The sequence below is a fragment of the Nyctibius grandis genome, chromosome 3 (assembly GCF_013368605.1).
Source record: "Nyctibius grandis isolate bNycGra1 chromosome 3, bNycGra1.pri, whole genome shotgun sequence".
In the NCBI taxonomy this organism is placed as follows: domain Eukaryota; kingdom Metazoa; phylum Chordata; class Aves; order Nyctibiiformes; family Nyctibiidae; genus Nyctibius; species Nyctibius grandis.
In genome coordinates, this window is record NC_090660.1 from 111,215,804 (window position 1) to 111,358,734 (window position 142,931).

General features: G+C 50.1%; 1 protein-coding gene and 1 long non-coding RNA gene across 2 annotated transcripts; one reads left to right on the forward strand and one right to left on the reverse strand.

The window, feature by feature from the left end:
* Window positions 1-50,872: 50,872 nt before the first annotated feature.
* Window positions 50,873-106,976, reverse strand: PTP4A3 (protein tyrosine phosphatase 4A3). The gene is made up of 6 exons (XM_068396940.1): window positions 106,871-106,976; window positions 64,926-65,730; window positions 62,728-62,820; window positions 58,341-58,471; window positions 57,299-57,373; window positions 50,873-55,719 (listed from the first exon to the last, which is right to left on the reverse strand). The coding sequence occupies exons 2-6, from the start codon at window positions 65,028-65,030 to the stop codon at window positions 55,602-55,604; spliced, it is 522 nt and encodes a 173-aa protein (XP_068253041.1). The 5' UTR covers window positions 65,031-65,730; window positions 106,871-106,976; the 3' UTR covers window positions 50,873-55,601.
* Window positions 106,977-115,020: 8,044 nt separating this feature from the next.
* Window positions 115,021-119,959, forward strand: LOC137661259 (uncharacterized). Its single transcript, XR_011047843.1, has 2 exons — window positions 115,021-115,297; window positions 116,617-119,959. It is a non-coding gene; the product is annotated as an uncharacterized lncRNA (long non-coding RNA).
* Window positions 119,960-142,931: the final 22,972 nt, after the last annotated feature.

Genomic DNA, 142,931 nt, shown 5'->3' on the forward strand with positions numbered 1-142,931 from the left:
CACCTGAAGTATTGTGTTCAGTTCTGGGCTCCCCAGTTCAAGAGGGACTGAGATCTACTGGAGAGAGTCCAACAGAGGGCTACAAGGATGATTAAGGGACTGGGACACCTGCCTTAGGAGGAAAGGCTGAGAGACCTGGGGCTTTTTAGTGTGGAGAAGACCGAGAGGGGATCTGATTAATGTGTATAAATGTATGAGGGCTGGGTGTCAAGAGGAAAGGGGCAACCTCTTTTCTCTTGTGCCCTGCGATAGGACAAGGGGCAATGGATGCAAGCTAGAGCACAGGAAGTTCAACCTCAACATGAGGAAGAACTTCTTTACTGTAAGGGTTACAGAGCACTGGAACAGGCTCCCCAGAGAGGTTGTGGAGTTTCCTTCTCTGGAGACTTTCAAGACCCACCTGGATGCGTTCCTGTGTAATCTGCCCTAGATTGGTCCTGCTCTGGCAGGGGGGTTGGACTCGATGATCTCCAGAGGTCCCTTCCAACCCCTAACATTCTATGATTCTATGATTCTATGATTCTATGATTCTATGATTCTATGATTCTATGAAGATGGGGAAAAGCAAACTTTCTGACTCAAAACAGGGGGCTGAGCTGAGAGGCAGGTCTCTCTGGACACCACTTCCAAGGGCAGGGGCTGTTTGGAAGAAGGATTTTGAAATGAGAAGGGATGGCATTTCTGAGGATGTGGCCCCCTTTGAGGACGTGGGTTTGAGATGGTTGGAGAATCATCAGGTTTAGTCCATCTTACCCTGTGTATGAGTGCTGGATCCATTTCATATTTAGCAGAACAAGGAGACTGGGGAGATCTGGGTGTACATGGTGCTGAGGAAGGACAGGAGAATTGGAGCAGATGGTATTCACTGTAGGAAAGCATCTCCCAGGGAAACAGATGGAAATGAAAAAATCAGCCATGAAGTCTAGAAGCATAAATTAACCACAAATAAATAGGTGAAAAGATACAAGTTTTATTCCATTTTATTTTGTAAAAATTAAGAAGGAACTCATTGCTTCTGTGCCTTATGTTGTCTGTGTACAAGAGCTTGAACCCCTGGGGGTTAGTGCCTGTGTGTCTGGCACGCTTTTGGAAATGGGATCAGAAAGAGGAGGGTGAGGACACACCAGCTCCATGGGCCTTGTGGATGCAAGTGCACAGTGACAGCCTCTGCATCCGTAAATGGATGCTGCGAAGGGAAGGATCGCTGGTGGGAAGAGATGGGCAACCCTGTGGCACGCCCCTGACATGAGGGAGCAGGGTGGTGGGCATGAACACGAAAAACTTGCTCAGGGATGAGCTGGAGTCAGCTAAAAATAGTTTCTGTCGCAAATGCTTTCGTAGACGTGGTCCCACCTCGGCACAAAGGGATGGACTGGGTGCCTTCTCAAGGGCTGATCTCGCTCTATTTTTAGCCTGGTTTTGCAAGGAAATGGGCATCTGTCCATCTTTCCCTATGATCCTCCCTGCTCTAGCTTTTCATTCTTTCAGCCACCTGGAACTAAAGATGACAACGGGTTGGGGACCTCAGTGAGAAAATGTTCTGGCAAGTTTCTCAGCACTCAAGAGTGAATGCCCATGTTGAGAGAGGCTGCTGTACCATAGCCCCTTGCTCATGCTGAGGTCAGCAGGGATGCATTGCCTGGCTGATCTGATCTGCTGCACGTGCGCTGTCATTTGGGGACGTGGGAATGACCAGGGGTTGCTACATGGGGAAGGACACATGTTTGTGGATGTGGATGTCATCTGTGATGACTCAGGTGGTAGAAGATGGAGTGGGACAAGGGCACCCAAAGGAACTGTTGTCGCATGTGGAGCACTATGGGGCATGTTGGGTCTGTGACCTGCCCCTGGGGAGGGGACCGGGGGAACAACCAGGGCTGGTGGCAGGGCATATAAAAAGGCACTCTTCGATGTTGGCTTTCCTAGTGCAGGAAATGTGAGGAAATGCAAAGTTCCCATATAAGGAAGGGCAGGAGAGGAGCCATGAATCATGGCAGGGCAGCGAGCTGGAGGACTGCAGGGCATACTTGCCAGAGAGGTTCAGCTGGGAGGAGCCGTGGCCATCCTGGAGCAGTGCGAGGTGCCTTTGGCCTCCTGAAGCCTGTGAGGGGCCACGAGGAGATGGGGACTGAGGGTGTGGGTAGGGCAAAGCCCCTTGCACCCCCTTGGATAGGATCATAGCCCCACCTGCTCCTGGGGAGAGCTGAAGGAAGGCTGCCAGGCTGTGTAGGGCTTCCATGAGCATGCCCCTGCTCCTTTGTGCATCCTCCCCGTCTGCCTCCTCTGTTGTTGCTTTGAATGTGGTGACTCTGACATGTCTGAGCTTCTGTGTCAGACCTCACTCCAACTTGGCTGACGTGAGTGATGAACAGGTTGCAATGCCAAGGAGAAGGGTTGTCCAGTCTCCGTCCTGGAAGATGAGACTGGATTAATAACCTGGGGGTTATGGGTCAGGACTGTCCCAGGCAGCAGGTCGTGGTATGTCCATCACCACAGGGAGGACATTTCCCAGGTCACTGCTGGGCCAGGAGGAAGCTGCCATGTGAGACAGCATTAGCGATGGACACAGCCTGTCTCCATGCTTTTTATTTCCATCCTGTCCTTTACACATGTATTGTCTTTGAAATCCCAGCTTGACCAGCCCTGACCTCACAGCACTGAATCCTTCGGTGGCCCATGTTTACTGTAGGGTCCCCACAACCACCACTGTAACAAACGACTGGTTTTTCTTCTGTGCTGGCCAGAGATTGACTCTCTTCCCAAACCCTCTTTCCTGTTTGTTCCCTCTCATCCCATCAAGGCTAAAACCAGACTGCAAACCTTCAGAGTCATTGGCCAACCTTCTGACTTCAGTGACCTCAGGCTTTTGCATAATTGCTCAGTAAATTGCCCCAAAAAAATTTGGGGAGGAACTATTAAGAAAAAGGATCCCGTAGATGACCGGTGGTCAGCCATCACGTGTAACTCTCCGGATGCTCTTATTCACCATCTGTGTTAGCTCCAGATGTGCACAGATTGAAAAACATGTTTGAGAAGCACCTACTGGCCTGGCAAAGTGAAGTCATTTCCCCCAAATTTAGCTTTTTGGATTACTTGTTCCTGTCTTTCTGGACACAGCTCTTCTTTCACAGAAGCTCTGGGATTGCAGTTGGAGGCGAGGGGATGTGGAACAGCTCGACAGAATATTATATATTAGCATTTTTTTTCTGTTCCTGGGTGCAGTTGACTGGAAAAACCACTCTCACCACTTGGAAGGGAAGAGCTCATGAGAGAGCAGTGACTCTTGGCAGTCCCCATCGAGTGCAATAGAAGGTGTGCCAGGACTATGCAGTGTGGAAATGACATGGCAGGGTGGACCATGCCATACACAGTGCCTAAACCCAGCTCTGGGTCCAGCTCTGAGTGTAAGGCTCTCCCACCAGACCCAGCCCTGGGATCACACAAGGTGTGTGTCACTATCAGGTCTGTGCAGAGCAAGTTTTGAGCCCAACAGTTTGCACTTGGGAGCACTGTGGATCCTCTGGGCGGGGGTACTGCATGACCAAAGAGTCACATCCAGAGGGAAGGGAGTTGCTGGGTCATGTTGGGACACAGTCTGAGGGACATGGGGACACGGTTTTGGGAGCGTGGACTGTGTTAGGGCTTTGGGTCTTCTCTGGTCATGGCTGGGTTTTCTCTTAGCTGACATCAGGATCAGTGTGAGGATGGCTGCACACTGGCTGGAAACATGTATTTCTTCCTTGGTAAGAAACCCAGATCTTCCAGTACGTTCTTGCTTTGTAGTGGAGGGCAGTTCAGAGGCTGCATCTCACTCACCGTAAGTTGTGTTTGACTAGAAAAGCCTTTGGTTTTGATTTGAAGGCATCAAGAACTGACGAATCCACCCCTTCCTGTACTAGCTTGTTTTAGTGGTTTATCATCTGCATTGTTAAAGCATGAACTTAGTCTTTCTTTTGAATTTGTTTAGTTTCCTAAATACGAGTTTGAGCCATGCTGTCACACATTAAATCTCTCCTGCAGACACTCCAAAGGTCCGTGCTGACCTTGTCTCACTTTTCCTTTACTGGTAGACAGCCGACCACTGGGGCAGAACAGCTGATTTATCCTGATGTAAATCAAAGCACAAACATATCCCAAACCTATTTTTATTTGGCCAAGAGAGATTATTAAGTACAGCTGCGATTACGTGAATGCAGTGGGTGACCCTTGTGAAATCTGGGCTGCTGAGAGGCACAGATAATCCTGCGTGATGCTGTTATGACTATCACAATCACTGCATGACCTGCATGGCAGGCACAAAGCCCATGCAGGCACTGGGGAGGGGTAGGTGTGCAAATACACATGAGCATGGAGAACTCGTATTCCCTGATAGCTTTCTGTGCTGAATCCAGAAAAGGTCTGAATGTGGAGATGTGGTCACTGCCCACGTTGCCATGTTTCTACCTCTGCCTTTGGGACTTGCATCCCTGTGGCTTGCACTCTCCCCAGGTTCTTCCTGCCATCCAGCAGCCTCATTGCATTTCTCAACCTCCTCCTTACCAGCTGAGGAGCCAGGGAGCATCTTGACTGAAAGCTCAGAGCATGACCCCGTGCCAGACGACTGCAATTTTTGCCTCAAGTAGGCGAGCGTGAGCCAGATTTGGCCCACATTAAGGCTTGACCTTTTGTCGTACTTTCATCACCCTCAGCTCAGCCCTTGATTTTATTTTTTTTAAACTTTATTTATTGCTGTTTTGAATACCTGAGAATACCCATGGATCTGCTGTTGTTTTATCCGACAGCACCTGCCACAGAGGGAGCCAGCTGCCAAGAAAAATAAAAATAATAATCCCCCAAAGCCTCTGGCTCTGCTGGCTTTCAACCCTTGCCTGGCTGTAGATGCCTTGCATCTACTCTATCGCGGTCAGGAGGTGTAGGTAAGAAGCAGAAGTCCCCAGTTCCCAGCTTTTGAGTAGTTCGTGTGGAGCACTCTGAAAGCTTACTCTGCACCCACTCTTATCTAAACACGCCTAAGCCCCAGCATGCTGCTTCAGCTCCGCTGGCTTTACACTTCGGGCTGTTTTGAAAGTGAACTTGTAAAGCCATTAACGTTATTTAAACAGTTTAGCCACAGAATTACCCGGTGGTGTGATCCAGCTGCCAGAAATGAGACGTGAGTCTCCTTTGCGCTGCGGATCAAACAAAACTCGGCCAAACCACGTGGGCTCTGGAGGATGCCAAACCCAGGGGTGATGGGGGGAGCGAGAGCTTGCTGGCTTTCCGCTTAGTGGGAAATGTCATCAAGTGTGGATTGTAATTTTTTTTTTTTATGAGATGGTTTGGGTCCAAATCAGACCAAAACCAGACTATTTTCCCCTGAAGTTTCTGGGGGCATCAGGCCCCCTTGACTGCCCAGAGAACCTGTTTCAGTTGGTGGCTCCAGTGCCCAGGTTAGGAACACATGAGGATCTCAGGACTTGCAGACAGAGCTTTCCATTCCCTGGATCTCATGGCAGACCTCACCAACATCACCTCTTCTGGGGTAACATCCCCCCAGCTCCTGGTTTACTTCATGCTGAGGCAAAGTCCTTTTACAGTGCAGAAAAGGTACAGGGGAAACATGCCCAAGAATCTGGGGATCAACAACTCAATGTCCAAGTGGAGATCAGTGATGAGTGGCGTTCCTCAGGGGCTGGTATTGGGACCAGTCCTGTTTAATGTCTTTGTTGGCGACACGGACAGTGGGATTGAGTGCGCCCTCAGCAAGTTTGCCGACGACACCAAGCTGTGCAGTGTGGTCGACATGCTGGAGGGAAGGGATGCCATCCTGAGGGACCTTGACAGGCTTGAGAGCTGGGCCCGTGTGAACTGCATGAAGTTCAACAAGGCCAAGTGCAAGGTCCTGCATGTGGGTCGGGGCAATCCCAAGCACAAATACAGGCTGGGCAGAGAATGGATTGAGAGCAGCCCTGAGGAGAAGGACTTGGGGGTGATGGTTGATGAGAAGCTCAACATGAGCCGGCAATGTGCGCTTGCAGCCCAGAAGGCCAACCGTATCCTGGGCTGCATCAAAAGCAGCGTGGCCAGCAGGTCGAGGGAGGGGATTCTGCCCCTCTGCTCCACTCTCTTAAGACCCACCTGCAGTGCTGTGTCCAGCTCTGGGGCCCCCAACAGAAGAAGGACATGGAGCTGTTGGAGCGAATCCAGAGGAGGGCCACGGAGATGCTCAGAGGGCTGGAGCACCTCTGCTGTGAAGAGAGGCTGAGAGAGTTGGTGCTGTTCAGCCTGGAGAAGAGAAGGCTCCGGGGAGACCTTCTAGCAGCCTTCCAGTAGCCGAAGGGGCTACAGGAAAGCTGGAGAGGGGCTTTTTACAAGGGCAAGTAGTGACAGGATGAGGGGGAACAGCTTTAAACTGAAAGAGGGGAGATTTAGATTAGATATTAGGAAGAAATTCTTTCCTGTGAGGGTAAGAAATTCTTTCCTGTGAGACACTGGCCCAGGTTGCCCAGAGAAGCTGTGGCTGTTCCCTCCCTGGCAGTGTTCGAGGCCAAGTTGGATGGGGCTTTGAGCAACCTGGTCTAGTGGAAGGTGTCCCTGCCCATCTCAGGAGGTTGGAACTAGATGATCTTTAAGGTCCCTTCCAACTGAAATCATTCTATGATTCTATGAACTCTGGAAACTGAGCTTTTTCAGGCAGTTGCAGATGATTAATTCCTCCAAGCTGAACCCGTGACAAGGTTCATGTATAGTAGTATAGTCTGGGCCAGTCTGGGTCACATTAGCTGGGGCTTTCTCTAACCACCGCAGCAAGACATGCTCCCTGTCCTGAGGTAACTACCATAAAGATGGACAAAGGATAGAGGAGTGGAGAAACTGAGGCACAGGCAGCACAGATGACGTCTCCAAGGCTTAAAGGGGGTTTCTAGCAAAAGGCAAGCTATGCTCCTGCAGATGATGATGGTACACGGTATTCAAGGCAGGATCTTTCATGCTCTGATAACACAGGTGACGGCAACATGACAAGGTCAAGGCATCATTCTGAGTCAGGATTTTTTGTTTCGCTTGTCTTGTTCTCTTGGCTGATGTCTTACAACAAGCCCTGAAATCTGCCTTTGTTCAGAATAAAACATTATCTTACGTACCAGTATTCTTCCTTTTGAGTGCATTGCCTTAATTGGCTATTTGATTGTATTCCCCTGAAGCTTTCAGACATGCAGCTTGGAGAAACAATGGGTATTGTTTTATATTTAGACTGAGCATTAAAAGCTGAAACACGCAGAGACATAAGCTGGTGGAAGGGCTCAGACCATCAGCTCCCTCTGCTGACCTGCTCTGGAGAGAAACAGTGCTGCTAAATTTTAGGACTCCTCAGGCTGGAAAAGTGAGGACTGAAGGGGCATATGACAATATTACTCCAGCAGCACAGAGGTGGAGAGGAGGGTATGACTCTTCACAACCACCGCCAATGCAAGAACTAGAGGACACCAAAAGAAGCTACTGAGGGACAAGTTCAAGAAAAATAGGTGGTTGTTCACACAGTGTGTCATAAAACTGTGGAGCACCTTGCTGCAGGAGGTTGTGGATCTGGAAGATTTGTGTATGCCCAGAAAGTGACTGGAAAAGTCTGGGAGAGAAGTTCACTGATGACTACTAAATGCAGAGATCCCTTTTCTTACCTGGGAAATTCCCAACCCACAGCCTGCTGAATGCTGGGAAATGTTTTAAGGAAATATTGTTATATATTTGTCCTAAGCCTATATTCTTTCTTGGGCGTCCACTGTTGGAGGCAGGATGCTGACTCACCCAGCTTGTTCTCCTGTTAGTCCCAGGGGATGGCTGAAGTGTCCAGAAGAGGTGGTGTGCACATAGCTTGGTCCACTGGAGCTGGGGAACGAAAGCATTTTGGATGGAGTCAGAGAAATCCTTATTTTAGTGGGAAAACGGATGTGGCTAGATTTTGTTATTGTCTCAGCCTCCATGCTGAAGGAACTGACCATGTGGAGACATCTACACCAGACAGAAATGTTGCAATAGCATTTGAGGATATACTGAGGATATACTGAGGATATACTGACCTTGGGTTCAGACATCGCTAGGCAGCCTGACGACTCACTTTTTTTTCTTGAATCCTTCTTTTTGAGCTAGCATGGACATAGGCTGACATGGCTGACATTCAAATGTAGCCTTCTACAACCAAGAAACCCATACCAAACATGATGATCATGATTTGAATGGAGGTTCCACCAACATGAGTGAAGCCACTGGAAATGGCTCCTAAATACCAGGAAAAACATTATACAATGAACATTTCTGAACTTTGGAAATGAAGGGGCTGTATTTACATAGCATGGCCCTGAGCTGGAGGACGGTGATTCTTTTGAGCTGTCAACAGAGTATCCGGGCAGCTTCAAACAGAAAACCATAGGAACAGAAGACTATACAGGGACCCTTTTCTGGTTAAATGATGAATATTTTCTAATCTCCAATGTTAAATGAGCTTTGTGGAGGTCTTCCCACTGTGGTTTAATGATGTCTCTGGATTATTGCCTTTCTGCTGGACAGGTGGCTCGCAGGCTGACAAGCACAGAGATCAGAGCAGAAGGCATTATTAGGGGAAGGGGTATCCAGAGTCTGAACAGACAGTGGCGCTCAATTTGCACAGACCAAGTGACATTTTCATTGTCAACACTTTTCTTTATCATTAACAAGAAATTTACATCATTCCTGAAGACCAGACACTGAGGAGGGCATTCAGGAGAAATGCTGGTCTGGCACCCTTGTGAGCCAAAGGCATGGGTTTCTGTTGGACACCACAGGAAAGACTTCACAGTTGCCCAACACCATTTCTGAAGTTTGTTGAATGATTTAAGTAAACACAGCATTCAGGTCTCCTGAGAGCATATCCGGGAACCTGATTTTCAATGTCATTGACCTCCATGGGGTAGCTGTGGATGGCATTCAATTGTCAAAACACTCTTCATTTGAAATGGATCCTGTGTCTTATCTACCAGCTTTATGTGGATGTCTTAGATACCCTTGGGCATCTGAGATGTTTTTAGGTGTCTCCTTTGAGGCAAATGAATCCACCTCAAGCTGGGTATCTTGTGTAGGGTGGGCTGGGTCAAGCTCTAAGCTCTATTGACTTGATCTTCAGTGACTGTAGTGGAAACTCAGACACGAAATTTACATGGGAGCACCTAAACTTGCGTGTCCTAATCTGGAGGGACTCTCAATCTGCACTGCCTCCTAGGCAGGTGAATCAGGAGGATGGCCATGAGAATATGACATGAATGCAAAATATTTCAATGTATTTTCATTCCTCTCAGATAAATTCAGGAGGAAAGAACACATTTGGTTGTTATTCAGAATAATACTCCTATCCTCCACCTGTGACCCCAGAGCCACACCATAAAGATTTCTTTTGTACCCTGTACTTTGCAAAGCGAGGGATGATAAGAGAGAGCTGGCCTCAAGTACAATTGTCTTGGGACTTTTCTGTCCCAATAAGGAAAATGGTGGTGCTCTTGTGACAATGTGGGTCAGCAATTAGGTCTCTGTGGCCTTTTCAGGGTCTATTCCACTTTCCAACAAGCCCTCTGGCCAGCTGGGCAGGAGCTTGCTTTGCCCTCAGAGCAGTCAAAGTAGCTCTCAGTGTAACTGCTCAAGGAAGAATTTGCTGGTTTTGTCATGGCTGGCCCCAGAATTGCTTTGTTTATCTGTGGTGACATCAACCATGAGGATGGCTTAAAGCAAGTTGTCCAGATCTGGAGCTACATTCTTTTCCTTTGAAGAGCACTCAAGGAAAATGTTAAATTCCCTGAGAGATAAAGCCTTTGCTTGATGGTTTAGACTTCTGTTTATACAAGAGCTGGAGACAAATGCCTGAGAATCCAATGCCCTAATACTTCTCCTGACGGCCACAGCTCAGTAAGATGAGAGCTCATGTGGCACCTGCCTCCCTCTTTCATCTTAACAAATATTTCTTCCTCTTTCCCCAAAAAGGTTGTCAACTCTTCTCCCCTTGAAAACAAAATGACATATCTCCAAGAAAACAGTTATGTCTCCAAGTCTATCGTGTGCTAATTTACTCTGGGATTTTCAGGAGCAAGGTTTTGTGAATAGACAAAGTGAGAAGCTATTTCTGCCCCACCAGACTAACTATCTATGTGATGAGCCAGGCAAATGAATAATTACCCTTATGGTGGGAGTATAGCCCAGACTCTCCCATACCTTAGATTACACGGCGCTGACATGACAGCAGGCTCAGCTGGGTTGATAAAGCTCCTAGCAAAATAGACTGTAGTGCATGTCTGTCTGGTTTCTCTGCCGGTTAGGGTGGAGGCTGCTGAGCAGACTGGGCTTTTTGTGGACCTTCAGGATGCTTCATCAGGTGAACTGCCTAGAACTGGTGACTCCAAGATCCTTGCCTGGTGAGATGCCTTGGAGCCTGGGCTCTGTTTCTTTTCCTGGGCAATAAGGAATCCAGAGCAAAGCTGTATTTTGAAGCAATACCCAGATTGTACCCTCCTAGTACTATCACTTTCCTCTGCACAGTGTCAGCAGCATGGTGTGATGATAACACACACGGGCTCTGAAATCAATAGAGAATGAGCAACCATTGAAAGATGATGCTGTGTGGCAGCACTGGGTAGCTCCCAGCCCCACGCCTGACTTCCCTCATCTCTCTCCTTGGTCTGGCGTGATGGATTGGCACAATCCGTGTGTCTCCTGAGCACTACCTAACATGGGCGATCTCAGCACGTGGGACCTCCCCTCTGAGCTGAGCAGAGTTCTGGTGCTCAGCAGTTGGTTGATATACGTCTGCCCTGCTGTGAACGCTGCCCTCACCACCCACATGCAGTTTGATGGCTTGTGGTGATTGGGGTGAGGTTAGCTCACACAAAACCTTTGCAAATAGAAAGCTGACATACAACCATGTTTATAGCAACCGTGAATTTGCTGCCCTTCTTCTTTGCCCTTTTTTTTGCAAGGCTTTTTTTCTGCTGCCACTGAAATTGCTTGCATGTTTTGCCGTTGACTGAGGTAGGAGAATGATCTTTTGAAGTGGACTAGTCTCCATTCATGGCTAGAAGATCAGGTGCAGAAGCATGAACCTACCAGGCACAGAGTAGCCCTAATTCCTTCTACTCTTGCTGCCTTTTCATTGCCCTCTGCTCTTCTCAGGTCTCAGATAAATGGATATCAGTTGCTCCCCCTTGGAACCAGTCACTCTGGGAAGGGCGAGGTACTGCATGGACTGGACTGAAGACATGGCTCACATCATTGCTGCTGTGGATAGCAGGTGTATGTTTTGGCTTGGGAGGGCTGGGTAGATCTGTATGTTCCCTGTGATAACTTTCCAAGAACTGTGTTGAGAAGTCTGTGCTGGTAGGAGCTTTCTACATCCAGTTCCTTCAGAGAGGTGCAGAGACAACAGCACTATCATCTCCATCACTGGCAATAGGTCCAGTCATCCCTGAGCTCAGTGCCTGCCTGATGACCTGCTGCTCTGCCTCCCCTCCAGCTCAGTGGGGGAAAATCCCATGAGAAGGACCATGCACTTGTCTCTTCCTTACCCGGAGTCATTCCTCAGTGTGGCCTCAGCCTTTCCCACAGATTCATTTCTCATTATCACTGATAATTTATCTGATTATTACAGATTATCTCTGTAACAGAAGGGATGCCAGCTCCCAAAGCCCACTCAGGCTGGGTGGAAGCCCAGGACATGCTCCAGCTGTGAAGTGCTGAGACCATGTGGATGTGAGAAGAAAATGCCTTGCTTTTCCACCAGGAAGAACTCAGCATCTTCCAGACACAGGCCTTGGGTGGAGAGGTAGGGATGATGAATACAACCACACCAGGGCATGGAGGACATTCTCTTTGTTGCCTTGTCTTCAGATGCATGATATAGTTCTGTCCAAGATGGACACAAATCAATCCATATCTAGAATGGTAGAGAGCGCCAGGAATGTCCCCAGGTCTTTACCATCTGTCAGGGCACCAGTTCTATATTTTCTTCATTCAGCTTGGACATCTTCATCTCTGATCATCTTGTTGCTCAGTGGCCTTTCAAGGCAGCCACACCCTGGGTCCGTCCATCACCATTGCCATTGACAGTGGCCCTGTGGAAAGTGGACAGGTCTTGGCAAATGGAAACCAATGAATGGATCAGAAGGAGAAAAATCACCCATCCTTACACCAAAAGTCTCCTTTATATCTCATGCTGAGGTGACAAGGAGCAGTTTTCTGGCCTGAATTTGGGCTGGATTGAGGTGTTCGTTATTGTCTCATGGAGTACTGTAAATAGTGACATGAGGCAACACTCCTCTACTAGAACCCATTCATACGGAAGAGATGTAGGGAGTCCTGACCAGGAACTATGACCTATGTGTGGGTGGGAAAAAGCCTGGAAAAAATCCTCTAGCCACTTTTGCTGCAGAAATTATAATATGCGTGTGTGTTAGTGAACACAACTTGGAAGCTCTTGTCTTAGATGCCATCTTTTTTGTTCAGCATGATTTTTTCCACAGTTGATACCTTGATCGCATCTGACCCAGTGGGGCATGAAGGAGAGGGAATCCAGGGCATTGAGGTGTAACCCTAGTGATGGCGTATTCTTGTAGCTGCTAGTCACAGGACACGGCAGGTTGGCATCAACACTGCTGCTGATCTTGCTCACAGTGCAAGCATGTAGGGAAGATATTTTGTGTAAACATAATGCAATTTTTAACGTATTTAAAGTTCCAGTTTTTCCTTGTTTGAAAGCTGAGTGCAAATAATTTTCAAATTCTCAGCAACTCACTCTGGACTTAATTGATAATTTCCATTAGATTGACTGAAATGTCTGTCCCAGGGCATTTTAGCTGGCTAAAATTATTACATGAAAAAAGGAAACTTCTTATGTAAACTCCCAGTTTGACAGAAAATGGTGGATTTCATACAAATAAGTAGTTTCCCACCAAAAATTTTGAACAACTCTAAAATGTTGTCAAATGCTTTCCTCGGATTGGAAGGCACATATGAAAAAACTGAAATGAAGGCTGAGAACGTAATTCAGTTAAATAACACATGCCAGGAATTTAGCTTCCTTTTCTGTTTTTAATTTGTCCCCTAGGGAATGAAGTTTTTCTTGATTGTACACATTATTGGATATTATTTTTCATCTACTTGTAGTAAATATTTCTCAGTTAGTGACATTTTCATGTCTGGTTAACTTTTTGTAGGGTACACAGATTACACAGTAATGTTTTTGATCTTTGGTGAGATTAATGGCATTTAGGATGAGGGCTGTGCAATGAAAATTAACCCTCCTGAAATATTTTTGAGTGTTCACTTAATATGTGCTCTTTATACCAATTTTCCTGCCAGAAAGCTCATCCATTGGCATGCTTGCTATAAACTCAGCAAGAGGGTAGACACATGAGAGACAGATTCATTTTTTCCTTTGCACAAATATTTGCAAAATTAGGGTGTGGGATTTTTTTTTTTGACATCTTTGCCCATGTCTCTAGCAGTGGCACCCCAGATTTAACCAAGTCAGCCCACATTTCTGAGTCAGACAGCTGGGAAAAACATGGAAGTGAAAGCAATCCACATATTGCTGGAAAAATCACATCGTTAAATGCCAAGAGGCTCTGACTTAAAGGACTGAGAAAGAGGCAAATGCCAGTAATTGGCCCTGACACAAACTTATTTATAGTAAGCCTAAGTAGGGTGAAGTCTAGTCCACTGGGTTCACCTCTCAGGATCAGGCCCTGCATCTCCTGGGATTTAATTTCTCAGAGAACCACAGGGATGGCAGATGGGAAAGACTTGTTAGGTCATCCTGTCCACATGCCCCAGCAGGAGCAGAATGGGATTGTCTCGTTGCTTCGTTCTCAAGTGCCTCGTCTAGATTTAAACAACCCCAGAAAGAAGACTGTTATTGCAAGAAAATTCCACTGCCTACATGTACTTTTTCAAAACCACTATTGCAAAGCTCTTGATGTCTGTTTGTTAATTTTGCCTGAACTGTATCACAAAAGAGAAAAGTGAAAGTATCAAATGTGACCTTAGGCAGCTTAATCTATCTGATGATAACTTAAAAAAAGAATTACAGAATCACAGAATCAACTAGGTTGGAAGAGACCTCTGGGATCACCGAGTCCAACCTTGGACCTAACACCACTGTGTCAACTAGACCATGGCACTAAGTGCCATGTCCAGTCTTCTCTTAAATACCTCCAGGAATGGTGACTCCACTCCCATTCCAATGCCTAATAACCCTTTCTGTGAAGAAATTTTTCCTAATGTCTAACCTGAACCTCCCCTGGCACAGCTTGAGGCTATGCCCTCTAGTCCTGTTATTAGTTGCCTAGGAGAAGAGGCCATCCCCCACCTCACTACAACCTCCTTTCAGGTAGTTGTAGACAGTGATAAGGTCTCCCCTCAGCCTCCTTTTCTCCAGACTAAACAATCCCAGTTCCCCCAGCTTCTCCTCATAAGACATACCCTCCAGACCCTTCACCAGCTTCGTTGCCCTCCTCTGGACTTGCTCCAGCACCTCAATGTCTTTCTTGAAGTGAGGGGCCCAGAACTGGACACAGTACTTGAGGTGCGGCCTCACCAGTGCTGAGTACAGGGGAACAATTACTTCCCTAGTCCTGCTGGACACACTGTTCCTGATACATGCCAGGATGCTGCTGGCCTTCTTGGCCACCTGGACACACTGCTGGCTCCTGTTCAGCCGGCTGTCCACCAATACCCCCAGGTCCTTTTCCACCGGGCCGCTTTCCAACTGCTCTTCCCCCAGCCTGTAGCACTGTATGGGGTTGTTGTGGCCAAAGTGTAGGACCCGGCACTTGGCCTTGTTGAACTTCATGCCATTGGTCTTGGCCCATCTATCTAACCTGTCCAGATCCCTCTGCAGAGGCTTCCTACCCTCAGGCAGACCAACACTCTCACCCAACTTAGTGTCATCCGTGAATTTACTGAGGGTGCACTCGATACCCTCATCCAGATCATCAATAAAGATATTAAACAGGACTGGGCCCAGTACCGAGCCCTGGGGGACACCACTAGTGACTGGATGCCAACTGGATGCAGTACCATTCACCACCACTCTCTGGGCCCAGCCATTCAGCCAGTTCTTAACCCAGTGAAGTGTGCACCTGTCCAAGCCGTGGGCTGCCAGCTTATCCAGGAGAATGCCGTGGGAGACATCCTGCTCCCCGTCCCTGTCTACTGGCTCAGGGGGGCACTTGTCCTGAGGATAACTGGTCTTACTGTGAAAGACTGAGGCAAAAAAGGCAAAAAAGCACCTCAGCCTTTTACTCATGCCTGTTCACAATGTCCCCCCCCCTCCATCCAATAAGGAATGGAGATATTCCCTTGATCTCCTTTTGTTGTTTATGTATTTATAAAAACACTTCTTATTATCTTTTACTGCAGTGACTAGATTGAGTTCTAGGTGAGCTTTCGCCTTTCTAATTTTCCTTTTACATGACCTAACAACATCCTTGTACTCTTCCTGAGTTGCCTGCCCCTTTTTCCAAAGACCATAAACCTTCTTTTTTTCCCTAAGTTCCTGCAAAAGCTCCCTGTTCAACCAAGACATATTTCTTCCCCCACGGCTTGTCTTTTGGCTCATTGGGATGGCCTGCTCCTGTGCCTTTAAGATTTCTTTCTTAAAGTATGTCCAGCTTTCCTGGACCCCTTTGTTATCAAGAACTATTTCCCATGGGACCCTATGAACCATTGTCCTAAATAGGCCAAAGTCCGCCTTCTGGAAGTCCAAGTAGAGGTTTTTGTTGACCTCCTTCATTCTTTCCCCAAGAATCGAAAACTCATTTCATGGTCACTGTGCCCAAGATGGCCTCCAACCACCACATCTCCCACCAGACCTTCTCTGTTTGTTAACAGCATATCTAGCGGGGCACCTCCCCTGGTGGGCTCACTAACCAGTTGTGTTAGGAAGCTATCTTCCACACACTTCAAGAACCTCCTAGACTGCCTCCTTTCTGCTGCGTTGAGTTTCCAGCAGACATCCGGCAAATTAAAGTCTCCTACTAGAACAAGGGCTAGTGATCTTGAAACATCAGACAGCTGCTTGTAGAATAGCTCATCTGCCTCTTCATCCTGGTTGGGTGGTCTATAATAGACTTCCACCAGGATGTCTGCCTTGCTGGCCTTCCTCCTGATTCTTACCCATAGGCACTCAACCTTATCATCACTATCCTTAAGCTCTACACAATCAAAACACTCCCTAATGTAAAGAGCCACCCCACCACCTCTCTTTCCTGTCCTGTCTCTTCTGAAAAGCTTGTAGCCATCCATTACAGCACTCCAGTCATGCGAGTCATCCCACCACGCTTCCGTGATGGCGACTATGTTATATCTTTCCTGCTTATCAGAACACTTATCATAATGAAATGGGTTTTGTGTGGACTCGCTACATGGCAGAGTTAATATTTTTCACTGTCCTAACTGCATTTATTTACATTAACATGCTTGGACTTCTTTAATTTTAAACATACAGTGAATTCCCAGTGTTTGTAACGCTTTATTGTGGCACCTATACCCTGTAACTTGCTTACCTGAAAACTGCTGATATGCTTTCAACCTTGACTTCGTTTGGGTTTAAGTTATTTTTAATCTGCGGTTTTATCTCCTGTTTCCAGGCTATCTCTGACATGAACTACTTTTATTAACCATGTCATTATATTACACATGCTTCGCCCTTGCTTGGATAGGAGAAGTTGCACAGATGTCCGTGTAAAATCAAGGACAGGCCTATGAAAGATCTACTGTAGCAACTGGAATTATTCATTTTCATTTTCTTTTTGCTAAAGTATAAGGGTCATGGGAAAATACTAACTGAACAAACACGAAATTCTTCATTTGAAAAAACTTGGGTTTAAAGTGATTTTAGTTAGTCCAAGACTTCAGTGGAACCTGGCCAGGATTATGGGCCAGGAACTCTTGAACCTGCTGGTTTTGAAGCCCTAGGTGAGTTTACACAGTGATTAACCCCAGGAGCGAGGGAATGTAGGTGGTGCCTGTGGCAATGCTGTGCAATTTGTGTCATTTTCTATTTTGCTGCTCTGGAACTGATAAAATGCCAATTTTGTTGGGTGTGCACCATGTTTGGAAAGTTTCCAGTTTCTAGGAAACTAAAAATTATACATATACAGATTTGAATCCAATTTGGACAGGAAATCTTTTTTTCCTGTCAACTTAGAAACTCCGCTTTCCTGCCAATTACAGTCACAATTGTGTCAGTTTGTCTGTGATACTCTCAGTCTAATTAATGTAAATGAAAAAACCTGCACAACTTTAGTAACTTTTAGCTTGTAATATAAATGAAGGTCATATCCCTTGATGAGCTGCTGTGTTATCCAGGTGTTTATGAGCTGCTGTCCCACATTCCCTTCCATGCTTGTGAAAAAGCACCAAGAAATTATTTTTCAGTGTCATTTTCAAAAGAAAATTTTTAGCCTCTAATTCAGGTCTTTCTTTCCCTGCAAGGAACTGAATTCTATGACAAATTCAGCCCTCATTTACTGTAGCACATATTATCTGGCAGATATTCACAGATTTAAAGGAGAATCTTCCATCTTCATTAGAAGGTATTTTTATCAGGAATAGTTAACATCTGAGAAGACTCAGCTACCATACGCATGGGATGGTCCATTCAGATACTAACCAGAGAAAGAGCTTAAACGACAGACTCAGATTTAATGCCTAACTGTTGGGTGCCTGAAGTAAAGTGAAATGAATTTTTCTCTCTCTTCTTGGAGCAGCGGTGTCTGGGTTGTTTTCTAGAGGTGGCATGTGTTCTATCAGAAAATGGCAGTCTACTGAATGTGAACCCTTTGGTAGAAATCTACACCTCCATGACCAGGGCGGGCACAGAGATCTCAGCATGGCTAATGGGACACTGCTCTCCCCTTTGCCACTCTGGGGAGGCCAGGCTGGTTTGGGACTGCTGCCCCGTGCTGGTGGTGGTATGGTGGATATTGCCTCCTGAGCTGCTCTCCTCCAGAGCAGTGTGCTGGGCATAGAACTATAGAATCGTTTTGGTTGGAAAGGACCTCTAAGGTCATCAAGTCCAACTGTTAACCCAGCACTGCCAAGTCCACCACTAAACCATGTCTCTAAGCACCACATCTACACGGCTTTTAAATCCCTTCAGGGATGGTGACTCCACCACTTCCCTGGGCAGCCTGTTCCAATGCTTGATAACCCTTTCAGTGAAGAAATTTTTCCTGGTATCCAATCTAAACCTCCACTGGCACAACTTGAGGCTGTTTCCTCTTGTCCTATCATTTGTTACTTGGCAGAAGAGACCAACACCCTCCCTGCTCCAATCTCCTTTCAGGTAGTTGTAGAGAGCAAGAAGGTCTCCCCTGAGCGTCCCTTTCTCCAGACTAAACAACTCCAGCTCCCTCAGCCGCTCCTCATCAGACTCGTGCTCCAGAGCCTTCACCAGATTCGTTGCCCTTCTTTGGACTCTCTCCAGCAAGTCAATGTCTCTCTTGTAGTGAGGGGCCCAAAACTGAACACAGTATTCAAGGTGCATGCATGCATGGTGCGACATGACTTAAACCTTCGGAAGTGTTGCTTAGGTGGATCCCCACTAACACTTGTGAGCTGCCATATGAAGGGTAGTCAATTCTGCCTTGGAAAGGAAGGAAAGGAAAGAGCTAAAACAGCAGCCGACATCTGTGGTTTGTGGAGAAGAAAAGTGCCTGGTTGTGCCGGCTCTTTGCTGGCTGAAAACAAATCAAAGAAGGTCTGTTGTGAAAAGGTTAAAAGAAAGATCTTTTGGGGAGTATGAACAGCGGGAGGAGCAGAAGGTGGAAGCACAGAAAAGCACAGGCTGGGAGGTGGTTTCTTGGAGCTGCTAACACTGGGGCCAGGGTGTTGGCCAGAACAGCTTTGAGCAAGGAGGACAAGCAGGGAGACAGAAATTTCTTGGAGACAGAATTCGGCAGAGAGCAGATCCGCTGGTTCATAGCAGGTGGGAACTGCTGTGAAGGATGAGTTATGGTAGATTTTTTTGTAAGTAAACATGAACACTAGCAAAGTTCCTGGCTGTAACACTGACTTCTGGTCCCATAAGGAATAGTCCTACAAAGCTCTACAGTCTGTGTCAGAATGGCAGCAGCTGCAACGCCAGCTCATCTGCACTTGCCACCTATGTCTACATCAGTAAATTTGCCAGTGTCAGGGAATTTTCTACTACCTTGAGCTCAATGGGAATGACCTAGGCACTTCCGTACTGCTAAACACTCCTTACATCCAAAGCGAGGTGGCTGTATGCAAGTTGCCTGGTGGGAAAAGCCCAGCGCTAACTCCTGATTTTTGTGCTGGTGAATAATTTAGGAGAGTGCTAGCTGTCCCCAGACAAAGTAATGCCAAGTGCTGTGCCAACAGAAGCAGGATCAACTCTATTTGGCTGAGTTCTTGTGGGTTTTATGAATATCTGCAAAAGGGAGTCATAGAATAGAATCATAGAATCATAGAATGGTTTAGGTTGGAAGGGACCTTGAAGATCATCTAGTTCCAACCCCCCTGCCACGGGCAGGGACACCTTCCACTAGACCAGGTTGCTCAAAGCCCCATCCAACCTGGCCTTGAACACTGCCAGGGAGGGGGCAGCCACAGCTTCTCTGGGCAACCTGGGCCAGTGTCTCACCACCCTCACAGCAAAGAATTTCTTCCTAATATCTAATCTAAATCTACCCTCTCTCAGTTTAAAACCATTCCCCCTCGTCCTATCACTCCATGCTCTTGTAAAAAGTCCCTCTCCTGCTTTCCTGTAGCCCCTTCAAGTACTGTAAGGCTGCTAGAAGGTCTCCCCAGAGCCTTCTCTTCTCCAGGCTGAACAGTCCCAACTCTCTCAGCCTGTCTTCAGAGGAGAGGTGCTCCAGCCCTCTGATCATCTTCGTGGCCTCCTCTGGACTCGTTCCAACAGCTCCATGTCCTTCTTACATTGGGGCCCCCAGAGTCCCTTTCTAGTTATTCTGTGGTGGTAGAAAACCAGCATTAGTTGCTCTGAGTGTGTAATTAGAGTTTATTCTGATTTCTTTGCTGCAAATCTCACAAGGTGCAGCAAGGACTGACTGAGCCAAGAAGAACCAGCTGCCTTTCCTGGCTCTGGAGGTTTTCCCATTCCTAATGAAACCCTGCTGGCACGGGGCTGTGAGGGAAGACCCTCCTGAACTGTCTGTGAACTTCTCCAGGGAATGGATGAGTTTTCATCTGGATTTAACTTCATGGTATGATGCCTTTTACATCAGTCACTAGGGAATGACTAGGAGAGAGGTTGGGTGGGAGCAGGACAGAGCACAGCTCTGATGAGAACAGAGTCTCACTGGGGAATAACAGCAGTATCTGTTTGCTCCCAGTTCAGGCTGGGGTGGACTATGAGAGGCTCTCTAATGAACACCCAGTCACAGTCACCAGAAGAAGAGGACCTCAAAGAAGAACAGAACAACATTTCAATTAAATAGTAAGTTACAACGCACTGTGCTCTTCACCCAGCATATTATTATTAGCAACTCCTTCTCCTGACAGGTAGCCTCGTTATTCGATGTAACTTTCCCCTTGTTCTCTGCAGATTCCCCTAAGCACAAAGACCAGTTCACGAAACCTGGCTCTTCTTGTTATTTTTATCCAGGAGCAGCTGACAGTAAAAGTGACAAAAGAATTGATGGGGGAAGTGGGCCAGAGCGTGAAAAATCCGGTCGTAAAAGCCAGAGTGTTTGCAATAAAATATCTATACGTAAAGGGAGAGGAAGGAGGGAGAAGCAGGGCTGGACACAAAGCAGAGCAATGAGCTGTGAAAAGTGTCATCTGGACCAGGGGAAGAAAGTGTAAATCCAGCTGTCAGTGCAATAATAACCCTCGGCACCTCGGTCTTGTTACCCTCAGGGGAGCTCAAGCCCATGCCAGTGGCTAACATGGGACCGTGGCTGGACCCAGAGGATAAGGTGCCGTAGGGTGAAGAGATGTGCTTGGAGCCTCCCAGGGTCATGGCAGAGCTGGCAAAACCCTCTGCTGCTGGCTGTGACTTCTAGGAATGGCCTTTCCTCTCTGATGATGAAGAACAGGAGTTGCTGCAGGGATTTGGGTTTGGGAAGATGGTCTGGGCTGCAGCACAACCCACAGGCTAGCAGGGCAGGGTAGCAAACTGCATTGCAGAGTTGGTGAAAGCAGGTTGGGAAGGAAAGGCTGAGTTAGTTAAATGCACAAAACAAGTGTATTGTTAAACTGCCCCCAGCTTTCTTGGGGCTACTCTGAGCCCTTTGCTGGGCACAAGGCTCAGGAGAAGCGAGGTGTTTCTCCAGTTCTGTTCAGGGACAGGGAAGGGATCAAGAGCTGGGAGCAGACATAGATGAAGGAGATACCAGTCCAGAGAGTGGTGAAGCACTTTTTTATATACATCCAAGAACAAACCACATGGCATTAAGAGAGCAGTGGGCAACCTCCTGGTGAGGTTTCTTTTGGTGCAAAGAAGGAAATTGATGCTGAAAACAAAACTGAGTGCTAGGACATCTGAGATCTCTCCCTAGGCTTGACCCAGTGCCCTCCTCTTCTGTCTCAGAGATGGATGAGAGCTCCAAAGCATGCCTAGGAAAGAAGGTGCTGTCACAGGGCATAGTGATGCTGCCTTGAGGTATCAAAATGGGAGCAAATGCTTCCATAATCACACAGCAATGGACACCAGAGCTGGCACTGGGGACAAAGCATGGAGATTCCTGGTATCAGAGACTGGGTTTTCAGGGGTACAAGTATTTGGACCTGTGCTTCATCAGAGATGCATCCATCTACTGGGGACAAGGCAGAGAATGGTAATGAACAACAGCAAGACCCTGTGATGTCTCCAGCTGCAAAAAGCCTGAAGAATTTAAAGCAAAGAAGGAAACTATTTTTTTTCCTTTGGCAGCTTCTTCTGAACTGCAGGATGTTTAACTCCAAAACATGTCTCTGCTACTCTTGAGCTCATGGAGTAGCCTTGGCCAGCTTCTGGGTGATGAGAGCGTGTGGGGGACAGGAGGAGTGTTTAAAGTGTCCGTGGCATTGCTGTCTGCATTTGGGCTCTGCAGGCTGGTGCATGTGGCCAGGTGGGGCCACATTCACTAGTCTGGAGGCAGAAGGAAAGTTGACACGTAGGACAGCATGGACCATGTTCTTGAGGTTGATGTTTGCTACTATGCCTCATGTAGTTGTGGTGCTTTATGGCATCATCTACTCTCCTGGCCACAGTGTCTTGTAAATGCAGAAAAGGATTCCTATGCCTGGACAAATTCATGGAAGAAAAATACAGTGAGGTTTACTAGGGAGAAATACAACTCTTCTGACTGAAGTGGGGATATTTTGGGGAAGTTTTACTGCGGTCCAGCCTTGTTTGCATGCTCTTTCCTAGGCAGGTGCTTGCTCTGCTGTGAGACAGAAGACTGATGGAGCCAGACCTTTGGCTGTTCTCGGTAGGACAGACCCCTGAGAAGACCCCTATGAGACTAACTGATAGGCTGCAGGTAATAAACTGAAGGAGTAACTCTCACATGAAGATTTCTGGGAAGTAACGCTTCCAGCTAAGGCCCATTGACTGTCTCTGCTTTTAGCACGTGACAAGGACCAGGTGATCAGTTTTACCTTCGCACACAGGTAAATTTTATTATCACAGGCAAAAATACAGCCCTGACAGCTACAGCTGCAAGTAACATCTTCTTCGTAGCATCTTCTTCATACTGCCCTGCCAATGCTTGGTGGAAGGCACAGCCTTCAGCAGCAATATGGTAATTTGTTCTCAGAGGACAATAAATCCCAAGCCTCTCATCCCAAATAGCTTGGTAGCTGATGTCAGTTCTGCAGGGGGGTCTGTGGTAATCAACCCAGCAGAGAAAGGGCTGAAGTCACCTGTTCTCCATGGGCTGCCACCATCCCAGGCTGAGTGTGTGTCAACCAGCAGGAACCCCAAAACTTGCCAACCACATTATTACCATTTGGAGGTAACATTTCTCCCCAGTTGCCCACAGAAAATCAGTCAGCTGGCATAAATCCTTCAGAGCAGGAGCAGAGCTCCTCTCTACTTATCATTTCCAGCCTCTGAGCTGCTGGCTGAGGATTGCTAATGATTACCCTTGTGAAATACGGTATCATAAGGGGTGGGAAGCGGGGAAGGCAAAGCTCTTGACTGTTATGTCAGTATCTGATACTGATCTGCGATAAAGCCATCTGTCTTTGGAGCAGCTGGGATCAGTTCACATTGCGGGTATTAGAAAAGTTTGTTTAGGGACTTACACAGAAGGAAACCTTACAATGTTATGAGATGGTGGCAAATCTTGTAGGACCAGATAGAGTGGTCCCATGGGAATGAGTGGGGGCTGCCAAGCAGCTGTCCGCTCTGTGCTTAGTATGCATATTTTTCTGCTGGACTGGCTTGCCTTATCATGGTTAGTTTAGCAGACATCATGTATACCTTTCCCCAGCCACTCAGTCCAAGGGGCTGGTAGATCCCAAGAGGTGTGCATTGCTCATTGCTAAGAAGTAAAGTCCATGCTACACTGAAAACCTCCTAAACTAGCTGGTCTTGGGGCACTTCTAAGAAATCCCTTCCCTGCTGAAGGCAGTTCTGAAGGGAGAGAAAAAGGCTCAAAAACAGGGAAGAAGAGAGGAAGAAGCATGGCTTGGCACTGGAGAAAGGCCTCTTGGCTTGATTGACCCCTGCATTTGGATGGTGCTGAGGTGTCTGAACATCTCCATCATGACATCTGCATGGCCTGTGTGGGCACAGTACTGCAGTGAGGGTCTTGTGAAGGTCCAAATGGCGAAGGGACATGAGGAAACTGTGCAGCTCCAGCGAGTCTCGAGGGCTTTGCTGGGACCCTTTGCAATGCAAGGAGAGCTCCTAGGGCATGCTGGAAACTGATGTCCTGTTCGTCTGGAAAAGACAAAGCCTCTTTGAGAGGTGCAAATCTCCAGAGTCTCATGGAAAACTAGGAACCTAAACTGATTTACAGCAGCTGAAAATCTGCCCTCCACATCCTATTAAATAAAGAATGATGTCCTTAATCCCCAGTCTTTCCTTGCCATCCTGATCAATAAATAACTGCTAAACTCTGTCAGTGCATCTCAGTATGCTCCTTCTGACAGCGGAGCAGAAGTTTGATGAATGACTGCAAGAAACACAGATGCCTCGAGCAACATGCTTGGCAGACTCTCTGCCTTTGTTACTCAGAATTTTAGGGACTTCCTGCAGCAGAAGTTGCAGTTGGGTCACTGTGCTATGTTGTCCCAGTGAAATTCTCCACGATTTTGAAGAAAACCTTTGTGGATCCCTGAAAACCCAGTGCCTGATACCAGGAATCGACTTCCTTTGCCCCAGTACCACCTTTGTGATTCCATGCATAATGTTGGCCTCCACGACCTCCTGTGGCAACAAGTTCCATGAGTTCATTACATGCATCAAGTAGAAGAAAAGCCCTTTCCTTCTGTTGGTATCAAACCCTTTGCCTGACTATCTCTTTGGATACTGACTGGGTTCTAGTGTGATCAGCAGTCAGAAATCATTCCTTTTTTGCTATGTATGACATGCTTTCCCCTAGCTGGTCTTTAATTTAAGGAGCTCCACCTCAGAAAGCACAAAGCACACAGAGCCTTGGGATCTGAATATGGAGATGTGCCAAGGGAAATGCATCATCTTTTCTCATTTATTCTCTTTCAAAAGCCAAATGATGGTCACATGCTTTTTGTGTTTTTCTCAGGTGATCTGTTTTTCCAAGGACTAAACACATAAGCAGCTTCAACAAGAAAAGAGGTGTTTTTGCCAGTATCTGCTCAAGTGGCCTCAAGTTGAACTCATCCCTTTTAGCTTTCCTACCATTTTGAACTGAACAGCAGATGCCTCTGCCATATAACAAACTAATCAAAGCTTTGCCATAAACCCACATCCAGAAGTACTTCATGTCTGTTTAAAGAATGAGCTCCATGCTGTGTCCTCCTCAGGAAAGGACTAGGACAACCCTGAAGGCAACATGGGCTGTCAGCTTTGCTCAACTCCTAATCATCAAGCCTTTTCTAAAGAGAGATGCTTCTTCTGCATGAGAGCTGTCGGGGAAAGCAACAAGAGACATCCTTTCAAGGGAGCACAGAGATGAGACAAATGTTTGACATAGGAACAGGGCTGGACAACGTATGCAACTATTGCAATATGACAGGAGGTCAGGCAGAAGAAACCTTATCTGAGCAAGATGCTGATGAACTGCAGATCTACAAGTTGGGGAGATCAGAGGAACTGTCCATGCATTTCAGAATATTTTATTTCCAAAAATCCGCAACCTTCATTCATGATAAAGACTGGCTTTGTCTGCCATTGGAGGTCATTTAGGCTGAACTGGAGGAATTGAGAAATAGCATCCTAAGAATCAAGGAATTTATGTGGAGCATTGACAGAAGAATGATGTTTTAATCACTGAAATTTTTAAGTCTTTACCAGTAATTTATGTTTATTTTAGCCTATCTTTATCCAATGAATAAATAACACTGGGAAGAAGGAAATCTTTAGTAAGGATTCAACCTCCTTTCCCCATTCAGCTGAAGAATTTAGAGATTGCAATAGAGATGCTTTGAATCCAGAGAAGGTTTTTCAACAGCACTAAGGCGGGCCAACACTAACACTCCTAATCAAGTAAAGACAGACATATTAATATCACCAAGCCAAAACCTTTCATGCCATGTTTCTACATCAGAAAGATTGCTGGGTATAACCTGAAAGCCCAGAGCCTTACCCAAACATCTTGGTAGTGAAACAAAAGTCTGTTAGGAGGGTCTCTTTTGGGGTAGATATTAGTAAATTTGTCTAGTACTCACCAGAATGCTTTCTGATTCTTTTTTTCCATCAAAAAGTGCTGATTTAATTGAAACTGAAGCTTTCCATGGGAACATACCAATTTCAATGAAAACTTGGTTGAGAAAGGTTTCTCGGGTCCCAGATTGAATTTGTGGTCAAAACCAGAGAGGAAGGGAGTTTGTGTGCAGTTTTCTCTGAGCCTGGTGGATACGGAAATCCCATAGCACAGGGATGGCAGAGGTTCAAAACCCTGTTGCAGTGAATACTGGCTTCTACAAAGTGGAGCAACTCTACACAGATGTGACAGCAATGTGTCCTTGCAGTGATGAAGACTAACCATGTACTGGGCTGCATTAGTTTGACTGGGCAAGGCTCTGAGCAACCTTGTGTGGCTCAGCTCAACTTTGGGCAGGGTTGGTAGCCTTCCAGCCCACATGATTCTGCAATAACAGGGGTAAATATGGGCTCGCTTGTGGTAGTGGTTGGAAGTTGGGTAGTTGAGTTGGATGAGGGTGAAACAGAGATGTGAACTATGGCAGGCCATTTAAGCGACATGTCTACAGACTGGCCAAGCAAAAGAACTGCATCTCCCCCATTCTCTCTGATTTTCTGTGAAAAACTTGATGACTTCATTTTTTTTTTTCTCAGTCAGAAGCTCTTCAGAAGAAGGAAACCATTTTTTTACCCACCTCATTGAATAGAGGGGGAGAGACGACCCTGGGCAGGTACCTACCTCCAAGCTGCCTGCAACTTGCCCTCCGTGGCCCTTCCCTGAACTCTTCCCCTGGTCAGACAGTGCTTGTTCTGTCATGCAGGGGATTGGCACCACCTGCAAACACATCTGCCTGGCTGGCTGGAGAGATCAGCACGTCATGCCTAAATTCCTTGAGAATTTCCAGAAGAGAAAGGTGGACGAATTCCCAGCGTCCTCTGTCACCGATTTATGTAGCTTGGATCCACAACTGCTAAACAATGAGTGATCAGGGTTTGTTTGACGTCCTGGTCTAAACCTTTGCATGTGTTAATATTACGACATATTTTCGTTCTGATGCAGAATTCCCCTGGGATCAGGCTGTGCTTGCGAGGGGCAAATGGGGGATGGAAATTTCTGCTGGCTGCCCTTGTGGGCTTTCAAACCACCACGGTTTAGAGTAGTCGCTTATTATGGCAGCAGGCAATGGTAAATGCCATGTCCCAGTGAGGCCAGACTGGTTTCCTCAACCTGCCTCCTCCCAGGGCCATCCTTCACCTCTGGGTAGGAAGGAGGCCAGGCTCCTATCCGACCAGATAAATCACTTCCTCAGTCTTGTTCAGGTGGAAATAATAACCCTAAAATGCTGGACAGAGAAAGATCAGGCTGGGAAGTTGGGTATTTTCAACGAACACCGTTCAATCTCTGTGTCTCCAGAGTGATAATGGGGCCAGCCCCAGCTCGCTGGCTGCTGCTTTTCAGGTCAGCATGTCAGAGGCTTGTACAGAGAAAGTTTAGTTTTCTCAGCTAACGTTTTGACAGGCCTGTTTTGTGTCCAGCTCCGCTCATCACACTGCCTGTGTCCACGCAGGAGGTGTTTCTGTACACAGCCCACAGCCCTGCTCGTGCTGCATCACAACCCAAGCCAAGGCACAGGCAGGATGTGAGTCAGGGCTCGTGGCATGGGCTCTACCTCCCACCCACCACAACAGGACAAGCCCTTTGGGTTGCATGTCTGTGATTCCAGGTGGCCAGAGGTAACGTGGTACGTGCAGGATCTGGCTTGTTAACCTGCCAGTACTTCCCGTCCAGGAACGAGCTCTGTAAATCTAATTGCTGTTTCCTGAGCAGCTCCCTGACAGGTTCTGGGAGCATTGGGAACATACATCAGGGTGATGAAAATGCTCATGGCCAGGCTGACTGTGGTGGCTGCAGCCTGTCTCCCAGAGCCAGGCCCCTGGGAGCTGCTGGAGGGGAGCACCAAAAGACTCAAAGACAACAAAACGTGTTTATCATCACTGCAAGGTTGGTACCACAGCATGTGGGGGCAGAGATCAGTGACCAGGGACACATGCGTTTATCAGGGCTCTGTACATTGAATCATAGAATGTTAGGGGTTGGAAGGGACCTCTGGAGATCATCTACCAGAGCAGGATGAATCTAGGGCAGGTTACACAGGAACGCATCCAGATGGGTCTTGAAAGTCTCCGGAGAAGGAGACTCCACAACCTCTCTGGGGAGCTTGTTCAAGCTGCTTTTAACCCACTGAGGCGGGGAATATCTACTAGGCCAATGGACAAGACAGTTTCTTGATGGCTTGTGCTGCTCAACCCTGATCTTGCTCTTGGCACCTTCCATCTCCACTCTGTTCTTATATCCAGCCATGCTTTCACCTCTGTAAACGCTTCCTTGTCCTGAACATAGTGATGGCTATTTTCTCTCCTATCTGTCGATTCCTCCCAGGATATTGGCAAGAGAGAGCAGAGGGTGCTTAAGGAGGCACACCTTAGCGTGGACCATTGAACTGGGACACCTGCATGGCTCAGGCTCTCCAGCAGCCATCAGCTACTCACACACACAAAAAAAAAAAAAAATCCCAATTCAGAAATGCTTCAGAGCTTGCCGTTGTAGTTATTTAAGAGATGAAGCTGGAGATGGGCTGGCATCGCCATCTGGTGCAAGTTTCCAGGAATTACCTGGCTGTGAACAGCTCCAGCATGAAAATTCTTGCCTGGGATTTTATAGCTGGTCAGAGCAATGCTTTTATTGCTGGTCCCACCCCAGCACCGCCGGACTGAATGGCTCAAAGAGAGATCAGTTAGTGCCTCGGCATTTTCCAGCCTGATTCTCCCCTCAGAAATATTTGAGGCATCAAACAGCAAGTTGCTGAACGCAGGGATGGAGGAAAGAAAGAAAAGTGATGGGCAGTGGAGACCTGACCCCTGTTTTTCAAGGGAGCGTCTGAGTATGTGGAGTTGCTAAAATTTGGCTAACTCTTGTCTTTGAGACAGATGGTCTTTTAACTTTTAACAGTTTTGCTTCCTATTTATGGGGGCAAAAGACTACAGAAGTCCCTATATAAGACCCAGTGGCCGAATTTTAATTTTCCTCAGTCTCAGTGCTTTCATCTGCTTCTTGTCTGGCTGAGGGGAAGGGGGAGCCGTGTTCACAGGCTCAGCTGAAGCAAGGAGTTTGCTGGGGCTCTGTGTGCCATGGCACAAAGTTAAAAGCAAATGTCTGGCACTAAACTAATCCAAATGAAGTTATTTGATTTGAGTTTTCCGGGAAGAAAAACAAACGAAAAAAAATGGAATTACTTGAGCACAACCACAGTTTTTTCTCACAGTGAAGCTTGATTTTGCGAAACTTGACTTTCCTGCTGAGCAATTGTTCCTGCAGACAATTCCCACAGACTTTTCAGAAAGGCAGGGGGTCACCAGCTGGCATCTTCTGGGATGTATGTAGTCAATTAGTTCAAACCAATTAGGCAATTATTGGATGTTACTAAACTGGAGTTAATTTCAATAAATTGAAAACAGCTGAGGCATGTGGCATCAAAACGCAAAACCAAAGGATTCCCCAAATCAGGTACTTCCCTCTCCACACTCCTTTTCACAGAATCACAGAATCAACCAGGTTGGAAGAGACCTCTGGGATCATCGAGTCCAACCATTCCCCTGACGCCACCATGTCAACTAGACCAAGGCACTAAGTGCCATGTCCAGTCTTTTCTTAAACACCTCCAGAGATGGTGACTCCACCACCTCCCTGGGCAGCCCGTTCCAATGTCTAATAACCCTTTCTGAGAAGAAATGCTTCCTAATGTCCAACCTGAACCTCCCCGGCGAAGCTTGATGCTATGTCAGAAACCTTACCTATGGTGTTGGCCTTGGCCTTGTGGTGATGAAAGAACGTCATCGCCTTCCCAGGCAGTGGCACACAGAGGCATCTGACCTCACCATAGAAATGAAGAAGAAAAGCCTGTCCTGAATCCTCTCTGGAACAGTGAATCCAGCTGTCCAGATCGCTCCAACAGGGGTGCACAAACAGCCCAGTTATTTGATGGATAAACTGGGATTCCAAGGATGGGCACCCATCTGAACATTGCTCTGAGAACATTTTTCCTCCAACCAAAAGTTCTCTCCACTGATGTAGCATCCTTTCCAAACAAGAGGTGGAGCAATTAAAGCCAGAAATGAGACTTAGAAATGGGACTATCTCTAGCTTTACAGTGCGAGGCACTATGTGGGACAAATTTCCCCCAAGCTGACCCCAAGTTTCTGGGAAGCATAGAATAATGCAGCGGCCTAAACATCTCGTACGGTTTGAGATTCATCAGGATACCTGAGAGATATATAGGGAAGGCCAGATAGACGCCCCAGGACATCCATATCCTGCTGTTGTGGCATTTGGAGGTCAGTGGAAATACCACATACAGTGTGAAACACCTGTGTTAGGGCACTAGATTGCATCCTTAGCATCCATAAACACCGACACGCAGACACCTCTACAGCCAATCTCCAACTGAAATCCTCTTCTGCTCTGTGCAGTCCTGGACATGTCATGTCATACTGGACTTGGGCTGGACCCTGGCTCTGGGAAGGTACAGAGTTGTGCTGGTGGGACTGGAGAAGAAAGCACTCAAGAAGTTCTCCTGTGCCCATGCCACTGTAAGCAGTGATCTGAAATGCAGAGAGGCTGAGCTGGCAGCAGCAGACCAACATGTGGCTATTTCCCAGAACTGGCTTTGCCCGGGGTCTGAATGTGAAGAACTGGTTTCCAGCAAATTAGGTATTTCTGTGTCTTAGGTGGACCAGACACTTAATTTTCTTCTAGCAGCTCTATGAGCTCTGGGCCCAGCTCTCAAAGTGAAAGAGGCAGCTGAGCCTTCCTTTCACCTCCATAGCTCCTGTGGCTTGCCTTGGCTCCCATAGTCCTACATCCCAGAGACTAGAGGCAGCAGAGCCAACTCCTACTATCTTTTTCACAAATCACTCACATTTTATTTAGTTGGATGGCAGGGTCTTCAACCGGTCGTGTGAACAAGCCCCAGGAGATCCCAAACATCCTCATCTTCCTTCTGACCAGCTGAGAAGTAATCCCTCAGATTTATTTGAACTGAAGTTCACAGTGGTAGAAGTTGGCAACTCTCTGCACTGAGTAGCCTGTCTTGGAAAAAACCTGTTGGTTCCAGCAAACCTGGTCTTGAACAGGGTCTTTTGCCATTCTGCAACATGCTGGGCAGCAAAATATCTGTTGAATGCAATGGCAAGGATTTGAATGCTTCTGAAGGGTTTGAGCTGGTCAATATGTGACTGAAGAGAGGAACTTGTGTCTGGTCTCAATGTATTAATTTTCAAAGGGGAGTCCCTAGGGAAAAAAGCAGGGAGGGCTTGGAAGATAATAGGCCGCTAAATATATTCCAGCACAAAGCTGATAACAGCTAGAGCCACATGTGATATGGCTCTGGAATCCTAGCAGGGTTGATTTATCTTGGTGTTAGGCCTACTATACTTAAAAGCCCTTTATAAATAACCCAGGACCTTTTGCACTTGCTGTTCTACAGACTTGCTTTGTTTATTTGACTGGTTGAGCTGGGCCTGTCAATTTTAATGAAAATAAGTCCTTGCGAGAGACCTTTTCCTTTTGGGACCTTCTAAAGGACACACAGAGCCATTCTCTGCCTCTCCTCTGCTTCCCAGCAGCCCCATTAGTTTTCATCTTTTTGGCTTATGAAAAACAAAGTGGTTTGGGGAAAGGTTAACTGGGCCCCTGTGGATTATGTTTCTTCTGGCCTACAGAGCTTCCCTCCAAAGTTGAGCAACAACACTTCTTATTTTGGGTTTGTTTTTTGAGGGGTAGGCACCCAATGTGCTAGTAGTGTTCAAGTTCACCCCAAAGGACCAAGAGGCATTCACAGAGGAGGGTGGGTGACAGACAGACACATGGCCTTGGCCATGGTTTGGAGAGAATGTAGGAAGGTGAATCCCACCTGCTTCCTTGCTACTTCATCTCCTCCTGGTTATTTTGGGCTGCAAAGCCACTGTGACCTGAGCTTTCACCACAAGACTGGGGAAGGAAAAGGGAGCAGGGGACAGCATCTTTGATCTGTGAAGAGAGAGATGGAGGAGTGGAGAACTGCCTTCTGCCCTTCCAACCCTGGTCATCACGTCTCACCCTATCTGGCCACTGGGAGCAACCCCACCTCTATCTGGGATTGCTGCAGCAAGAGAGTCTGGGGGATGGTGCCATGTAAAGAAAAGGTCCCCAAATGCTAAAACCACTCAAGGTGCAAGCTGAATGGGAAAGCTGCTGGCACTGGTATAAGCCCTTGCCTCCTTTCTCCACTTATGGTGCATCTATCAGCAGTAGGAAATGGGACCTATGGACCTGACCTGCTAAGGTGAGACTGTACCAGCCATGGGCAAAGGGTCTCCTGTCTTTAACTGCTGAAGGTCTGGTTTTCCAGCTCTGGAGACTACTAGTTTGGTGTGTGAGTGCACCAAGGAAAGGAGGTTGGCAGCTTTACTTTCTAAACCCAGGCACTTGTTTGTTTCCAAAGCTTCACTGAGATTCTCTTCTGTACCCAGGACTTAGTTTTAGTGATGACAAAGGCAGATGTGCATGAGTGTCCTCAGCCTGATACAGCTTTGGCTGTGCCAGCTCAAGAGCTTGGTGCTGTCTTAGACAGGGGCTGAAGTAGATCTAGCTGGATTGTGAAGATGTCAAACACTGGGATGGGTTTTGTGGTTTGTATTCTTGGAGGTTTTCAGGACCAAACTTAAGAAAGCTCTGAGCAACCTGGTCTAATTGCTGAAGCTGACTCTGCTTTGAGCAGGAGGTTGGACTAGAAACCTTCTGAGGTCCCTCCCAGTGTGAATTATCCCATGAATTCCATGACCTGTGCTATGGCCACTGCTGGAGAGAAGAGGGAACTCAGCTCTACCTCAGACAACACTGTAGATGGGCTCTTGGACCGCTGAAGAAGCTGCCACTGCTTTTGAGCTCATCCAGAGACGGGGGTTTCAATGGGGACAAATTTGGGGTTTTGAAGAAGTTCATGCTCAAGCTGGAACTGCTGGGAGCCCCCTGCTTTGGGACTGTCTTTGCCACACCTCCATTTCTCACTATGGTTTTTTTTCCCTTCTGCCCCTGAACTTCAGGTAATCTCCGTCTGGGATGAGCTGGTTTATTTTTTGCTGTACAGCTGTTTTCATCCTGCACTTTGCTTAGCTCTGGCACCAGCATTTCTCTACTCTAACAGATCATTTGGATCAGCAGAGGGAGTGCAAGAGCAAGGAAAAAAGATGCACACACTGAATGTAAGTGAGGTTTGATCTCCTGAAGTGCTCTATGGGCCTCACTCAGAGATGAACGAGCCCTGCGGAGAAGTGACCCTCCCGGCCACTGGCTGAGTGATTCCTTCTGCATTTTCACTCACAAAAGGGACATCAGACTTTCCCAGCAATCTTTCTTCACCTGCTGTATGTGAGAAAATCTCCTGCAGCAGTACCAGCACCACAAAAAAAGGCAAATGAAAAAAGTGTGAACCCTCCAAACTCAGAATCCAGGTTAAAAGGTTTTCATACAGGTCATTTAGAAATCAACAACATTATCACAAAAAAAAAAGTAAAAACATGTGAAATCACCTAGTCAGCTACTATTTCATCATTTAAAAGAGAACAAAGGGGATGAAGAGCTTTGTGCTAGCCAGCAATGTGACTCGGTGACCCCTAGTTTAGCAATGACACGTTGTCTTTGTTATCCAAAAAATCCAAGGTCCTCAAATTTCGCAAGTTACACAAGGTTGCATTTAAGTGCCACTGAGGCCAAGGAGATTTAAGCACACAGCTGAGCGCTTTGCTGAATCAGAGCGTCAGCCTGTAAATATTTGTTAACTTAGCCAAAGAACACAGGGAACACAAATCTTGTGGATCCAATGGGTGGCTGGTGCACCAGTCAAGGCACTCAGCCTTCTCTGTTGTTTAGCTAAAACAAATGGACTTCAAACAACTATTTAAATATCTGCCCTTTGTTAATCTTTTGCCCACTAATTATTAGCCCAATAAGCAAGCACATCATAATGGCTACTATAAACACAAAGCATTATTACCCATTCCATTTGCAATGGAAAAAAGCAAAGAAAAACCCCCAAGAGCATTCAAATTGTGTAATTAAGATAAAGGCCAAAAAAATAAAAGGTCTTTACTTAGATCTATCTGCCTCACCACATGATGGGACCACTTTTTCAATGTCACTCCCCAAATAATGACACCATAGTAATGAGACCAAATGACTTACAGGAGAAAAAGACCTGAGTCAAAACTTGCGAGATAGCTCATGGGTTTCAGCTCGCATTACCCAGTTTGATCTAGGCACCCATGAACATCCAGCTCCACCTTCAAGCTGAAATGGTAGTTAGCCATTTTGCTCAACTGCTGTTCATTTGGGGTGCACCCTGCCTATGCTGTGTCTGATTGAAGGCTGGGAAAGCCACCTTCTGTATCACAGAATCATAGAATGGTTTGGGTTGGAAGGGACCTTAAAGATCATCTAGTTCCAACCCCCCTGCCACAAGCAGGGACACCTTCCACTAGACCAGGTTGCTCAAAGCCTCATCCAATCTGGCCTTAAACACTGCCAGGGAGGGGGCAGCCACAACTTCTCTGGGCAACCTGTTCCAGTGTTGCACTACCCTCACAGTAAGGAATCTTCTTAATATCTAATCTAAATCTACCTACAGAATCATAGAATTATAGAACCATAGAATCATTTTGGTTGGAAAGGACCTTTAAGATCATCAAGCCCAATGTTAACCCAGCACTGCCAAGTCTACCACTAAACCATATCCCCAAGCACCACATCTACTTGTCTTTTAAATCCATCCAGGGATGGTGACTCCATCACTTCCCTGGGCAGCCTGTTCCACTTCTTGATAACCCTTTCAGTGAAGAAATTTTTCCTGGTATCCAATCTAAACCTCCCTTGGCACAACTTGAGGCTGTTTCCTCTTCTCCTATCACTTATTACCTGGGAGAAGAGACTAACACCCATCTCGCTACAACCTCTTTTCAGGTAGTTGTAGGGAGTGAGAGTTGTACATTATGTCTTTACATTAATACTAATAAAGGCCCATCAGGAGACAGCTCCTAACTCCCCAGCCTTTGCACTACCCGAGGACTAGTTTATCTGAGAGGTACTTAAGGTCCAAGGTGAGATGTATAGCTTCAGGAACAGTAACATATTCCCAAGGCAATATGGGGCTCCTCTTGGAAAATCTTCTCTGGAAGAGCAGTCTCTCTTGTGCATCCTCCTAGGAGCACTGATCTGGAGATCACTATACTTCTTATAAACCAGCACCCAAGCATGATTGCTTGGGCTGGTCCTGGCAGTCTTCATTCAATGAGAGTTTGGTCCAGCTGCTCCAAAGGCAGCAGCAGTGAAGTTATTTCAAGAACAAGCTCCTATAACTACTTGCTCCTGGCACTCAGCACAGGGCTGAGGGACAGAGATGTAACGAGTCTTTGTCAACCCTGGGCAACATTTCCTCTGGTCCTGGGCCACTCTCAGATGAGATGGGAGGTCTCCCAACTTGCTGCGCATATTGCTTTGTCTTCTTTGCCACCAAGGTGGCAGAGTGATGCCTCCAATTCCACATGGTGAGACCTTATGGAGATCTGTCATGTGCAGCCTTGGTTCCCTCATAGCTGATACCTGGTGACATCACCTGGCCACACACAGGGTGCTTCCACCATCCCTAGTGAATCTTCTCTCCTTTAGGTTGCCAGAGACCCTTCTGCAGACCAGAGCACAGACATGAGGGAGCAGTAGCTCAATGCCTGCAGCAGCTTCCTCTCCTCATGCATGGCACCATCTGGGAAGATGACACTGTGGGGCTGGTTTTCTTACACCAGTCAGTTTACCAGCACCTGTTTGATACAAGTTCTGCAATTCTCCCAGAGCCTGGAGTAGCAGGCAAGACACACTGTGAAAAATATTCATTACAAACCCCCTGTGGGTGCTGGACTTCCTGTGAGTCTACAGCAGAAAGCTGAGAGTCCTGGGGTGTCAGGGGCCAGGAAAGACCTTGGCCATCTGGATGGGAGCATGTGGAAGGCTCTTAGCTTCACGCTAATGTGGGTCTTCCAGCCCATGTGTCCCAAAGCCACAGTGCTGGAAGATTTGGTTAACCACGTTGGTGGCATCCACCCGAGCCAGGAAGGCAGAAGATGTGGAGACAGCCTCATGCCATTCCAGTGTCCATGGCTCTGAGATCACAGAATCACAGAATCACAGAATCAACCAGGTTGGAAGAGACCTCATGGATCATCGAGTCCAACCATTGCCCTGACACCACCATGTCAACTAGACCATGGCGCTAAGTGCCATGTCCAGGCTTTTCTTAAACACATCCAGAGATGGTGACTCCACCACCTCCCTGGGCAGCCCATTCCAATGTCTAATAACCCTTTCTGTAAAGAAATTCTTCCTGATGTCCAACCTGAACCTCCCCTGGTGAAGCTTGAGGCTGTGCCCTCTTGTCCTATCGCTAGTTGCCCGGGAGAAGAGGCCAACTCCCACTTCACTACAACCTCCCTTCAGGTAGTTGTAGACTGCAATAAGGTCACCTCTGAGCCTCCTCTTCTCCAGGCTAAACAACCCCAGCTCCCTCAGCCATTCCTCGTAGGTCAGACCCTCCAGACCCTTCACCAGCTTGGTCGCCCTCCTCTGGACTCGCTCCAACACCTCAACATCTTTCTTGAAGTGCGGGGCCCAGAACTGGACACAGTACTCAAGATGCGGCCTCACCAGTGCCGAGTACAGAGGGACGATCACTTCCCTAGACCGGCTGGCTACACTATTCCTAATAGAGGCCAGGATGCCATTGTCCTTCTTGGCCACCAGGGCACACTGCTGGCTCATGATGACCAGCCACAGCCCATCCCTGGCATCTTCAACCCATGAGAGTCTTGGATCTACCTTGGACTCAGCAACCAAAAGCCAGGGAATTTGGGATCCTATGGGAACGAGGCCCTGGTGTCTGGAAAGCCTGGGGTGAGCTTCTCAGCTATACCACCGGGTGAGCTGCCCTAGGCAGCCATCCCCAGACTGCCTGAGCCTGAAGCTCAGTGCTGCAGGCTCTGCATAACTGCATGCCAGAGCAGACACCACTTGCCTATCCCCAGGAGGTGACACTCTAGCTCTTGACCAAGGAAACAGACTCCACACTAGCCCTCCAGGCTCCAGCTTCTGCCTAAAGCCACCAGAGGCTTGTTTCTGCTAATGGCGTGCAGCAAGGGGTCCACAGCCAACAGGACATTACTGATCCCAGAAGACACTATACCAGCAGCAGTTGGCATGAGACGCACCTGCAGAAGAGTAGACTGCACAAATGCTTCTTACATCCCTAGATCTTTCTCATATCAACAGAAAAAACTTTTGCACGTTGTATTTTGTTCTTGCAGAAGGTCTGGGCTGGGTCTGTGGTGCTGGAGCAGGGCAAACCGCACTTTGTTGTTACTCCTACTCTGAAGGGTGGACCTGTTTTACTGCTCTCACATTTCATGACAGCACAGGACGATGGAGGTTCTCCTCAATGATTGTTTGGTGTGTTTAATTGGCCTGCAATTAATTCTATCATTTTTCTTTTTAAAGAAACTCATGAAAGAGAGCTGTCAACTTTGCTGATATTCTTGCCATTCCCTTGGCCCGCCTGGGGGATGGTCAGGTTGGCCTTGTCCAAGTGTTGTAGGGTCTGCTCAGGGACAGTCCACTCCAACTGGAGCAAAGACCTGCTCCCAGGTACTCTCAGTCCTTTTTTCTATTTATCCTTTTATTTTCCCCACCATTTTCTGGTGGGGAGGTCGGTGGGAAGGAAAGAAGGGGAAATGAGTTTGCCTTGTCATGAATGACATCTCTTCTGCCTCCCTCTGTTGACTCAGCTTCTTTCAGTCCAGGGAGCTTTGCCTTAGGTCCATGCCCTGGTTGTCTTGCGTGGGGAAGCCCTGTGGTCCATGGTCCCTTCTGTGCAGGGTGCGATGGTGCCTGCACAGTTCCTGAAGAGGGCATTGATGCACCGTGCATGGCCGGGCTGGCGCTGGTCTGAGCTGACTATGGCTGGACCTGCAGTTTTCCCATCCCAGCCCTATGTCCCAGCCATCCCCACTGTTCCAGGCACTGCCTCACCACAGCCAAGTGAAACTTGTGTCTGAAAAAAGGAGTCCAGCTGCTCCAAAAGACGAGAATCGATTTACCAGCAAACCAGTGGCTGAGTCGAGGCTACACCCCAAACCTCCAGACTTCACCAGCTCTGCATCCATACCCACACCTGCCTTCTCCTCCTCCAACGAACAGTGATGATTGCCTCACCAGGTTGCTGGCAGGATCTGAAGTGCCTCCAGAAAGCTCTGAACAAGATGTCCCCGCATGTAACCGGGCACCACTGTCCTGCGGCTCCTCCTTTCCTCCCCTCTCCAGCATGCATCCCACCCTGGCCGAAGCCCAAACCCAAGGCTTGCATCTTCCTATATGCACTCTCACTTTTTATTTCCCCCATGAGGAAGTCTGGTGCAATGGGAAACGCACCACAAACCAAAGCACGACCGTACAAGACTGTGAAGAAACACACCAGTGAGGTGCACACTTTCCTTAGTGGGGGCAGAGCTAAGAAACAGTCATGAGTCCATTTTTTTGCTTGGAGGGGGATGAATTCACAACTTGTCCGCCCCGACCAGCAGCCAGGCTGGGTTCTGAGTAGTTTGTGTAGGTCTGCAGAGCAGACACTGGTCTCCATCACCCCCAGGGCTGGCGGTCCCCAAAACCATGCCAGTCCCAGTGATGGTTTATGGTGTCCCAAAAGCGCCAATCACAGACAGGATTGCAAGCCACCAGGGAAGGCTTTCCAAACCCAGCAGGGATGCTCTTGGCATAGCAAGCTGCTTTTACACCACACCCCGTCTTTTTTCCCTTGTTTTCCTAAAGAAACAAGATTTATGTGAATCATCCTGGCCAGTTTCAACCCAAATGATGTCAAGCAGAAGAGCCCTCAAGGAGATTATGTTCCCTCCAGATTTGCAGGGGAAAAGCAGCCACTGCCCCTAGGGATCGTGGCACTGAGAAGGCCCTCCCTGTTCTTGGCAGAACCTCACTGAAACTACAGGCAAAAAAAATGGGGTGAGCTGTGACCCTCCATCCGCAGGAGGCCCTCCACGCTGGCACCCACCTCTGCCTGGCCACCCCAGCAGCCTCAGGTGCAAAAGGTGTTGTCCGAAGCCTGTCCCACACCAGCTGCTCTCCCAGCTGGAAATACGCAGAGGTGGTGTTTTGGGGTGGCAGGGCCCTGCAATGGCTGAGGACAGTGGGGGCTGGTGGCGGGGCATGGATGTATGGTGAGCAGGAGACACTGGGGTGGGTTGGGAGCAGGGACAGGTGGTGATGTGGGACTGTGGTTTTGGGGATGATGTGCCACCCAGCTGATGCATCAGTCTGCTGGCATGGACTGTCCCCTCCTGCTGTGGAGGAGAGGGCTGGCAAAAACCCCATACAACCCCTATTGCCATTGTGCTGCTCCCAGCCCTTGTCCCCCACCTCTCAGAGGGTGTAGGGTCTCATCCCAGCTTGGCAGTGCATGTCCACGCTGGACAATGTGGCTGAGCCCCTCCGTGGTCTCACAGAGGAGACCTCATGGCATCTCCTTCCACCACCAGTGGGACAGGGAGGCTGGGATGGCCTCCGCTTCTCAACGGGAGGGCACAAAGCAAATGCCCCATTCGGTTAGTCCATCACAGGGGGGCTGCACACACAGCCACCAAGTTCATTCCCCATCTGGGGGCGATGGCTTATTGCCACAGGAGATGCTAGGACCGGGCAAGCCTGGCCGTGTGTGATGGGAGGAAGAGAATTGAAAGGGCAGGATGATTGGACTCATCCCGCTGGGTTGTCATCTCCCCCCCGGATTTATCACCCGCTGCTAATTAGAGGCAGCCAGCTCTGTCTAATGTGGACAAGCCCTGGCTGCATGCTTGGAGGCAGGGAGGGCACGGCTTGCCACGTCCAGGCGAAGGGCTCTCAGATGCTTGAGCTCAGCTCATGTCCTCATGAGCTCGTGAGCTGAGCCGGGATGGGGTGGTGGGGGAATGTGAAGGGCAGCAAAAGTGAGGCAGACTCTGCTGGGGCAAGCACAGCCCAGAGCTAAGCTTTTCTTCTGGCAGCTGGCACCAGACACTCGCAGAGGGATTATTTTTTTCTCTTTTTTTTTTCTTTTTTTTTTCCTCCTGAAGTGGCCTGAATGGGCCCTGAAGGGGAGAAGATTATTTAAACCTGACTTTCCCTCTGGTCCTTCCAACGTGGTCAACTCTGAAAGGCTGCAGATGCTCTTCCACCTTCGCTCACTGTCCCATCTGCCAGGAACTGCAGATCCCACCCTCCACGGAGCCTTCCCCCCCCAGGATCCCCTCCCTGGATGGAAGCAGAGGAAGCCACCCACGCCACCCCGAGGATCCCCCCATTGTCTTCCTTGCTCCCGGGGAGACCCGATGACACAGCTGGGGCTGTGACTGCATGAGCCATGGTAGGGCGGGGAGGAATCTTGGACGAGATGCAAGGAGCGGGAAGGACCCGCGGCACAGTTTGGTTTGGCAGCTCCTTACGGACAATAAAAGATCAGGCTGTGGAGGAGCTTGTTTTGTTTTTTTTTATTTCCCTGGCTTTTGTTCAAGGCTGCGTCCTTAAGGATGGGGATTCTCTACCCCGGTGGCAGGCTGAGAGCATGGGTGGGCGGCTGGCTGTTTGTGCTGGTGGGTTTTTTAGTGCAGAAAGGATTTCGCTGGAGCACAGGCTGCAAGAGGAGAAGGCTGGAGTGGGTGTGAGCTCAGGATGAGATGGCGGTGGAACTTGGCACTAGGATCTGGCTTGACCCTGGGTGCAAAATGTGAGGCATTTTCTCTTTTGCACTGAGGTTTTGGGGGCTACCAGGGGACCTGGCGGATCGGGAATTTGTGGAGGAAGACACATATTGTGGAGGAAGCTGCACATGTGGAATAAAATGAGGGCAGTCTGTTGCCAAACAGCCCCAAGCAGAGCCCGAGATGAAGCAACAGGAGGGTCCTTATGGAAACAGTCAAGTGGGGTTCTCTGGTGTGGCCCAGTGGTCTCAGTGGGTCAGCTGCTTCAACCTTTGATGTTGGGTAGGATTTGAGCTTTTAGAAATGGTGCTGTTTGCTTCCTAAACTTCTCAGGGCAGGGACAGCTTCCTACAGCTTTGTATCACGCCCAGCTCTGCAGAGTCCAGCCTGATCCCTGCTGTCCCGCAGCCCAAGGGTCAGAGACTACAATGTCCTGTTCTCACACGGAAAGGGCTTTGCATATCACCCTGGCTGCACACCAACAGCTCAGAGGGGTGAGTTAAGCTCTCACCTGGGGTAACCAGTCAGGCTTCACACAACCACCTCCTCTTCTTGGCCACTCTGCAAGGTCACAGGGAGATGCTGTGAGCCCCTGTGAACTTAGAACATAGAATCATAGAATGGTTTGGGTTGGAAGGGACCTTAAAGATCATCTAGTTCCAACTCCCCTGCCACAGGCAGGGACACCTTTCCACTAGACCAGGTTGCTCAAAGCCCCATCCAGCCTGGCCTTGAACACTGTCAGGGAGGGGGCAGCCACAGCTTCTCTGGGCAACCTGGTCCTGTGTCTCACCACCCTCACAGGAAAGAATTTCTTCCTAATATCTAATCTAAATCTACCCTCTTTCAGTTTAAAACCATTATCCCTCATCCTATCACTTCATGGCCTTGTAAAATGTCCCTCTCCAGCTTTCCTGTAGGCCTCCTTCAGGTACTGGAAGGCTGCTAGAAGGTCTCCCTGGAGCCTTCTCTTCTCCAGGCTGAACAGTCCCAACTCTCTCAGCCTCTCTTCACAGGAGAGGTGCTCCAGCCCTCTGATCATCTCCGTGGCCTCCTCTGGACTCGCTCTAACAGCTCCATGTCCTTCTTATGTTGGGGCCCCCAGAGCTGGACGCAGCACTGCAGGTGGGGTCTCACGAGAGCAGAGTAGAGGGGCAGAATCACCTCCCTCGACCTGCTGGTCACACTTCTTTTGATGCAGCCCAGGATACAGTTGGCTTCTGGGCTGCAAGCGCACATTATAGATGCTGCCATTATACCTATCTATCTTCTAACTAAGCTTTACTGAAAACTTCAGGATGCAATAAGGAAACCAGTTCTCGGATAAAGAGAAGCTGTTTCAGGCTCAACCCAGGCAAGACTACAGCTCGGATCCTTGAGAGATGCAAAGGCTTTGATGCATGGGCCAATATCTTCTCTTGGTATCTAGTACCCGCACTAATGTGGTGCTAAGCCTCAGGAGCCTGCTGAGCAGCTCAACTGCCTTTATGGGCCAGTCACGTCTAGGAGTGATGTCAGGCTAATAATAACAGGCTGATTGCTAATAATAACAGTCTGATCTAGAATCTGATTCATGAAAACAGAAAGAACAGAAATATAATAAATGCCAGTCAACGTGGTTTTATGGAAAATGGATCTTGTTGTACCAACTTCATTTCGTTCTTTTAGATCGTAAGGTTGGTTCATAAACTTCACTGTATATGCAAGATGCTTGTAAAATATTTTATTTGTACAGCGTGACATTCCAGTGGGAGAAAGAAGCACCACACACCAGTAGAGCACACGTTAAATGAGCTAAGAGTTGGTTAACTGACAGATCTCAAAAAGTGGTGGTCAATGGGGAATCGCTACTGACTGAATCTGTTTCTTTGGAGGAAAACCCTAGGCCCAAAGCTATGCAGCCTTCTCCATCAGTGAGCTGGAAATAAAGGCAAAATTGATCCTGAAGAAGCTGGGAGGGGATAAAAATGAGAAAAATGAGGTGGAGGACAGCCAGCCCCAGGGACTGGTGAGTCTCTCTTGGTAAGAAGCTGCTTCCATGCAGAGTTTAGCCCAGCCAGCTGGAAAAGTTATATCCCTGGGGAAAAGGACCCAGTGGTGCTATGGGCTGCAGCTCAACCTCTTCTCGGCATGACAGATTGTGTGGTGACAGCTAATGGAGGCAGAGACATCCCTTGCAGGGCTTTGCACTTGGTGAACCTGCATCCCATGATAGAAACACTCTCATCAGAAAACAGATGACAGGTTGAGCAAGTGGTGCATGCAGGGAAGGGATTTAACTGCTTTAGATGGAGTCTGGCACTGGGTACAACATACAGTTCTGGTGTCCACACTTTAGAGAGGATGCTGAGTTCTCTATGTGGGGAGCGTGCAGTCTGGACATAATTCCCTCTACAGCTATGGACACCTTGACCCTAACAGCAGGAGCTGGAGAAGACAGTTGCAGTGTCAGGAGAAGGTGTATGCCCCAAGGGGAGTATCTCTCTGGAGTCTCTTTCAGTGACCCAGTTTTGCATCCTATGAGCTACAGGATATTCTTTTCTTTGCTAGGAACATCACAAGACCATGGGATAATTCAGCCTGGAAGACACCTCAGGAGGTCTCCTGCTCAAAGCAGGGTCAGCTATGGGGATCAGCCCCGTTGCTCATGGCTTTATCCTGAAACCCTCCCAGGATGGAGACTGCAGATGTAACAAGTTGGGGAGCTGCAACCATAAGGACTCCACTTCCCAGATGGGTCACTTGGCTACAGATGAGGTAGTTACAGACACATGTCTCTCTGCACTACCAAGCTGCGTCATCTTCCTCAACCTATTAGATTTGCAACCCAGAAAGAGCCCCCAGACCTTTGGCCCTGGTGTTTGGCACCACCTAGCAAGTTTTCATGTTACCCCTTTATCACAGCCCTGGGTTTTAGTGCTGAGCATCCATTCACCGAAAACAAGTGCCTTGAACTGGGCACCCCGAAACCTGTCATAGAATCCTAGAATCATAGAACAGTTTGGGTTGGAAGGGACTTTAAAGATCATCTAGTTCCAACCCCCTGCCATGGGCAGGGACACCTTCCACTAGACCAGCTTGCTCAAAGCCCCATCCAACCTGGCCCTGAACACTGCCAGGGAGGGGGCAGCCACAGCTGCTCTGGGCAACCTGGTCCTGTGTCTCACCACCCTCACAGGAAAGAATTTCTTCCTAATATCTAATCTAAATCTCCCCTCTTTCAGTTTAAAACCATTCCCCCTTGTCCTATCACTACATGCCCTTGTAAAAAGTCCCTCTCCCGCTTTCCTGTAGCCCCTTCAGGTACTGGAAGGCTCCTAGAAGGTCTCCCTGGAGCCTTCTCTTCTCCAGGCTGAACAGTCCCAACTCTCTCAGCCTGTCTCCATAGCAGAGGTGCTCCAGCCCTCTGATCATCTCCGTGGCCCTCCTCTGGACTCGCTCTAACAGCTCCATGTCCTTCTTATGTTGGGGGCCCCAACAAAAGGACACGTCTGGCTGTCCTTCTCTGTCATCCACGTCTGCCTGAGTGCTGCAGAACAAGCCGGTGTTGTTTGCCTTAAAGATCAAAGCTCATTTAAATGAGCTGTCTCCCTACCTCCACCTGATACCCAGACAAGAAGCCCTGGTGTAGGTGAGTCAGTCCCCAGCTGAAGTCAGCAGCAGGGCTGCCAGCCTCACAGCTATCTATCTGTCTCTGCAGGGCGGAGGCAGCTCTTGTGTCGTGCTTCTCCCAGCGCCGAGCCGTCAGGTCTCTAATCATCTCCCGCCCCCGGTCCTTGGACCGAGCCTTGGCTTGGCCGTGACACGTCCCTGGAGGCTGCCCAGATGCTGTGGCAGAGCCACGCAGCCTCCTCTGCTCTGCGAGCCCCAAGGGAGGTGTTGCAACAGAAACCAGCACCTGCAGCCAGGGAAGGGCATTTTCCACAGCCGCTGCTTTGGCAGGGAGCTCCCTGGCTGCGTGCAGCACACGTAGCTCTCCGGCGGGATGTGGGACAGGCTGTCAGATTAGGTTTTATTTCACAGAATCACAGAATCAATCAGGTTGGAAGAGACCTCTGGGATCATCGAGTCCAACCATTGCCCTGACACCACCATGTCAACTAGACCATGGCACTAAGTGCCATGTCCAGTCTTTTCTTATTCCTTTTCTTATTTCCTTTTTCTTTTTTTATTTTTGTATGGGTGGGATGCAGGAGAGGCCATCAGTTGAGGGGATTTTTTTCCTTTTTCTTTTTTTTCTTTGGTGAGGATGCGCTGACAAAGCTCCAGGTGGCTGTTTGGCAGCCGCGCTCCTCCTCGGCTGCTGATGCCGCCAGCAGCGAGTGACTCAGCCTTTTCCATGCTCCGTGCAAGCCTCTTCCCCTCCTGCCACTCAAATGTTTGCTCTCTCCACCGGTTAAAACAAATTCTGCCCCGAGGTCCTGCCCTGTGAGTGGCTCAGGGCAGCTCCTTGCTGTGGTCACGGCATGGAGCAGTGATTTTGCAGAACCCCCTTTCTGAACTGTGGGGGTGGTCGTGTAAGTCTGGGCAAAGAGTTTCTCCTTCCCCTCCTTGCTCTGTTTGCAGGGAAAGCTCCTGGGGCAAAACCCACCCCTGGCAATCTGTGTTGCTGCACCTTTGCCAAGCAGCACCTAATTCCCCGCTCGACTTCTCGGCTACGTTTGTTGGGAACATTTTAATTTTCTTCCCAACCCAAACCCTGCCCTACCTTTTCATACCTACGAGCATGGGAGTTTCCAGATACCACAGTGCAAGCAGGGCAGCACCTCCCGCCGTCCTGTGCCTCCTGCCAAGACCCACAGGGTCCCCTAGGGGGAAGTGACCCCACAGGGTCCCCCAGACCCACAGGGTCTCCTAGATCCTGGGGGGAGGTGAGACCTTCATCCCTGCAGCCTCCCATCGTCACGCAGCCTCTCCCTGACAGTGCATGTCTCCCTGGGCACAGGGGGAAGCTGGAAGATCCCTTTCAGATAGCACAATGTCCTCAGGTGATGTCCTGATGTCCAGCAGGAGATGTTGCAAATGGGCCGATCCCAAGCAGGTTGACAGGAGCAGTGGTGGGAGCTGCGTTGTGCCCAAGAGCCAGCAGTGGCTGTGACAGCCAGCAGCGGTCCAAAACAAGCAAGTGAAGGTTACACCATGGCTCAGCACACAGCAAGCGAGGAGCAAGGTGGCCCTCACAGAGCATTTTTTATCCAGTCTTGTGAGCCTGGACCATGGCTGGTCTAGATCTTACTGAAGACCCTGCAACCTTTGCCTCCGTGGCTCTGCAGAGAGCTGACTTTCTGAAGTGGGTTAGTAACATTCACAGCGTGAGCTCTGAGCCATGGGGGTCATCTCCCAGCACTTTGAGGGTCTCCAGCGTGAGTGTCTCTATGTGAGCTGGGCATCTGGGGTCCCTCTGTGGTGGTGGAGCTCTGAAAGAAGTGTCCATGCCAGGATGAGATTGGTGCCCCATGAATTTCTAGTATTGACTCTTGACTTGATCTCTGCTGACTGGAAGGGGAGCCAGGGATGAGACCATGCTGTGGACACCCACCTTGAGCTGGGTGCATCTCACTAATTTTGGTGTTGGCAGGACGGAAGGCTCTGCAATACATGGCTGTGATAGGGCTTGTAGGTACCCACCTCCTCCACTGCAGACCATGGCATGAGTTGGGAAAAGATCCCAGGACCTGTGAGTGGTCAACTTAGACCTTTCCAGGCAACACCAATTTGATGGACTTTCATAGTGCTCTTCTTGGGGACAAGCTGCATGGGGAGGTTCATTAGGCAAAATTTCTTCAGAGAAAGGGTTATTAGGCATTGGAATGGGCTACCCAGGGAGGTGGTGGAATCGCCGTCCCTGGAGGTGTTTAAGAAAAGACTAGATGTGGCACTTAGTGCCATGGTCTAGTTGACACAGTGGTGTCAGATCAAAGGTTGGACTCGATCCCAGAGGTCTCTTACAACCTGATTGATTCTGTGATTCTGTGTGTGGCAGAAGCCTGTGCTTGGAGTGGCAACAGCCTAACTCAGAGAGTCGGGGTCTGGCCTGCAAAGGTGTGCACGTTTTTTGGTGACGGAGGGCGAGGAGGAATGCAGGCAGGTAGGAGACAGCGTGTACAGGCAGGAGCGCAGACGGGTGTTTCTCCAGCACACGCACCCGCCTTCAGAAGTCCCCCTGGCCCTCCTGGTTGGGAGGCAAGGCAGCAATTAGGCTGATTGAAGGCACAGTTGCTTATTGCTCAACCCTGGAGGCAGTGCCCCTTGCAGCTTCGTGGTTCAAAGCACGAGAGGAGATAAGGATCTGCCTTGCAGAGCACTTGGTGAGCGCTGGGGCAATCCAAGGACAGCTCTGGCCATGCCACCCTGCTGTACTCTGACCTGCAGCCCTCCCCTCTTCCAAGCCAGCACCTCGACAAAAAGCCTTGCTGAGCCTACAGCAGCATGAGGGGAGTTTCCCTTGTAATTACTCGGGAGCTCACACAATTAGCGTCAGCTTTCCTTACTTACCAACCTGTTCATGCAAGCTCCTGCTCCTCAGCCTCCATGGAGCCTCTGGTCTTTGCCTTCCTGACTTGGTCATGGGAGGCAGAGTTAAAACTCAACTGGTTTAGTGAGTGAAGCCTAGTTTCATGCCTCATGGGTGGTCGCTGCCAGTGGTGAAGCACTGAGCAGATCCCCAATGGGTGGGTTATGTGCAATGTCTTCTCTGGGTAGACTCTCGGGTGTCTAAAAAGGTTGAGCCATGCTCTACTGGATATATCACTCAGGTCTTTCCTTTATCTGCTGTTTTCACTGGCCTTGAAGAAATGTGGTATAGTTGGGAGGTCTGCAGGGTTAAATCAGTCATTGGATTCAAATTCTTGGGGTAGGGAGATGGACAAATGGGCCTTACTAGCCCTGATGCAAGTAGTTTAAGCATCAAGACTAATACTGAACCATCAGGCTGGCAGTGGAAGTGTAAGGAAACCTGAACACAGTCCTGAATTTGAAGCAGTAACATCAGTGCCCACCTTGCAGCAGTCTTGCAGCAGCTTCCTGTGCAGCAACCTGCTGGATCATGTCCCTCTGCCCTAACCTGGGGCTGAGCTGGTTGAATATTGTCCACTGGAAGAACGTTGGTGTGAACAACACTTGCTGGCGAGGGTCAAAAGCTCCCCCAGATTTGCTGGCTCTGTTGAGCTGTGGTGGTTCCCAAGAGCCCACCTCTTTGGCATCTTTGCTGGTACATTACAGTGCCCAGTTCCTCCAGGACTCCCAGCTATATGGGACATGGCTGAGGGGTCTGGAGTTGGGACTGGATGGTGAGAGTGGGTAAGTAAAATCCATCTTGCCTCTTCCATATCAGACCTCTTTTCCTAGCAGGCCCTTTCCGCAGAAAACATTGAGTCCAGGTCATTTCAGCCTTCCCCCTCTCCCAGGCAAGTGAAGATACTTTCCCATAGATAACACATGCCAGTTACTGCAGAAAGGAGGCCTACAAGAAAGATGGAGAGGGGCTTTTTACAAGGGCATGGAGTGATAGGACGAGGGGGAATGGTTTTAAACTGAAAGAGGGGAGATTTAGATTAGATATTAGGAAGAAATTCTTTCCTGTGAGGGTGGTGAGACACTGGAACAGGTTGCCCAGAGAAGCTGTGGATGTCCCCTCCCTGGCAGTGTTTAAGGCCGGGTTGGATGGGGCTTGGAGCAACCTGGTCTAGTGGAAGGTGTCCCTGCCTGTGGCAGGGGAGTTGGAACTAGATGATCTTCAAGGTCCCTTCCAACCCAAACCATTCTGTGATTCTATGAAATGCTGAGATATCTGCCATATCTCCAAGTGTCCCATGTCCTGCCTAGCTCAGTTGCCTCTACAGTTTTAACTTGCTCAGTTGGTTTTGAGCTTGAAGAAGAGCTAGGCTGGACCACAGCTGACCACAAAGCATTAGTGGAGTTAGGGATAAATATCATATTACAGAGGTCATCCTCTCATCCTGACCTTGGAAGGGACACAATGCCTGTCCTGCTCTTAGAAGTCCTCCAGGGGCTTGAATACCACGTCCTTCCTCCAAAAGTCCATTTTGCCAGCAGAAAGTCTACCCTAATATTCAACCGGGCTCCTCCTTGCTGGTGTGCTGACCAGTCCACCCAGTCTACCTTCCTGGGTGGACTGAGGTCAACATGTCTTGTGTTGCTCAACTGGGAGACGCTGCCCAAAGACTTCAGTCACTGAGCAGCTGCTCTCCACCCAGTAGATTTAGCTATTAAACTGATCTGTAATAAGAAAAGCAGCAAGGGAGGGAGAAGCAGCTGCCAGATCTCCAGCTACAAGATCTTCCTAACCCAGGTGCCCCTGGCAGGTGTGTTTGTGCCGGTGGACAATGCATATTTAGGAGCTGGTCCCTCCCATTGCTGCTTCATGCCAGAGCCCAGAGAGGCTGGTCAGTCGATCCAGGTATTGTGTGTGTTTGTGGTACAAGGGCTGCCCACTGCATAGGTGGCCTTGAGTGGTCAGACTCTTGCACGCTATGATTTATTAGCCATGGCCCCTTGGGGCCCTCAGTTGGGCAGCTTGTCCAGCAGCACCCTACAGCCTTACTATGGGGTCAGCTCTTTCCATGCCATAAAAGGCATCTCTGAGCCTTACAACATCTCTTATCCAACTGCATCAGTTGAGACATGCCGGACACAGGATCAGGGTGTGTGTGGGCTCTGCTTATGCCAATTATTTGATGATGAGGTGGGTACTTGACACACTTTGGTAAGTGCGCAACGCAATTAGCTCACTCAGCCAAGGGAAGTCTGCTGCTGCAGACCAGCTCTGGGATCTTCCTGCTGCCTGACCCTCCTCTGGAGAAGACTTTGCTTGGACTGGCAGTAAATGCTGTGGTGATGGTTGGACTCTCTCTGGCAAGACACTGGCTCCTGATCCTGCTGTGATCATGGTGGCTATGCTGGGGGGATGCTGGAAGTGGGAGCTGCCTGGCCTGGCAATCACTGCTGAAGACCTGCTTGATGTTTTGCTAAGGAAGGGCTGGAGATGGACCATGCAGTGACTATGCTGGATGGGACAGAGGGCATCCTATGGGGAAAAGGGCTTTATGTGAATGCCTGGAGCCCTGGGTGCACCCCATGCGCCTGCCCTGGCACTGGGCTAATCAATCGCCTCTGCCCTGGGCTCTATCATCTACTTTAACTGCAGTCCATCATCTAACTGCAGTAGAACCAGAGAATCACAGAATCGTTTTGGTTGGAAAGGACCTCTAAGGTCATCAAGTCCAATCATTAACCCAGCACTGCCAAGCCCACCACTAAACCATGTCCCTCAGCACCACATCTGCACGTCTTTTAAATCCCTCCAGGGATGGTGACTCCACCACTGCCCTGGGCAGCCTGTTCCAATGCCTGATAACCCTTTGGGGGAAGAAATTGTTCCTGATATCCAATCTAAACCTCTCCTGACACAACTTGAGGCCATTTCCTCTCGTCCTAGTGCTTGTTATTGGGAGAAGAGACTAACAGCCACCTCGCTACACCTCCTTTCAGGTAGTTGTAGACAGCAATAAGGTCTCCCCTGAGCGTCCTTTTCTCCAGACTAAACACCCCCAGTTCCCTCAGCCGCTCCTCATCAGACTTGTGCTCCAGACCCTTCACCAGCTTCGTTGCCCTTCTCTGGACTCTCTCCAGCACCTCAATGTCTTTCTTCTAGTGAGGGGCCCAAAACTGAACACAGGATTCAAGGTGCAGCCTCACCAGTGCCAAGTACAGGGGTACGATCCCTTCCCTTGCCCTGCCGGCCACACTAGTGCTGATACAAGCCAGGATGCTGGTGGCCTTCTTGGCCACCTGGGCACACTGCTGGCTCATATTCAGCCGGCCATCGACCAACACCCCCAGGTCCTTTTCCTCCCAGCAGCTTTCCAGCCACCAGTAAATCCAACACTTTCCCAGCCACCTCCGTTGTCTGTCCTGGGAGCTCCCAGGAAAGGGGAATGGAATGAGAGGAGGAAAATAATCCAGGAAATGGGTGGGAAATGTAGCTGGGACACATTTGGGATGGGATGGGAGTGGGCTGAAGTCTCCATCCAAGAAGAGGCAGCAGGACCTTGGCAGCCCTCCCATGCATTCCTCCACCGTCCCTTGGCCAGAGTTTGGCTCTGCTTTTGCTTCCCCATCTTGATAACTCCCCCATTAGCAGCACATCAGCACACAGGGAGGTACAAAACAGTGAACGCTTTTTATTTTGCTGCTGGAGTGAAACCACCATAATTTCATAAAACTCAAAAAAAAAAAAAGGTGATTACTAAAAGGCATACATTTTTTTTTCCTTTTTACACAAGATGTAAGTAAACAGACAAGTTTCTTTTTAAAAAGGTTATAAAGTGTCAAGATCCTATACCTCATCTGCATATTCAAAGTGATGTCGTCTGATACAAAACGCATTGGGTATAATAATTTAGCCATGGCTCAGACCAAAAAAAAAAACCAAACAAAAAAAAAGAAGTCATCTGGGCTTAATCTACATACTACTATGGAGTTAGAAAGGAAAATATGCAGTTGTTGCACAGAAAGAAACAGCAGGGAAGTCGAGAGTTCATTGGGAGATCGTCATCTAAAGGGAAGCCGAGCGTGGCGAAATGCCCCCCCCCCTCCCCGGGAATGTCTGCTGGAGGCTGTGAGCGGGACCACAGCTGGCCCGTGACCCCCCGGTGCGCAAAGAAACCAGCCACGTTCTTCTCCCACCAGACACCATCCCATCCAAATCCACCCGCTGAGCTGCACCTACCCAGCCCGCTGGAAGTCAGTGAGAGAAAGACCCTGGAAACTGCATGGAAGTCACGAAGCTCCCTGTGCGCTTTCCCACTGGGGCTCATAAAAAACAAACAAACCCAATGAAAAAAAGAAAAAGAAAATGACTCGTTCTATTGTAGATAGAGCAAGACTCTGCTTCCTCGGGAAATCTGTTACTCATAAACCTCCTTGTCCGAAGCTCTCAGCCAAGCGCCACAGTGTCAGACTTATTGCAAGACTCATCATATGAATTCACAAAAGCGAAGTCTTTAAATCCGCGTCACCAGACCTTTCTTAAATAAAGAGCTGGCCGCTTGCCACAGCCGCGTTGCCTTCCTTCCCACCGCTGCCCCCACCACGCGCCCCATCCGACTGCCAAACATGGAGAACAGAAGGGACACACAAGCCTTTTAAACGCAGATAAGGGCACATGAGTGCCACTGGTGAGAGGACACAAGTATGAATTCCTCCTCAGATTTATTCCCCGATGCAAGGTTCAGGCATGACTGATTCCTGGGCAAAGCCTACAAGGTCTTGGTTTGATGGTTAGGGCATCTCTGCTTTGCCATCCCTTGGGTCTCCAAAGCTCTTGCTACCAGTTTGGACTCCAGTCCCTGCAAACTACGGAAAGATGGTGGGTTTCCATGGAATCTGTGAGGGAGGTGGATACGGGTGAGGAGGTATAAAACCCAGTTTGTGCCTTTGCTTCTGCAGAAAAGGGCAGGATAAGGTGGCTGGTTTGCAGCCAAGGCCATGGGGGTGTCTGTTCCCTATGACATCTGCCAAAACCCAATGGATACAACTGGAGCAATAACAGAACTGGCAAATACATCAGATTAAGGCTCTCCTTTCATCGTCTTGGCATCTGAGGTGAAACGAGGATTAGTGTACAAGGAGAGACCCCAAAACCAGCCCAAACCATGAGCCCTTGGCCACTTAGGCCTCGCTCTGGTGCTACATGTATACTGAGCTCCAACTTCCCCTCTTCTGTGACCGTCACAAGGTTTTTGTGTGGGAACCGGGCTCTTCTTTGAGATTTCTAACCCAAAACCCGGTTGGAAGACCCCTCAGTTTCCCCAGCCTTTTATGTTTCTGTAATCTTCTCTAGGCTGAAACATCGAGGAGCTGGTACCTCAGAGGTAGGAGCCCAAGTCCATATCAAACAAATCTCAAAAATTTGGCAGTCTAACCCAGAGAAACCTTGGAGTGCATTCAACCCCATGCAAGGATAGCAGCTTCTGGGATGCTGAGGTGTCCTGTCCATGGAGCAGCACATGGGAGGTGACAGCAAGTTTCAGGACAGAGGGAAGACACCCATTAAAAAATGAAAAAAGAAAAGAAGTGGGACAACTAAAGCAGCATGGTTTTGGTGGGGTTTTTTTTTGCAGTGATTTATCAAAAAAGAAAAAAAAAGTATCAAGATGCTGCTCTGCCAGCCAGAGGCACTCAGGATTTGGCCATGTGGATTGTACCAGGTCAAGGACTGCTCTTACACTAGAAGCTCTCTATTTTTGAGGTGTTTGGGTTGATGCTACATAAGGCGAAGAAGCACTGCAAAGCCTGTCCTCCCTCCATGTTCCCCTCAAACAAGCCCACCAAGCTGAGATTTGAGTGTACTCTCATCAGAGCTCAGCACCGAGCACCTCCACCATCAAACCCTGCATGGAGGAGGTTCCTGTGGCCAAAGTAGGCTGAATTCAAGCCCCTCTGTCCCCATCCTGACCCCAGCTCAAAAGCATCGTGGCTGAAGCCCTGGACTGCTTGCCCTGGGCAATCTGCCACATGATGCTCCCATGAGCATGGGGGCGAGGAAAACATGTCTCCTCTTGCCAGGGTAGAAACATCTCCAAGCCTGCAAAGCAACGGTTCCCACCGTTTTATCCTGAACTCATAGAATCACAGAATCGTTTTGGTTGGAAAGGACCTCTAAGATCATCTCTTCGCAAGTCATGGCACAGCCCGTTATGACCAGGGAGCACATGGGACCATGAGGTCTTCTGGCTAAGAGGGATTGGGGTCGTTCCTGTCACAATGCCAAGCCACCTCCTACTGCCCCTGGGGATGAAGCAGCATCTATTTTAGCAGCAGGAGGACACAACGGGGCAGGAAGAAGACAGTGACCCACCCAGTGGGACTGCTGCAATACAGGATCAGGCCTTTTTATCAGCCCAATTTCAGACCCTTCAACCATCACCACCTTTCCCATGAGACATGGGAACCAACAGCCTGGAATGGGGCAGGAGAGACGCAAGGGACCGAGGGCTGTTCCACAATGTGGGGGCTCGGACAGGCCCGAAGCGTGCGGTATGACAGCTTCGGGGCCATGCGTGGAGGGTCTCCACCTCGCTTGGCACCACAGCCCATCCCACAGGATGGTCATCCCTGCTGTGCAGTGGGGCTGGCTCCCATCAGGAGAGGAGGAGTGGTGCTAGAAAACGTCTCCGAGCTTCTCCTCTGCCCACGTGTGGTAGCACAAAGCCATCCCCTACCCTTCTGCAGGTACTGAAAGCGTCTAACCAGCCTTCCTTACCAATTATCTCAAGAGATGAACCCTCTGAAGGAAATGTCTCTGGATACTATGTTTTGGAAGGCACACAAACCTTTGGAGAAACCCAACACAGGGCACTGAAGGCATCTCAAGTTGGGCAGCCTAAAACCACAATACGCTGGATGACAAGCCCGAACATCTGCAGCCCTCTGCAGCTGAGGGGGTGAGCAGCAGCGAGCCCGAAGGATACCCAGAGCATCCTTTGGGTCACACGTAATCCCTGGTGACAGCAGATGGCAGCCGGCTGTGACCCGGTGCCAGGGATCAGTCTGGGGGGCCATGGGTCACCTCCCAGGCTTTGCCAGGCAGTGATGGGAGAAAGAAAGGCCAGAGGACGTGCGGAAGACAAACAGTTTTTTTTTTTTTAAAGTTTTCTTTTTTCCTTTAATTAGCAAATTTCTCTTATCCTCATCAAAAGAAAAAACACCCCCACGCCCGCTACGTGCCCACCGCTCCAGCTGCTGCAAGCGTTCAAAGGCAGAAAGTTGAGAGAGATGTTTAATGTCCCAGCTCAGGGGCAGCTCTGAGCCCACCCAGGGCACGCGCTGGGGGGGTTTCAGGGTGCCAGGCACAGCGTTACAGATGCCACTGGGTGTGGGAAAGGCAGGTGGAAAATTTGGTGACGTGTTCTTGCCAGGAGCACCCAAAATCCCCCAGGAAAGCTGCAGCAAACGCAGCGGTGGAGGATGTGGACGTGCCCCAAGATGTGCGCTGCGTCCCCAGGGCATCGCAGCCAGAACTGGAGTTTGAGCCGCAGCTCGGTGGTGGGGACACGACAGGAGAGACTCCACCACCCCGTGCATTGAATTTGGAAGCTATAAATAACAGTACCCCACACTTTGGGGGACCCAGTGCAAAGCTGGGTGCCTCAAAGCCCTCCCACGGCTCCCGAGTTTCTCTGCCTTCGCTGCAGCAAGCCCCAACGAGCCCCACCGGCAGCGTCCGAGCAGGCATCAAGGCAATGGGGAGATGGTGAAGCGTGAGAGCAGCCAGGAGAAAGGGAACGGTGCTGGGGGGAATTATCTCAGCCCTTCCCATGGCCACAGGGCCAGCACCAAGCTACGAGCCCCTTTCACCTCTTCCTGCTATCACCGTCTTCCCCCTCGAGGCCATCGCGCCGTCCCCACCTCCGTCCCCGCTGCTGCAGCCCTTATTTATGGGGAAGAGGTGGGAAAGGGTTTTTCTGGGGGTGCTCCGGCCCTCCTGCTCCCCATCCCTTCTCAGCTGGCACAGCCCTGCCTGCATCACCCCACACCAAGCACCCTCTGCCCAGCCCTCTCAGTGCAACGGGAGGGGAAAGGGAGGAGGAGGAAGGTGATGAAGAACCATCACGTGAGCTCATTGCCTGCTAACGCTGAGTCAAAGGGCAGCGCTGCCTTCCCTCCTCGGGGCTGGAGCTGGAGAGAGCAGCCTTCTTCAGGGGTCCGGCAAGATGACCGTGCTGTGGGTGCTGGAACAGGTCGGTGGTGCTCCATGTCCCCCCGCCCCAGCCCTGTCAGTGGGGTGGTGCGTGGGGTGCATGGGGCTGGGTGAGGAGGTGAGAGGGGTGGGGTGCGTGCGGGTGCCCGGGTGTCTGTGTGCACAGATTTTGGCAAGAGGTCACTGAGGTTACATGATGCAGCATTTGTTCTTGTGGTTATGAGGGTCCTTAAATCGGAGTCTCTGCTTTGGTCGGTATTTTTCCAAGTACGTCAGCTGCTTGCTGTTGATGGCTCCTCGGCGCTTCCTGTGGGGACAGAGGAGGGTTGGCACAGTCAGTGGTGCGGCAGGAGAAACCCCACCACCCCGAACCCACCTTTGTCATAGAATCGTTTTGGTTGGAAAAGACCTCTAAGGTCATCAAGTCCAACCGTTAACCCAGCACTGCCAAGCCCACCACTAAACCATGTCCCTCAGCACCACATCTACACGGCTTTTAAATCCCTCCAGGGATGGTGACTCCACCACCTCCCTGGGCAGCCTGTTCCAATGCTTGATAACCCTTTTGGTGAAGACATTGTTCCTGATATCCAGTCTAAACCTCCCCTGGCACAACTTGAGGCCATTTGCTCTCGTCCTATCGCTTGTTACTTGGGAGAAGAGACTAACACTCTCCTCACTACACCCTCCTTTCAGGTAGTTGCAGAGAGCAAGAAGGTCTCTCAGCCTCCTTTTCTCCAGACTACACAACCCCAGTTCCCTCAGCTGCTCCTCATCAGACTTGTTCTCCAGACCCTTCACCAGCTTCGTTGCCCTTCTTTGGACTCTCTCCAACACCTCGATGTCTTTCTTGTAGTGAGGGGCCCTAAACTGAACACAGAATTCGAGGTGCGGCCTCACCAGTGCCGAGTACAGGGGGACGATCACTTCCCTTGCCCTGCTGGCCACACTATTTCTGATACAAGCCAGGATGCTGTTGGCCTTCTTGGCTACCTGTGCACACTGCTGGCTCATATTCAGCCGGCCATCGATCAACAATCAGGGTGCTGCACCCCCCATGCCTGGAGCAGGAAGGGATTTTTGAAGCTGCAGCCTTGTGCGTCCTCTGGGGACAGGGACAGGAACTGACTCCAGCAGCTTTTCTTACTCATCTGCCCTGTGAGTGTTAGGACACAGAGAGTCAGGGAGGAAACACGTGGGGAGGCTGCCCAAAGAAGGGCTCCTGCCAAAAGCCCCCCAAGGATGCTGCCAGATGCCTCTCCAGCCTCCTACAGCCCTGATGGAAAGGTATGGGGTGCTTGGTCCTGGCCCTCCCTTTTCTTCTGTGCCAAAAGGAGAGAATGAAGATGATCAGAGGGCTGGAGCACCTCTGCTATGAAGACAGGCTGAGAGAGTTGGGGCTGTTCAGCCTGGAGAAGAGAAGGCTCCAGGCAGACCTTCTAGCAGCCTTCCAGTACCTGAAGGGGCTACAGGAAAGCGGGAGAGGGGCTTTTTACAAGGGCATGTAGTGATAGGATGAGGGGTAACGGTTTTAAACTGAAAAAGTGGAGATTTAGATGAGATATTAGGAAGAAATTCTTTCCTGGTAGGGTGGTGAGACACTGGCCCAGGTTGCCCAGAGCAGCTGTGGCTGCCCCCTCCCTGGAAGTGTTCAAGGCCAGACTGGACAGGGCTTTGAGCAACCTGGTCTGGTGGAAGGTGTCCCTGCCCATGGCAGGGGGGTTGGAACTAGATGATCTTTAAGGTCCCTTCCAACCCAAACCATTCTGTGATTCTATGAACAGCAACCCTGGCACCCCAAAAAACCCTGAGGCACGCCAGATCTCTCCGCTCCCCCAGAGAGGGGCTGCTTCCTCCCCCTGACACCGAAACGCCGCTCAACTTACTGTCGGATGAACTGGATGGCATCTTCGTACTTCATCCCGCTCTCGATCAAGGCCAGCGCGACGAGGACGGGAGCGCTGCAAGGCAATGGCAGCGGCGGTCACTCCCCAGCCACGTGGCCCAGAGGCTGACATCCCCTCCTGGGGCGGGGGGACACGCCGCGGGGCTGTAATGGTGGCATTGAGGGCAATCACCAGCGCTGACTTTTAGTTTGTAATTTCTTGCCATTTGGCTGCAAGTGTTGCCCCAAGGGACGGATGATTTTAGGGGTAAAGCCCCCAGGATGGGGCTGGCAGCTGTTTGCTGCTCTTCTAATGAGCATGAGAACTTTGGAGGCAAATCTATCGGAAAAGTGCATGTAAATACACACGCAAAACCCGACCTGCAGTGGGGGGAGCAGCAGAACACAGCAGCTCTTGAAACGCAGCGGCTCCCAGTTGTAGCGGGGAGCATTTTGCAGTATTTCCACGACCAGTTCTTAGCAAAAGCAAAATCGCCGTGGGGCACTGACAGGACAGCACCGAGCAACCCAGCCCCCTCCCAGTGCCCAAGATTTGGCCATAAGATGTGCAATGAGGAGCTTGGGCAGCGGCCCCTCCATCAACGTCTATTCCCGCTAAGGTCTCTGCTGCACGCTTTTTGCGTGCCTTCTCAAAGGGAGACCGGGGGACCTAGGGGTGGGTGTCAAGAGAATGGGGCCAGACTCTTCTCAGTGGTGCCCAGTGACAGGACAAGGGGCAACGGGCACAAACTGAAACATGGGAAGTTCCATCTGAATATGAGGAAAAACTTCTTGACTTTGAGGGTGGCAGAGCCCTGGAACAGGCTGCCCAGGGAGGGTGTGGAGTCTCCTTCTCTGGAGATATTCAAAACCCGCCTGGACGTGACCCTGTGCAACCTGCTCTGGGTGACCCTGCTTTGGCAGGGGGTTGGACTAGATGATCTCCAGAGGTCCCTTCCAACCCTTAACCATTCTGTGATTCTGTGGGGAAGGGAAGATGCGGGGCAAGCATGGGGCAGCCGGGGTGTCGGGCTCTGACTTACCGCCCCAGGCCAGCCACGCAGTGCACGGCCACACAGCAGCCGGGGTCTTCGCAGAACTTGGTCTTCAGCAAGTTGAGCCAGTCTTCCACTATCTTGCTGGGAGGAGGCGCTCCATCATCGAATGGCCAATCCTGCAAGGCAGGGGAAGAGAGAAACTCTGTCAGGTCCTGGGGAAAAACTCAGGGGATTGCTTTTTACTGAGGGTGATGGTGTTTGGACCTCAGCAGCAGGGAGGTGGATGCATGTGCTGGCAACCGGGCTCGCAGCACAGCTCCATGGGGATGTACCAGCCATATGAGTCTAGGTGTGGGGTCCTCCCATCTCCTATGGACAGGTTCAGCCTTCAGGAGCACCTACAGGACCTGCAACATGGTCCCCATGTCCTCTTGCCTCTGTGGACCAAGGCAGCTATCACCTGCCTCCTCCCCATTCAATGACCACGCTAAGCTCTGAGGAGCTACAACCCTCATCCTTCCCCCCCACCAGCTCCGGTCTAAATCGAGCACTCGGGAGCGTAAAGCCACTTCGTAGGAAGTTTGAGCAAAGGTGGCTTGGAGATGGCTGAAATCTCAGGGTGTGACATGATGCTGAAATTCAGCTTGCTGCAACACATGGGAGTGAAAGTGAGTACACAGCCCCAAAAGGATGTTCTGGGACCCCCTAACACAGCCCTAGAGAGAGCTGAAGGGAGGGAGGGAGACCCCTCCAAATGGGGCCATTTAAATAGTATCCTTCAGGAACGGCTCTTAAGGGACACAAAAAAAAGCACCCATCTTCTTCTGAGCTTCATCCTCAAGCTGCATGGACTCAACATCAGACCTCAGTGACGAAGTGGGCAAAACGGGTGCTGCATTCAGCACCGCCCAGCCCTACACTCTGCTATGGGGGAAAGGTGTCACCTCCATTGCCTGTGACTGCTGCAGCATTTTGGGGAAGCACCACGTAGATGTGGTGCTTAGGGACATGGTCTAGTGGTGGGCTTGGTAGTGTTAGGTTAACAGTTGGACTTGATGATCTCAAAGGTCTTTTCCAACCAAACCAGTTCTACGATTCTATGATTCTATGATTCCATGACTCCAGTCAAGGCTGGAGCACCAGTAGCCAGTCAAGGCTGTATGTCTCTTCCAAAATGGGGAATTCTCTCCCAAAATGGATTTGGCAGGAGGAACATGGCCACTGACTACGCAGCAGTGGGAAAGAGGGATAGGCAGGAGAGCATCACTTGGAGAGGATGTGGCATGGTGATCCCTGGTGAGTGGGAAGCATGAGGCTGTAATCCTCATGTCTGAGGAGTGAGTCACTAAGCTGCTCTGCTGGAGTCATCCTTGGTGTAAGATGGTAAAAGAAGCTGCTGAGCTTCCCTTCAGTCTTTGAACCTGTAATGTGATTTCAGTGTGGCTTTGCTAGGAAAGGAGTGTGCTGGGCTTCAGGTACCCTAACGCTTGAGCCAGCCCACCCTGCACAGCCGGTCCTACAAGATCATCTCCTCCCGCGGCGCCTGGAAAGCACTGCTTCAGCCATGAGCGCAGGTCACTGAGCTCGCACCAGGGATGACACACTGTATCATAAAATCATTGAATTATAGAATGGTTTAGGTTTGAAGGGATCTTCAAAGATCATCTAGTTCCAACCTCCCTTGGCAGGGGCATCTTTCACTAGATCAGGTTGCTCAAAGCCCTGACCAGCCTGACCTTGAACACTTCCAATGATGGGGCATCCACAACTTCTCTGGACAATCTGGTCCAATGTCTCACCACCCTTTTCATAAGAAAATTCTTCCCTATGTCCAATCTAAATCTACCCCCTTTCAGTTTAAAACCAGTACCCCTTGTCCTGTCACTACAGGCCTGGGTAAAAAGTCTTTCTCCATCTTTCTTATAGGCTCCTTTTAAGTACATCGAAAGGCCACAATAAGGTCTCCCTGGAGCCTTCTCTTCTCCAGGCTGAACAGCCCCAACTCTCTCAGCCTCTCTTCATAGCAGAGGTGCTCCAGCCCTCTGATCATCTTCGCGGCCCTCCTCTGGACTTGCTCCAACAGCTCCATGTCCTTCTTATGTTGGGGGCCCCATAGCTGGACGCAGCACTGCAGGTGGGGTCTCATGAGACTGGAGTAGAGAGACAGAATCCCCTCCCTCGACCTGCTGGCCATGCTTTGGATGCAGCCCAGGATACAGTTGGCTTTGTGGGCTGCAAGTGCACATTGCTGGGTCATGTCCAATTTTTCATCCACCAGTATCTTCAAGTCCTTCTCCTCAGGGCTCCTCTCCATCCATTCATCTCCCAGTCTGTACTGATACTGGGGATTGCCCTGACCTAGGTGCAGGACCTTGCACTTGACCTTGTTGAACTTCATGATGTTCTCATGGTCTCACCCCTCAAGCCTGTCAAGGTCCTTCTGGATGGCATCCCTTCCCTCAAGTGTATCAACTGCACCACTCAGCTTGGTGTCATCCACAAACACGTTCAGGGTGCACGTAATCCCACCATCTGCGTCACTGATGAAGACATTAAACGCTATTGGTATACCCAATACAGTATATCCATCCTGCACCATAAACCTTCCTACAGCAAAAGCTGCACAGCACCAGTTTCCCGGCAGGATTTCTGCCCCATCTCCGACCTGCTGGCAGAGCTGCTGAAACCCCGAGTGCTGCCAAGGCAGCGTGGCTGGGAGGAGGATCAGCAATGGAGGAGCCATCTGTGAATGTGGCCTCCAAGCAGACATCCATGGCCAGGGATAGTATATATAGATATAGTCTATATATATAGACATTCAAACTAGATATAAGGAAGAATTTTTTTACAGTGAGGGTGGTGAAACACTGAAGCAGGTTGCCGAGAGAGGTGGTAGATGCCCCATCCCTGGAAACATTCAAGGTCAGGTTGGATGGGGCTCTGAGCAACCTGATCTAGTTGAAGATGTCCCTGCTCATTGCAGGGAGGTTGGAGCTAGATGACCTTTAAAGGTCCCTTCCAACTCAAACTATTCTCTGATTCTATTTTATGTATTTGGTATAGATATATAGAGATATATACAGAGAGATATGTCTGTATCTGCCTAGATGTATCTATCCATAGATACACAGGATACAGATATTGCTGTATAGATCTTATATAGTTTCTATATAGTTATAGAAACCTCTATCTTATATATAGAAACTATATCATCTCTATATAGTATCTTGCATAGTTTCTATATCTAGGATATACATATCACAGAATCACAGAATCAATCAGGTTGGAAGAGACCTCTGGGATCATCGAGTCCAACCATTGCCCTGACACCACCATGTCAACTAGACCATGGCACTAAGTGCCATGTCCAGGCTTTTCTTAAACACATCCAGAGATGGTGACTCCACCACCTCCCTGGGCAGCCCATTCCAATGTCTAATAACCCTTTCTGAGAAGAAATTCTTCCTAATGTCCAACCTGAACCTCCCCTGGCGAAGCTTATATCTCCCTATATAAAACATATCCTAGATATAGATATCTCTCTATACAAGATATGTAGAGAGGTATGTATATCTTAGACACAGAAACTCACACTGAAGGATTCCAGCCAGAAACAGGGTAAAAGGCAGAATTTGGTCTGCAAGAAAGCAGAGATTACCTCCTACATATAGAACCTATATGTAGGAAAGAGCTATCCTTCTCTCTAAGATATATCCTATAGAGACATAGCATCTATACGTAGAGAGATCTGCATCTGGAGGGTCTGTATCCATACAGACATAGGGTCTATTATCCCAGGGGATCTAGGATATAGCTACCTCTCTCCATAGGATATACATCACACAGAGAGAGCTATAGAGAGAGGACCTACCCACAGAGGACCACCCCAGGAGACATGAGGCACCTCCAAACCCTTTCCTAAGTAAGGAGCAGAGCCTCACTTTCCAGCTGGAGCTGAACTCCCTGGCAGGGCACTCACGCCTGACATCATCTCCAACTCCTTATCAGCCAAGACGCAGCCCGGGCAGCTGCCTGCTCTGCCTCCCTGCCTTCTCCTCCTTGCTGCCTGCTCCCTTTCACCCCCGGGAGCTGCACCAGCCTGCTGCTGGAAGAGCAAAAAACCCGCATCCTCCCGGATAAGATAACGCCAGGGGTAATGGGAACCACGTGCATCTTCCCCGCGGGATCAGGCTCTCTCGTCCCCTGGATGCTTTACAGCCCAAGCGCCAGGCAGGGCAGGCAGCTGCCGACTCAACCCCGTGAGTCACAGTTTCGGGTGCGTGGGCAGCACTTGCTTTTTTTTTAAAGCACCAGCCCCATCTCAGCCCGGGGAGCGGGGAGCTCGCCCGCCTCACCCCGAGGATGAAGTTGGGCTTCAAACCCAACTTTGGTTTGAAGTTTTGGCAGCGCACCCATCCCGACGCCCACCTACCATGACGGTGATGCCGTCCTTCTCCAGGGGGGTCTTGTCGTAGGTCACTTCGCACACTCGCACCACTGTGGTGGCACCGTACTTCTTCAGGTCCTGGGGAGGGAAGGAGAAGGAGGGGTCAGAAAAAAACCCTTGCCAGTCGCACCCCAGTTAACCCCAACACTTCCGAGCCCTGCTACGACCACATGGACTCCTGTGGACCCTAAAACAGTGCCATGCCCCATCTCTGGACCCCTGAGCAAACCCGTCTGTGGTCCATCCAGCCTGGGAAGCACAAGGAGACATTAACTCCCAGGGCACCGAAGCTGCGTGGCCATGGTAGGATTTTTACCCAGCACCTTGGAGCCACGAGTGCCAACGGGGCCGTTTATTTTTAAGCTCCAGCTTAAATGGGGCAGCACCAGCAGGGACTTTACACTCCAGGCAAAGAAACATCCCTGACACAGGTGCAAATCCCACAAAGGAAAAATTATTTGTGCCTAGTGAGGTCGCAAGTTCCCCTGCAGAAATGCACGGAGGCGGCTGGGGGGGTCGCAGCGCATCCCCCCGACTGCGCTCAGCATCCTGCAGGTCGCTCGGGGGCTCCGTCCTGACCTCGCTGCCGTATCCCATCATCGCTCCCACGCGCTGCAGGCTCAGGCGTGGGACTTGGGCTGTTTCCAGCACGGCTTATCGCCCGCCGCACGGATTGCCCCCGGATTACGTGCCGGCGCACTGGCCCCACCAGGCACTGCGTGAGATCATCCCCTTCAGTGATCCATCTCCTTCCTTCCCCATGTGCGCCCGCCAGACCACGGCAAACCCCTGCACACAAGGCAGGTCAGCCAAAAACCGAAGCAGCTGGAGGAAAGGGGAAATTCCTCCCTTCCCACTGTGTTGTCCCCATCGCCTTGTGTGCAGCATGCGGGGTATGGGGTGGCCGTCCCCACATCCCAATCACTTTCCTGCATCGACCAGTGACACTCACACTTGTTTTTTCAGGTCTGCATTGGGAGGGTTTCCTTGAGCTCAGAGGATGCCTCTGGTGCCAGCACATCAGAGCTCAGAGCAGTTCAGGTTTAAGGCAAAAACCCTTTTGCCAGGCTCACGCGCAGCCCTGGGTCCCCCCACAAACGTAGCAACATCCCAAAACTCCTCTTTGTAAGCAGAAGCTGTTTGTGCTGGCTCGCCCAAGCCTGCGGGATGTTGCCTTTCCCCAGGCTCTGATAAAAAGAGTTAAGTCGAAGCCTTTCGCCCTGGACCGCAGACACGCATCCACTAATCCCCCCCCCACAACTCCTGGCTGCTGTCAGTGCCAGAGGCAGCTCTCACAGGCAGGGCACCGTCCCTGGCTCATGCCAGCGTGGCCAAGAAGGCCACCAGCATCCTGGCTTGTATCAGGACTAGTGTGGCCAGCAGGACTAGGGAAGTGATTGTCCCCCTGTACTCAGCACTGGTGAGGCTGCACCTCGAATGCTGTGTTCAGTTTTGGGCCCTTCACTACAAGAAAGATATTGAGGTGCTGGAGAGAGTCCAGAGAAGGGCAATGAAGCTGGTGAAGGGTCTGGAACACGTGTGTGATGAGGAGCGGCTGAGGGAACTGGGGGTGTTTAGTCTGGAGGAAAGGAGGCTCAGGGGAGACCTCCTCACTCTCTACAACTGCCTAAAAGGAGGCTGTAGCAAGGTGGGTGTTGGTCTCTTCTCCCAGATAGCAAAGGATAGGATGAGAGGAAACGGCCTCAAGTTGTGCCAGGGGAGGTTTAGATTGGATATCAGGAAAAATTTCTTCACCGAAAGGGTTGTCAAGCATTGGAACAGGCTGCCCAGGGAAGTGGTGGAGTCACCATCCCTGGAGGTATTTAAATGGTGTGTAGATGTGGTGCTTAGGGACATGGGTTAGTGGTGGACTTGGCAGTGTTAGGTTAACGGTTGGACTCGATGATCTTAAAGGTCCTTTCCAACCAAAATGATTCTGTGATTCTATGATCGCTGCCGTGCCCAAACACCACGCTTGGGGTCCTCCAAAACATCCCACCCCAAAAAGCCGGCGGTGATTGGACCCACCACCCCAGGATGCCACCAGGGACCGTGGTACCAAAGGGGATGTGCCGCTGCCTCGTCCTACACTGGTCTGATCCCTGTTACATCTCAACATTGGCTTTTAGCCCCAAAACGCGCAGCTGGTCCCTGGTGCCCCCCTTCCAGCCTTCCCTCCTTACCTCCAAGAAGGTGCTGAGCGTGGCGTTGGTGGGGTTGTGGGTGATGAGGAACCTCATGTTTTTGTAGCAGACTTCCACCGGCGCAGGGCGGTTCATTCGGGCCATGGTGGGACGGGAGGAGGGTAAGGTGATGATGATGGCGGCGGGGGAAAAAATCCAAGAAAAGCGTGATGTGGAGGGGAAAAAAAACCCAAACAACAACCCTTCTGCGCTTAAAAAATAACAATAAAACAGGATCAAGAACTCAATATACAGACGTTGTGCAAATAATCCCAGCTCCTGGGAGCGCGCTGGCTTCCTCGACACGCCACAAGCCCCGCCGGGGAAAAAGCCAGATGGGAAAAAATAATATTAATGATGATGATAATAATAATAATAATAATAATTAAGAAAAAAAAGAAAATCCCTTTGCTGTAGTGTCGACGTCCTCGGCGTGTGCGCGACGGCGAGCGGGTGCTGCCGCCGGGGCCGCGCGCTCCCTGGCACTCTAGAAAGGCCTCTGCATGTGGGGGGGTGGTGGTGGTGGGAGGGTGACCCCCGTCACGTTACCCCATCGGGGTATGTGGAGTACTTGGGGGCGGCACGGGGGGCCGGGAGCCTACGGGGCGGCGTCGGCGGCGTCCGGCAGCGGTGCCTCGCTGGGGCGATCCATGCACGGGAGCCTTGAATGGTTGAGTCGGAGGGTCGGGATGCCGGGCGAGACGAGGCAAGGAGGCCGGGTGCTGCTTCACAGGGCGGGCTGCCGGGGGCTACGGGGCTCAGAGCTGCTCCTCAGCACCTCCATAAATCCCAGCAGAGAGCGAGGCTGCAGGGGAGGGAAAGGGAAAGATGGTGGTGAGGGTGTCCTCCACCCCAGGGTGCCTTCAAGGAAGCCCCTGGCTGGTGTGGGGTGGGGGACACGGTGCCCCCGAATGCACGAGCACCTGCTGCATCCCGCACGAGCATCGAGTCCAGAGGAGGCCACAAAGATGATGAGAGGGCTGGAGCACCTCTCCTATGGAGACAGGCTGAGAGAGTTGTGGATGTTCAGGCTGGAGAAGAGAAGGCTCCGGGGAGACCTTCTAGCAGCCTTCCAGTACCTGAAGGGGCTACAGGAAAGTGGGAGAGGGGCTTTTTACAAGGGCATGGAGTGACAGGATGAGGGGAATGGTTTTAAACTGAAAGGGGGGAGATCTAGATCAGATATTAGGAAGAAATTCTTTCCTGTGAGGGTGGTGGGACACTGGCCCAGGTTCCCCAGAGAAGCTGTGTCTGCCCCCTCCCTGGCAGTATTCAAGGTCAGGTTGGATGGGGCTTGGAGCAACCTGGTCTGGTGGAAGGTGTCCCTGCCCATGTCAGGGGGGTTGGAACTAGATGGTCTTTAAGGTCCCTTCCAACCCAAACCATTCTATGATTCGATGATCCCTGACCACGCTCATCTTCGCAGGAGACAGCAGATTAGAAAGTGAGGCGTTATTTAAAGAAAAAGCTGAAATATTGTCTGAAAAGCTGAAATGGCACTGGAAATTGGGGACACACACACACACACACGGACGGGACACACACTCCCCCAGCGAAAGCGAAAAGCACATGGCAGGGAAGGGGCTTGCTCCCGGCCGGTGTATTCAAGCACTGAAGCCACGCAAGCTGACCCCCCCGGCACCCATCCTGCACCCCCAGACCTCACCTTTGCATCCCCAAAACGCACAGCGAATATTTCCGCCCCAAATGCGTCGCTCTGCCCGAAAACAGCCGCTGCTGCCCCTAATCGGCCACACGCTCCCGGCGCTGCTCAAGCGGCTGATGTCCACCAAACGCACCTCTAATGCTCTTAGGCCAACTAAGCCGCCTGCAAATGAGCTTTCCTGGGGAGGAGGGGGTTGTGGGCAAGCAGCTTCTCCAATGCTGGTGATGGATGTCCCCCCCCTGCTCACTCATCCGCATCCCCATCGCTGCCGGTGCACCGCTCCCTATAAAGCGCCCCAGCCACACAACCTGGGGCATCGTTACCTTCAAGGATGACAATGGGAAGAATTAAAAAAGAAAATTAATTCCCATCGTGGAAATCGCAGAATCTCACAGAATCACAGAATCAATCAGGTTGGAAGAGCCCTCTGGGATCATCGAGTCCAACCATTGCCCTGACACCACCACGTGAACTAGACCATGGCACTAAGTGCCATGTCCAGCCTCTTCTTAAATGCCAAAACTCAAGTGAGGATAGGCCCAGGGGGGAGGAGAGGGTGCTGACAGCCCTGATTGGAGACGAGGGAAACCCGGCGCTTCCCTGGGTCATTACGCACCAGACTCTTGTTTTGAAGCTGGTCCCTTCCCCGTGTCAGCGGCTGCTTAGCGCTGCGTGGCCGCAGCCTCAAAATAGACCCTAAGCACATAAGCACGCATCCTGTCACCTCTCCTCCTGATGCCCCAACGCCCAAAAACTTCCCCCTCCGTGTCGTTTTATCCCGATGCAACAAGACAAGGTGGGAGCAGGGAGGTGCGCTCAGGACCGGCCAGCTCATCACACCGCCCAGGTGCTGTCGCTGGGCTCCTCCGTGCCCGAGCATCATTCACATCCCGCTCGCTGACTCCTGCTTCGCCAGTGGTCCTCGGGGATGAAAAAATCAAATAGCAAAAAATCAAATAGCAAAAAATCAAATAGCAAAGGGGGAAAAAAAAGCCCGTCGAGGTGGCAGGGGGAAGCGGGGCAGCTCTCCTGAACGTGCCCAGCCTGGCTGCTAAAATGGTGGATTTTCCTACTGGCAGGGCACTAATTATTTACTAATTATTTACTATTGGCAGCATGTGTGAGCTGGTGCTGCCCTGGTGCCCAGCACATCTCCGCACCCAGGGGTTTACAGCTGGGATTTTGGAAAGGAGCCGGGATTTGGAAAGGAGTTTTGGCCTGGGAAAGGGCCAAAACTCGGCACTGAGCCCTCCCCAGCTCCTCCACAGACCCTGATACGTCCCCTTCCCCACCTCCAAGTTGCCCCGAACCCCTTTGTCAACCACATCACATCACTCCTGACTCATTTTTTTTTTCTCCATTTAAAAATCAGGTAATGCTACCCCAGAGCCAGGAAGTGATGGGATGGTGTCAGCTCTGCGGCTTGTGATGGCGACCCACGGCTGAGCGGTGTTGACCTGTGCGCTCCTTCGGTTAGGGTGCATTGGGTTTTTTCTTTTCTTGAGGACGCTGAAGAGAACTAATTATCATAGAATAGAATCACAGAATGGTTTGTGTTGGAAGGGACCTTAAAGATCATCTAGTTCCAACCCCCCTCCCAACACCTTCCACTAGACCAGGTTGCTCCAAGCCCCATCCAACCTGGCCTTGAACACTGCCAGGGAGGGGGCAGCCACAGCTTCTCTGGGCAACCTGGGCCAGTGTCTCACCACCCTCACAAGAAAAAATTTCTTCCAAATATCTAATCTAAATCTACCCTCTTTCAGTTTAAAACTGTTACGCCTCATCCTGTCACTACATGCCCTTGGAAAAAGCCCCTCTCCCACTTTCCTGTAGCCCCTTCAGGTACTGGAAGGCTGCTAGAAGGTCTTCCCGGAGCCTTCTCTTCTCCAGGCTGAACAGCCCCAACTCTCTCAGCCTGTCTTCATAGGAGAGGTGCTCCAGCCCTCTGATCATCTTCGTGGCCTCCTCTGGACTCGTTCCAACAGCTCCATGTCCTAAAGTCCTTTCCCACAGTCTCCTCCCCAGTGGAAGCGTTTCAAGTACTTTGGTAATTGCACATCCCGGCAATTCAGCCCCGAAGCCCATAAATCCCTAATGGATATTGAATCGCAAATCAGCCCCAGCGCTACAGGCTGCGATGCTGATCACCATATTAAACATGGCAGAACAATGTCGAAAAGGGTATTTCAGCTAATATTAATAACCTCCCAAGTGAATAAATATCTGACTTGAGCGCTGTGGAGGATCTGGATGAAGCATGTGAGAACACAGTAAGGAAGCCCTTAAGGATGAGGATGCTCAGCAGCACAGCATTGGTCTTTGAGGCTCAAACTCATCAGGATGAAGCCCCATGAATAAAATCCAGCATGGACGACTGGAGGACACCCTGCTGCCACCATCTCCCTACCATGTCAAAGAATCATAGAATCATTTTTGTTGAAAAGGACCTTTAAGATCATCAAGTCCAACCGTTAACCCAGCACTGCCAAGTCCACCACTAAATCATGTCCCTAAGCACCACATCTACTCGTCTTTTACATACCCCCAGGGATGGTGACTCCACCACTTCCCTGGGCAGCCTGTTCCAATGCTTGACAACCCTTTCAGTGAAGAAATTTTTCCTGATATCCAATCTAAACCTCCCCTGATGCAACTTGAGGCCGTTTCCTCTCGTCCTAAATGAGACGGCCAAGAATGGGGAAGGACAGGGACCAGCAACCTGCAACGTACCCATCATTGCCACCCCAACATCTGCAAGCTCATCTCAAAGCTTCACTGGTGATGTTTCTGTTTGAATTTCTACAAGCATTAAATTTTCCAGCTGGAGTGGTGTGACCCTTCTTCCTTACAAAGCCACCGAAAGACACACACACAGTGTGAGCCACAATGATGTTTTTCACCACTGTTGTGGAAGTTCCTGGATCTTCCACAAGAAGTTTTGCAGCCAAGAGCCCGTCGAGGATCCAGGGCGAAGGCACTCTGGTGTGGCAAGAGAGCAATGAAGGATGCTGCCCTGGGGGACAGGGACCACTGAGCCACCACCTCCCTGCCTACACCCCGACGCGGAGGGGATCACGGGGCTCTCCTAATTGTTCCTATGCAATGTGTTGGTTCCATTACACATACTTTGGCCTCCCAACTGTCCAGACACAGACCCTGCAACAGCAGGGATGGGGCTGCTCTTCCTCCCAGCACCTTGAGGCAAAATAAAGGCCAGACCTTCCTCGCTGCAGCTAAAGGGCTTGGTTGGACTGGTGAGCAGATGCCAGACCCGACGGCTACGCTGCCGGTACTCAGAGCAGCGGGATGCAGCTGGTGAAGTCAGTTTTTCCTACACACAGCAACATCCCAAGCGAAGGAAAAGGAAGCTCTGCAGAGCCAAACTGTCGCTCCACGTGGGCTTTAGCAGCGGGACTGGGAACAAAGGCTCTCACTCACCCAAACAATGTGTATCTTACCCGTATATAAATATAGCTATCTCCCGAGTGAGCACATCTCTCGTTCAAAGTTCACCTTCAGAAAAATCTAACAAAACACCCATCTGTGTTACATTTGCTCGACCTTTCTCTTGGTTTCAGCCCAAGTAGCAAGACACCCTTTCCCCTTACGGCTGATCAAGTCCTACTCTCCCTGCTCCCAATCCCACCTCCGCAGTGAGCATTTCCATCACCCTGAAAACCGAATGGAAGGTTCTGAGTAGTCCCAGTTATTCCCATGTAGGAGTTCTGCACACATCTGCCACTGCCACGTGTGACCACAGTGAGCAGGTCTATGAGGCTTGGTCACAAGTACGAGGAGACCCACCAGTACCACCACCAGCACCACCACCAGCACCACCACTGCCACCACCACCAGCACCACCGTTGCCACCAGTAACAGCAGCACTATCACTGCCACCACTGCTATCAGCACCAGCAGCACCACCACCACCAGCAGCACCACCACTGCCACCACCGCCATCAGCAACATCAGCACCACCACTGCCACCAGCAACAGCAGCACCACTACTGCCACCACTGCTATCAGCACCAGCAGCACCACTGCTGCCACAACTGTCACCACTGCTGCCAGCACCAGCAGCACCACCACTGCCACCAGCACCACCACTGTCATCACTGCCACCACCAGCAACAGCAGCACTACCACTGTCACTACTGCCACCACCAACAGCAGCACCACCACTGCCACCACCACCACTGCCACCACTGCCACCAGCACCAGTAGCACCATCACTGCCACCAGCACAAGTAGCACCACCACTGTCACCACTGCCACCACCACCACCAGCACCATCACTGCCACCAGCACAAGTAGCACCACCACTGTCACCACTGCCACCATCACCACCAGTAACAGCAACAGCTCCACCACTGCCACCAGCACCAGCAACACCACCATTACCACCACCACCACCACTGCCACCATCGCCACCAGCACAAGTAGCACCACCATCTGTCACTGCCATCACCACTGCCACCAGCACCAGCACCACCACCACTGTCACCATTGCCACCGGCGCCACCAACACCACCAGCACCGCCACCAGGGAGGAGAGGTCCCAGTATGTGGAGAGCCACGGTGCTGTCCCCAGCCCACAGCCACAGCCAGGGCCTGGCCAGAGGAAAGCCAACGTGCTGAGACTTCCTCTGGCTGCATCTGCACGGAAGGAAACAGGAAAGATCCGGGAGGAGAGCGACGGAAACAAAACACCCCGCAGGAGCCGGCGTCTCCTGGGGGCAGAGGAGCAAGCAGCCACCGGCACGTCCTGCTCCAGGTGCAGGGCCGGAAAGAGCAGACGGGGATGTCCTGGAAAAGCCGTGCTGGACACCACAGAGCTGTGGGGTATCTGCTGCGGGGAGCAGAGCAGCACCCAGCACAGTCTGTTGGGGAAGAGTTGCAGGGTTTTTCATAGAACAGAATCATAGAATGGGTTGGGTTGGAAGACACCTTAAAGACCATCTAGTTTTTCCTCCAAGGGGTTGTTTTTTTGCTTGTTTCTGTTGTCACAGGGGATATTTCCTGAGCAAAACGGCAAGAAGGAAGATTAAAATTGCACAGGCACGGAGGGAGACTTATGGGGAGCTCTCAGCAGCCCACCAAAACACACCTGCAAGATAAACTAGTTCATGCACCTTCCTCCACATCCTTCTTAGTGCACCGTAACTGCTGGCTCCCATGTAAACACTTAAAAATACCTTAGGGGCGGGTATCAAGAGGATGGGGCCAGACTCTTCTCAGTGGTGCCCAGCAACGGGACAAGGGGCAACGGGCACAAACTGAAACATGGGAAGTTCCATCTGAATATGAGGAAAAACTTCTTTACTTTGAGGGTGCCAGAGCACTGGAACAGGCTGCCCAGGGAGGGTGTGGAGTCTCCTTCTCTGGAGATATTCAAAACCCGCCTGGACATGACCCTGTGCAACGTGCTCTGGGTGAACCTGCTTTGGCAGGGGGTTGGACTAGATGATCTCCAGAGGTCCCTTCCAACCCCAACCATTCTGTGATTCTGCAAACTGGCAGAAAAGAGCTGTACAGCCCCGGATTTTATAGCCACGGTCAGATTTAAGGAGTTTGGTGGTATTTAGGCAGTGGGGAAAGATGCTGGAGCAATGTCAACGTGGAGATTTGCAAGCAGGAGGCACTCGGGAGACAGGGAAAGAGGGAGGAGTGGTGAAGATGAGACAGTGAGCCAGTCAGATAAAAAGAAGAGCACAGACTTCCCAGGGCTGTGCACGCCGAGAACACACCGGAGGCCCCGCTAACACGATCGACCCTTTTTTATCTTTTATTTGCACCTTTTTTCTTTGAACAGAGGCTGAGGCACAGTCTGGAAAGTGCCCAAAACGGTCCTTTGGGAATTGCTTTTCCCTCTTGCCCGCTTCGCTGCAGGTCCACCAACCCGATGGGACACGGACCCCATGCTGACACGCAAGGATGCCTGTGACGGGGCTGCCTCTCCTGTCCAGTGCTCATGGGGAAATGCCCTGGAGGAAATGCAAGATGCTCCAGGCACCCCCTGAACAGCCCTTTAGCTGCAACTCCAGGTCTTCACCCCACATGTAACCCCCAAGCAGCTTGAATTTGAGGTGTGCGTGGACGGCAATAGTTAGGAACCTAACTCCTTCTTGCACCATGAGAGATTCAGCCACCAGAAGCAGCTCATAAAAACCACTAAAAGGCACCAAACGTTCAGCACTGAGGGGGAACAGGACCCCCCCCCGCCAAACGCAGTCACAGAATCACAGAATCAATCAGGTTGGAGGAGACCTCTGGGATCATCGAGTCCAACCATTGCCCTGACACCACCATGTCAACTAGACCATGGCACTAAGTGCCATGTCCAGTCTTTTCTTAAACACATCCAGAGATGGTGACTCCACCACCTCCCTGGGCAGCCCCTTCCAATGTCTAATGACCCTTTCTGAGAAGAAATGCTTCCTAATGTCCAACCTGAACCTCCCCTGGCGAAGTCCCCCACCCCGTCCTTCCCACCCCGTCCCCAGGGCAGTGGACGACTCACGGGCAGCTCACAGCGAGATCCTGGTTTTACGACCCGGGATATCCCCTCCGCTGCCTTCCCCCAGCAGCCGCGAGGAGCTCGCAGCCGCAGCGCCCACGTCAGAGGCTTTTCCTGGCACGGATTTGAAGGGAAAGGAGGAGGGGTGGGGGGAAGAGGGAGGCGGAAGAGAGGCCAACTCCACGGGGAAAAGTCACAGCGGGCTTTTGGCTGGCTGCCTCCCAAATCTGCAGAGGGTGCACCCCAGAGGGGTTTTTTCGGAGAGGTGGTGAAAGGCTTGGTCGTTTGGGGACGACTGGTCCCCACGCTCCGGTGCCCGATGCACAGGGAAGTCAAGAACCCCAAATGCTAGAGGCCAGCTCCCCCCCGATCCTTCAGGGATTTCTTTTGGCCAGAGGAATCAGGAAAAAAAACCAAAACAATTCTGGATCTGATGGGGCATTTCCAGGCTTCCTGCCTTGCCCAAGAGCATCCTTGGAAAGAAAAAAAAATCCCAAAGCAGCATCCTCGCCCCAAAACACACATAGGGGGGCAAGCCGACCCCAGTGGTCTCCCCCGCCCCGACAACTGCCACCGCCGCGTGCCTCTCCCACCCCCAATCCCTGGCGCGGCTGAACATCTGCTCATCTTTTCTTGTGGTTTCTCGCAGCAACGAATTTAATACTCGTGGCAGGTGTCTGAGCTGCAAAATGTGGTGGGGGGAGCAATGCCTCTTATGGTGGAAGCACCAGGAGCACAGACAGTGGCAGCTCCCCAGGAAGGGTACGGGGGGCTGTCATGACCTCCCCTTCAAAGCACAGCTCAAGCCCACGCTGGGGAAGCTATTTTTGGGAGAGGTGCAGCCTGCATTTAGTTTTTCCACTGCCTACCCCAGCATTGGTGTTTTGGCACCTGGTCTTCAACCGCCCCGTTTTCCACCAGACCTGAACTTTGCTACTGTACATGTTCCCACTCGGTCGTGGTGTCCTGATGTGAAGGTGTCCCTATGCCACCCAGTCCTACCTCCTCGTCAAGCCAACAGCAGCCCTGACCAAAGGGCACTGCCAGCCTTCTCTGCGTCATCGGCACGTCTTGCACAACCCCCAACGCCAACCGGCCGCGGTGGCTTTGATGGATGTTTGCTGATGAAGAAGGGGGCTCCAGGGGACTCAATCTACCCAACAGGTGGATTTTGACCTGCAGATAGTGTTGAAAGTACATCCTGCTTCATGACATGCTGGGGATGGCAACACAGGAGAGAAGAAAACGTGCTCTGCCTTTGATGAGCTCCATGGAAAGGTCATAGAAACATTTTGGTTGGAAAGGACCTTTAAGATCATCGAGTCCAATTGTTAACCCAGCACTGCCAAGTCCACCACTAAACCATGTCCCTGAGCACCGCATCTACTCATCTTTTAAATACCTCCAGGGATGGTGGCTCCACCACTGCCCTGGGCAGCCTATTCCAATGTTTGATAACCCTTTCTGTGAAGAAATTGTTCCTGATATCCAATCTAAACCTCCCCTGGCACAACTTGAGGCTGTTTCCTCTCATCCTATCACTTGTTACCTGGGAGAAGAGACCAACACCCACCTCACTACAACTTCCTTTCAGGTAGTTGTAGACAGCAATAAGGTCTCCCCTCAGCCTGCTTTTCTACAGACTAAACAACCCCAGTTCCCTCAGACACTCCTAATCAGACTTGTTCTCCAGACCCTTCACCAGCTTCTTTGCCCTTCTTTGGACTCCCTCCAGCACCTCAATGTCTGTCTTGTAGCGAGGGGCCAAAAACTGAACACAGCATTTGAGGTGCGGCCTCACCAGTGCCGAGTACAGGGGGACAATCCCTGCACTAGTCCTGCTGGCCACACTAGTACTGATAGAAGCCAGGATGCTGTTGGCCTTCTTGGCCACCTGGGCACACAGCTGGCTCATATTCAGCTGGCCATCGACCAACACCCCCAGGTCCTTCTCCACCAGGCAGCTTTCCAGCCACTCTTCCCCCAGCCTGTAGCATTGAATGGGGTTGTTGTGCCCCAAGTGCAGGACCCGACACTCAGCCTTGTGTCTTCTCTTGTGGCATCAACCTACAGCCAGCACTGAACAGAGAAGCCAAGCTCTGGACACAGGCAGCTCTTCCAAGTGAATGGCACCAGGTTGAGATGGGGTTCGTGGGTCCTTGATCTTCCTCCACCATCCAGACCCTGTGCTCTCAGGGGCTTTCCTCGCAAACCATCTCACCTTTGCTCCCCAGTACTGGGTCTACACATTTTACCCCATGGAGACAGGGTCACACATATCATGACAGGCTGCTGGGAGGCAGCAACACCACCAGCCCTCTCCCTCATGGTAGGCATCAAAGCACTTTTGAAGGCAGTGCAGCCACCAGCCCATGAGGACAGTGCTGCACGGAAAACCCTGGGATGGCTCCTCCATGTTCTCACCAGCCTTGACTGCTGGCACACCCCAGCAGAAACCACCCCTTGAAACAGCCCTTCCAGCAGGATGGGAGAGAGATGCTCCATGCAGGTAATATGTGCTTCCCCAGGGCTACTAATAATGCAGAGAGATGCTGGGGGAAACATGATGGGTGTCAGCTGGGACAATTAAAACTCATGGAGAAAGCAAACAGAGGTGGGAAAATGCCCTGCTCCTGTATGGGATGCTGCAAGGTGCGATGGTGCCCAGGCATGCTGCAGACCCCCAGCACGCCAAGCTCCTGGCTCATCCCACCAAGCCCAGGTCCTGCAGAGAAGGTTTTCCCTGCAACCTCCTTCCAGAAACCCCCTGAGCTCCAGCAAAAAGTCACGGCAGAGCCCCCTGGTCGCTGCGGGACCATTGCTCTGCAAAGGCAACACATCGGCGAAGATCCAGGGATAAAAGCGGGTACCTCTGAGCTGCCAGTTTTGGATGCACAGCTATGGACACAGCCTGATCCTGTAGCCACCCCTACCCGCCTGCACCCGGCCACCGCCAGCAACAGGGACAAAACCCTTTGGTCTGAGCCGCTGCTGCTCTTGCGCAAAAACCCAACGCCGAGGGACACTGTGCCGGCGGATGCTGTGAGGTGACCCCTGCGCACGAGAGCCTGCAGAGCAAATAAAGGTGGTTTTCTTTTAAACAAGAGATCAAAGAGGACAGAACGCCAAAAGTTGCAGCTGTTCTCGCTGGTAGGACATCGGGGTCTCCACTTGCTGTGCAGAGCCTGCCCATTGCTGAGCCCAGGTATGTAAAGTGTTGTGCCTCATCCTTGGCCCAGTTTACACCCCGTCAACATGGGAGACGGGGGAACAAACTGGAAGGAGGAGGAGAAGGGGAGGATTGAGTATCATGTTGGAGGAAGAAGGGTGAGCCAGTGCAGAGACTTTTTACCATGGCCTGTAGTGACAGGATGAGGGGTAATGGTTTTAAACTAAGAAGGTAAGTTTAGATTGGACATAAAGAAGAAATTCTTTATGATGAAAGTGATGAGACACTGGAAGAGGTTGTCCAAGAAAGCTGTGGATGCCCCATCCCTGGAAGTGTTCCAGGTCAGGCTGGATGGGGCTTTGAGCAACCTGATCCAGTGGAAGGTGTCCCTGCCCATGGTCCCTTCCATCTTAAACCATTCTCTGATTCTATGACTGCCCAGTGGCCATGGTGGCCAGGTGGAACCATGGCCCTTACCTGAGGCTATCCATGCCCGCATCCTCCCAGCTCACCTCTTTGAGTGGGTTCCAAACTGGATTCAAGATTTGCCAAGGGATTAAAAATCCTCACTGGAACAGGACTCTGAGCTTTAGGAAACCATGCTGAAAACCCCTTTTGCAAGGGGACCAGAGTCCTACAACGCTGCAGCTCAGGACATGGTCTTGGGCTGCAAAAATGGGCCCCCCTGTTACAATCAAGTTGGTGTCCCTCCAGGCTGTGAACCAGCAGCAGAAAGCAGGCTACTGGCACTCCAGACAAGCACGTTTTAAATCACATCCTCACTTGCAATGCAGTGGTGCTCTGGCATGCTGAGCCTGCTTCCAGCCACTGTTTGAGGCAAAAGTGGCTAAAAAAGGAATTGATGGCAAACTACAGACATCCTGGTGCTTCTCGTCACTTAAGATGAACGGAGTCATCTAATCATATTCCTGTCATTCACAGGAAGGATTCCCAGCAGTGGCTTTATAAAAGCCAGCAAATGCCCTGGCATCTCAGAAAGAGAAATTGCAATGATTTGCACAAGCAAAATGCCTGCTCCAAACGGGAGATGTCAGAGCCACCATGGGACGCTGCTACTTGGTCCTCTCCCCATTCCAGCAGGGAAAGCAAGGGAAAGCCTCCTCAGACCTGGACAGGCTAGAGAGTTGGGTGGAGAGGAACCCAATGAAGTTCAACAAAGGCAAGTGTAGGGTCCTGCAACTCAGGAGGAATAACCCCATGCACCAGTACAGGCTGGGGGTTGACGTGCTGAAAAGCAGCTCTGCAGAGAAGGACCTGGCAGTTCTGGTGGACAACAAGTTCCCCATGAGCCAACAATGTGCCCTTGGGGCCAAGAAGGCCAATGGTGTCCTGGGGTGCATTAGGAAGAGTGTGGCCAGCAGGTACAGGGAGGTTCTCCTCCTCCTCTATGCAGCCCTAGTGAGGCCACACCTGGAGTACTATGTCCAGTTCTGGGGCCCCCAGTTCAAGAAAGACAAGGAACTACTGGATAGAGTCCAGCGGAGGGGTACAGAGATGATCAGAGGACTGGAGCATCTCTCTTATGAGGAGAGGCTGAGGGAGCTGAGTCTGTTTAGTCTGGAGAAGAGAAGACTGAGGGGGGATCTTATCAATGCTTACAAATACCTCAGCGGTGGGTGCCAAGGTGATGGGGCCAGACTCTTCTCAGTGGTGTCCAGCGACAGGACAAGGGGCAACTGGCACAAACTGAAACATGGGAAGTTCCATCTGAATATGAGGAAAAACTTCTTTACTTGAGGGTGCCAGAGCACTGGAACAGGCTGCCCAGGGAGGTTGTGGAGTCTCCTTCTCTGGAGGTATTCAAAACCCACCTGGACACAACCCTGTGCAACCTGCTCTGGGTGACTCTGCTTTGGCAGGGGGTTGCACTAGATGATCTCCAGAGGTCCCTTCCAACCCCAACCATTCTGTGATTCTGTGAGAAGGTCATGCAGCACAGCCCAGCTGGCTGTGATGGACTGTGCCCAGGTGGTTTTGGAGAGCATTGAAGGAGAAGGACCATGTCCTCAGGGGAATGGTAGCAAGAGGAGGAAACCCATCCTGCCTACGGTGCTGCTGTGGAACATCATGTGAACACCACAAGAAGCCGGGGATGCCACGTCCCACAGAACGGTACACCCAGGAAAAGCAAATCCAGCAGTGGGATGTTGCAACCCCAAAGCACCTTTCCAGACTGATACTGCTCTTGGGACAACGTGGAGGTGAAGTGGTCATCGCACAGTGCTTTTTGTGCCGGAGGAGCCCGCAGTTGGCAACACCACGCTGCTTCTCCCCAAAAGGTTTGCAAAAGAGCGTCCGACTGCTGAAGAAATGCCCAGAAATGCTTACTCATGAGCACGCTTTGGCTTTGACTTTCTTTCATCAGGAAATTTGCATAAAACCAGCGCTGCCTTTGGGGAAATGCAAATTCCCCACAGAAGGGGAAGCATTTGAACGTGCTGGCTCCTCAGACGCGCCGGGCAGGGAAGCAACACTTTTATCACCTGAAAATTAAATAAAGGCTGAGATGTGAAGCCTCCCCACCCTGCTCAGCAGGAAAACTTCCTCAGCTCCTACGGCCGGATCCAGCAAGGATGGGACAGGCAGGACGCGGCGTTTCATCCGTGCTCTGCACATCCTCCCTGGCCCCAGGGGTAAGCTTTAATGGCCCGGAGACACGAAAGCTGCTTCGGCTCTTGGCTCTTCTCGGGCTGCCGGATGGTTTCAGAGGCGTTTTGACACCCCGGCGTGGGTGGCATTTCCAGGCCACCCTTGCTGCACTGGAGCAGGCTCTAACGAATCTGAAAGCAAATGAGTTTCCCTGGACAAATCAAGCTGCAACCCTAAATTCATCATTTATGATGAAGCCAGCAGCCAGCTACTAAAAATAACAAACGTTTTTGGGGATGTACATGCATGTGTACATTTGGCGGGGGAAAAGGCAAAGGAGATGAATGAAAAACCAACCCCAATAACAAGCAAAAAGCCAAAGCTGCTGTGCAGGGGAAAATCCAGGCTGCCCCACCACCATCCTTTCTCCTCCAGCCCCACCGTGCTCACCAGGCACCACCCATCCCTTCCCTGCACTCCTTGCTCAGCGGCACCAGGAGCTCCTGCATATATGGGCTCTGTAGGGGACCCATGGGACCTACCCTGGGTGTTCCTGGTCTGCCAGAAACAGGCCATCAGGAGGAGCTCGGCCAACCAGGTTAAATATTGCTTTGAGATCTGGCCAGAGCAGTCCCTGCCTCTCCGCTCCCAGGGGCACACAAGATGGTTTCAGCCTGGGGAGGACGGCAGACAGCCGCTCCCAATCCTGCCTGTCACAGGTACACCCTGGGGAGGGTTTTTCTCCATCTCTCCTTCATGCTGCTTCCTGAAGAGCCAGGCTGTAGCGAACAGAAAAAGCAACATCAAGGAAAATCTACAGAGACCTTGCAGAAGTGCAGAAACACCCAGCGCTGACTTAGGGCTGGATCAATTCCCCCATGATAAGCTCCTGTGGTACAGAGAAGCAGGTAAATGAGGGTGTTCCCATTAATACCTGGCTCCATGCTGAAATCACAGAACGGTTGGGGTTGGACCTCTGGAGATCATCTAGTCTAACACCCTGCCAAAGCAGGGTCACACAGAGCACGTTGCGCAGGGTCGCGTCCAGGTGGGTTTTGAATATCTCCAGAGAAGGAGACTCCACACCCTCCCTGGGCAGCCTGTTCCAGTCCTCTGGCACACTCAAAGTCAAGAAGTTTTTCCTCATATTCAGATGGAACTTCCCATGTTTCAGTTTGTGCCCATTGCCCCTTGTCCTGTTGCTGGGCACCACTGAGAAGAGTCTGGCCCCATCCTCTTGACACCCGCCCCTAAGGTATTTGTAAGCATTGATAAGATCCCCCCTCAGTCTTCTCTTCTCCAGACTGAACAGACCCAGCTCCCTCAGCCTCTCCTCATAAGAGAGATGCTCCAGTCCTCTGATCATCTCCGTACCCCTTCGCTGGACTCTCTCCAGCAGTTCCTTGTCTCTCTTGAACTGGGGAGCCCAGAACTGGACACAGTACTCCAGGTGTGGCCTCACCAGGGCTGTGTAGAGGAGGAGGAGAACCTCCCTCGACCTGCTGGCCACACTCTGTACTATCTTCGCACAAAAAACACATCGCAGTGCCCTACAGGAGCTGTGCACAGAGTACTTCCAGCAGCCAGCACCAAGGCTGTTCTGCTGTTTTACAAATAATTTAAATTTGGCACCGCACATGACAACCAACAGCAAAACTGGCCCAGCGACGGGCTGTCCCACTGCTGTCCAGCTTGAGGGAGCACAGACAAGGGGCATCGAAGATGTCCCCTCCAGCCACAGGGCACGGGGATCATCTGCTCCAGCGCCAGGGCATGGAGATGTAACGGCTGCCTCGGTGAAGGCGACTGGGAGCCGACCTCATCTTGAGGGAATTATTAAAAAAAAACCCAAACCAGTTTATTTTCAGTTTGATCTGTTCCCACCCCATCTCCCTGCAAGCAGGCAGCTGTGCTGGCCAAGGGCTGCTAAATGAGCGCTGTAATTAAAACACCGAGGCACGGTGTGGAACTCCACTGCGCATTCCCAGGCGGGAATTTCCCCGGCATTTGCTTTTATCAGCTGGTCGATAAAACACCCCCACCCCGTTTCCAGATCTACCGTAAGTGTCGTTTGTCAAGCCGAAGGAGCACATCCTCTCCGCTGCCATCAGCACGCCCGGGGCAGGCATTTACCAGAAAGGTAACTTTCCTCGAGCTCTACTTGTGTGCTGCATCTGCTCCACCCGATGGTGGCACCTGAAGGACTTTGGGGACCTTTGGAGAATGGATTGAGAGCAACCCTGAGGAGAAGGACTTGGGAGTGATGGTTGATGAGAAGCTCAACATGAGCCGGCAACGTGCGCTTGCAGCCCAGAAGGCCAATCGTACCCTGGGCTTCATCAAAAGCAGCGTGGCCAGCAGGTCGAGGGAGATGATTCTGGCCCTCTACTCCGCTCTCGTGAGACCCCACCTGCAGTACTGCGTCCAGCTCTGGGGCCCCCAACACAAGAATGACATGGAGCTGTTGGAGAGAGTCCAGAGGAGGGCCACGAAGATGATCAGAGGGCTGGAGCACCTCTGCTATGAAGACAGGCTGAGAGAGCTGGGGCTCTTCAGCCTGGAGAAGAGAAGGCTCCAGGGAGACCTAGCAGCCTTGCAGCACCTGAAGGGGCTACAGGAAAGCTGGAGAGGGACTTTTTACAAGGCCATGGAGTGACAGGATGAGGGGGAATGGTTTTAAACTGAAAGAGGGGAGATTTAGATTAGATCTTAGGAAGAAATTCTTGACTGTGAGGGTGGTGAGACACTGGCCCAGGTTGCCCAGAGAAGCTGTGGCTGCCCCCTCCCTGGCAGCATTCAAGGCCAGGTTGGATGAGGCTTTGAGCAACCTGGTCTGGTGGAAGGTGTCCCTGCCCATGGTGGGGGGTTTGGAACTAGATGATCTTTAAGGTCCCTTCCAACCCAAACCATTCTATGATTCTATGACCTCGCCAAGGTGCTTCTCTGCAGGGTCTGGAAACACTGACCGACCTCTCCTGTGAAGCTGGACCCACAGCCTTCCCAGCTGAGCCTCCACCAGCCTGCAGGACTGTGTCGACCTGCATTTGGATCGACACACCCGTGGAGCCTTCACCTAACCCAACTGCAGACAGGCACCTGCCCCAAATCTGCTCCCAGGAGACCGTCGCAGCGCTCGAGTCTTGCATAGGGGTAGGAATAGGAGATTTTGGGTAACACCAATGATTAACTCTGAGCTCACCCACTTCGCCAGCACATCCACAGGCAGGAGCTGGGCAGGAGCATCATCGTGGGCACTCCTGCCTCCAAAGCTGGTGATGGTGTCACCAACTCCTCACCAGCAGCACACCCCGGCCATCCTCCCGACTTACACCCACAGCCTCAAAGACGAGGATGATTCCCAGCAGCAGGGACCACAAGGGCATCCCCTTGATGCACGGGCACCGATAAAACCCCAGTCCTCGACCCGTCCACTTCAATAAAACAAACAGGAGCTTAATGAAATCTCCACTAACTTTAGCAGATGCCAATTTTAGCAGACTGCAGGAGGACTTGTTGCCCAGCTGCGTGCATGATGCCTCTTCTGCGCTGTATCCCTAGCAGAAGGGATTTTTTGAATGCCTGAAGACAGCTTTGGGGAATATACAGCGATTTTTAAAGTAACAGAGGAAAGAAATCAGTATTTTAAAGGGATATATGGAAAAAAGCCTTATTCTGAAACAGCATCCCCCCCTAAAAAGCCTGGAGAAGGCTCTGGGGAGACCTCATAGCAGCCTTCCAGTACCTGAAGGGGCCTACAGGAAAGCAGGAGAGGGGCTTTTTACAAGGGCATGTAGTGACAGGATGAGGGGGAATGGTTTTAAACTGAAAAAAAGGTAGATTTAGATTAGATATTAGGAAGAAATTCTTTCCTGTGAGGGTGGTGAGACACTGGCCCAGGTTGCCCAGAGAAGCTGTGGCTGCCCCCTCCCTGGCAGTGTTCAAGGCCAGGCTGAAGGAGGCTTTGAGCAACCTGGTCTAGTGGAAGGTGTCCCTGCCCATGGCAGGAGGGTTGGAACTGGATGATCTTAAAGGTCCCTTCCAACCTGAACCATTCTATGATTCTATGAAAAACCTGCAGTAATAAGATTTGCTGGCAAAAACTGCACCCACATATGGGACATCCCAGCTGGGGGCTTGTTATCTCAGGGCAAAGGAGTAAGCCCATGTGGCTGTCCTGTGCAAATCTTATTGCCATCATTCAGATGGGTTTAAAATGTGGTATTTTTTTTTAACTTCCATTTTTGGAAGCGATTTATCGTGCCCCTACATTTTAGCAAAGAACAACGGGATGGAGTACTCTCAAGAGCAGCTTAAGGATGCCAAGCAAGATGTCTTCACGTCAAGTTAACCCAGCTTTTAAAATACCAGATTTTGGGTCAAACTTTTAGTCTCCAAATCACGCCTTTTTTCAACGAGTTCAATTTCAGGAAGCTGTCCCATACGCTCACCTCAAAAAATGTTTGCCCCTGGCTTGTGTCCATTAAATCAGGTAACGGGGAGTTTATAAGTTCATAACTTGAACTGAAGTCAGAAAGTTTCATCTTTCATTTTCCAGACCTGATTCACGGCCAGCCTGGCCCAAAAGCTGGGCTTGTTTCAAGTTTGCTGTCGTGTCAGAGTTCATTCGCAGTTTAAAGCGATGCTCTGCTCCTGCCTGACGTCTCCTGCCCCCTCGTCCCAGCTCAGCGCCGGCACGTACTGGCACAGCTTGTACCTGCACTCCCCAATGCCTGCGTGGATCCACCTCGTTGACCTTGATCAAGAGAAATGCCCCTGGATTTGCCTCTTTGCTAGAAACTCAGAGGGATTTCAAGCAAGGATTTTGGTCCTGGGGTTAGATATTGTGGGCTGCCCCGTGCCCGAGCGATCATCCTTGATGCTGAGCGCAGGCAGACAGCAGGCAGCAGAGCCAGCGCACACCACCTTGGACTTTTATTTTTATCTCTAAAGCAGACATTTCAGTTTTTCCAAATAGAGCTTTTCCCCCTCTGCTACACCAATATGAACTGCATGAAGTTCAACAAGGCCAAGTGCAAGGTCCTGCATGTGGGTCGGGGCAATCCCAAGCACAAATACAGCCTGTGTGGAGAATGGATTGAGAGAAGCCCTGAGGAGAAGGACTTGGGGTGATGGTTCATGAGAAGCTCACCATGAGCCGGCAACGTGCGCTCGCAGCCCAGAAGGCCAACGGTATCCTGGGCTGCATCAAAAGCAGCATGGCCAGCAGGTCGAGGGAGGGGATTCTGCCTCTCTACTCTGCTCTCGTGAGACCCCACCTGCAGTGCTGCGTCAAGCCCTGGGGCCCCCAAAATAAGAAGGACATGGAGCTGTTGGAGCGAGTCCAGAGGAGGGCCATGAAGATGATGAGAGGGCTGGAGCACCTCTCCTATGAAGACAGGCTGAGAGAGCTGGGGATGTTCAGCCTGGAGAAGAAACCCTCAGGCTCCAGGGAGACCCTCTAGCAGCCTTCCAGTATCTGAAGGGGCTACAGGAAAGCGGGAGAGGGGCTTTTTACAAGGGCATGGAGTGACAGGACGAGGGGGAATGGTTTTAAACTGAAAGAGGGGAGATTTAGATTAGATCTTAGGAAGAAATTCTTGACTGTGAGGATGGTGAGACACTGGCCCAGGTTGCCCAGAGAAGTTGTGGCTGCCCCCTCCCTAGCAGTGTTCAAGGCCAGGTTGGATGGGGCTTTGAGCAACCTGGTCTAGTGGAAGGTGTCCCTGCCCGTGGCAGGGGGATTGGAACTAGGTGATCTTTAAGGTCCCTTCTACCCCAAACCAGTCTATGATTCTATGAATACAATAATTAGAGCTTCCTTATTTCACTGAAGCCGCCTGTATTTCTGGTCTGCAAAGTCAACAAGAAGAGCAGCCAGCTTTTTGGCTCCCTTTGAAACTTTGCAGTCCAAGAAAATCAGACGAAACATTTGAATACGCTCAAGCTTGTTCGTCAACAGTCTGATTTCTTAGGGACCTGACCCTGCGTTCAGGCTGACCGACGCTGCACCGACAGCAATATTTTTGGGTCCTGTGTGAAATACTCCTGCAACCGCCCCGCTGCCAAGTCTTGCAAAAGTTCCCAGGCTGAGGGGCTGCAGTTGGATGTGAGGAAGGAGTATCCATCACAGGGTTCATGTGAGTTGCGGAAACATCTCAGGTCACCGGGGAAGGGTCAGAACCAGGGAGAGACATGCACTACGTTAAGTACAACTCAATAAAAGCACCAAAATATATCCAGGCGAGCACCTGACATTTCACATCGACTGTCACAGAAGGGCTGAGGTTGGAAGCGACCACCTCCAACCTCCCCAACCGATGAAGCATCACCATGGGCATCTCACCATTGATGCCTTGGCACCCTCATGGACACCCCACAGATGAGACAGACACCGCACTCACACTTCCTCGACATACCTTGATGGACGGACAAGATTCCTGGTCCTGACTAGTTGGATTGTGCTCCTCTCGGGAAATACAGCATTTGAAGTTCATGTCTAGTGTTAAAGGGTACAATTTCCTCTCTCTTTGCCCTGCCCAAGGTCACTGAAGGACACAGACCCACACATAGGGCATCCCAGCTCATCCTGGAGACACAGACCTTCCTTCCCAGATGCCTCCTGTCAGCTCCAAGCAGAACCAAACTCTTCCCTTGGGGTCCTTCATGCGATGGGAAAACCCCAAAATGTAGCTCTCACCCCAAACCCTCCATAGAGGCTTGTCTGCAAAGCCCGTCTGAGGCACAGCACCTGGTCATGGCCCAGGGATGAGGCATCCAGCCAAGCCTGCAAGGTGGAAAGTTCAAGTGGCTGCTGTTTATTTGGCTTTGCAGAGAGCAGTGGCCCAGCCTGAACGTAGGCCAAGCACCTTCCCATCGCAGGAAGCGCCGTGGGAGGCTTTAAATAACCACCAGTGGTCAGGGCTTTGGTTTACAGCTCTGCTGGATGGAAAACTGTCCCTCACACCACATCTGCTTCAGCTCTTTCCTGGGTATAAACAGCATCTGCTCACCTCCCTACCTCCTAGGTCTTCATGTTCATACCTACCAGGCCTACGTGCTTCACTGAAGCTTGCTAGATGCAGAAAAATATCTCTGAGCACAGGCATAAAAACATGCACAGGTTTTTCGTCCCTTGTGCAAGGTGAATTGCATGTCCTACAGTCAAAGCTTCACTTTGCTTTCATGTAAATTAGCGGTTTCTTGGGACTCTCCTCACCCTTCCCATCCTGCTGTTAAGGTCCATATGTAACATCTCATCGTACTTCATCATCAACCTGCAGCCTTTCAGCACCACCGTAAGGTGCTCCTCACCTTCCTGTCGCTGGGCTGGTGCATTGCCAGTTCATACAGTTAAAACCAACAATAAAGAATAAAACCCGTCTCCCAGGGGAAGCAGAAAATGCAAAGATCCCCCAAAAAAATCTTTCTTGTGTATTTCCCTGGGGGACTTGAAGCCAGAAACCTTGCCAAGGCCTGGGCTGAAAGGGTCACTCAGCAAATCCTGCTTTACCAATGGAAAGTTCCCAAACACGGCTCACTGGGAAGCCTTGCTGGTTTGGGATGTTGGCAGTGCAGGCTGCCAGGACCCTGGGGGATAGAAATGAGGTTTTTTTACCTATAGCTGTCATTAACAGATGAAACCTAAAATGATGGCTGGCAAGAGGGAGCTCCGTAAACAAGCAAAATAGCTTTTTACAGTCGGAAAACAAGACCTTGCCCTGACCTCCTCTTGGGCAGATTCACTGGCGCGCAGCAAACTAGTGTTTTATTTTAAACTGTACTTGTAAAAAGTAAAAAAAAAAGCTGCTTCCTTGACACTTAAGTCAGGTAAGGACACGACAGGCTCTTCTGCCTTATAAATAAGCTTGCTCTTGTATACACATGTGTTTTTAAATAAGCTTATGAAATGTAAACACAGCGGCTTTACCAAAAAATAATTCAGCCTCGCTGAAAACATTTAATGGGGGCTGAGCCAGGCCTCCTTCGCCGCTTCAGAGATCCGTGCAGGGGATCCTAACTTAGATCCAAAAAAAACCCCTTAGACACAGACATAACACTCTCACAAGCACGCAATTCCATTTTCCATTTTTGCAGCCTTCCGGTCCCTTGAAGGGGCATCTGAAAAAAAAAGAAAAAAGGAGCAAAATCCAGTATTTTTCCTAAGGGCCATCCCTGGAGCTGCATTTCTGCCTTGGTTTTGAAGCACGAGGTTATAGGAAGGAGAGGTTAGGGTTACTTCCAACCTACATGTACATGAGCAATGTCCATGCTGCCTAACTTCTCTGCACTGTTGAGCTGGGCAATTTTTCTATTTGACATAGAATCATAGAATGGTTTGGGTTGGAAGGGACCTTAAAGATCATCTCGTTCCAACCCCACTGCCATGGGCAGGGACACCTTCCACTAGACCAGATTGCTCCAAGCCCCATCCAACCTGGCCTTGAACACTGCCAGGGAGGGGGCAGCCACAGCTTCTCTGGGCAGAGAGTCCTGTCCTGTCCTCTATGTCCCAGGAGAGGAGTTAACCATCAGGAAACCTTGGCTGTAAATATAAACCAGTCTGTCCCGTCCTCTATGTTCCAGGAGAAGAGTTAACCATCAGGAAACCTTGGCTGTAAATATAAACCAATCTTGGCTTCAGAGGGGCAGGTGCAAGGGCCGAAACTATTTTTATCCCTTATTCTGCAAGAGAGGAATGCCGGGACCCCTCTGCACAGGGCTTGCCTGAGTTTAGGAGATTTATTTGGAGGTGGTGGAGGGGTCTGACTGGTGGTTAATCCTGGTGCTGGGTGCTCGGGGCCAGAGGAGCAGACATCAAAGCATTCCTGCTTCTGCTGTGGAAATGGGAGAGGCGGCAGACGGCGGCTCTGCCTCCTCCCCATGCGGCTGCTGGGGCGACAGGCGGCACAGACCTGATGCTTGCGGCTCTCCATGACCCAGGAAAGCTGTTGAGATGTCTGAGCAAACTCCTGGGGCTGGATCTTCCTGCTTGATTTGTTGGGTTTCCACCTTGTTGCAAGCACAAGCTGGATAAACCATGATGAGAGGAGCTGGGGATGCCCAGTGGGAAATACTATGACCCCAATGGAGACCCATTGCTGCCACCAGCCAGAGAAGGTCTGCATGACTTTCTTCCACGCCAGCGAGACCCAGACAAGCACCCTCAGGCTTTGCACTTTGTTCCCTCTCTAATTAACAGAAAAAAAGGGCAGTTCCAATGTCTGTGGAGCAAACCAGCTTCTGGAGGTATCTACCCATCCCTTATACTAATGATGGTGGGAGCATGGAGCAGTCACCTCCCTAATTTAAGAGGTATGGTAGGATAACTCCCAGCCTTGGTGTGCACACATCAGTTGTACTGGCAATAGGTTATTTTACAAGGGCATGTAGTGATAGGACGAGGGGGAATGGTTTTAAACTGAAAGAGGGTGGATTTAGATTAGATATTAGGAAGAAATTCTTTACTGTGAGGGTGGTGAGACACTGGCCCAGGTTGCCCAGAGAAGCTGTGGATGCCCCCTCCCTGGCAGTGTTCAAAGCCAGGTTGGATGGGGCTTGGAGCAACCTGGTCTAGAGGAAAGGTGTCCCTGCCTGTGGCAGAGGGGTTGGAACTAGATGATCTTTAAGGTTCCTTCCAACCCAAACCATTCTATGTTTTATGATGATTCTATGATTCTCCATCCAAGGAACCAAACGGCCCCAGGCAGGCAGCCCCAGGGGACTGCTGGGTATACCGCATAAATCCCCAGCCTCATTAAAGCTCCTAAGACCATAGAATCCAGCTCCTGACCTTCTCTGGAGCACAAAACGACAAAACATTTCCTGTTATTTATAGCAGCTGGAGAGCCTGATGGGAAAACCCCACTTGTGAAACATGGGCTGCTTGCCATGGCTGCTCTGCAGAGAACGGTCAAGCTGCTCCGAATTCCTGCCCGAAGTTACACCCCTGTGGCCACTTCACCTCTGGCAAGACCGTGCCGAGAAGTTGCGCAAGAGGAACAGGCATATGGATCTTGCTCTCGTTGGCTCTCCTAGGTTGTGTTCGTGTGGCACAACTTGAATTCAACAAGGCTGAGCATCCCAGGAGACAGGGCTTCAGCTGTGGGGATACAGGGACCTGGCAGCCTTTGAGGAGCACCACTCATCTGTATGAGATGTCACCTAAATGTGGCTGACCCTACCTTGGAGGTGTGCGTCAGCCTTTTAGGGAAATTGAGGAGAGGGCACAGTCCCTTTGCCCGCCTCCACTAGGTGCTACCCACCTCCCCAAAGCACGGTGGGACACGCACTATCATGTTTGTTTGCTGGCAGCCCAATTTCCACCACCCTGGCACGCACCGAAGGTGCTTTCCAGCGCATTTAGTCACGCAGGTGCAGGAAACCTCGCAGCTCAAGGCAAACCCTTCCTGAAATGGGACCAGGCTTCGTCACAGGCTCATTGGGCAAGAGCCTCCCAGCACCAGCCCCGCTCAAGACGAGTGTTGGCTGTCACACTGTCGAGGAGGATTCCCACAGCTTCTGTCTTGGGCCGGTGCCAGCACGGGTTTTCTGCTCGCTTCCAGGCCGAGGGAAGCAAGCTGTTCGTCACGCGCTGCCGTGAGATGCTGTGAATGAACTTGCCAGCCGTGATAGGAACAGCCCGCTCCAGAGCTTGCTGGGCTCAGCTGCCACGATGGCGGCTCTTCCCTGGTTCAAACACTGCGATGGCATCCAGGGATAGGTACCGACCGCTGAAGTCCGAAATAAGCTGCTGGGCCAGGGGAAGGGCAGGGTGACAGCAAGGGTCTCCAACACCAACGCAGCACTCAGCAGCTGCTGAGATTTAGGACCGCGCTGGGAGCAGCACAGGTCACACTCCTGACCTTCACCTTCACCACAAAGCTGTTGCTCCTGCCCAGGCAATGATGCCATGGGTAGGATTCAGCTGGAGAGCGGAAACCTGCATTTAGGGACTCAGGAGTCTCATTCTAGTCAACAGAGAGCTTTTTAGCTCGCCCTAAAGCAGTGACCTAGTGCCTGGTATCTCAGCGGCTCCTCCTGTCCTCTGACTGCTGCAGCTCCACTGTGGGTGAATGCCCACGCTCCCAAGGACACTGTGGGACACTGAGACCCCTACACACCTCACTCTCAACAACCAAACCCCAACCCAGAGCCACAGCCAAGACCCTGGGTGCATCTCCAAAGACCCTGGCCAGATCTTCTCCCAGGGAGATCTCGGCCCTTGTGATGGACAAGCTCCTTCTAAATATCCCCAGGCAGTTTCCCTGCATCTCCAATTAGTAACACCATATTTTGTCAACAAAGCCAGGTCAGCAGCAATCCGTAGACTTCACACTGGTTAACCTTTTTCCACCAAACAAGCCCAGGGATATTTTGACTCCCTGCCCTTGAGAAGTTTATTTGTGCAGGACCCATCCACTTCCCAGCTTCCGGCAATGAAAAGACACACAAGGAGCGCAACCGCTTTCTAATAGCTGGGGAAAGACTTTATGGTTCTGGCTGGGGCTCCCCAGCGCTGGAGCTAGAAAAGCAGAGCACCTGCCAAAGCTGCCTGAGAGAGTCCAAGAGGCTTGTAACTAGCCTGGGAGAGAAACCAGGGCGAGTGCAACGGCCCAGTCATCAACCTCAGATGCAACAAGATCTTCTGCGAAGAACTTGTAGGAGTTCTTGCTGGAGGCAAAATGTGTGGACTGGGGCGGTGGAGCCCCGAAAGAAGACCCAACAGAGAAGGCACCTCAGAGAAACCCATCCCCACTTTCAGCCTTTTCCATGTCCCATCACTCAGGAGGAGATGACCCAACACCAAACCAGTTCAAGCTTCCCCAGTGCCCTCCACTGCCCAGGACCACATCTCACCATCTGATGCTCCCAGCATTTTGAAGCAACAGCAGATGCAAAGAGTGGGATCAAGAAAATGGACTACCTTAGCCTTTGCCCAGCAAGGATTTCACGCCTTTCAGAAGCAGAAGGACCAAGGAGGAAGATTTCTTCACCTTCCTCACGAGATGTGTGGGATGCATCTTTCATCCTGGGACCACGGTCTGCCGCAGCTCACAGATGTTTCCGCTCTGGGGTAGCCCAGAAACCTTCACCGTGATTCGAAAAGGGTTGGCCAAAAGGGATTTGACCGAGACTCTCGCCCTGCCTGGGCTCTCCTGGCAAATGATTTACAGATGCTGCAACTGGCTGGCGTGCTCTTCACTCAGACAGAACGAGCATCTGGCAGGCCCCTTATTTAAGAGGCATTGCTGCCTTGCGTGGAGGGTGTGCCCTGGAGAGTCTGGAGATTTATTGTCCAGATATAAAGCGACTCAGCTCTGTCCCAGGAGAACTGCGAGGGAAAAGCAAAGAGTTTCTTCATAAAAGAGCTTGCTTATCACGATTGCAATTATTTGCACATGAAGTGGAAGCCAGGAGAGCAGAGGCACCCCAAGGTGACATGGGGAGGTGACATGGGGCTGGCTCCAGCGGGTGCTGCCAGCCAGAGCTCTGCTGTGGTGGAGGAATGGCTGTCCCGGAAAGGGGCAGAGAAAGCTGTGCCTTTTAACAGCAGTTGGGATATTTTCTCTGGCACATTCCTCTCCCTCCAGTAATCTTGTGGGAGCCTGGAAAGACGGGTTGTGAAACCCAATTCCTCCCTGTCGGCAGCTCTGCAGGAACGCCAGCGGCCAGAGCAGCCTTGCATGGGGCAAGGCCAGCGTCCACCCCATTGCAAATGCCGAGACACCGATAATTAAACTGGGTGGCAAGGAGAAAGCCTTTCCCACAATATACCTCCTCCCTACAGCAGTGTGGACTCCGGTAGAGCTTCTCAGACTGGGGCAAAGGACACAGCACGCTCAGCGTGATGCAACATTTACCTCTTCTTGAGATTTGGGCGAGGTCATGGATTTGCATCACTTCGGGCTGTATTTGCTCAGAGATAGAAAGTTAAATCCTCGGGGTTTCGGAGTAAACCCCAGTTCAGAGCAGTAGCTGGAAGAAAAGCCTGGTGGGATGCACCGGCTCCTGGGTGCCTCCTCCAAGCCAAGAGGGACGTTGCATGGTGCCTGACATCTCCACCCATCCCACCTACGGGCAGGACATCATGCTGCATCTGGCGGCAGCTCACAAGGACACCGGTGATAGCCATGCGCCAGGCTGTCAGCGAGGTTCATCAGCACGACGTGCCTTCGCCTGCCTCTGGCTTCAGTTAAAGCCGCTAACAATTCTAGCAAGAAAACCCTGAACCAGGCGCATCTCGTGGTGGGCTCGCTAACGGCAGCCAGATGTGCTGCTCCTGGCAGGTGCTGCGGTGGCCACAAGCGTGCAGGTGGCTTTGCAGGGGAAAACTAAGAAAAAAAAATAAAGTTATGGGTCATTGCCATCAAACCAAATCTTCTGGGCTCAGGAAAACTGAACCAAGCCAGTCGTGGATGCTTTGTGGACTGGGCTTGGGTGAGGCCCCGGGGCTGTAAAGGTTTTATTCAGGGTGTGCAATAACTATTGGCTCCTATTACATTTGCGTTTGCCAGAAAGACAGTTGGTCTGGCTGGACTAAAGCTGGCAGTAATTACATGCCAATGCCTCCTCTGTAGTGAGGAGGGGCAAAACAGGACAAGAAAACCACGTGCACGTCCCCCTGCTCACCGCTTCCTGCAGAGACAGCCCCTTGCCCTCCCACAAGCAGAAATCCAGCTCGTGCCCAGCATCAGTCCTCTGGAAAGTTATTGACAACGCAGTCCGAACAGGAGGAGAGATGTGGAAATCGCTCCCGGTGTCAAAACACATTTCGTAAGCAACCGGCCGTATGCCCTGAAGGACACCCTCCGCCTTGCCCAGCCACCAACCCAGTGAGTGGCCTTCCCCGCTTCCCCAAACGCACGCGCAAAATTCAAAACAGATGCTCCAAAACGTCTGGTCAAAGACATTCCCTTTCATCTAGTAATTGCTGCTTCCGAGGGAGAAGATCTTAAGTGCTCCTCAACCCTCTTTAAGGATTCAGACACTTACTTTTGTCTTTTATGGGCTTCAGAGCATCTCCGGCTTTGGCATCTGAGCTACTCTGCTGCTCCTCATCCCCCTTCCCCAGCAGCTAACGGCTGGTCTGAGCCTCCTTGCCAGTGTTTGCACCCCTGGGACTGGTTTACAGCCACCCACTTGCCACCAGCCACCGGGAATTCTGCTGCAAGGGGTGCCAAGAAGCCACAAAGATGGGCACAACTGCTCCCCCAGCTCCAGCCGGGCATGGTGCAGGAAAGCTAGCCTGGGGTGTGAAAAAATGAGGTGCAAAAGGCAAAACCAAGACATTATTTGCAGTAACGGTAGTGATGATAACCATTGTGATAACTGCCATTCAGAGGGACCTCGACAGAGTTGAGAGGTGAGCACGTGCGAACCACATGAAGTTCAATAAGGCCAAGTGCAAAGTCCTGCACATGGGTCAGGGCAATCCCAAGCACAAATACAGGCTGGGCGGAGAATGGATTGAGAGCAGCCCTGAGGAGAAGGACTTGGGGGTGACAGTTGATGAGAAGCTCAACATGAGCCGGCAATGTGCGCTTGCAGCCCAGAAGGCCAATCGTACCCTGGGCTGCATCAAAAGCAGCGTGGCCAGCAGGTCGAGGGAGGGGATTCTGCCCCTCTACTCCGCTCTCGTGAGACCCCACCTGCAGTGCTGCGTCCAGCTCTGGGGCCCCCAACATAAGAAGGACATGGAGCTGTTGGAGTGAGTCCAGAGGAGGGCCACGAAGATGATGAGAGGGCTGGAGCACCTCTGCTATGAAGACAGACTGAGAGAGTTGGGGCTGTTCAGACTGGAGAAGAGAAGGTTCCAAGAAGACCTTCTAGCAGCCTTCCAGTACCTGAAGGGACTACAGGAAAGATGGAGAGGGGCTTTTTACAAGGGCAGGTAGTGACAGGACGAGGGGGAATGGTTTTAAACTGAAAGAGGGGAGATTTAGATTAGATGAGGAAGAAATTCTTTCCTGTGAGGGTGGTGAGACACTGGCCCAGGTTGCCCAGAGAAGTTGTGGGTGCCCCCTCCCTGGCAGTGTTCAAGGCCAGGTTGGATGGGGCTTTGAGCAACCTGGTCTGGTGGAAGGTGTCCCTGCCCGTGGCAGGGGGGTTGGAACAAGATGATCTTTGAGGTCCCTTCCAACCCAAACCATTCTGTATGAGACTATGATTCCATAACACCTCCATGTAAAAACTACAGCAGAAGGAAATCCCCCCCCTCCAGCTGCTACAGCTATGCCTCCCTGGGGCTTGACTTACACAACCCGGAATTTAATTGAGGTACATTTACACAGAATATTTCCTCTTGTCCTCTTCCACCACTGCATTTCTAACTTTGACAAATAACAGCCAGTCCTCAAACCTCACGCTCTTTATTGCCTGTGGTTCCTTCCCCTTCGTTTCTAAGAAATTAATAACAGGAGCAGAAGGCTGCAAATACACACTGACCACCTCTGGCTTTACATACAGCGAGAAATCAAAGAAACAGGGAGAGAGGAAACGTGGAAGATTTACTGCAGGGAAGAAATGCCCCGCTGCACCCACCGTGAGTGCTGGAAGCCACGGATGCTGATTTAGGCAGCGAGAAAACACGATGCAGAAAGCAAAACCAGTGATACCACTGGTGGGCTGCGGCACGACGGAAGGGACACTGCAGGGAAACAGAAAATCCTGCCTCAAATGGACACATGCGGATGCAGTTTGGATTAGGCAGCGTGAAAAAAAAAAACAAAAATAGGTTCCTAACTAAAGGAAAATTTAGAGGAAGCAAGGAGGTGGTGAGTGATGGCACCTGGAGCACCCTTCTTTCCACCAAAGGTACCAGACGAGCTCCGCCTGCCAAGGAGAAGGCAGGGGTCCAAACTGGGATGGGCAAACCAGTGTATCGGCATTCCCAGGAATAAGCACAGAGCTTCCAAAGAAAGTGCAAAAAGGCATCCACGTACACAGAAAATCCGCAGCAATGGCGCGGAAAGTGGCAGGGGAAAGAACAGGTGGGGGAAATGAGATCCCAAGGTGAGAAATTGTCACCCCTGGAGTGAAAGCAAACACCTCTCAGCTCTTCCTACACCCGAGCAGGCTCCCAGTCATCTCCCTGAGCACAGAGTTTTGCAAAGTCACAGAATCACAGAATCAACCAGGTTGGAAGAGACCTCTGGGATCATCGAGTCCAACCGTTGCCCTGACACCACCATGTCAACTAGACCATGGCACTAAGTGCCATGTCCAGTCTTTTCTTAAACACCTCCAGAGATGGTGACTCCACCACCTCCCTGGGCAGCCCGTTCCAATGTCTAATGACCCTTTCTGAGAAGAAAGTCTCGTGCACGAAGCCTCAAACCCCCTCGGTTCGAGGGTTTTAATCAAAATGTATTGCATCCTGGATGGCCCAACACACCCAAAAGGGGACCCGTGGTAAGGAGCCGCGTGCGTGATCTGCTCTGATGAACTCCAGTGTTGTAAATCCGCTTCAGCCTTTGAGCAAAGCGCCTGGCGCAGCCGGGCACAGGAAACTTCTGCTTCAGAAGAGCAGGGCTGAGATCACCACGAGATTAGCACGGCTGAGAGGGCGAGCGGGGTCGTGCCGCTACCTGAGGCTGCCAACTGAAAGGAGAGGGAAGGGTGTTACTGAAGGCTGCCTTAGGAAAAAAAAAAAACCCTCATCCTCTGCTAAAATGGCTTTTGCATTGCAAAAGAGGAGTGTGCTAAGGATCCAGTCCTGCTTAACTTATTCATCAATGACCTGCATGAAGGGACAGAGTGTACCCTCAGCAGGTTTGCTGATGACCCAAAACTGGGAGGAGTGGCCGATACACCAGAAGGCTGTGCTGCCATTCAGCGAGACCTGGACAGGCTGGAGAGATGGGCGGAGAGCAACCTCATGAAGTTCAACAAAAGCAAGTGTAGGGTCCTGCACCTAGCGAGGAATAACCCCATGCACCAGTACAGGCTGGGGGTTGACCTGCTGCAAAGAAGCTCTGCAGAGAAGGACCTGGCAGTTCTGGTGGACAACAAGTTCCTCATGAGCCAACAATGTGCCCTTGGGGCCAAGAAGGTCAATGGTATCCCAGGGTGCATTAGGAAGAGTGTGGCCAGCAGGTCAAGGGAGGTTCTCCTCCCCCTCTACACTGCCCTGGTGAGGCCACACCTGGAGTACTGTGTGCAGTTCTGGGCCCCCCAGTTCAAGAAAGACAAGCAACTACTGGAGAGAGTCCAGCAGAGGGGTACAGAGATGATCAGACGACTGGAGCATCTCTCCTGCGAGGAGAGGCTGAGGGAGCTGGGTCTGTTTAGCCTGGAGAAGAGAAGACTGAGGGGGGATCTTATCAATGTTTACAAATACCTTAAGGACGGGAGTCAAGAGAATGGGGCCAGACTCTTCTCAGTGGTGCCCAGTGATAGGACAAGGGGCAACGGGCACAAGCTGAAACACAGGAAGTTCCATCTGAATATGAGGAAAACTTCTTGACTTTGAGGGTGCCAGAGGACTGGAACAGGCTGCCCAGGGAGGGTGTGGAGTCTCCTTCTCTGGAGATATTCAAAACCCGCCTGGACACAACCCTGTGCAACCTGCTCTAGGGAAACCTGCTTTGGCAGGGGGTTGGACTAGATGATCTCCAGAGGTCCCTTCCAACCCCAACCATTCTGTGATTCTGTAATGAAATTAGATTACGGCTTTAAATCTGAGAGCCTTTGTCAGCAGGGAGGATGGTTGGGGTGTCCTTCTGCAGGCTGTGACCATCCCTGGTGAGGATGTCAAGAGGCGGTGTGGTGGATTTTCCTCTGTCAATGGGAGGATGGGCTACAGAGGCACATTGCTGGGGCTGTCTCCACTGCAGGGATGGGAAAGCCTAGATGCCCTTACGTGTCCTCCATCCATTCTCTACCAGGAGCACTGGGGTTATTTAGGTTGGCAGACTCGTCGCACTCGGTACAGCCCGCCAGAGGATAAATACCAGAGCAGGGAAAAGAGCCATCTGAGCTAAAAGCCAGTGCGGGTACAAGAAGAACAAGGCCAAATGGGTACAAGTCATCCACGAATAAATTTAAGCTGGAAATGAGAGCAGTTTGTATCCGCGCGAGCAGCAAGGCTCCGGCGGCGGCTTTCCCAGAGGACTTGCCGGGGTCAAACGGCTCATTAGTTTTAAGAAGGAAGCCGGCAGTGTTTTGCATCGTGGCTGCCTGTAACTGCGGGGGGAGACTGGACTCCAGACCAGCCAAAAATGAGTGGTGGCCTCAGGGATGGCTTCAGCAGGACGCAGGTTTTCTGCCACATCCTGCATCCTGCCCGCAGACTGTACCTGCGCTGGCGGGGTACAGGGAGATGTAAAACACATCGGAATCTGTACTCAGCACTGGTGAGGCCGCACCTTGAATACTGTGTCCAGTTCTGGGCCCCGCACTTCAAGAAAGATGTCGAGATGTTGGAGCGAGTCCAGAGGAGGGCGACCAAGATGGTGAAGGGTCTGGAGGGTCTGACCTACGAGGAACGGCTGAGGGAGCTGGGGTTGTTTAGCCTGGAGAAGAGGAGGCTCAGAGGTGACCTTATTGCAGTCTACAACTACCTGAAGGGAGGTTGGAGTGGAGTGGGAGTTGGCCTCTTCTCCCAGGCAACTAGCTATAGGACAAGAGGACACAGCCTCAAGCTTTGCCAGGGGAGGTTCAGGTTGGACATTAGGAAGCATTTCTTCTCAGAAAGGGTTATTAGACATTGGAATGGGCTGCCCAGGGAGGTGGTGGAGTCACCATCTCTGGATGTGTTTAAGACAAGACTGGACATGGCACTTAGTGCCATGGTCTAGTTGACAGGGTGGTGTCAGGGCAACGGTTGGACTCAATGATCCCAGAGGTCTCTTCCAACCTGATTGATTCTGTGATTCTGTGGAGATAGGGAAGCTGCACGGGGAGAAAAATAAAAGGGCACGGGTCCATTTTTCCAGCTGACAGGAGCTTAAACACGGTCTGGGATTTGGGCTCAGGGCCCTCTCAGAAATTCAACTTGGCTTGTCTCAAGACAGCGGCTCTGCTCTGCAAGCACCCAACGAGCATTTCGTTAATAGCGGGGGGGAATCAGACCTACTCATCGAACGTGTTGCTATTTGTGCAAATGCTGCGCACTGGAGGGACGCCTGAAGAACAAGTCCCCTTTTTATAGCGCGTTGTACGCTGGCAGCAAGCCTGCAAATTAGAAGGAATTCAGAGAGGAGCAACAACAACAACAACAACAAAAAAGCCTAAGGGGCTGCAGGGATTAGTTTTGGAGGAGAAAAAAAAAAAACCAAGAGAACTAAGTGTGTGGTCTGGTGGATGCGACTTTGGGCTGGGACTGCACCCATTGCTGTCCCGTCCATGACAAACCTCCCTGTGCAGTTTGCAGGTTTCTCTACCTGGACTTAAGAAGCAAGATGTTTTCTCCCACCTCAGGAGACAGCTCCACCATGTCCATGCAGAAAAAAAATATATCTAAAAAATTACATACATGATGGAAAGTTAATTAAGAAGCCACCAAATCGAAGGACAGCCCACAAGCAAAATCAGTTTGAGCTGGGAGTGGCTGAGCCATGGCAATGAAAGGTGCGTGGGGAGCAAACCCCTGCTGCAATGGGGTATCCAGGGTGGTTTTACCCAAATCGGGCTCAGTTCATCCCCAAACCCTTTGAAAGTGCATGCAGAGGTGCAAGCTCCCTGCCTGGATGAGGCCCTGCTATCAGCATCCCATTCGTTGGGGGCAGTGAGAGGGGCAGGAGGTGACCTGGATCTTGGGTTTAATCACCAGCCTTCAGCCTATCACAGGCTCAGAGGTGACCTTATTGCAGTCTACAACTACCTGACGGGAGGTTGTAGTGGAGTGGGAGTCGGCCTCTTCTCCCAGGCAACCAGTGATAGGAAAGAGGACACAGCCTCAAGCTTCGCCAGGGGAGGTTCAGGTTAGACATTAGGAAGCATTTCTTCTCTGAAAGGGTCATTAGACATTGGAAGGGGCTGCCCAGGGAGGTGGTGGAGTCACCGTCTCTGGATGTGTTTAAAGAAAAGCCTGGACATGGCACTTAGTGCCATGGTCTAGTTGACAGGGTGGTGTCAGGGCAATGGTTGGACTCGATGATCCCAGAGGGCTCTTCCAACATGATTGATTCCATGATTCTGTGGTGGCAGGGCCCTGGAGAGGGGACTTGGACAGGATCCCAGCACTGTCCGTGAAAGGAAAGGCTTGGCTGTCCCCAGCTCGGGGTACCCAGCCTCATGGGGACATCCCCATGACCAGCAGGATGCACCACCCCATCACCCTGGGAAGCACCAGCGCAGGGACACCCAGAGCCTTGCGGGGTGGGGACGTGGGGATGAGACAAATCTTCCTGGTTTATTGACCAAACCCCCTGTTTTTCTGCCCATCACATAAGCAAGCACGAAGCTGTAATTTGGCACTGATGGGGTGCGGGAGAGGAGGGGACGCAGAGGCTGGGAAGCCAGGCTGGATGAGCCTCCCCTTAAATACCCGCTAATGCCACCTTAAAAAATAATGAACTGGGGGCAGCGGAGGTTACTGGTTTGGTATGAGAATTTTCATGAGCATGAGAAAAAAAAAAAAAAAGACCACATTGCTCCAAAGTATTTTTTTTTTTTTTTAAAGCAAGCTTCAGGGGCTCTGGGAGAGCAGCAAGGCTTGCTGCGAAGTTTGTTTTCTGTTGTGCCCACGTTACCAAGCAGAGGCAGCGGAGGAATGCGCGGCGAGGGGCGGCCGGCTGGGCTGTGCCCCCAGAGAAGCGCTCGTGGCCAGGTAGGAGGCCACGGTGAGGGTCGCAGAGCCTGCGCATTGCCTGCAGCCCAGCAAGCATCTTTCCCAAGCTTTGCTTCCAGCAGCGCTCCGTTTCTGATCGATGTGCTAGTAAATAAACATAACATATACATTTAAAAAGTGTTTTCTAGCAGCTGGGATCATCAGGGCGATTCCCCCGGCGTGCCAGGGTGCAGCGCGGTAGCCGGCAGCTCCCAAACCCTTCTCCGGAAAAGTTCAAACCCTCAAATACTTGGAATTGCTCTTTGAGGGAATTTATTTTAAAGCCGCTTTAAGGGCAGCTGGGAATTACCAGGGAGGCACTTTGCTCTGCAATGTCCCAGCTGCTGACCCCATTCGCATGAAGGGGGCCCCGGGTGGCCACCCAGTTCGGGAACATGTGCCGAGCCGGCACTGCCCGGAGTCGCACCCGAATTTCCCCTCGCCCCAGGTTGTGGGAGCAGCACGGAGAGGGCTGCTGTGCATGGCAGAAGCAAGAAAAATGAACTCCAGCAACGAGGGCGTGAGCTTGTTTAGCTGGGATGTGGCAGGGTTATTTTTTTAAGACCCTGTTCCCATGAGGGCTGAAAATTGCACCCAACTGCGTTGCTTCTTCCCTGGAGCTAAAGCAGAGCTGGGAGGCCGCGAGCCTCCAAAAAAACGAGCCAACGTCCCAATGTGCTGGTGGCACATTGTTTTTTAATAAGCATTTTGTTCTTAACAAAAAAAAAAAGAAAGAAAAGAGTTACTAAGCAAAATCACCAACGGCAAGTCTGCAGCTAAGGGCTGGCAGGACTGTGAGTGACAGGTCCTGCTCGAAGATTGGAAGATGCCACCACCAGAGCTGTGGTTGTCTTCCTCTTGCAAAACCCCCGTGCCCTCCTGCCCATCCCATTGCCCTGAGAGGGTTATGGAGCCCTTCTCCACTCCACACCTACATAGGGACATCTTGGTCGCCCTGGCTGGGCTATCTGTGTCACCTGGAGTACTGTGTCCAGTTCTGGGCCCCCCAGTTCAAGAAAGACAAGCAACTACTGGAGAGAGTCCAGCGGAGGGGTACAGAGATGATCAGAGGACTGGACCATCTCTCCTACAAGGAGAGGCTGAGGGAGATGGGTCTGTTTAGCCTGGAGAAGAGAAGACTGAGGGGGGATCTTATCAATGCTTACAAGTACCTTAGGGGTGGGTGTCAAGAGGACGGAGCCAAACTCTCCTCAGTGGTGCCCAGTGATAGGACAAGGGGCAACTGGCACAAAACGAAACATGGGGAGTTCCATGTCAATATGAGGAAAAACTTCTTGACTTTGAGGGTGGCAGAGCCCTGGAACAGGCTGCCCAGGGAGGTTGTGGAGTCTCCTTCTCTGGAGATATTCAAACCCACCCTGTGCAATGTGCTCTGGGTGACCCTGCTTTGGCAGGGGGTCGGACTAGGTGATCTCCAGAGGTCCCTTCCAACGCCAACCATTCTCTGACTCCGTGACCTGACTCAAACCCTAGAGATGAGGTGGTAGCCCTGGAAGACGTGCAGGCAGGTGGGATGGGTCTGGTGGTGGGGAGAGGCAGCCCCATGCCCAACCGCTGCCGGATGCAAACCCACCTGCGCCGTGCGGCCAGCCAGCAGCTGCCAAGGCACCCGGAGCCAAGGGGGCCCCCAAAGCCACAGGCAAAGGTTGGGCTGATAGGCATCAGCCCCCAATGTCGTGGCGCCCGTGGCCCTGTGCCGGCTTTCTTCTCCCTGCTGTCATGCTCGAAAGACACTTGTGGAAAAACACAGCAGAAAGGAGAGGGTTTGAGTGGCAGGTTGGAGAAGGAGAAGGGGGGGAAGAAAACAACTTGGCAAGGAGGGAAGGGCTGAAGGACACAGGCGCTTCCAGTTCGGTGCAAAGCTCCCAAGGGTGCCGCTCGGAGTGTTTGTTGACCAACTTGCCCGCTCTCGACAAGCTGGCCTTGCAGACCGTGGCACGGAGGGACGCTATTTCTGGCCAAGGCGCGTACAACAGCAACGCTTTATTAATTCTATGATCAACCAGTGACGCGCACGGGACTCAAAACCACACAGTCAACAACCCTCCCGGAGAGGGCTCGGGCTCTGGCTCTGCACCGTGCCTGCGTTGTCACCCCAACATCACCGCAAAAAAAGCCATCAAGTCTCATGCAATGCTTCAGGGGACTCAAAAAAAGGGAGAAAAGAAGTCAAAGTCCAGCCAGGCTTTAAAAAGTCCGGTCTGCTTAAAAAAAAATCACGGGGTGTACCCTTGGCTCTGGCATTGCAGCAGATCTAGAGGACTGAGTTGCTTCTCTCAGTATTAGAAGGAAAAATAATCATTGATGTAATAAAATAAAAAAATAAGACGCAGCGAGGTCAGGTTCATTAAGGGTGAAAGGCAACGGTTTGACTCCAAACCCAGCTGTTCTCCCCAGCCTCAAAGGTCGCATCGATACGATCTTCCCCAGCACAAGTCTGTGCGGGAACTCGTCATCCCCCCCCTCTTTCCTTGCAACACGATAACACGCCACATCGCCCCCAGCTCTCGAGTTAAACATCTTATTAACTGCAGTGACGTACGAGAGGAAATCGCCGAGAACTATCACAGGGATGAGAGGGAACAGTTGCCATCGATCAGCTACGACGCTGCTGCAGAGAGATCTGCGCGTAAAAAAGCACTCAGCCCCTCCTTTCCCCCCCCACTTCTAATCGCTGCATGTCATGGGAAACTAAACCTGACATCCAAACAGCCCAGATACAAAGAGACTCGCAGTAAAAATATTTTTAAGATTTTAAAAAAAAAAAACCAACAAAAAACTTGCCTTCCAGGAAACCATTTGGATACAGACCCTGTGCAGCTGCAGCCAACCCTCCGCGTCGTATTCATCCCTCCTGCTTCGGCTTGGAAATGAGGCAGGGTGGAGAAAAAAGGGGAAAAAAAAAAAAAAAAGGCAAAAAAAAGAAGCGATATTGCAGCTGATGCGCTGCCAGAGGCTGTTGGCAAAGCGGTCCAGCAATCATCTGAAATTCAGACGGTCACGTGAGGAGCCCGTCTGCAGCTCCCGCGCAGCCCCGGCTCAGCGCTTCGCCCAACCGCACACGCAGCAGCTCCCCGCCTCGGGACCGCTGCTCGCGCCCATCTTCCAGCCGGTGCCCCCCGTCCGAAAACCCCCAGCAGCTTCTTCCATTGCGAGGTGACCGAGGGCTTCACGCCGAAGCCGCTCCGGCCACGAAGGTGGATTTCTCCCACACAAGCTCTGAAAAGCATCGCTAAGCTGCAAAACCACCCTCCCTTTTAGGTTTTCCACCCAAACCCCAGCCCTGCGAGCGGCAGTGTCTGCTGAACCGGGATGTGCACGGTGGCCATCACCCACCGCATCACGTGGGGCTGGTGGGGTGTCCCATTGGCGTGGAGGAGCGCCCAGGAGAACATGCTGTACCCACTCCCGGGGCAACCCTGGGCATGCCCCAAACCAGCCCCCGAGCTCCCCAGGCGGACGCAGTTGCATCAGAGAGCAGCGGGGTGAGCCCAGACATCTCCAGGGCGAGGTGGCAGACGGCTTTTTGCTTTATTTAATTTTTTCTTTTTTTTTTTTTTTTTTTTGCATTAATTTTCACCTGGGACGTCGCTGCGCACCCAAGGGATGCTTCAGGCTCCTTCCTCCCCAGTCCTGCATCACCCCAAGGGGACCAAGCAATCAGCAAAGGTCTCTCTACAAAAAGCTGCGTGGCTTTTGCACAGAGCCAACCTCAGCACCCCAACCCCTAAAATCTCCGCGACAGCGAAAATTAATTTTTTTTTTTTCCTCTGCTTACACGCATCCTTCACATAAATTAGCAAGAGGAATTAAGAGATTTAATGCTCCACACTGCCTCGCCTTCGCTGCCCGGCTGGAGATGCATTGCATTGCACTAGAGTCAGGCAGATACAGTGGGACTAAAAAAAGAGTGTGGTGGTTTGTTGGGTTTTTTTTTTTTAAAGGCAGATTGCCTTTCACGGCGACTATATTTATAGGTAGAGCTGTCGAAATTTTAAGGGCTTCTTGCCACAGGAATCCGGTCCCACCTCATGTTCACAAAGCGGCGCAACTTGGCAAAAAATGAGCGTTTAACAGAGCGAGGGGTGCTGCTTCCCTCCCTTAATTTCGGATAAAATCAGAGGAGGGAAAAAGAAAAGATGCAAAGATGCTGCCACGTGCTGCAATCTGAATTTTCCAGGTTCGGAGCGTAGCGAACGCAGCACTTCACACCCGCCCCTGGACCAGCACTTTTCTGTCAATGACCCAAAAAAAAAAGCAAGCTTTCGTGGGTGTTTATTTTTGCTTTCGGTTTGGCTATCGGAGGCACGCACAAAGCCTCCTCTGCGCTTCGTTTGGTGGTTAAAAAACCCCAGTGGGGTTCAGCTCCGGAGCGGTAAAACTGGCTCTCCCCATCCGAAGCCACCCGGGAACCCCGTCCACACGCCGCAGCACGCGGTGTGCCCAGAAACCACGCACTCTCAGCCCAAAAGTTTGCAATTTTCTTACACAACAGCACGCTACGCTGCTAAAACCCTATTTTATTTTAATTTATGCTATAAAAACCACGTTACACGCCACGTCCAAAGGCGCTACCGCCCCACTGAGCACGTCTGGATGCTAAACTCCTATTTCCCTATGGCAACACGCGCCTATTTAAGACAAACCCCAAACCATAATTAAAGTTATTGATAGGCGCCAATGTTTACAGTTTGCTATTTTAACATCAAGTGCTGCCGGATTTCAAGTCACCGATTTCCAGCGCTTGCAGGGGACAATTAAGCTGGAAACGTGCCTAAATGCCGCTGTTTTGGGTTTTTTTTTTTGATGTATCTACGGGCACTTCTGCCGTGAAATCAAAGAAATGCACTTAGGAGGTCGATCCCAGCAGATGCTTCTCATCGGGGACCGCCTTGACTGGAAGCCGGGGAGTGATTTTTTTTGAGCTATCAAAGACACACATAAAAATCAAACTAAAATAGCTGTAACGAAAGCTTTTTGCTTCTGGAGGCAGCGCTCTCGGCAAGCGGAGCCAGCGGGGCGAAGGCTCGCGGGGCTCCGGTGACGCGACTATTTTCAGCCTCGTGAAAAGTTAACACAAGTATCACTTTCCCAAAGGAACGAATTTCAGGTTGGAGCATTTACCAAAAGGTTAAAAGTCTCTTCCTCCACTTGTCCACGTGTCAAATTTGGCAGCCACTACCACCATCTGACACCCCCAAAAACCAGTTAGGTCAGGGACTGCGCTGCAACAGCCCCTGCTACTGGGAACCTGGATGGTTAACTCTGAAGCCTAGTGACAACACACTATTAAGTTCCTGGCTGTATATATATATTTGTGCAAAATATTGGTGGGTGTACAAAGCCTCTAGCTTTAAATCCACCTGCAGCATTTTCAATATACGCTATTAGCAATAACAGTGGATTTTAAATCCAGCTCACAACAGGGTAGGGAGATCCATGATATTTAGTATACAAACAAGTCACCAGCCCCATTTATCCATGCCACTCTTTTTCCACTGCTATCAATAAATACATGACTTCATTAAAGCTCTTGTTTTCTTGCTGATCCTCCTTTAGTGAGAAGGATGCACGTAAAACCAAGCCAGCAGCCCCAGACACTCAGTCGCCCCATTTACGTTTCAGCTCCTCTGAACAGAAAGATGAAGCCATAACTGAATTAACTGGAAATTGGCAGCAGTGCAAACTTGCCAGATTCCAGCTAATTGCTTGGATTAGTAATTCCAGTCGCATGCAAAATCCACCTTACCTACGGCAGAGAAAGGCATCGCATGGGGTGTCCTCCAGCTACGCGACCCGCCTGCTCGCGATCGGGCCCACCAGCCTCCCAAAGTCCCCAAGCCATGGCCAGGCCAGCGAAAAGCTCGTTAGCTTAATGGAAACATGCTCAAATATCACAGAATCACAGAATCACAGAATGTTAGGGATTGGAAGGGACCTCGAAAGATCATCTAGTCCAATCCCCCTGCCGGGGCAGGATTGCCTAGACCATATCACACAGGAACGCGTCCAGGCGGGTTTTGAATGTCTCCAGAGAAGGAGACTCCACAACCTCTCTGGGCAGCCTGTTCCAGTGTTCGGTCACCCTTACAGTAAAGAAGTTTTTCCTCAAATTTAAGTGGAACCTCCTGTGCTCCAGCTTGCACCCACTGCCCCTTGTCCTGTCAAGGGATGTCACTGAGAAGAGCCTGGCTCCATCCTCTTGACACTTGCCCTTTACATATTTATAAACATTAATGAGGTCACCCCTCAGTCTCCTCTTCTCTAAGCTAAAGAGACCCAGCTCCCTCAGCCTCTCCTCAGAAGGGAGATGTTCCACTCCCTTAATCATCTTCGTGGCTCTAATATGGCCCAGGAGAGGCCGTCATTGCCCCAACTGCTGATGCGGTGAGCGCAGCCCCATACATTTGACCCTGTTTTCTTGCAAAGACGTGGGAAACGTCCATTGGGATGGCAGGACTCGGACAGCATGGGGTTATTGCACCGGGCACCCCACACATTGCCCCCCCCCTCATATCTACCGGGGTTATTGCACCGGGCACCCCACACATTGCCCCCCCCCCCTCGTATCTACCGGGGTTATTGCACCGGGCACCCCACACACTGCCCCCCCCCCCCGTATCTACCAGGGTTATTGCACCGGGCACCCCACGCATTAACATCTCCTCATATCTACCGGGGTTATTGCACCGGGCACCCCACGTATTGCCCCCCCTCCCCTTGTATCTACCGGGGTTATTGCACTGGGCACCCCACACAATGCCCCCCCCCCGTATCTACCGGGGTTATTGCACCGGGCACCCCACACGTTGCCCCCCCTCCGTATCTACCGGGGTTACCGCACCGCGCAGCCCCGCGCTACCAGGGTTATAGCACCGGGCACCCCACGCATTGCCCCCCCCCCGCAGCTACCGGGGTTACTGCACCGCGCAGCCCCCCGCACGGCCCCCCAGCGCTTCCGGGGCCATTGCACCGCGCAGCGCCGGGCGCGGCCTCTCCCGCACGCCGCGATCGCCCCGGTCTCCTCGGGACGGGGTGGGGTGGGGGGGGGTCGCCCCGTGCCCGGCCTCCCCGGCGCGGTGCAGCGCTCCGCGGACGGCAGCACACGGCGCCCCCCCCGCCGCATTGTCGTGGGGCTCCACGTGCCGCCTTCCCCCCCCCCGCCGCCGCGCCCGTCCCCTGCACTGACCTGCTCGCCGGTTCCGGCCGCGCCGCTCCGCTCCGCCCGGGTCCGCTCCGCTCCGCGCCGCCCGCCCAGCCCCGCTCGCCGCCGCCCCCCGCCCGCACATGCAGCCGCCGCCGCCGCCGCCACCGCTGCTGGCCCCCGCGCGCGCCCCCGGCCCGCCCCGGCCCCGCCCACGCCGCGCCACGCCCCCGCGCGCCCGCAGCGCGCGGCCGCGGCGTCACGTGGCGCCGGGGAGCCAATGGGGAGAAACCTGCCCAATGCGGAGGGGAGAGAGACGAGACGGCGGGGCGGGAGGAGGGGAGGGGCTAGGGAAGGGGCGGGGCCATAGGGGAGGAGCCGTGTGATAGGCGGGGTTAGGTGCGGGGCGTGACCACACGGGAAGGGGGCGGGGCCAGGTGAGGGGGCCCGGTGAGGCGCGGGGGTGTGAGGTGGGTGTGCGGGGATGAGGTGAGTGTGGTGGGAGGAGGAGGAGGAGGAGGAGAAGAAGAAGAAGAAGAAGAAGAAGGAGAAGAAGAAGGAGAAGGAGAAGGAGAAGAAGAAGAAGAAGAAGAAGAAGAAGAGGTGAGTGTGGCAGGAGAAGGAAGAGGAAGAGGAAGAAGGAGAAGGAGAAGAAGAAGAGGTCGGTGTGGCAGGAGGAGGAAGAGGAAGAAGGAGAAAGAGAAGAAGAAGAAGAAGAAGAAGAAGAAGAAGAAGAAGAAGAAGAAGAAGAAGAAGAAGAAGAAGAAGAAGAAGAAGAAGAAGAAGAAGAAGAAGAAGAAGAAGAAGAAGAAGAAGAAGACGACGACGACGACGACGAAGAGGTGAGTGTGGCAGGAGGAGGAATACAAAGAAGGAGAAGAAGGAGAAGGAGAAGAAGAAGAAGAGGTGAGTGTAGCAGGAAGAAGAGAAGGAAGAGGAAGAAGGAGGAGGAGGAAGAGGAAGAAGAAGAAGAAGAAGAGGTGAGTGTGGCAGGAGGAGGAAGAGGAAGAAGGAGAAGGAGAAGAAGGAGAAGGAGAAGAAGAAGAAGAGGTGAGTGTAGCAGGAGGAGGAGGAAGAAGGAGAAGGAGGAGGAGGAAGAGGAAGAAGGAGAAGGAGAAGAAAAAGGAGAAGGAGAAGAAGAGGTGAGTGTAGCAGGAGGAGGAGGAAGAGGAATAAGGAGGAGAATAAGGAGAAGAAGAAGAAGAAGTGAGTGTGGCAGGAGGAGGAGGAGGAAGAAGTAGAAGAAGAAGTTGACTACAACAACAAGGAGGAAGATGAGGAAGACAAAGAAGAAAGTGATGAGAGAAGCGTGGAGGCAGGGGCAGGCAGCACGGGCCTGGGCTTGGTGCAGGGGTGCCCCACCATCCCCCAAGCACCACAGGCCAGGCAGAGGCCCATGAGGGTCCCCGCTGGCCAGGCCGGGTGCGAGGAGGAGGCCACACATTCCTGAAGAGTATATTTAACATCTTGCCATTAGCGGTGCTGGGTCTGTGCGGGGACTGCAGTGTCACCCAGTGAGTTGCCATCCCGGGGACTGGCGTGATTCAGGACCTGCCATCGTTCAGCCTTCCCAGCCAAGGGCCTTGCCTCAGGTTGTTGACCCTTGGGGCTGTAAATCCCTGTCTGTATCTGTGACGTGAAGAACTACCATAAATTCAAAGGCATGGAAGAAAGCATCTGACAAGCGCAAGTTGCCTCTTTACATTTATTTCTTATTTATTGAGGACTCTTTTAGCAGAAGTCACTGTGAGGGCAGCCAAGGGCTTCGCAGACATTAAAGCAATAGTAGGGTAGGGCTTTTTGAGGTGACAAACAGGCATGGAGGCATGAGTCATACACAAACGTGGAGGTGAACGGACAGCAGCTGAGTATCAGGAGATCCTCAGATATGCTTTCATTTCAAGAATGTTTCTTCCTCTTCCCTGAAAGGCACTAAAACAGTGGCCTCTAAACCAGAACCGCCTGGCAGTGCTTTATGTTTCTGAGAACATGCTTCATTAAAAGGACCAGGAGGCCTCCCCTTTGGTTGAGGGCCAACCTGTCAAGACCTACAAGTCCTCCAACAGAACTTGAGACAGGCCGATTTGGCATACTGGGTGTTTCCAGCAGAAAAAAAGAATGGAGAAAAGGGAAAGAAAAGGTTCAGAATTTCTTAATGCATCATACAAAAAGGATTAATAAAGAAACAAGTCAGTTTTACCAAGGTTTCTTGATGCAGTGAATCTTATGTCTATAAATATACAACATGGATCTATTGCTAAAACGTTTGAATCTGTTGACCAGTTTCAAAGGACATTAGAGACATTCAGTTTTTGCAAGCTTGGAGCCAGGCAGCTGGATAAAAGGGATATCCTTTGACATGCTTGGCTCTCTCCTTCCCCTTCAATGTGTTTAAGAAAAGACTGGACATGGCACTTAGTGCCATGGTCTAGTTGACATGGTGGTGTCAGGGCAATGGTTGGACTCGATGATCCCAGAGGTCTCTTCCAATCTGATTGATTCTGTGATTCTGTGAGAGGCGTAGTGTGAGCTTAACCTTGGTTAGACATCAGCAAATTCACACCTTGCAATAGACGTCTGCCAAAAACAGAAAGAAAACTGTTACTTCCCTTGCTATTGACATTTAGATTTTGCTGTTTGACTCCCTGCTACTTTTTCTAAGTGAGAAAATTATCTGTTATTCACATCAACGTTTTTAATGAGATACTCAGAGCGTGACTTTCGATGGTGCTAGAATCAGTCTGGTAAAGCTTAGCGAAAGCTCTGGAGGGCAGAAGTCCTCCTGCTGTTGCTGGTGATGGTAGGACCGACTGAGAAACCCTCCTGCGAATGCTTTCTTTAAAAGCAAAAAATTGAAAACTGAAACAAACAAACAATCAAAAACAATCCAGCACAAAGAAAAACAACTTTGCAGCTGCTCTAGTTGGTTGGGTATTTTTGGTCAAATCCTTTCTTGTTAAAACAGCATGACCCCTTCTCCTTCCATGGGGATTCCCAGGCATGATGAGGAACTGCATTTGGCTCTGAGGGAATACGTTTGTTTTTCTGTATCCTTCACTGTGAGTATGATAGACCTGCCTTTCTTTCAGATACAGCGAATGCCAGTAATCTGTTTTTATTTAGTTGAGAACCTGAGAGCGGTGGTTGGCAAGCTGTTCTTCGCTTACCATTTGAAATGTCACATAGCAAATTCTAGCGCTCGAGCACAATCTCAGCTTGAGAGCTCTGGCAAAAGAAAAAGAGGCAACAGCGTGAGCCTCCACCACATCGCCTCAGAAGTGCCATCAAACCCAGCTTGATCCCTCTTGCATGGGTGAGGCTGAAGGCTTGCTGGGCCTGACAGCGTAACTTCTCAGCCAAGGGTGTAAATTCATACCAGTTTTGCTGCTGCTCTTTGGTAGGGGAACATTTGTCCATTGTAAACCGGAGGGAAAATGGAAGCATTAAAAATTGATATGCAACACAACCGAGGAACACCTTCAGGTCTCCTGGCAAGCCTGAATCCATCTTCAGTCAAGCCCTGCCTCACTTCTCTGTATTATAGAGAAAGAGGCAGAGAGAAATGTTTCCACAATCAGGTCAGTGCCTTAAGAGGATCAAACAGGCTTCACATTAGCTGTAATTTCCTGAATTTGAATGGATTTTCAGCACAAATATCGACAATCTCCTGTGCGTGTTAGCATCCTTGAACATGTTTTTCAGCGTAATGCACTGAAAAGCAATGTGGAAGGATTGTAACCTCTGTGCAGATACTAATCCCAGAGGGCTGTATTTGCCTTAGTGTTAGGGGAATGCCTGGCCCTGTTTTAATGTGTGCTTGTCAAAGTGCCTGTATTAACGCTAGGACGCTGTCTTGGATCAAGACCATGCGGTCTCCATATTTGCAGAAAGGATGGAAGTGTAATCCCTACACCTACTTTGTCTGAGTTTCTGTAATCTTTTTTTCCATGGTCCTTCCCTACCCCTTCTGTCATTTCCATTTCACCCAAACGCAGGTTTCTTTAAGCCAGGACACCGTTAACGCTGAACTGATGGAAAACTGACAGGCTGAGAGAGTTGGGGCTGTTCAGCCTGGAGAAGAGAAGGCTCCGGGGAGACCTTCTAGCAGCCTTCCAGTACCTGAAGGGGCTACAGGAAAGCGGGAGAGGGACTTTTTACAAGGGCATGGAGTGATAGGACGAGGGGTAATGGTTTTAAACTGAAAGAGGGGAGATTTAGATTAGATATTAGGAAGAAATTCTTGACTGTGAGAGTGGTGAGACACTGGAACAGGTTGCCCAGAGTAACTGTGGCTGCCCCCTCCCTGGCTGTGTTCAAGGCCAGGTTGGATGGGGCTTGGAGCAACCTGGTCTAGTGGAAGGTGTCCCTGCCCATGGCAGGGGGGTTGGTACTAGATGATCTTTAAGGTCCTTTCCAACCCAAACCATTCTATGATTTTATTATTCTACGATGTGTCAGTGTTAATGTTTCAGCATTAATGCCTCCTTCCCATCCACTAACTGTTTAAACTGAACAATTCTTCCACCGAGTTTCTCAGCTGCTGGAGCTTGTGTCTTGACTCTCTACACCTCTTCCTTTGGTGAAGCAGTTATCACATCATGTTCCTCTGGGACTTCAACATCTGAATGAGGTTTCCAGTCACCAGTCCTAACACAGACATCACGTTCCCCTGCACTACAAGCAACCTGGGTTTCTCCAGGTTGCAGACGTCCCAGAAGCTGCTGTGCAGTGACTAGTGATACTTTTTCTTTCTTGGAGAGATGAGAAAGTTAAAAAAAAAAGGTAAATGTAAGCAAAAGTTCTGATTCAGATTTTATCATTTTTTTTAAGTTAGCTTTTCCTCCAAAAAAGGCTCAAAATAGAGCACTTACCTCTTCAAAAAGAGTCATTTAATAGCTGGACCAGCACTTGGAATTCACTTGAAGGCACTGACTAATTCAGCACATAAGCGAAACTGAAGTTCACTCATACGTGGTAACGCCTTTCTTTTTCCCACACTCATCAAAACCTGGTTTGCCTACTTCACAGATTGCCCAGGTATTAATAGACAACGAAGGCTTCAGAACAGAAAGAGCAGGGCCCAGAGACTATGAGGTTGTCTTTGCGTGTAAGAGAGATTGGGGAGGCTATAAAGGAATCACTACCGAATGCTGGCTTCTTGCAGCTGCCCTCCTACACAGCTGAAGCTCAGTCTTGCTTTCTCAGGCACATGGCATAGTCCAGGGCTTTCGTTTGGGCTGAGAACGTGGTTAAATCCTTGCAGGCACCACAACGTGGAATGGCATTTAAACCACATCAGGGAAATCAGGAGGGGTCTCCTAGGGCAGGGCTCCTTCACATGCGGTCCCCGCACTACTGGTGGTCCCCAGCATGCCTGAAGGTGGTCTGCAAAATGATTGCAATCAAAAAAACCAAATCCATACACGTCGCATTCCCACGCCTGCAAGCCAGCAATCAGAAAGGAGGTGAAGTAACAGTAATAGATAAACATTTTGAGTTTTAGGTCCCTGTAACGGTTCTTTCAGTGATGCTATGGTCGTCAAGTTTTGTCCTTTTTTTTTTTTTAATGAAAGAAGGTGAATTGTTAATTCTGTTTAAAGAGGTTGGTGGGGGATGGCTGGTTGCCTCACTTCATCTGGCACTAGAAACCTGGGCTGGCACGTGCTGCAAGAACCCTGCTCACTGCCAGAAGTTACCTGCAGTGAACCCCACATACCTATTCAAAGAGCCTTCGTTTTCCTCATTAAAGGAAATACTTGCATAATCTTTCTCGTGTGATAAGGAGCAGTGCCTACTTTCTGTCTCACACCCAGGCCTCTGGACTTAGCCAGCCCTAAGGAAAGGACTGTTCTGCGTAACCAGCTCCACCTGAGAGTGTAGACACGTCCTAAGGACATGATACTATCGGTGTTGGGGGGAGAGGGTGTGCCCCAGGCATCCAGCGAAGACGAGCACTGAGACTGACAGGCTGGTGTGGAGACAGCAATTGGAAAAGGGTGAGAAACACGGAACTCGGAAACATCTCTGTGCCTCAGAGGAGTTTCCTCCTTGGTCCTGTGAGAAAAAAAAACACCAACAGTGCTTCATTTCTTTTGTTCCGGGTGACTTTGCTGTTTACCTTGAGAAGGATTTTTGAAAGGTGCTGCTGAAAATTAACAGAGGGAAGGGAGCTTGCCCACCTTCATCTTAATCTTGATAATGAAGTGTCTGGATTATCAGCTGAACCTCAAATAACTTGACCTGGCACCATTCAAAGCCAGCAGAGTCCTGAAGCTGTATGTGGGGTAGATCTCTGCCCCAGCTCTGATTTTTTCTCCTATGAGATCCATAGCATCTCGCTTGGGTAGGCACACATTCACCCCTGTGTGGATGATTTTAGTATAGACAAAGATATCTTGCTGGGGTTTAGCTTAGACCACTTTGGTGAAAGCTAGAACTCTGGTATAAAAACAAGCACCCGGAGCAGGATCTGGCCTTTCCAAGGAGATTTGGTTACATTCAGTGATGGATGTGAAGGAAACTCATGGTTCCTGGGATGTCAGAGGCAGTGGATGAATGAATTAGTTTGCAATTGGGAGGTAACAGGGCTGTTTTTCCCTTGCAGAAGTGTCTCTGGCGATCCACCACAGGTCTGCACTGTTCCAGGAGACAATAGCGACTGGTCTGTAAGCTTAAACTGGAGATGTTCCTACTCTCAGTCCTCATGGGCCCTGGTTTAATACTGGTGGTGGCTGCAGGGTGAGCAAGCCTTCTGTTAGTTTCCTCTCCATTTCATGGAAAGTGGAGGCAGGCAAAGGTTAAGTGACTTTCCCAAGGTCATGTAGGAAATCGGTAGGGCAGCAGGCTGGTCATTAGGACATCCTTTCTCCATAACATAACAAGAAGTGGACCAGAGGTGCATAGAAAGAACGGGACTTGCCCAAGGTTGTGGGATCACCCTGCCTCCTCAGGCACTTGCCTGGCAGCAAGATTATCACATACTTCCCGTATCCACTGCAAGAGGTGAATGGGAAGGGGTGTGTGGGGGAAACAAGACGGTTGCTATTAATTCAGTTGAGCTTGACTGGACATGCACAAGCAATCTGGAGAAGGAAATAGCTCTAGTTCTGTCTCGTTCAGCAGAAACTCCACCCACTGAAGCTTTCCGGCAGGAAATCAAGTTACAAACATTAGATGATCTGAGCAAATTCTCATACACTGATCCTACCCTGGGGACAGGACACTTTTGCAAGCTGCTTATTGAGGCTGTAGTTTTAGATACCTTAACCCTTTCTGGAGTGTCACTCCGAGGGCATCACAGCATCTTGTGCTGGCCAGGCTGTAGCAATCACAAGCGAGAAGAAAATGGATTCACAAGCGTTGGGGTCATTCTTCTTCAATAAAGAAGTCCTGAAAGCTGTCTTTATGTGGAGAGAAGAAGGGAAGGGCTGGGGAGTCTTTCTTCTACTTGCTTTTCCTACTGAAAAATTGATATCTGTCGACAATATGTTTCCTGGAGCACCCTAAAGATGACCAAAAAACATGTGGTTACTGGCACCAGCGTGACCATGCAAGTGAAACCTCTCTAAGGAGAAAGGGACCAAATTGTACTTGAACTGTTTCAGGCCCATTGTTTTTTATTAGCAGAAATGCCTGAAAAACAATAGGAGAAATGCTGCCATCGTAAAAATTCAGACACCTACTGCTGCGGCTAAGGGTTAAGATAAATTGTAATCTGCATGTTTAAATGACATAGTGAACCTTAAGGAAATAAACCTTAATGCTTGCTGATAGCCCTGAGATTTAAAAGAAAAAAGCACAGGGAGGAAGGGAGCTTTTCTTTTCACAGAATAGGAAGCAAAGAGAAGCACAGCTCATATTTTTCTCTTTATCCAATTACCAGTAATGTAGACAAATGTCTGACACTAAGGAAAGAGGAAAGGTGGAAGCTCCCTGCAGTGACAGCAAGGCTGTTTTTCTCATGATGGCTGTTTCTGGGGACTTGCAGCCCCTCAGCGCGCTGCTGGAGAGTGGGAAGGTGGGGATGGCCCCTGCTAGCAGTGCTTCCTGCCAGAGCACGCAGTGTGCTGTGTCTCAGGTTTCCTTTTCAGGTTTCCTTTTCAGTCGTCTAAGAAGCAGAGCATCTCCTGATGAAGGTCACAGCTTTGATCCCCACGGCGTGCTCTCGTGTTTATGGATGGCCATTATTAGTAACACAGGCTACTGCCTGCACTACTCCGTGCCTGCCCTTGTCTGACTGCAAGGGAGCAGGGGCAGGATAACAAAAGAAAGTATAAATAGAGTCTTTTAAAAAGCTTGTTAAATAGAAATAGACTTTTAGGGAGGAGAGAGAAAGAACGAGGCGTGTTACCATGGTAACTGGCAATGGTTTATTTAAGAAGGACAAAGAAACAAACACCACAAAAAGGCGAAGTCAAGAGGAGTTGAAGATTGCTGAAGGGGTCTGTCGGGATATGGACACCAAGGGGCCAGGTAAGAGCAGGGAGCTTCTACCAAAGATGTGCTGAAAAAAATTCATCCCACTTTACCTCTTGCAAAGTGGTCTGAAAAATGTTACTACGAAATGTGCGTTTCCAGTTAGGGAAACTCTGTTTCCATGAAATGTGCATTTCCAGTTAGGGAAACTGTGTTTCCATTTTTTGGTGTGAAGGTTGGAGGGTGGGGAAATGCATGAGAACAAATGTCAGATTGGTGAAATCATAGGGAGCAAAGGGCCGTGTTACCTCTGCCCAACCTGAACCCAGTTAGTGCCAAGCCCAACTCATGCTTTTGGTTGTCTTGATGTTAGAGGAATAGTGGAGGACATTCCCTTCTGTTGATGTTGGAGGAATATTCTTTTATTATTTTTTCTGCAGATCGAGAATCAAGTTTAGTCTTGACATAGGTATATCTGAGAAGTAGGCACCATTGTCATTTTGGTCCCACTCCTCCATCTGGATCAAAGCTTTTGAAGACTTCGCTTCTCTAAGTAGCTCTTGCATTTCTGTCTCAGAAGTCAGGTTGTGGCAGCAGGCAGAAGGGTTCAGGCTTCCTCACTTGTTCCTCCAAGTTCCCGCTCCTTAAAGGAAAATCAAAGTAAACTTTAAGCATAGGATCAGGGAAATTTTGGGCTGGAAGAGATCATCTGCAGCAGAAGTAAGTGGCAAAACCATGCAGTTTGCAAGGCAATTTTGCAGGGATTCCTGGAAATGACCAGGGATCAATTAGTCAAACAGATAAGGGCTCGTGTCCTTGTTGCGTGTGTTGTAAGCGCAGGGTGAGAAGCAGGGCTGCAAACTCCAGCTCAGAGTGACCTGACCTTGCAGAGGGCTAAGAGTAGAGACATCTGAGGGCTGGCCGGAGCAAGTCTGACTGGTTTCGGTGGTCAGATGTGGTGCTGCACAGGCATGGCTTCAATACTCTGGCCCCTGGGAGTAAAAGCTGCTCCTGATCTGGGCAGAACTCTCCTGTGTCTGAGTCAGACACACAACTAGGAAGCTTTGACGCTGTTTCTGACCTTTCCACAGTATAATTCTGTGGCACATTGGGTCACTCCACTCTTCTGGACCTGCTTTTCCCACCTGTAGAGGCAAGGGCTGTGTTTCCCCTTTTGTGCCCTACCTTGGAGGTGTGTAGTCTGCAAACCCTGGGAGCGAGAATATCTTCCAACGCTAACCAAAGTGGGAACCTGATCAAGAGAGGGCTTTCAGGGGCTCCCACAATGTCAGCTATTAAAAATTGAACCTGAATGTCCTTTTCTGTGTGCATCAGCAATGTGGGAATCATCTTTATTGTTCCTTTTTCCCCCACAGGAAAGCTCTCACCAGGTCAGGAGCAAATACCAAAGACTAAAAATACCGGCAGCTGTGGTGGACAACGGTGCTCTCTGCCTTCCCTTATCCCATCTGCTATCTTGCCTTCTCCTCAAAAATTTTTGCTCAGATTTTGTGTTAAGTAGGTAAAATGACTGATTATGATGATTTGCATTCATTCTGCCGGCGCCCAGGAGGCTGCATCCTGCCTGAAGACCGCCTACTGCTAAATGCTACGTGTTCACAGGACATAGAGATGCTTTCTGCCCCAAAGAGCTCTTAACATGAGAAAAGAAACAGCACATGGAAAAGCAGATGTGATGGTACCCGGAAACACTGCAATGGGACTGTTCCACTCTCAACCTTAAAAGCTCAAAGACCAGCAGCAACTCGAAAGTCCCTGCGGTTGGGGTGTCTTTTGCTGTTTTGTTTTTAATCTTTTAGTTTCTAAATCAGTGTGAGGATTTCCCAGTTCCTGACTCAATTTTGAAAACCTCAGGGCTGGTACTACTGGAAGAGCTCAAATGGCAGAGAAGCCACAAAGAGAGAACAAGCTTCCCTGTGAGGAGAGCTAAGAATTGCCAAAAATGTTAGTTTCTTCTAAAAACTGCACCAGCAACTTTATCGGGGAAAGGGAAACAATTGCAAAAGCCTCCTGCCTCTCTGCAGCAGAGGGCAGACACCGTGGACTTTCCCATCCTATTTGGCTTCATGATATGATGTAAAGCCACATTGTTTGTTCGCACAACAGGGCAGGAGACTTTCTGTTGGATTTCTATCAAGAGACTCCTTCCTCGCACCAAGAGGGAGGTAGATCCTTTTAAAACTCTGGAGCATGAGCTGAAATCCCTGTTTCTCCTTAGAGTAATCCAAAAGGTTGTCCTTGATTTCCTTCTCCAACATGTCTCTGCTCAATGAGTGCATTGCAGGAGCAGTACCACAGCTCCTCCACATCACTGATCCCCTGGATGAAATTTGATGCACAGCTTGAAAGGGTTGATGCCTCTGTAAGCCCATTAACACAGACATGTTTGCCAGGGGATGGAAATGATTTAATCCAGAAAGGGCCCCAGGTTACCTAACTCAGGCCAATTTTTGTGCAAAACCAAACCTATGGGTGGCATATTTATTTTTAGCTTTTGAGCTAAATTCTCTTCATTTTCTCCCCCAGGGCAAAAGACGAATCAGAACCCGACTTCTCCACTTTCTACATTTCCCTGACCCTATGGAGATTTATCCCATATGCCCACCCATGCATGAGAAATTCAGGGTGAGCATTTTCGAAAGGTTTCACACAGCCTTTGATGTCTCCTAGCCTGGGAAATCGGTCCCCCTCCTGCTTCCCAGCTTGGAAGGACTCACTGTGGTATCTGCAAGAGATAACGCTCCCTTTTGCTGTCTGCATTCTGGGCCAGCCTCACTGTTTGCCTCTCTGCTGTGGGACTGCAAAAGGGATATTTCCCTCCAGATGTTGCAGAAGGGTCCTTTCTGAGAGGCTGGCCCGCCTGCAGAGCTGGGCAGTCCGCGCCTCCTGTCCTCTCTTCTCACAGAGATTGAGTTATGCCAGGCTTTGACCTAAGTGAAACTGCTGATGGTCACAGGGATTTGACTAATCTCCTTAGGTCGCTGTGAAATTTGGGATTCCTTTTAGGGAATAGAATTTTTTTACAATTTTTTTTTTCCCTTCAGGCTAACTTGCTATGTAAAAATAAACCGAAGCCCATGGTGGGAGATTAATTTCCTCCCAAACTCAGGAAGGTCAGTCAGTCAACACAAGATCCTCCTGGCCCATCCCAGGAGGATGCTGCTCCTGGATTCATTCCTGGAGACAGCTGCTGTCCGACCTTGCCGTAAGACTTCCTTCCCCAGTGCTCTCCTCCTGGCCCTGCCATAGCCCCATGGGGTCTGAGTGCAGCCCATGGGCACAGCCCAAGACGTTTCCTTCCCTCCTGGCTCTACTCTGCCTCGGAGCCCTCTGCTAGCAATAATTCTGGGGGTGGGGAGCTGAAAAGATAAAGTCATAATTTCTAGTCATATTTGACCCATCTCCTAATGAAGGGAAAAACCCCATCTCCCCAGGTATCCAGGCTCCAGGGGCTGATGAGTAATTTTGCATCCATCCTTGTGGCTCAGAGAGCCTTTCTGCAGCCTGGCCCTGTAGCCTCCTCCCAGGATAATTATGTCCATTCCATGCAGAAAACCCCACTCCTGTTGTTCTTCCCATCACTTCTGTTGCCAGCATGCTCCTGTCCTCTCCGGAACATGGAAGGGTTTGCACCATGCCTGTGATACATCTCCTGGTTGAGCAGCATTAGCCCACCTTTCCTGGCTCTCCGGTCCTTCCTGACCCAAATTACACTTAAGGCAGATTCATTATTCCTTATGAACTCCTCAAACACCCTGAAAACAGTTGCAGTTTGGCATTATACTCTTGCACCTGAAACACTGCAGAAACACTAGACCCAGCTTGCATGTGGAGGTTTGTACGTGGGTCTCTGTGGCAAAGAAACCTCTTCAGACCCCTTGGTGCATATGGTTGCTGCACAATGCTGGTATTAGTCAAATAATTAAGAACTGGTTGCTCACACAAATGCCAGAGCCTGGCTCGTTTTTGCTGTGCTCCAGGGTTTCTCATTTCTAGACATTCCCATGAATTAAGCTGAGCAAGCTGGCAGGGGAGAAACAGTCTCTGAATGTTGGCATGAAAAGCCCCACCACAAATTCATCTGTCATTGTCCTCCTGCTTTGAAAGTTTTAAGCCCTTCAATTAGGGAGAAATGACAATACCCAGAGCGGGATTCCTTTGCTCTGATTTTGGCATGTAAGATTGAGTTGTCTGGCTTCAGATGAACTAGTCACCGCCAGCTCCCTTTATTGACAATGCAGAGAAATAGGAAGAACCAGAGTGTGATTCAATCTGCAGCAGTATCTGAGAGAGGTCAAATGAATCATAGAGTGTAAAAGAAGCTGAAGCTGCATGGCCAGACATAAGATTCTACGTTTTAGATGTCTGAATTTAATTCCACTCCTGTGACTCAGGTCGTTGATTGCAAAATGCGATGACAAGCTGACCATGATGAGTAATGCAGCTCTGATTTCATGACTTACCTTCACCCTGCCTCTTTTTCCTGCCTGTGTAAAGCTGCAGCACTGTGCTGTTGATTCATTCCTTAGCCCTCAGTGGCAGGATTATGCAAGGTAACATCTAGCTGGCCATGGAGCACGTGCTTGTCTTCTGGGGGAGCAATCGTGGTTTTACCTTGTGCTTCCAGGTTGCTGTATTTTCTCTCCTCCAAAATAAGATCTCTTTGAATTAATAAAAGTGCCAATGGGTAAAGTATCAGTCAAAGTCTAAAGAGCTTTGACTGACTCTAAGATTGCGATGCTGAGAGGACAAGAACAAGCCGAGAGCTCGTGCTGGCTGGGGAAGCTGGGGAAGAGGGCCTGGGAGAAGGGCAAGGAGAGGAATGTGGTGCTGAGGAGCCTGTGAAATGAGTCATTTTGAAGATGGAAAGCACCTAGCATCATGGAAAATGGGACTGAAAGGTGGACTTGGAGGCATCATGTAATCTACCCCAGCACAGGAGGTCACGACCAGGTTTCTAATGCCAATCAATGAAAGAGAAAGGTGATTTTGCTAGAAGGGTGTAGAGACAATCCTGCTTGTTTCCTGATGCCTTGGAGCTGTGTCCAGTGGTTCATATGGTTTATTGTGCAATGCACACAGTTTGGGGCCCCTTACTACAAGAAAGACATCGAGGTGCTGGAGAGAGTCCAAAGAAGGGCAACAAAGCTGGTGAAGGGTCTGGAGAACAAGTCTGATGAGGAGCAGCTGAGGGAACTGGGGTTGTTTAGTCTAGAGAAAAGGATGCTTAGGGGAGACCTTACTGCTGTATACAAGTACCTGAAAGGAGGTTCTAGCGAGGTGGGTTTTAGTCTCTTTTCCCAGGTAACAAGTGATAGGACGAGAGGAAATGACCTCAAGTTGTGCCAGGGGAGGTTTAGATTGGATATTAGGAAAAATTTCTTCACAGAAAGGATTATCAAGCAGTGGAACAGGCTGCCCAGGGAAGTGGTTTTGTCACCATCCCTGGAGGTATTTAGAAGACGAGTAGATGTGGTGCTTAGGGACATGGTTTAGTGGTCGACTTGGTAGTGCTAGGTTAATGGTTGGACTCGATGATCTTAATGATCCTTTCCAACCAAGACGATTCTATGATTCTGTGATTCTGTGAGCAGTGTTGCCTCCTTGTGAGCTGCAACCCTGGGGGTTTTATTCTCTGAGTGCATTGTTAGAAGTTCTTTTAAAGTTTTCCCTAGAATTCCCTGGCTAGGTTATCCATAGAAATCACCAGCTGGGAAGCAGGATTAACAAGCAGTCGGGTCCTCCTCCTCCGAACCTCAATAGCACGTCATTGACGCCACACTGCTCTAGGATCCTGCTTCGCCAGTGGGAATCTGTTTCTGGCTTCCTATGATATGTGGCAATCCTCTGCACTTGAGAGCTGAAATAGATGTGCCAGACTGTGACAGGGAAAAGTGCCTTGAGCAGGGCAGATTGGAGAGAGCTGGCGTGGACCAGAGTCAGAGGATGGCTCATGGGTGTGTATCTACCTCTTTTGCTTCTTCTGGCAGGGAGAGGAGGACATGGCTCAGGGCTGTGCTTCTCCCTCTGAGCTAAGGACATGGAGAAGCTGTGCACATGCCTCTGGAGATGCAGTTCCATCTGGGCAGCTAATAGTGCCCAGATGGCAGGTACACAATGGTGCTTGCTGTAAAGGAGAGGACAACAGAACCTGGATAGGTGATGGTAGTGGTAGGTAGTACTGTCCAGGAAGGGAAAAAGGCTTTGCAACCAGTGCTAACGCTAACTGACAGGCTCAAATTCAGATATAACACGCTCAGTGAGAAGCCTCTGGTAGGACGGAGATCCCTTAGTGCTGAGCAGTATGCAGAGGCAGCCAAGTTTTCAGATGGAATTGGAAGTGACCTCTCAAGACACTGAGTCCTATCCTGGCTGGTGCCAGCACTGTCTGCAAATAAGGGGAGTCCTTGAGGTCCTTGAGATCCTGAGCTACTTTGCCCATGGTCTCGGCCAGCTCCTGCCCAGAAGTCATATAGCCAAGTAAGTGCAGTCATATGCCTTAAGCGGTCAGTGCTGAGAGACAGGGCCTGGTGGGCTAGGAGGCTGCTGCACCCATCTCCTGTTAGGAGGTCCTTAAAAGGCAGAAAAGGCTTGCTTCTTTCACAAAGCCTAAGAGACCTTGAATACTTTAAATCACACTAGCTATTAGTACAGCAATAATTAAATAATGATGAATGCTCCAGAGGGATGTGCTCAGTAGCTCTGCAACCTTGCTGCTAGAAATTGTCCCTTCCTTTCTGCTCATAACCCCGGTGTTGCTCCAATTAACCTCTGAACTACTGAACAGATCCTCATAATCCCAAAGAGACTTCTATGCCAATCTAGTGGAGACTTATGGGAAACAGCAGAGCCTTAAATTGCAAGCTGGTTGGGATGGGAAAAACTCCTTTCCATTTCCGCATTCTTTGTAGCTTTGAGATACTGAATGTTTGGTCTAAACATATGTTAGGTGGTGCATTAGCCTCTGGTGATGCCTGAACTTTATCCTGAAATACATATGGGGTGAGAGGAGCATTATTCATCCCTACATGCTGTACCTGCTCATGTGGGCACACCTTGTTTGGTCAGTGGGCGCTGAAGGCACGTAGCAGTGAAGAAATTTGGATCCCGGAGGAATGGGTCAACCTCGTCTAAAATGCCGATGGTTTGTGGTAGTGTCAGTTAAACTTCAGTCACCTGAAATGCACTGTGTTCTTGGGGTGCTGAGGTGCTGAATGCATCGAGAAATCAAGCCCTTTTACCATGTCTCATGGCAGACAGCAAAAGGACCGAAGCTCTCTGGAGGTTTGGGCTCTGTGTCCAAGTGCTCCATAGTCTACAGGCTCTGGGCTAGGTGATGTGTCTTCAAAAGGCATCAGAATTCTGGTCCAAATGTTCTTGTCTCACATGGGTACAATTCGAGCTGCCATTGATGGGTTTGCTTTGCTGTCCAAGGGAGAGCAGAATCTGGCCCACAGGGAAGGCTGAGAAAACCGTCTCCACCTGAAGGTGTCAGCCCAGGCAGAGGGGTTAAGCTGGCAGGAGAACTGCCTTGATGGAGTCAGTGAGTTGCACGTAGAGATTTGGAGTGGTTCAGACCGTGCTCTCATGTGTTTGTGTCTCCCCTCAGTTCCCACGCCTCTGCACTTCCTTGTTTAGCCCAGGCCCGGAAGCAAAACTGCTGAAATGCAAGGAGGAAAGTTATTCTCATGGTGTTTCCATCCCAAACAGAACCAGAAGGGAGAGAGGAAATCTCATGAGAAAGCTTGACAAGTTTCCAGCCCGGTCCCGCTCAAGGCCATGGAGCTTCTGGTGTTTCATCTGAGCCTCTGGGTCCAGGGCTCTCACCACATTTCCGTGTGCCTGGAAGCCCTGCAGCACCAGAACGACAACAATACTGGTGTCAGGGACCTTCCTGCAGTCCCACGGAGCTCAGCTTTACTCTGCTCCAGCCCAGATTCAGTGAGGAGCAGTGTATTTGCTGCTTGTTCCCCCCATGGACAAGGATGGTGAGGCTGTGGGTGACTTCTGCAAGCCAGAGATGTTTCTGGTGGAGATGAAGCTCCTCCTTCCTTCACACTCAGGCAGGATATTCAGGAGATAACCAGAGACTGAGCGGGAAAGCAAGTTCAAAGTGTAGTGGTTTGCACTGGAACAGGCGATAGCACCAGACTTCTACGTATCTTCTCTCCTCGGATATCTCTCCACATTTCGCTGTGTGAGGCATGTGGTCCATCACAGAAAAAGGTTGGATGGGGAGACTGTCCTGGAGCAGATTGTTTGAATGGAACAGAGTCCTAGAAGTTGACACCACTGCAGCCTCTCCTGTCTTGCTGATGCTCCATCAGCTGTGCATCGCAGACGAGGACTCCTGACTGTGTGGGAGTGGAGGGTGTCAGGGGATAATCACAGAACCACAGAATCAATCAGGTTGGAAGAGACCTCTGGGATCATCGAGTCCGACCATTGCCCTGACACCACCATGTCAACTAGACCATGGCACTAAGTGCCATGGTCAGTCTTTTCTTAAACACACCCAGAGATTGGGATGCTGCACCCAGGCAATGTCAAACATCATGTTAGAATGTGGTAAGAGCAAGAAGCACCTCTTGGCCCTTGGAAGGTGCCTGCTGATGCCAGGATGGTCAGCTCTGGGCATTGCTATCTCACCAAGTGCCACTCTAATCTCCTTTCTTGCTCAGGCCCTCTGGATGCCTGGTTCCGTTTGTCTTGATTCCCTTCCCAGCAGCAGTCTGTGGTGGTTAATTGCAGACTATGTTAAAACAAAAAGTGTTTCCTCACATATTTGTCTTTATCACCTCTTGCTGCCACTGAATCATGGTTCTAACTAGGAGCTTGCTGAGTCCCCAGGTTTTATTCTGCAGCGCAGCCAATGCAGCAGCAATTAATCCCCTGGCAAACACAGAAAAGGTGAATACAGCAGCGCTGGGGACAGAGATAATCTTGGGATAATTTATAATTGCAAAGCTGTGCTCAGAGTGGGAGAGACCTCCGGGAGTGGCTTTGTTTTTCGTTTCAGAGGGGAGGCTGACTGACAGAGCGCTGGTGTGGGCTGGTCTATTTGTCCTGCTGTTTGCATTGGACCGCTTCCATTTTCTGGCACTGAGGGACTGACTTTGGGATGAATTTTATCTCGCTTTCGGAGAGCTGAGCAGCCTGAAGCCAGTCTCGGCTGAGCAGAGCGAGAAATGCAAGCTCTAATTTCTCCCTGTTGTATCTGTGAGCAACTTGCCACAGTAGAGGAAAAAAAAAACAACAAAGGAGCTGGGATTCGTGCTTGTTATCTTACAGATCCCTAAAGAACCTCCAGAAGTGATGCTTTGCCTTTTCTTTGGTTGTGTAAGGACCCCAGGGAGCCTACTTTTAACGTAGGTGCTTCAGTCAAGTATGTTTGAAATTCCCCTGAGGCTACCTTAGCACAGGCCTCAGTCACATCACAAGGTGCAAAGCAGCTTGCACACATAAACCCTGCGGGTTGCTGCTGGAGTGAAACAGTAGAGCCCCCAGCTCATTCTTCATTGCAGTCGCATTTTCTCCCCCGTCCTCAGTCCAGCCTCAGTGGGAATGGTCGCCCTTCCAGGAGGACAGGAGAATGGACTTGGCTGGGAAGCGCTGAGAAAGTCCTAAGTTCCTGTTTCTCCAGCAGGATGAACAGAAGTTGTTTCACATGTGATTAGAGCACCATAACCTGTTCCCATTGCTTTTTCCACCTGGATGTTGACCTTGCAAGGAAAGATGGGAGTTTCTTTGGGTTAGAAAGGAGTCTTCTGGCAGTCTTCATCCAACTTTCATTAACCACCACGAGAACTGCTTTTTGTACATCACTCCTCCAAGCTGGTCAGGTGCTAACCACTGGGATTGGGAGGTCCTGGGAGAGCAGAGAGTGTCCATTGTAATGAGCTTACTTTCAGCCTTGTTTCTTATTCTTCTTATTTTTTTAATTGTTGGGGAGGGGAGGTTTTCAAGAGTATCTTATCGAGGAACAAACCAGGAGGATGCTTTGCTGTCAGCCATCATGACCCATGACAGCTGAGAGCCCCACGCCTGCCTGAGCAGCAGCACCCGCAGTCACTGTGGGCTGACCGACAGCGCTGAGCATGAGACCAGGATTCAGTTCACATGTTTTCCCTTTGAGACTCGAAAGATCTTAGTCATATGAGAATCCATTTCACAGGTGCTCCCTGGAATAGATAAGCATCATGGGCTATTTTTTAACCCATGGATGAAGACATTTAGGCTCGACAATGTTACGGGCCAGAGACAAATCTAAGCAGGCCTGTAGTGAAGCTGGTGATGTGCTACTTGTGTGCTTGAAGTTAAGTGTTGTCTTAAGGTCTGATGGACTAGGGTTAGGAATGAGATCCCAATGCTCACTGAAGGCAGTGGGACTATTTAGCAGATATGTACAGGATTTTGGAGAGTTTTTTTTCCTGGTGACCTGTAACAGGGTTGTTTCATGCTGAGGAACAGGTATGATGAGGATGAATTTCATGAAGGTAGGGTGTACAGACACAGTAAAATGGGATTACCAGAGCCAGGAGGGGAAATATGGTACAAAACATCTAGTCCTACAAAGAACAAGCAAGCGACAGGCAATCAAATGACGTCTTTACAAACACATGATAGGTGCCAAGGAGATGGGTGGCAGTCATTAGGGACTGGTCAAAGAGAAACTTTCAGAACAATCAAATTCTCTTTGTGAGAGTCTTTCTGAAAAAGGGAGATACAGTAGCTGCCATGTGCCTTGGCTCCAGCAAGGCTTTCATCACTGATCCTCTCCTGAAACAGCTAAAGCAGATGACTTAGATGCTTGTTAACATGGCCTCCAAGAAGGGAAGGTGATGGTGACTGGGGGTCCGCAGGGTGGATGAATTAGTACAGAGGAAGCTTATTCAATCTGCGGGACATACATAGTCAGGAAGGACTGAGAATGGAACTGAAGGATGAAACTGGGATGGAGGGTGGCCTCAACATGGTAGAGGAGCAGTCTAGAAAAAGTAGGATGAGATTCAGTTGGGAGATGCGTGGGGTGGAATAAGGCAGGAACATCCAGCTGCAGAAATGCAGAATGGGGAACAACCGGTTTGGGCAATGGGTTACCAGGGGAATGTGAGTCAGGAAATCCACCCTCTTCCGGAGAGAGCAAAGAGCACACTGGGAGGTGTAAACAAGCATATAGCCTAGCCTGAAACTCAAAGTTTAGTACTCAGAAGTGTGGCAATGTATTTCTGGCTCTAAGTCTAGAAAAGTGTGACAGAAAGACCTGGGAAATCTGACCTAGGAGGAAAGATTTAAAGAACTGGGGTTTTTAGCTGAAAGAGAAGTACAATCTCCCTGGGTCATCACAATGGTCTTCACGATGTAAAAGCCTGCTGTATACCAAAAAGAAATGTCGATACTGTCTGTTGAATTTCTGTTAAAAATGTATACTGAATTCTCCTGAGTTTAAACATAGCTCAGTTAATAGAAGAGGATATTCTTCTGGGAACTGGAATCGTATACACTTAATTAATGATAATGAACACTGCAGGATGTAAGAGCCTGTGCAAAGATTTTGACTGCAAGCTGTTCCAGCAACACTTAACTCAGTATGGACATCTGCGGTTTAATAAAGCAGTTGCCAAACAGGGGTGGAGAGAAGTATAATTATATAGACTACAATAACTTCTATTCCTGCCTATGTTCAATATGATATTCGTTGTCAGCTGAAACCTCTTGGGAACTTTCCTCTTTTCTTTGATTGAATCTGGCTGTTTAATGGCTATTGAAACAGAGCTATATTATTCATTCTGAAATAGCATGTCCAGTAAATGAACTTACATTTTTCTTTAGGTCTTAAATTCAATCTGTTATGAATTAATTTGCAGTTCTGAATGGCTTGAGCAATGTGAGGCAATGTTTCAGTAAGTGGGTTGTTTTTCTGCCTGTCTGTGCCCCTACAGATGTGAATAGATAAACTGGGGTGTGGTCTGTCTGTCCTCATTGAACAAGTGAAATGGTGAGGACAGGGAGCAGCTGTACTGAGTACTTCTCTGGTGAATGGTGAGGAGTGCTTCTCTTTAGATACTTATGAGCGCATGGTCTTCACCAAGGGTGTAACCAAGGCCGCCCAGGGCTCCAAGTGCGAGACCTCGCACTCTGAAATAAAGAAATATTCTTGGCTGCTGTAAGGCTGTCATCCCTAATGAAGTGAAGAGGAATATGAAATGCTTACTGTGCCATGGAGCTGCTGCCCAAATCCTGCTGAGGTGGTGTGAGCTGAGGAAAGCCCCATGGTTCCCAGTCTCGAGAGCTCTTTGCCATTTTGGAATATCTCATAGGGATGTCCTACACCTTCTGATCAAGGAGGAGCATCTTCAAGCTGCTGCCCAAGCCTTTGATAACCTCACTGGGCAATTGGCATCTAGGGGCTGGGAGTGGTGGCGATGGCAGCAGATTCCTCAGGGCTTGGGCTGCTCTGCTGCCAGCCCTTCAGACACCGTGGAGAACTGCACAAGATGACAGCCCTCGGATGTGTAAATAGGAATGCAAAAAAATGAATGGTTTAGAAATAAGTGCAAATGAATTTTAAGACAACTAAGTACCAGCTTTCTGCACTGTGAGCTGTTTGGTTATATTTGTAAGAGTCTGTCCTCAGTTGCCAGAGCCAGAAGCTCTGGTGTCCACCATGGTGTGCTTTAACACTAGATGTGTGCAGAATAGCAACATATTTCCCAGGTGCTTTTCTCTCTCTTTGCTAGTGGACTACACCCGCTGAGCTACTCTGAGATAAAACAGCAAGGGGAGAAGGCTCCAGCCCCTCCTGCATCTCACATGGTCCAGCATAACAGCGGCGCTGTGCTCTGGCTTTTGTTTGCTTGTGGCAGTGGAGAGGAGTTGACAAAGCCTTGGCCTCATCTGCCTCCTCCTCTTTCTCCTGTTCTTCATCCCCAGGAGCTGGGACTTCCTGTGGTTTGGCAGGAGCTCTGTAAACATGTTCCCCAAAGTGCCTCTCCCCGCCTACCACCACCGCACACTCTTGCAAGAGAGGAAACACTGCAGCCGGGAATGTGGAAGGGGATTTCCATGGGCTTTAATGAGGTTGTCCTTCTTCACTCATCTGCAGGGCTGGGGGATGCTGGGATTCCTCCTGCCAGCCCCGGTTGGCCTTGGGAGAGATCTTGCCTCTCTTGGTGTAGGGCTGGGACAGCACCCAAATGGCACCAGGGGTGGTTCCCAGCGTGGGGCTGCTCAACTGGCTCCATCCTGGCTCTACAGCCTGGTGGCCACCCTCCAAGGGATTTGTCTCCCCTCCTTTTGCAAGGGAGCGGGAGGGCAAAAGCAGCCCTTGGAGGAGAGGTCATGGGAAGGAGGCCTCCAGCCAGGGGAGTGTGGGTGGGGGGATGCAGACCACTCTGGTCGCCTTAAAAAATAGGGGTGGTCCAGGCACCTCTACGTCATCTCTGACTGCGATCCCTTCTGAGGACCCATTGCCTGGCCATCGTGGTGTGGCACGGGACGTCTAAAATCCATACATCTGTACAATCTTCTTGCTGAACTAGGAGTGTGTCCCAGTGGGGACCTGACTCCAAACCATTCAGCCCCCCAAAGGGTGGGCATGAGCAGTGCTAGCTGGCACGGGTCATGAACTGTGCACAGAGTTAAACATCTCAGTCTTGGATCATCCTGTGAGTCCTGGCTCAGCTGGGTTATAGCCAAATACCTACCTCTCTCCTGCAAGGCCATGGGGGCTGTGAATACTGTTCTCCTATCCCACCTCTTTCAGGCTGAGGTATCAGATCCTGGGCTGCAGGTGTATCTCCTGGCTCTAGAAGCATCTTCAGGTGCCTGGATGATGTGACCTCCCGAGATCCCCACAACTTGGATCACCAGTCCTCGGGGGTGTGTGGGGGGAATGGGCTGTACATGACTTTCCCATGAGAGGACCAGGAGAGGGGGACAGGCAGTAAATGCAGTGCATGGGTGACATCTAATGTCATAGTGGGGTAACACAGGCTGGTTTTTCCAAGCTTAATCCTACTAATTGTAGGGGCTTTGGAGTGTGCAGGAGGATCAGGCACATCTGGCTCTAAAGGGACACCTTCTTCCCGGGGGAAAGAAAGATCTTCTTCTTGCAGACAGCAGGAGATAGAACACAGGGTATGTCCTATGAGGAGCGGCTGGGGGAACTGGGATTGTTTAGCCTGGAGAAAAGGAGGCTGAGGGGAGACCTCCTCGCTCTCTACAACTGCCTGAAAGGAGGTTGTAGTGGGGTGGGGGTCGGTCTCTTCTCCCAGGCAACTAGCAACAGGACTAGAGGACATGGCCTCAAGCTGCAGGGGAGGTTCAGGTTAGACATTAGGAAAAATTTCTTCACAGAAAGGGTTATTAGGCATTGGAAAGGGGTACCCAGGGAGGTGGTGGAGTCACCATCCCTGGAGGTGTTTAAGAAAAGCCTGGACGTGGCACTTAGTGCCGTGGTCTAGTTGACATGATGGTGTCAGGGCAATGGTTGGACTTGATGATCCCAGAGGTTTCTTCCAACCTAGTTGATTCTGTGATTCTGTGCTTTCACTCCAGCTTCATGCCACAGAGCTCAGATCCCATCATCCTGCTCTGCACACAGCCAGTCTGCTCTGCACTGCTGCCCTTCTCGTGGGACCTGCCCCAGATTGCCCTGCCAGGGTACCGTCACCCTTCCTCGGTGGCATTTGGGCACCTTGGTTGTGCCTGCAGTGAGGATCAGACTGCCTCCTCCTTCGCACCTCTCCCACATTCCCATGCCCGCCAGCCCTACCCCACGTCTGTAGCAGTAATTAGCTCATCAGAGCTAATTTTTCACTAGCAGAAGAGAAGAAACCTCACCAACTTGTTTTTTAAGGAGGGTGAGAAGGGACTTTGAAGGCTTTGCTTAAAATTTTGGGGTTTGATCTATAAATGACTTTGCACTTTGAAAGCTCAGTTTGTGTTTTGAAAGAAAGAGTTTTTAAAGTATTGTAAGGGAAATTTCAGAACTGAAGACGTTTCACTTGATTAGAACCACTTTTCAACTACCATTGACTTTTTGCTTTGCTTTGTGAGGGGGTATGTGAGTGAATGCATATATACATATATCAATATTTAATTTTAAAAACTCTTACAAGACAGGAAAGAGCTGTGAAAGAGTACTTCTTGACACTATCTCTTCCCAGGGCTACGGGAACAGCTCCTTGTCTTTACTGCTACCACCTTGGAAGATGTCCAGGCCAAGTGCTATTCCCATCTCCCTGCTTCATTAGGTCTTCACAAACAGACACTAATCAGCAAGACTATTTCTCTCCAATTGTCTAATTGGGAAATGCAATTAAATTTGAGCTGTGGTTCCCAGCCTGCACTTAGGCTGGACTTGGCTATTTCTCTTTCAAACCTGAAGAAAGCCATTTTTCGGTCTGCAGGCTCTGGTGGTGTTATGCTGCTGAAGGATGCTTGTCTCTGCTCTGGTGCACCTTCCAGGAAAGGCCCTGCAGAGGATGGACCTCTGCAGATTGCAAACAACAGCATGTTCCTGAACCTCAGTGTAATTTCTAGTTGAACTGGCACAAATGTATTGACCTGGCAGCCTTTCCTGATGTAAAAAATGAGGATGACAAAGAATCTGTTACTTTCTTAGGTAGATAAATGTTCAGTTGGGCACATTGTAGGCTGGATTCTCCATTTCATAAGACCTCTCTGCTCAGCAAAAGGCCTGTCTCCCCCCACAAGTCCCTTGTCCATGGATGAATTTGGTGATGTCCATATCTCCAAACCATTCTTGGTTTTCAGCCAAGGCTTGATTTTTGGCCAGAAAGTACATGGTATATCTCAGCTCTTGTTCCTTAGGCTAAGTCCTTCCTTCTCCTACCCTCCCTCCAAAACCAAGTGGTTTCCCCCATCCTGCCTGTACCAGCTGATAAACTGGTCCCCAGCTCCCTACTCCAGGGGCATGGCTTCAGGCACTGCACCAGAGCCACCATGATGGCCCTGCTCCTGCTGGTGGGACCACATTAGACTTGCAGGGCAAATCAAAGGGTGGCTAGAGATGTACAGCTCAGCCTGGGTGTTTTATCAGCCCAGAATAACGGGAATAACAGTTTTTTTGCTTTTCCCTGGCGTGCCCTGCTGAGTGGAGGCTGGAGGCTTCACTTTCCCGGAGGCTGTTGGAGAGCTAAATTAATTTGTTAGTGTTTATATTTTCAGAAGCTGCTGCAGCGCCTTGGGGAGCCACTTACAGCCCCATCAGTGGCTCATTGATGCAGTGGCTTGTTGAGCCCAGGAAAACAAGCACCATTAGGACTAAAAGCAAACCCCGACTGTTCCTTTCCTGCATAACGATAGTAATTAGTGCTTGCTGGCACTTTGCAAGCATTAGTTAATTATTCCTCAGAGCTTCCTCTGGGAGGAGAGTTGCTATTTTTAGTGTGTTTTGCATACAGGGAAACTGAGGCAGCAGATTTAAGGTTGTTGCAGAAGGGACAGAGATGGGGACAGAGGCCAGCACTGTGGCTGCAGTCCTGAACTTGCCCACTGCTTCTCCCTTTGACCTAAGTCCACTGAAACACGTTCGACTTGCATGATCAAATCACGAATTTCCTAGTGCCAGAAGGCTTGTTTGGATTGGAAAGAGCTTTTTTTTTTTTTTCAAAATGGGGCATTTGCCTTAACCCACCAAACAAAACATTATTTTTTTGCCTCCAAACTGGCCATTTTTGGAAAATGAAAATCAAGGATATTTTTGGCTTTCCCGTTGTTGCTCTCTTATTCTGCCTTTTCAAGGCAAAACTGAAAAAACTGAGAAAAGGATACAACTAAAAATGCCCAAATGCACACACAAAAAAAAGGGGGCTAAAAATTCATGTGCAGAAGGTCATTAGGACGCAAACGCCTGTTCCATCCAAGCCTGCAGACTGAAATCAGCTATGAAGCTGCTTAATTCTTCCCTGATGGTTTTTAAACAGCTCCAATATTTTGCATGGCAAGGTTTTTTTTTTCAAGCCAGTCATTTATTGCTCCTATTCTGGGTTTATTCACTGGGGATTTACTGTCCCATAAAGTCTCTTAATTGCTGGAGAGGACAGATGTTTGGTAGATTCTTCTAGGTAAGTGAAAGAAATACATATATGCCGCCTTTGTAAAGATGCCAGGCACTCTTGTTGTGTAATTTTATTGTTAGTTTTGCAATATACGAGGTTTTTCTGATACATCCAGCTCCTAGAACCCTCTAACAGGATTCTCAGGTTTCATGATCAAAAAGTAAATTCTAGCTGAGAAATGCAAGCTGGAAATACAGCAGAAAGCCAAGGGTGAGATGCCAAGGCTGTTCCTCCTGCTGCTGCTGTTATTATTATTCATAAATGTCAAATTCTCTTGTGGGTTTTCAAGCAGGGCATATGAGTTTTAAAGCCTGACTCAGGATTTTTCAGTGTCTGGAGCTGACTGGAGTGCCTCTGGGTGCCAGTCACCACAGTGGGAGCAGTCAGCACGGCCTAGCACATGTTGTAGTTTACATCAGTTCATTCCTCGCTTGGCCCGTAGGCTGATAAATATGACATTGCTGGTCATTAATGAAGCATATAAGTCCTAGGGTTCATATAATCAGCTGCAAAATTTCCACTGACCTGGGTTTGTTTACCAAACAAGCAGCCTTAAATAGGGCTGCTACTTATTTCCAAAAGTGTAACAGATTTTCTATAAAATTAGTTTTTCAGTTAATTAACAGGCAATGGCATTTTGCAGAAATAATTATACATGCAACACCCTCCTCAGGCAAATACACTTAGGATTCAGTGTAGGTATCTGTCTATCTGCTCTCTCCTTTCTGTGGTCTTCATATCTCTGGTGCAAAAATATCTGCCAAAATCCTTGAATCAAACCTCTGCCTCCTTGAGAAAAATCAAGGCCAAGCAGGGAGCCAAATGCTTTATTTTCTTTGCAAATGACCCATCTCTTTTCAATGGGCTGCAAAAATCCCTCAGACCTGAACATCTTCATGGTACATCTCCAAATAGTGATCTCAGTCCTGAATCCTCTGCTTTGGCCTCATGGTGGGTTGTGAGGGTCCTGTTAGCACTGATAAGACCTTAGGGGAAGTCAAGGAAGATGCAGAGCCCTCCCGCTGGAGAGCAGGCACATCTCTGGCTTCTCACCACATGGTGCTTCTCCTGCCTTGAAAACATCCTCTCTCTGTTCCTTTCCCCTTCCTCCCCATTGAAGTTTCTGGCTGGAGTTATTCTCCTGGTCCATCCCAGGTGCTTTCATGTCTGCCCATCCAGAGCTTGCCTGGGAAAAAGCCATGGCTCATGGCTGTGAAGTGAGAGCTCCCATCTGCCTCCTTCCTCAGCCTTCAGTCAACACCACCACCCTACCTCTCTGGAGAACCTGCAGTCCTTCCTGGACACTCCTCCCTCTATATCCTCCCACGGGTCCAAGACTTGCTGCAGAGCAGATGTAAGATATCTTTGCTCTCCTTGTCCCTTGTTATCCACCCGTTAGCTGAAACTCTTGTCCCAGCTCTTGCTGTCACACATCGTGATTGCTGCAGTGTTCATCTACCAGCTGCCCTCCTCCCTGATGCCTCCTCTTCGCTCTTTGCTGATGCCACCTATTAGGAGCATGGACATGATGGTGACACTCACCGTTGGTCTACTAAGCAGGGTGAGTTCAGATGGTGTAGGCCTGGCCGGGAGGGTCAGAAAGATCTGCTGCTGTGATGATCTGCAATGGATGAACACCTGGGAAGACCTGTTGTCTGTATCTCTTCCTTCTCCCAGGGCTGAGCCACAGGTATGACACGGGGAAAATATCACTTTTGTTCCTTAAATTGTTCCTGTTTTGTGGGTGAACAGGGGTTGTAAGTATCCAGGCTGTCACTACCTATGTGGACAAGTATGACTTTCAATAAAAAATTTAGTCATTTGAGAGCTTGCCTAGAAGCTAAGTGGGGTTTATAGAATCACAGAATGGTTTGGGTTGGAAGGGACCTTAAAGATCATCTAGTTCTAACCCCCCCTGCCACAGGCAGGGACACCTTCCACTAGACGAAGTTGCTCAAATCTGGCCTTGAACACTGCCAGGGAGGGGGCAGCCACAGCTTCTCTGGGCAACCCGGTGTCTCACCACCCTCACAGCAAAGAATTTCTTCCTAATATCTGATCTAGATCTCCCCCCTTTCAGTTTAAAACCATTCCCCTCATCCTCTCACTCCATGCCCTTGTAAAAAGCCCCTCTCCTGCTTTCCTGCAGGCTCCTTCAGGTACTGGAAGGCTGCTAGAAGGTCTCCCCGGAGCCTTCTCTTCTCCAGGCTGAACAGCCCCAAATCTCTCAGCCTCTCTTCATAGGAGATGTGCTCCAGCCCTCTGATCAGACTTTTTGCACTGTGATGGGCTTTAGCTCTGCCCGTTAACACTGGGAAGCCCCCAGACTAGGCAGGTCTTCCCAAGGAGAAAGTTGTGGTCTAAGAAACTTCATTTCTCCCAGGAAATCTTCCCTAGAAACTGTTTTAATCTCACAGAAGCTACTTGCAGTTCGATAAGGGAGGAGAAGATTGCCCTCTTTCTGGGTGATTTGGGCTTCTTTACCATTTGCTGCCTTCCTTAGCTCTGTAATAAGACAGGTGCTGGTTGCACACCTTTGTGGCATGCCATGGGGGAGCAACAAAGGTTCCCACTAGGGACATCACTTGTTCAGGTGTATGTGAACAGGAAATGCTAAACCCAAGCCCCTGCACCCCTGAATGTTTGCAAATAAATTTGAGAGGAAACCGGAACCAAAGAAGACTGGTGCTTGTCTAAAGCCATAGATACTTCCACAAGGAATGTGCCTCACACCCCAGCTGTGCTTCCCTTTATGCTATAAACCAGCTTAGACCTTTCCTCAGAGCCAGAGCAATTCCTGCAAGGTGCAGATGAGAGGGCGGAGAGGTGGGGTATGAAAGGACAGGAGGAGCTGCTGAGATGGGACAGCAGCTCTGAGCAGATCTCTCACAAAAGGACCATGCTTCCAGGTGTGAAGCAAGACCTGGGCAAGAGCTACTGGTCAATGTTGGCGGGAGACACTTTAGCTGTTATCCCTGGCTTGGAGCAGATGACTTAGAGCATCTCAATCTACCCATGGCAGGGACCGAAAGGGTCATAGTTTCTCACAGAGATGTTCAAACACGTCCCAGCTGGTGGCCATGAGGGTTGGTGAAGTTGGGTCACAACACTGCTCAGAAGATACTCCAGCCCATTTCTTGGCCTGTGGTCCTTTGAACAGATCCAAGATTAAACTTCTCATTGAGAAGAAGAATTGAACTGTTATCAGAGGGTTGGTAGCCAGTCCTCCACCCCTCTCCAATGTACAAAGATCCCATTAAAGGAACTGTGCTGGAGAGAGGAACGAATTGGTATAATGCAGTTATCTGCTTCTCAGGTTTCTTTAAGCTCATTTCCTTCCAGCCTATAAGTAGGGAGAGGCTAAATTGCTATTTGAAATGTTATTTTGAAATGTTATTCTGCAATTCAGTATTTGGGTTTTTTTCTCCTTCACTGTCCTAATTACATTCCTATTTTGACTGCTTCATGTTTGTAGATTATTTTAATCATGTTGACTTGCTAGTTTATGGGTTTGCACTCTTATTTGTTCTTCTTTTTGAACACTAAGAACTACAATAACTGCTTTTCTTATTGCAAAAGGAGTCTGTCTATATCTCTGTTTAGATGGAATGGCCTTTATTGCTTTTATTTATGTTTTCACACCTATTTGGGTGTAGAGATAATACTCAGACACTATATGTCCAATTCTTCCTCCAATATTTCCTAATTTTTATCAATAGGTTTCTCACCAGCCACTGAACATAAATCAGAATTCCCAGGGGCATTTTTTTTATTATTTCCAAGAAATAAGAGCCAGCCCCTTGATATGGAGATCCAGGTATCTTGTTAAAGATGAGGACACCTCTCAAAGGAATAATTTTATTTTAGGTGGAAAATGAGACTAACATAAGAAAAAAGAAAAAAAACAGCAACTCCTTTCTCCAGTCTTTCTACTGTAACCTGCACAGCTGAGGTCTGGCCTTTTCTGTGCTTGTGAAGGAAGAGGTAGAAGGATGAAGATACCAAACTGGTGGTGGGTAAAGGGTAGCAAGCCAGATAGTGTGTGTAGGACAGACAGGGGTTTGGCTACAAACTGAGGGTGCTGGTGCTTAATTTTGAAGCTCATTTATGGATTGCCCTGGTGAATCTGCAAGCTGCTTTTTGTCTCCACGTTCCCGTTTGGGAGGTGTAGCGGTGGGTGTTTTCAGGTTGTTGCTGGAGACCTGTGCTGCAGGCAGACCAAGGCTGTGTTTGAGTGTAGGTGAACCGCAGTCCAGGGTTATTCTCAGAGCAGGTTCAGGGATTCAGTGTTTCCAGCTCAGATGTTTTGGAAGGGGGACAAACTTTCACAGGCAGGCCCTGGATCCGTGCCCAGAAATGGGACTGGGTGGACGTCAGCAGTTTTGGTTCAGGGAGGAAGGTCGTGTGAAACTGCATCTCAGATCTGCCCACCCTTGCGCTCGCTGTCGTTTGTGGCCGAACCCAAAGACCTGGAGCGAAGGGCAGAGTTTCACCCGTGTGGTGCCCGGGATTTACATCCTCTGCTGGGAGCCTGCTCGTGCAGGAAGACCTGCTGATTGATGTGTGTGATGTGTATGATGTGTATGGTCACTTATCTCCACAGAGTACAGGTTGACCTGCTCAGGGAAGACCCTCTGATGTGTACCTCTCTGGTGTGTAGGGGCTCTCGGGCTGGTCCTGCACAGCCCTCTCCTTCCCTGGGAAGATCTCTGCCCCTTCAGTTTCACAAGGCTGTGTGTGTGGATGAGTGTGTGCGGGGCTGGTCCATGTTTTCACCTGTTTCCCTGACCCTGCTTTCTTAACCAGTAGGTTTCACTGCTAACCCAGCAGCCACAGGTTCCTTTTGCTCCTTTACTGGGTATTGTTGGTTATGGCTCAGAGTGCTTAAGGGATGGAGAAAGGCACAGCAGCTGCAAGATGGATTCGATGAGTAGCAAACAAGGGGTGATTGCTGAGGGTGCTCAGTGGTTGCAAGGTTTGTTGGACATGGGATGTGTGCAGACATTCACCATCCCTGGATGAGTTCTGGATACCCAGCACTGCAGAGCCCTGCCTTTCTCTGAGATGAAGGTGGGAAGCTGAAAAGAACCATCTATTTCCACCATGATAGCTATTTTTCTGTTTTATTAACTCACTAACCCAAGTTTATTGCCCAGTAAAAGGGAGCGTGCTCTCATTTTCCTCGTTTAATTAGTCAAATTAGCTTTATTTGCCAAATAAACCTTTGCAATGAAAACATAAACTATCTTTGATATGGATTTCCAACCCCAGCAGTTGATTTATGATCCAATAAAAAATATAGAAACATTTAATCAGCGTGAAAGGGAAAGGCATATGGTTTTTCTTTAAATAACTCATGGAAGAATTTTTCCCTTATGCAGCTGCCTAATATATTAGTCGTGTGTTCAAGCAACATATAGCAGAGAGAGTATGAAGAAGGCATCCAGTATTGTTATTTTTGCTATGTAAGGGAAGAAGTTTGGCATGTTGTTTTGGAGGTGAAGAGGGGGAGATATCCCAATCAACCCCACAAAGCATGAGGTTGATATGACTAATGCAGGCATCTCCATCTCTCTCCAGGTTCTTTTCCTTGCTGTTGCAATCAGTGGAGCTTGGGCAAGTCTCAGCGTTGGGCTGGAAGGATGGAGATATCCAGCTGTGGGAGCTGAACTTCAGATCCTGGAGATACAGGCTGTCCTTCCAGTGTGGAGCAGTGGGGAGTCAGCTCCAGGGGGCTGACAGGTGACCCCCACCCCAATGCTTGACACTAGTCAGCCACAGCCCCAGGGACTATGGATTGCTCTTATTGGAGCAAGGAATTTGAGTGGGTGAGGGCTATTGTCCCTTTTCTAGCTTCTTAGGTGTCTTCTCAGTCTGAACTTCTTTTAAATGGGCCACTGATCTGCTCATAGGAGAAAGTAGAGAGGACGTTACTCATATCCATGTTTTGTGAACTCTGTGGTTTCTAGCATGGTACCACACTTCCACTGAGACTCTGTGGTGCATTAATATTGCAGAGGAGGGACTGCAGTAACAGTGCGGTGATAAGATGCCACAGTGCACTGTAGTAAATTGTCAGTTTTAGGGGTTGCTCTGCCATACCATATCTATGCTCTCCTGATCCTCGGGGTTGCCTCAAAGTTGTCTTTGAAACAGAAGAACAGAGCTACCTTTAGAGGTACTGAACCTGTTTGATGGCATACAAGAAAAGTAAACTCAGCTGTGCTGTAATGGGGCAGGGGAGGACCAAGGCCATGCAGAATGGCACTGCTCAGAGACCTTGTGCTGGCCATGTGTCCAGTCCAGTTGTGGCTGGGAGAAGGTAAGTAGAAAAAAGGGAGACCCTCGTAGGTAGCATGACATGTGTTGCTCAAGGTTAGTAGAGAAACTGCTCCTTCAAAATGTTCTGAAAGGGCTTAAAATAACAGCAAGCAAAATAAGGCATTTCCCAGCAGTGATGGAGATGAGGGGACTGGAAATAACAACATAAATTGCTGTTGTGTAGTCAAGCACTAATCTTTCATCAGAGACGGACAGAACTAGAGACTTAGAGGTAGAAGTCCAAGGGTCATCTCTGACTTCCCCAGCCCACTCCTACCTCTGTGGAAACAGTTGCAGGACAACCATTGGAGCATGGCAGAAACAGAGGAACATGGCGAATGAGAACCCAAAAGCTGCTGCATGGGTCCCATCCAATGGCCATCTAACCCCAATGCCCAAGCCCACACATAGGAAAATTTGTCTGCGAAGTTTTATCACCTGGTTATACCCACTCAGCTTTCAGAAATCCCCGGCTTGGAAGGGAGGACATGGAGGGGAGAGGGACACACTGGCTGTGTATGTCCCTGTCTCCCCTTCTTCTCCTGTGTCATGTCTTTTGGATGACTAACTGATGCACGATGCGGCAGATGGCGTAGCTGTCACTCTCTGGCATTGAGCGGGGAGAGATGAAGCCTGAAGAGATAGGTGGGGGGACTGGAGTCTTTCTTTACTTGTTAAGTCCCTGCAGTGCCACCTTGGAGTTTAAGGGACACCTTGGTCCCCAGGAGCATCCTGGTGGCCAGGGACAATGAGCAACCACACAGCTGCAGCAGAAAAGATATTTTGGGTCCAGAAAGCCTAGCTCTGCAGGGAAGAAAATACTATCTTAATGTGGAGTAGGTCTATATTGCTTCATGGGAATTAAGAGTTTGATGTTCCTCCAGGGATCAAAACATGCTGCAGAGCCTCATCACTCCATTGTACCCACCAGGGGTCAGAGGGAATAGCTGGTAACTGTTGTCCTGCCCAGGTCCTGTCTGAGACATGCTGGTACGCTCCAGCTGGAGGAGTCTATCAAATAGGTATTCACTAACCTGCAGCCAGAGGTTTTGCTGCTGCTTTATTAACTCTTCCCCGTGCTGACTGGTGAGTTACTTCATGATCTCTCTGTTTTTAATTACAGGGTTTCCCTCCATAATTTGCTGGATCTCCTATAGCATAGTCTGTGGCTGTGACTTGTATGACCCTCAGTGCAGGGAGGATGACTTAGGTGGGGGGGAAGGCTTTAGTATCAAACTACCCTGAATGTGGTTGCAGTTGGGCAGAAGTAACTTTTGCCTCTCCTCATACCCCAGTGTGCACCCGAAGCTCTTTAGATACAAGGAGTCCTATTGCATGTGTTGTGGTAGGTGAGATTTAAATAACAGACTTTGCTCGCAGGCCTCTGCATACTGGCAAAAGTGCTGCAGCGTTGAAGCAATGAATTGCCATCTATAAAAGTGCAATCTTCAGAGGTGACCTCCACACCCCTGGCACTGGCCCATGTTAATCTGCTTAAATGCAGCATTTTCACTTGGCTTTATGGGGGTCCTGGTAAGTCGTTCGCTGGAGGAGGTGGGGACCAGAGAGGAGAGAGAGAAGAAAGGGGGATTCAGATTTGCTGAAGAGATGCTTTTTTTTTTGCAAATTTGAAAGCTCAGATCTCTGGGCTCTGTGCCCTCATTGAGCCATTTCAATGAAAGGCTCTTAACTGGTTTTATTTTTTTTTGCTTGGAAATTTAGTAAATACCATAAGCTTCTGGGGCACAAAGGATGCACAGGCACTCAGAGAAACTGCCAGGCATGAACTGCTGGAGCTCCAGCTCCTACCCCCTCTGAGCTCCCAGCAGTCCCTTTCTTTCGCTCAGTTTCCCTCTGTATATGATGAAGATAATTATTATTTTCTGATCATTTTTTTTACCTGTCATTAAAGTGTATTTTGACATGACCCCAGCCATGGAATTGATAATTTTTCACCTGTGTTATACGACACAATGATTTCCAGGGGAAGGGGTTAATTCACATGCTACATGGTGGAAAGTTTTCTTGCCACCAGTAACTGTCTTGTCGCGGGAGTGAGATATTCAACAAAACAAGGCCTTTGATTTAAAGCTGTTTTTTTAATGCCCATCAACCAGCACTCCCTCAAGTTCACCTTAACCTCCAGCATAACGCACAGATGGGTCTGCAAAAGACCTGGGTTTTAGGTCACTGGTGGCCATTTGATGCTGACTCTGCAAGCTACACGTTCTTACTTTCTGAGATAAAAGAGGAACAGGGTTTTTATGCTCTGACTTCTTCCCCGCTGTGTTATGAGGCCATGCTCGCTATCCTGAGCTGCTCTGAGAAGCAAGGAAGTGAGAGCGATTACTTCAGCCCTATGCTGGAGACCTGCTCACCCTTCTGAATCCCAGGGGTAGTTTGCAAAACCTTCACCACGAGGGTCCTGAACGTCCATCACTGTCTTGCTCTGCAGTTATTTTTGCCGTGTCAGAGCTCTGAACGCTGCCACAGGACTGGAAGGGTAGTGTTTTAAGCATATTTTTTCCTGGTGAAAATATAGGAGAAGATTTGTTTTAATTTTTAAATGAAGGTACACTGGTCCTTTGGGCAATAATTTTGCTTAGTTTCTAAAGGAGAAAATGGTGTATCAATTCACAACCGCACTTATTGCCATTTCTTTCTCTGCTTTGCAAAATAAATTGTTAATAACCACATTTTTCTCTGCAAGAATCAGATCAGCTCCACCTTCTGTGTGATCAGTTCCTCAAAACCTTCACAAAAGTCCCTTTCCATAGTTCTTGAACAGTGTCAGTACATGTTTAATGTAGGCTTTTAAATATTTTTCAGCCTACTTGACCCAAAACTGTACATGGGATTGCAGTACAGAGGTTAAAGCCCCTCCTTAGTCCTGCTTACTTCTTCATGCACCTAAGGATTTATTTAGCTGTGGAAGATTGCTCTGATCTCAAAATCCTTTGCAGAGACTCTACTTTCCCAAACACAGCTCCCCTGCTATAGGAATGGCCCAAATCTCTGTGTCCTTGTCCTCCCTGTAGGAATAAGTAGAGTTGTTTTGGAAAAAAACCCCAAATGTACCAAAAATATATACTTGGCCTTCCTGAAGCTAAATGCATGAACTGACTGAGAGGGGAGGCAGGAAGGCAGAGGAGCATCCACCACACCCTACCACTGCCTACCCTGACATGTCCCCAGTTTGTGACCCCTGAGTGTAGCTGACTGCTGCACCTGAGGACCTACTGATGGCCATGCAAGAGGAGGGAGGTGTGATGGCACCATAGTGTGTGTGACCCAGACGTGGCTGCAGCACTGTGTGTTAAGCACCGCCAGTTCAAGAGGAACCTGCTCTTTGAGAAGGTGATGCCAGCCTCCAGAAGAGCTCACCAGTGTGGGTTTTGCTAACTGAGATCTGCCTTTATGCTAATGCCACCTCCACTGGCAGAAAAATCAATGAGTGATGCAGAGTTGCCACAGAGTGTCTGACGTGCAGAAACCAGCATGAACAGCATCACCACATCACTGTTTTATACTCGAGTGACAATTAATAAGACAACCATTGCAGAAAGAGTTCCCAGTCATTGTGCATGAGGTGTGGAGTGTGCCACAGTTTAATCACCCTGCTCCTGATGGGTACTACGTAGTGGTATTGTCACAGAGAGAAGACAATTTTGAGTCTCTTAAGAAATCATGTTTAATAGTTCTTATAACATTCAGGAGTTTTACGAATGTGTTTTTAGGCAGCTGTAGCAGAGACAAGGAGCCTGGGGCCAGGCATGTGCTAAATCAGGTACAAATGCAGCACTGATGACAGGAAATGACCATAAACAAGGCTGGGCAGTGCTGGTTTTAAATGATCTAGAAGCCTTCATACCAAGCCTCTTTCATTCTCACTGAAGGGCAGGGGCTAGGAAGGACGTAAAAGATGCTTTCAAAACTTCGATTTGACACTCAAGTTGCTTTAGACAGTGTAAGCAACAGAGAATCTATGGATGGAGATTCCGTCTCACTTAGAAGATGAGACAGAAGCTATCTGAGATACTGCTACAGATAAGGGAGATCTTTGTTCTGCGGAACTGTAATAAAATCTGACATCACGGTTTCCTGTAACTCTAGTCCTGTGATGCAAGTCTATCTTCAAATAAATATATTCCTTTCTGCTTTAACCTTATCAAGTGATCAAGCTAATTCATATTTTATGCCATATCTAAGGGTGTGTGAGTCGTTTGAACAGGGCTGTTGGTGCCTTATTGATTCTCTGATAA

Excerpts from the sequence above, each read along its gene's own strand:
- PTP4A3 (XM_068396940.1), bottom strand. The coding sequence starts at position 65,030 with ATGGCCCGAATGAACCGCCCTGCGCCGGTGGAAGTCTGCTACAAAAAC. Across the intron at positions 58,472-62,727 it reads AGGACGGCATCACCGTCATG|GATTGGCCATTCGATGATGG; the intron begins GTAGGTGGGCGT and ends CCTGCCTTGCAG. Across the intron at positions 55,720-57,298 it reads GCCATCCAGTTCATCCGACA|GAAGCGCCGAGGAGCCATCA; the intron begins GTAAGTTGAGCG and ends CTGTCCCCACAG.